This window comes from Heteronotia binoei, chromosome 11 (genome assembly GCF_032191835.1).
Source record: "Heteronotia binoei isolate CCM8104 ecotype False Entrance Well chromosome 11, APGP_CSIRO_Hbin_v1, whole genome shotgun sequence".
In the NCBI taxonomy this organism is placed as follows: Eukaryota; Metazoa; Chordata; class Lepidosauria; order Squamata; family Gekkonidae; genus Heteronotia; species Heteronotia binoei.
Window position 1 is genome coordinate 22,945,480 of NC_083233.1, and position 132,937 is coordinate 23,078,416.

The 132,937-nt window shown below is 46.2% G+C and overlaps 5 protein-coding genes across 5 annotated transcripts; 1 reads left to right on the forward strand and 4 right to left on the reverse strand.

The window, feature by feature from the left end:
- Nucleotides 1-3,830: 3,830 nt before the first annotated feature.
- Nucleotides 3,831-34,872, reverse strand: LOC132578927 (coagulation factor VIII-like). Its single transcript, XM_060249095.1, has 12 exons — nucleotides 33,656-34,872; nucleotides 31,589-31,754; nucleotides 30,057-30,269; nucleotides 27,583-27,811; nucleotides 25,702-25,884; nucleotides 22,066-22,137; nucleotides 18,763-18,848; nucleotides 15,037-15,192; nucleotides 12,721-12,865; nucleotides 7,770-7,918; nucleotides 6,087-6,263; nucleotides 3,831-4,785 (listed from the first exon to the last, which is right to left on the reverse strand). Exons 1-12 carry the CDS (start codon nucleotides 34,651-34,653, stop codon nucleotides 4,621-4,623), a joined length of 2,739 nt encoding a protein of 912 aa, XP_060105078.1. The 5' UTR covers nucleotides 34,654-34,872; the 3' UTR covers nucleotides 3,831-4,620.
- LOC132578963 (coagulation factor VIII-like) lies at nucleotides 34,662-67,590 on the reverse strand. Its single transcript, XM_060249120.1, has 14 exons — nucleotides 67,501-67,590; nucleotides 65,970-66,092; nucleotides 63,541-63,753; nucleotides 61,256-61,327; nucleotides 58,466-58,555; nucleotides 55,136-55,357; nucleotides 48,441-48,714; nucleotides 46,112-46,286; nucleotides 44,193-44,277; nucleotides 40,941-41,152; nucleotides 39,544-39,694; nucleotides 37,012-37,221; nucleotides 34,800-36,467; nucleotides 34,662-34,681 (listed from the first exon to the last, which is right to left on the reverse strand). The coding sequence occupies exons 1-14, from the start codon at nucleotides 67,502-67,504 to the stop codon at nucleotides 34,662-34,664; spliced, it is 3,519 nt and encodes a 1,172-aa protein (XP_060105103.1). The 5' UTR covers nucleotides 67,505-67,590.
- Nucleotides 67,591-102,097: 34,507 nt separating this feature from the next.
- Nucleotides 102,098-116,549, forward strand: FUNDC2 (FUN14 domain containing 2). The gene is made up of 5 exons (XM_060249438.1): nucleotides 102,098-102,231; nucleotides 109,636-109,783; nucleotides 111,656-111,731; nucleotides 114,576-114,713; nucleotides 116,328-116,549. The coding sequence occupies exons 1-5, from the start codon at nucleotides 102,225-102,227 to the stop codon at nucleotides 116,403-116,405; spliced, it is 447 nt and encodes a 148-aa protein (XP_060105421.1). The 5' UTR covers nucleotides 102,098-102,224; the 3' UTR covers nucleotides 116,406-116,549.
- A 9,354-nt stretch (nucleotides 116,550-125,903) lies between these two features.
- CMC4 (C-X9-C motif containing 4) lies at nucleotides 125,904-128,832 on the reverse strand. The gene is made up of 2 exons (XM_060250025.1): nucleotides 128,765-128,832; nucleotides 125,904-127,203 (listed from the first exon to the last, which is right to left on the reverse strand). Exons 1-2 carry the CDS (start codon nucleotides 128,820-128,822, stop codon nucleotides 127,034-127,036), a joined length of 228 nt encoding a protein of 75 aa, XP_060106008.1. The 5' UTR covers nucleotides 128,823-128,832; the 3' UTR covers nucleotides 125,904-127,033.
- A 1,974-nt stretch (nucleotides 128,833-130,806) lies between these two features.
- MTCP1 (mature T cell proliferation 1) lies at nucleotides 130,807-131,746 on the reverse strand. The gene is made up of 4 exons (XM_060250024.1): nucleotides 131,478-131,746; nucleotides 131,190-131,360; nucleotides 131,043-131,095; nucleotides 130,807-130,944 (listed from the first exon to the last, which is right to left on the reverse strand). Exons 1-3 carry the CDS (start codon nucleotides 131,592-131,594, stop codon nucleotides 131,048-131,050), a joined length of 336 nt encoding a protein of 111 aa, XP_060106007.1. The 5' UTR covers nucleotides 131,595-131,746; the 3' UTR covers nucleotides 130,807-130,944; nucleotides 131,043-131,047.
- Nucleotides 131,747-132,937: the final 1,191 nt, after the last annotated feature.

Genomic DNA, 132,937 nt, shown 5'->3' on the forward strand with positions numbered 1-132,937 from the left:
GGAGGCAAATTTGTGGAAAAACACACCAAATGCCTTAGAACAAGAGTGTCAAACTTGCGCTCCAGGGGCTAAATCAGGCCCCCGGAGGGCTCCTATCAGGCCCCTGAGCAACTGGCTGTCATCTGCTTCCTTCTCTCTCTCTTGCTTCTTTCTGCATCACAGCTTGCTTTGCTGGGCTTGCTCAATTGAACAGGAGCTACAGAACAAAGCCTCTGTTTTCTCCATTGGCTGAGGCTCCTCCTTTGGGAAGGAAGGAGGGAATGCAGAGCTTGCTTTGCCAGGCTCTCTCCATTGCACAGCAGAGCTACTGAGCCGAGCCTATTGGCTGAGGCTCCTCCCCATCCTGGTCCCCTGGGGAAAGCAGGAAAGAGCCAGAGCTTCCTTTGCCTGGTTCCTGGGATCGCATGGGAGAGATACAAAGAAAGCACCTTTAAGACCAATGAGTGCTAATGTTTTAAGTTTTTTAAAAAAACTTTGTGTTTGTCTGTGTCCATTATAAAGTCTATATCTCTGCTACCTAACCTTAAATAGGAACACACACAGCCTGGCCTGACAAGGTCTCATTTATGTCAGATTCGGCCCTCATAACAAATGAGTTTGACACCCCTGCCTTAGAATTTCTCACAGCTGAGGTTAGTGGAGAGCATTATATGCTATTAGAAGCATGTTTTCCACAAAGTCATCATTTTTGTGGGAAACTTAGCTTTCATTCTTGGGAAAAGCGGTTCGTAACCCCTGAGGGACACCACGAGAAATCTGAAATACAATTATCTATAAAAGCCACAGCTAGGACAGAGTTTCTGTAAGCTACAGAATTGCTCTTTATTCCTTGGGGCTTACAGCCCCCATTGTCCTGCTGCTGTTCCTTCACTGTATCAGATATTCCAAATTATGAGATGACCCAAATATCCAAGCCAGAGCCCTTCTTTCACCTTCTGAACACAGCATTGCACAGTTTCCTTGGCAGGTTGTATATTGTGTGTGTGTTAACAGTCACACCCAACAGGGCTGTTAAACCTTTAGAAAGACGATGCAGAATAGATGGATTTGGCTCCTGATTTTCTTCCTCTGCATAGGTTTGTTTTCGGGTTTTGTTTCATTGGCTTCGAAGGGATCAGGATTGTTAAAGAGCCTGCCAAGCTGTCAGTGTGCAGAATAAACCAGTTTGGATAAACATGTTTGAAGAAGAGAGCGCTGGAAGTCCAGCTAGGATTATCAACTCCTGGTTGAGAAATTCTTGGAGATTTGGGGGGTGGAGCCTGGGAAGGGTCGAGTTTGGGGAGGGGAGGGAACTCAGCAGAGCTGCCATCTCCTTCAGAGGAACTGATCTCTATAGCATGCAGTCACCATTTTGTGTGAATAGAACAACACACTATTTTTCAGCTTCGGCATGTGCAAAAATCCATGCAACAACCTGGGTTTCTGGTTGCAGATACTGAAACCGGAAAATGCACATTCTCTATTCACACAAAATGGTGGCCGTATATATAAAGAGGATGACGGATAGCACAATCTCTTATACAAGGCTGGGTCAGCCAGATTGTAACAGCTGAATGGGACTCGAGAGGTGATAGAACAAGGGTACGTGACAAGTGGCAGCTGCAGAAAAATGCAGTTTAGGGCCAGCCCAAGGAACTTTTGATGCAAAAAGGCTGTGTGTCTTTGAAGAGGCAGGAAACAAGAAGCAACAATTTCCCAACTCCATTCTGGTGGAAGCTGTGCTGATTGCTACATGGTGCCTTTGTGAATAGAGAGATAGCACCCTTACACTGCAATCCTATGCTGAGTCATTCCAGTCAAAGCTCATTCATTTCACAGGGCTTAGAATGGAGCAACTCTGCATTGCTACTGTTGGCAATGGGGTGCTTGGCATTGGTGTCTGTTTGCAAGACTTAATTTGGACCAAGGCTTCCAGAATCCAGAGACTGGGACTCTCAGGTCTGGAACAAATAGCACTGCCATACCAAGGAGAGTGCTTGAACATGTGCAGAGTGCTTTTCTGTCACCACTAAATCATTACAAGCCAGTTTGAAGGGCAGGACTTTCAAATCAGAAAACATAATCGGAGGCCCTGTAGAAATAAAATCACTACTGATGTTTTATGGGTTGCGGGGGCTGAATCCCTTCTGTCACTTCCTCCTGGGAAATCCATAAATGCACACAATTGATTTATGAGGTCTTAAGAGAGCCAGTTTAGTGTAGTGCAGGGATGGCCAAACTGGCTCGGGAGCCACATGTGGCTCTTTCGCACATATCATGTGGCTCTCCAAGCCCCCACTGCCCTGTCAGCCAGCTTAGAGAAGGCATTTCTCTCTTTAAATCACTTTGCCAAGCCAGCCAGCTGCTTGGAGAATGCATTTGAAGTTAAAGTTGCTTTCTTTCCACCTCTCCCTCCCCCATCAATTTGCCTTCCTTCCTTCCTCCCTTCCTTGTGGCTCTCAAACCTCTGACACTTACGTCTTGTGACTCTCAAACATCTGACATTTATTCTATGTGGCTCTTATGTTAAGCAAGTTTGGCCACCCCTGATGTAGTGGTTAAGTGCATGGACTCTTACCTGAGAGAACCGGGTTTGATTCCCCACTCCTCCACTTGCAGCTGTTGGAATGGCCTTGGGTCAGCCATAGCTCTCGCAGGAGTTGTCCTTGAAAGGGCAGCTGCCATAAGAGCTCTCTCAGCCCCACCTACTTCACAGGGTGTCTGTTGTGGGGGGAGGGGAAGTAAAGAAGATTGTGACCACCCTGAGGTTCTGCGATTCAGAGTATAAGGTGGGATATAAATCCAATATCTTCTTCTTCATTAGAGTGGCTAACTTTTAAACTTATCCCTGTAGCTGTCCCTTTAATACCAGTTTGATCTGCCAGCAATTATCAGGTGATGTTATTTAACTTCATGCCATGAAAAAGTTTAGCTGTGCATTTCTACTCACTAAATCTCTGTTCAAGGAACAGTACATGTTTTTCCCTGTTCATTTGGCAGGATCTCTTTCCTGAACAGTATTGCTGCAGAATGAAACCATCATCAACAAGCTGGGTTTTAGGTGAGCCACCCTAAGGGTTCACAAAACCCTTAGAGCTCTCCTTTAAAGGAGAAACAAAGTTAAGGAGAAATCCTTCTTTGCATCTTTAGGAGCTGGTAGAGCCTAGCAGCTAACAGAATAAACTGTGATCTAGAAGGCTGCCAATTAAAATCTCATGTCAGCCACGAAATTACAGGGGCCTTAGGCAAGCCAGTTTCTTTGAACTTTAGTCCACCCAATCTACAATTTAAAGATAAGGGGCCTACATTACAGGGTTGTGTGATAAGCAACAGGGGGTTTTTTTGTAGCAGGAACTCCTTTGCATATCAGGCCATACACTCTTGATGTAGCCAATCCTCCAAGAGCTTACAGTAGGCCCTGCAAGAAGAGCCGTATAAGCTCTTAGAGAATTGGCTACATAAGAGGGGTGTGGCCTAATGTGCAAAGGAGTTCCTGCTACAAAAAAAGCCCTGAGCGCGGCTGTATATATACATGAAATACTCTGAATATTGAACACATTACACAAAGGCTAAGTGTTATTATCAAATCCGTTAGTAAACAAAGTACACTGGGCCTGCAAGAAAACAATTCAGAAATCCCATCTACATATATACTATCCACTTTGAATTCTATACGCTTTCAGCTGTTTGAGCCATTTCCCCGCCCTCCTGCTCCCTCTTTAACCTCTCAACAGTGCTTGTCTCTTTTGTTTCCCTTTGATGTATGCCTCTTGCCTCCCCAAGAATTCTGAGGCTGTCCCTGGAACTCTTAAGAGATTATGGAAAATAACCATGAGCCAGAAAGAGCCTTCGCTTGCTAATTAATTATTATCAGCTAATAATGCTGACTCTGTTCGCCACAGGGACTTTAAATGCTGAGGAAGCTCAGGGATCAGTCAAGGGAAGAAAAACAACAGGAGAAAGTACACACGGCAAGGAGACAAGAGCTCGTTAATTACACGGCGCTGTCCTCTGACTGGAGCGCACAAGATTGAAATCTGCCAGCAGGGAAAGACACAGGAACGGTAATATCCTGAGAGGGATGGACATATCTTTTGCTGGAGGAAGATTATTGGAAAACAGTGTTTACGATGATGGAATCAGCTATTATGAGGATGCCGAGAGGAAGAGGGTTTTTTTCCTTCTGCCATTGTATATTCCTCTGGGTCTCCACACTGCTAGCTACCAATCATTCACGCATTATATTTCAAGAGATTTTTCTTCCATTGTCCACTCCGACCCCTTGGATTGATGAAAATGCACCCTTATTGGACACATGTATTCTCAAAGGCAAGCTCCGCTGAACTCAGAAGGACTCTCCTGTGATCATGAGTGCAGCATAAGAATCAGAGAGAAGGAAGACAAGTAATATATCATCATTCAACGGTGCAGGATCATGATCCTAAGAAAATCCTGGATAGAAGAATGCCCAGCGAGTGTGTTGTCATATTTCTTGGTCGTTTTAATTTGCTGAAGTCACAAAAATAGTTATCAAAAATATACAGGTTTCATTTGAGTGTCATCAATTTACAAAAGTCGCATTTGGCCCCACTTGGGGGATTCCAGGTCCTGGGAAACTTCACCTTCAAGGCAAAGGCAGATTCATCCGTGCTCAACCATTTGCTGGGTGTCGCAGCCTAAAAATTCTGTCCTCAGTGCAATGCGCTGATTCCAGCTGAGCGGGTGTATTCTTAAATACCTGGCAAAGAGTGGGGGATCCAGAAGATTCACAACTGGGCTGAAGTAGTCTTGATTCCCCTGGAAAATCTGCAAGGGAGACATGGTTGTTCTTTATTTAGGCCTCCTAAGCAGCCAGGAAAAGAGTTTAAGGTAATCAGAAGCTGGAATGTTTATCAGAATCCAAAGGAGCCACAGAGACAATCAGTGGGAAAGAACAGTGCATATTTTGTATGCAGAAGTTCATGGGTTTACTTTCTAGCATCTCCAGTTTAAAGGATGTCAGGTGGCTGAGCTCTAGAAACACCTCCTGGCGCAGGAGTTATGATTGCGCAGACCAAGATGCAACATAGTGATATGAATATCAGATGGACTACTAGAGGAATCCTAGGTTCAGATCCTTGCATGGCCATGAGCTTACTGGGTGTTCTGCTCAAAACTTATTTCTAAGGTGCAGGAGCCTATGAGTTGGATTGCAGCCTTGCTGGAATAGGATGAAGGAACCTCTAGCCTGGCATTCGATTTGCAAGCCCTGCTGTCCACATCACAGTCTGTCTCAATGTGCCACAGCAAGTGGAGCTATACCTTCCTAAATCCATTGGAAGGGCACAACTCTATTTAAGATGCTGCTGCTAAGCCTCCATGTCCTGCCATCTGCTCTGCAAGAAGTGGTTGGGGGTAAAGTAGGGATTTGTCGGGATCAGCCACACAAAGGCTGCAATCACACACACTAAATAATGCACTTTCCAACTGGGTTTTACTGTGTGAACTGGCAAAATCCAGTTGGAAAGTGCATTGAAAGTGGATTGAAAGTGCATTATTTAGTGTGTGTGAGATCACAGCCAAAGGGTGTGATCACACAAGAGATTTGGCCCAACCTAGCCACGCCTCCCATCCAGATTTAATGTGCACGGTCACACACGCATCTGCCTCCTGAGTCCCACGTTCTTATTTCGTTTTAGGATAGGCTGGGACTAGATTAAATAGCTACTTCCCAGTAGCAAATCTCTAAATTGTATGTAGGGCATGTTTCCCAGCTGTCTGAACAGCCTGGAGCACGCTGCAGGAGCTCCACGCATGCAGGAGCAGTCTGAATGCTCCTGGTGCACGTGTGTGGCCAGTGCCTCTCCAGGCAGCAGGGCATGGGCTGTGTGAATGTCTGGGCACACATCAAAGAATACCAGGTTTTTCAAAGCCAGATACTGCTGAGCCGTATTCCTTGTGTGATCACACCCAAAATGGCCTTCCTTGCACAGACACATGCTTAGAGGTTGACCAGGGAGTCGTCACTGGCTATAGTAAAGTTATGGGGTCAGGGGGATCCTGTGGTCTTTCAAAAATATAAACCTTTCTTGCCAACGGCTTTAAGTTCTCCTGCTCTTCCCCCTTACCTTATCCTTCCCGTCTTGAAAAACAGGAGTCCACTGCTTGCCATCTTGGCTGCTTGAGAGAGAAAATTCCGTCACATACATGTGGGTGAAGGCACTCTTTGCGCCTTGGGTCACAATTCCGGTCACTCGCATGGTCTTCTGGAAGTTCACCTGAAGCCACTCCTTTGGGCTGTTTGCCTGCGGAAGGGACAGAAACACCGTCAACATGAGGGAAGCCCATCCTGTTCCCAGGACCTTTTAAACTACTCTGACGTTTGTCATTTAGATGCCTTCCCAAGTTTATTTCTACTGCTAAGCAGTGAATTGACAGAATGAAATTTCCATAGATTTCTATGGGTGAATGCATACAAATGAATGTATTATTTTCTTTCTCCTGGGATGCATGAAAAGCCCAGTCAGAGTTTTCCCATTTTAAAGTAAACCAGATATGCGCAAAGTTAATGACATTTACAGCCTAGAACATGGGGTTGCCAACCTCCAGGTGGCAGCTGGAGGCCTCCTACTTTGGCAACTGGTCTCCAGGTGACAGAGATCAGTTCACCTGGAAAAAATTGTCACTTTGGAAGGTGGATTCTGGCATTACATCCCTTTGAAGTCCCTTCCCAAACCCCTCCCTTCTCAGGAGCCACCCTTACCAACCCAGAGCTGGCAACCCTAATAGAACCACAGTCACAGCTGTATTCCGTGGTATAAGGCTATGCATAAATATATGTATGGCCTCTTCTGCTCTCTCACTGCTGTGACGCATCCATGCTTCAGGCAGGCTGTCCACCTTGCTTGCTCCACCACCCTCCCAAAAAAACATTGCACATCTATTTGATCAAACATTTCTTTAATGCTTTGTTTTAAAAGCAGTGTTTTACACTTGAACTGCACCAAGAAAAAAGGGAGGTAGCTTCAGGAGTGACACAAGAGTCAACCAATGGGTGCTGCATGCAGCCAAGCTGCCTGCAAGCCAACAGAACATAGAAGAAGGTAGATTTATACCCCGCCCTTCTCTCTGAATCAGAATCTCAGAGCAGCTTACAATCTCCTATATCTTCTCCCCCCCACAACAGACACCCTGTGAGGTGGGTGGGGCTGAGAGAGCTCTCCCAGAAGCTGCCCTTTCAAGGACAACTCCTACGAGAGCTATGGCTGACCCAAGGCCATTCCAGCAGCTGCAAATGGAGGAGTGGGGAATCAAACCTGGTTCTCCCAGATAAGAGTCCGCACACTGAACCACTACACTACACCAAACTTCCCATGAGCTTGATCTGGGTGGTGGCAGTTAGCAGAAGGAGCAGCTTGGCTGCCATTGGCTTGCCTGCCCCCTCTCTCCATAGGACTGTGGCCACAGCTGCTTCTGGTGGCTCTCACTGCTTGCTTGCTGAGTGAATGAACAGCAGTGATGCCCCCAAACAGCCACAGTTGCTGCCACTAGTTTTCTACTCCTGTATGAATAAGGAGGGAACAAAGGGGGTGGAGGAGGACAAGAAGATAGCAGAGGCAATGCACAGAGTCTGAGGACTGGATCTTGGGCAAGATCCCCCAAAGCCTACAGCTGGCTGAATTGCCCATATGACTGAATTGTTGTCCTCTGTGATGCACATGGGCACACACATGCAGAGAAACCCCACAGTGATTGCACTGAATAGAAAGTCAACCACACCTCCCTCCCTCTCCCATACACACAGAAGTTACCTTAGGCCTCCATGCATTATTTCTCCCCTGCATGTTAAGGCGGGCCAGGAAGGGAGGCCAAGAGGAGACCACATTATCAATGTATGAGGATGCTGAGATCTGCTGGTTGGAGATAGCTTTGCTTTCCATTCCCAGTGGCATGGAACAACCTAGGGGGGAGAACAGAGACAGAGAAATAACCCTCTGCAGTGAACTGTGGGCCTAGAGGCCACCAATATTATTTCCCAGTGTTGTTGGGCTTTCTGTTCCAGTGGCCTTTTTTGTATTGGCTTCACGGAGGATTTTTCCCTGTGGGGGAGAAAAAAGAAGTTCTCTTCCTGCCTAGAGCTCTGGGGAAGTTTGGGACTCAATACTGTTTCTTGTCTGTTTTGGAAGGAAAATGGTAACTAATTTTGAGTAAGGGGGCACGGATCTGTGAGGAACTTATAAAGCCCTTCATCTCCAAGATTCTGTGTGCATTTCCCTGGGATTCAGTTAGCAGCATGGCTACTGCCAGTGTGATGCAGGATCTCATACTAGAAGAACTAAAAGGCATGTAAATTGTTTTAGGGAATAATAACCAACTTCAGGTATGTTGAAGTTAAGTTTAATTTGATTTATACCCCGCCATCTCCGCCAAGGCAGGCTCAGGATGGCTTACAACAGATCATAGTATAATGATCGCAATAATAAAATCAGTAAAATCATTAAACAATATAAATTAAAAACAGTATACAGTTGTGCTAGATTAGATGTTACTCATTCTTAAGACGACAGTTGTTCCAGGATTCTTCAAGGATTCTCCTACAGTCAACTGAAAGGCTTGCTGGAAGAGAACGGTTTTGCAGGTCTTGCGGAACTGATTAATGTCCCGCAAGGCCCTAACCTCTTCCAGCAATGGGTTCCACCAGGAAGGGGCTGCCACTGAAAAGACCCGATCCCTAGTGGTCGACAGTCTCGCCTACCTCAGCCAAGGAGGAGATGTTGGGATCCAGATCTCAGTACTCTCTGGGGAACGCGTGGGGACAGACGATCCCTCAGGTAAACGGGTCCTCGGCCATATAGGGCTTAGTTATTTATTATAATAAATTTATTATAATATTATTATTATAGTTAGTTATTATTCCTGAAGTTAGTTATTATTCCCTAAAACAATTTACATGCCTTTTAGTTAGTATGTTAGAGTCCCATGGCGCAGAGTGGTAAAGCTGCAGTACTGCAGTCAGAGCCCTATGCTCACGACCTGAGTTCGATCCCAGCAGAAGCTGGTTCAGGTAGCCAGCTCAGGTTGACTCAGCCTTCCATCCTTCCAAGGTCGGTAAAATGAGTATCCAGCTTGCTGGGGGGAAAGCGTAGATGACGGGAAAGCAATGGCAAACCATCCCGTAAAAAATCTGAAGTGAAAACGTCGTGAAAGCAACGTCACCCCAGAGTCGAAAACGACTGGTGCTTGCACAGGAGACTACTTTTACCTTTTAACCTTTTTTTCCCAGGTATGTTAGGGAATCTTTGGCTGATAACAGACGGGCATTGTGGGGTAGCTGGGAGACATCCCAAATCAGGACAGCTCAAAAAGAGCCGTCCTGAAGCCTCCACGTGCTTCCCCACAAGCCATCCCCATTCCATCCATGGGGTGACATGGACATGTTCAGACAGCCGTTGCACACCATTCCTGTCCCCATACATTTTCAATAGTCATATCATGCGCATAAGTGTGCATGTACGCGCATAAGTGTGCCAAGCTTCCAGCCTTGTGCCCTTCCACTTCCAGACGCCAAGGAGGCGACTGGAGTACAGCTCAAAAATTTGCTACCACTTTGGAAGTGGTAGCGTTTTCAGTCGCACTGCAGAGACTGGAGGACGGGACGAGGAGGGGTTGCAGATGTTTGCATGTGGAGGGATTTTTTGGGTCAATTTCAGAGGCATTTTTTTTATTTTTTTATTTATTTATTTAAGATTTATACCCCGCCCTTCCCACAAGTGGCTCAGGGCGGCTTCCAATAGTAGATCCATCAAAATTACACATATAAAGGGATCCATATTTAAAACAGATAAAACAGATAAAACCCTAGTTATTAATACACATAAATATTTCAGCTATATATAAAAGGAATCCAGCAAGTTACCGTAAAATTCTCAAGCTAAGTATAGGCTAGCCGGAAGAGGGTCGTCTTACAGGCCCTGCGGAACTGAACAAGGTCCCGCAGGGCCCTCACCTCTTCCGGCAGCTGATTCCACCATGTAGGGGCCATAACAGAGAAAGCCCTTTCTCTGGTGGACTTCAACCGGGCTTCCTTCGGCCCAGGGATAGTAAGGAGATTTTGTGTTCCCGACCTCAGTACTCTCTGGGGAACGTGCGGGGAAAGACGGTCCTTCAGGTAGACAGGTCCCAAGCCATATAGGGCTTTAAAGGTGATAACCAGCACCTTGTACCGGACTCGGTATATTACTGGAAGCCAGTGCAGGGTCCGAAGACCCGGCTGAATGTGTTCCCGCTTTGGGAGACCTAATAACAGCCGGGCCGCGGCATTCTGCACCAGCTGCAATTTCCGAGTTCGGGACTCTCTGAGTTAGCCCAAAGTGTCAGTCTGTTAGCAGCCTTTGTTTCCTTGTGCTTGACAGAGTTAAACCTGTAAACCTAGGTTGTTGTTTTTGTTGCTTTTTGACCCAAGCCTCTCATTTGGGATGCCTCTCTTTTCATGGGAGGAGTCACTAGCCCCCCTTTCTTTTATACCAGGGGTGGCCAACGGTAGCTCTCTAGATATTTTTTTGCCTACAACTCCCATCAGCCCCATCCATTGGCCATGCTGGCTGGGGCTGATGGGAGTTGTAGGCAAAAAACATCTGGAGAGCTACCATTGTCCACCCGTTTTATACTTTCTGACTTTTTTTCTATTTTGAATGTAACCCTTGAGAACTTTTCAGGGGGTTCTTTGTATTCCTCAGGCTTAGTGGCTGATCCAGGCAGACCTCCTCCCCAAACAAAAGGGGAATTCAAGGAAGGATAATGCGGGCAATAATAAGTAAAGGCAAACCCTTAAGAACCAGGCTAGTGGCAAGTGGTTAACTGGAGCAGGGGAAAGGAAGCTCGGGTATGAAAGGGAGGGAAATCTGGGCAGTTTGCAGCTCTGCAAAGGAGAGCTGTGGTTGATCTCCTTCCCCCAAACCCCACTTCTGTGATATTCTAAGTTTGTCTTCCTCACCTCTGTTCCTAAACTGGATCTTGCTCCCCAGTCATATTCACAACTTTACAGATAATCTTCCCATATTTGGTCTACCAGTTCTTTCCTTTTAACCAAGTGTTGGATAACTTCCACCCTTTCTCTCTTGCTGCTGTTTTTCTCTGAAACTCACTGCCACTTGACACCAGGGCTGGCTCTGCCACTAGGCAAACTAGGCAATCACCTAGGGCGCTGGCCTTCTGGAGGTGCCAAATTGGGCACCCCCCATGTGACTTGGTGACGTTATCAGTGTGGGGTGGGTGGGTGCCAGAAGTGAGCTTTTCCTAGGGTGCCAGACAGTCTAGGACACCCAAACCTTTCCCTCTTTTCCACTGCTTTGAAGAACTGAAACAGCTCTCTTCTTTGGGGGCTCTATTCTCCATCTCTCCTTCCTTTTGTTTCTTCTTTTATCTTTAGGACTTTATCTATTTTTGTTAAGATTGTGGGCGAGCATACTTTTTAAATATATCATCATTGTGTAACATTGAGGTGATTTATACACTAATTATTATTAACAATTTGCCATATGCTGATATAATTGTGAAAATCAACCCTGTTACTTTAAAATTCGAATTCATGTCTGATGTACTCCTACATGTATTATAAAACTAGTCAAGTATAAGGTCTCCCCTTATGAAAGAACCAACCCTTAGACTAAAAATTATTTGGAAGACCAAGTGATATACCCTCCAGATTCTAAAAATCTCTACCAGTGAAGATGTGTTGGTCAGTCCTCCAAGTATATAGTTTGTAAAAAGACAATGCATTCTGGTTACATTCAGCCATAACAAGATACAATGCCTTGTCAATATGAATATGATCTTTGGAAATCTTCATGCTGTTGTACTGCCTGCCTATCCTGTCGCTTCTTTTGCATATAACTTGGGAATTAAGACTATCTGGTCTTCAACAGCCCATAGTTTGCTATATCCAAACCACAACCCCCCCCCTTTAGTCTTGGGCAGGAGTTGCTAAGTGCCATCAAGTTGCTTCCAACATGGCAACTCTATGAATTAATGACCTCTCAATCACTTGTTCATCAACAGGCTTGGCCCAGTCTTGCAGACCAAGGGCTGTGGCTTCCTTGATTAAGTCAATCCATCTCATGTTGGGTCTTCCTCTTTTCCCTCTCCTTTCAACTTTCCCTAGCATTATTGTCTTTTCCAGAGAGCCTTGTCTTCTTATAATGTGAACGAACTGCAATAGCCTCAATTTGGTCCTTATAGCTTCTAGAGAGAGTTTATAGGGATGAAATAATAGTTTGTGGTTCAGATATTCATGACACACTATGTTTTGAACCAGGACATCCAATTGGGGACCTGACGTGATGAGAGGGTGCAAGCCCAAGGACTTGAAAGGCTTACTGTCCTAGTGGCAAAGCATGGTTTCTGATTAGGTCTGAATGCAGCATTGAAGAGTTGTGGAAATTCATCTGAACATGTATTCTCTGCATTGAAAATAAATGCAGCTATTCTGCATTTAGACCCCTGTCACCAGTCAAAACCCTGTAGAATGTCACCCTGTTTCTACCCATGCATTCAGGGTACAGTGTGCACCCACCGATGGGAGCAGATTAGCTTTTGGTAGATGCTGTTCTAAAGAGTAGCAGAGAAGACTAGAAAGGTCAGATACTCCAGTTACAGTGAGATTTGAACATTCACATTGGCAGTGCTTGGAGGTTCCAATCAGCTCTGCTCTCCTAGTGGCTGCCTACAATGAATGGGGGAATATAAAAGCCTTCGTTGCCATACTGTTCAGGTCACAGCCGATGAGCTCCATGCGCAATGTAACACGGATGCTGTAGTGCGTCGGGTGGAGGCGGATATAGCGGGCTATGATGGGAGGGTCGAAGAGGTTGTGTTTCACCGTTGCTGCATCCACGTTCCCAAGGAATGTCTGCAGGCAAAGAGAGAGAAAGAAGCGGCTCATTTACTCTGGCGCATGGGGAGAGGAAAGGATGATCAAGGACAGGCAGATCCCGCTTGGAATCCAGGCTCTGGTACAGCATGTACTCTGAAAACAGTCCAGAAATTTCAGCGGGTTCAAAATGCAGCAGCCAGGCTATTGTCAGGGGTTGACTGCATGGTTATTATCATGCCTCTGCTGAAAGCTCTGCCCACTCGCTGCCTGTGTGGTTCTTATCTTCATTTTAATATTAATAATTCGTAACGGGTTTTTTTTATTATTATTATTCTGTTGAGAGCCAGCGTGATGTAGTGATTAAGAGCTGCAGACTCTAATCTGGAGAGCTGGGTTTGATTCCCACTCCTCCACATGGAGCCTGCTGGGTAACCTTGAGTCAGCCAAGTTCTCTCAGAACCCTCTTAGCCCCACCTACCTGACAAGGTGAGTGTTGTGGGGAGAGGATGACCATGCAACTGTAAGCCGCTTTGAGACACCTTAGGGTAGAGGAAAGGGGGTATAAAAACCTACTGTTGTAGGTTGTGTTGTTGTTGCTGTTGTATTGTTTTTACTTTGTGAAAAATTATGTATGCTGTCCTGAGTGCCTTGAGTGAAGAGCAGCAGGTAAATAAATACATCAAAATTATATACCAAGATAACCAACATTCTGTGCCACAGAAAACTGAATGCGAAGTGGAAGCATGTGGGCCCAGCCAAAATGATGCTCTTCATATGAAACCTGTATTTCTTATGAAAGTTCAAGTTCAAGTTTATTTATATCCCGCCCTTCCCACCGAAGTGGCTCAGGGCGGCTCACAACACATAAAAAATCTAACATAATTTGAATTTAAAACATCTTACACAGTTAAAACAGTAGAGTAATAAAACATATAAAACATATAACAGCGGTCTATCAGAACTACACTCAGCTTCCAATGCCAGTTAATTATAAGCCAGCCGGAAGAGGGCAAAGAGAGGAGAAGGAAGAGAAGAAGGTGGCGGAGGAGGAGAAGAAGAAGAAGAAGAATTGGTTTTATACCCTGCCCTTCCCTACCTGAAGGCGTCTCAGAGCGGCTTACAATCTCCTTCAGGTAGGGCTGAGAGAGCTCTCAAAGAACTGCTCTTGAGCAGAACTGCTGAGAGAGTTATGACTGACTCAAGGTCACTCCAACAGTTGCATGTGAAGAAGTGGAGAATCAAACCAGATTCTCCCAGTTAAGAGTCCGCGCACTTAACCACTATACCAAACTGGCTCTCAGAAGGGCACTTAAGCCGCACTTGGGATCCCAGGAAGTCCTGCTCTTCCCTTTCCTCACCTCACCACAGCTTCTTGTATTTCAGTAGCTGCCTACACCCTCTGAACCTGCATCTTCAGCCTTAGAGATGAAAAATTTGGTAGGAGATTTTTGTTTTAGTCGTAATTGCAATTCTCAGGATGCTAAATACTGCACCCAGGGTGTTTGTATGTCTCCAGTACAATCCCCGCTTAAAAGAATCAGGTAGCAAAGAGAGAAAAAGAAGCAGCTCATTTACCCTGGTACATGGAGAGGGGAAAGGATGATCAAGGACAGGCAGATCCCGCTTGGAATCCAGGCTCTGGTACTCTGAAAGAATCTTACCTGAGATCCTAGAGAGCCACAGCCAGAGTAACAATAGTGACTTTGATAGAACAAAGGTCTAACTCAATATACTTTTATGTATTCTGTTGTCCCCACTCAACTGCACCCAATATATATGTACAGTACTGAATGTGAAGTGGTTCAATATGCACTTCTGAAATAATTCCCATGAGCCCCATGGCGCAGAGTGGTAAAGCTGCAGTACTGCAGTCCGAGCCCTCTGCTCACAACCTGAGTTCAATCCCAGCAGAAGCTGGTTCAGGTAGCCGGCTCCAGCTTGACTCAGCCTTCCATCCTTCCAAGGTCAGTAAAATGAGTACCCAGCTTGCTGGGGGGGAAGTGTAGATGACTGGGGAAGGCAATGGCAAACCACCCTGTAAAAAGTCTGCCGTGAAAATGCTGTGAAAGCAATGTAACCCCAGAGTCGGAAACAACTGGTGCTTGCACAGGGGACTACCTTTACCTTTAAAATAATTCCAAGAGTCAAAATCTACTTTCCTTGACCTTCCTCCTTTACTTAAAGATGTACAAAGAAAGACCACTCACCATTTGGGAGCTGGTGGAATTGCCCTTGTATTTCTTCCATTTCTGTCCATCCAGGCTGTGGAAGATGACAAACTGAGAGACATAGAGGGTAGAGAACTTTTGCCGAGCTCCTTGTGTCTTTATCCCATGGAGGATCTTTGGCCATAGGAGGTCCACCTGGTCAACAGTGTAAGAAGTAGGGAACTGTTGTATGGTGGTTTAAGAGACTGCCCTTTAACCCAAGGTCTTGTTACCAGAATTTCATTTGTGGAGAATGCATAGGCTTTGCATGCAGGAAGTCCTATGCTCAAAAGAGCTCAGGTAACTGGTCTTCCTGCCTGTCAACCTGGAAAATGGCTGCCCAGTCAGAAAAGACAGTCTTGAGTGGGCCTGATTTCCCATGTGACCCAACGTGAGAGTTTGTTTTTACTGGACTATTGAGGGATTGCAATCAACGCTTACCCAAGGCAGGATTTTGAATCCCCTTGATTTCTTCTGCCTGAGGGGTAATTCTCATTTTACAAAGTCCACATGGCCAGTATGTGGCCACCACTACAGCTTGGGGCCAAACAGCCACCTGAAGTTCTGGGGATTTGTGTGTGTGGAGAAACGCCATTTTAGTCAATGTTGGTGCTTCATTGGGAGGGATCATCAAACTACTAAAGTAGGCTTTGGCCTAGCCTCCCTCCAACCCCTCCTCCCTTCCAGAGTTAAACCAGAGCCTCTAGGGCAGGGGTCCTCAACCTACGGCCCGCGGGCCAGATGCGGCCCGCTGAGGACGTTTATGCGGCCCGCCGGGTTATGGCAAAATCAGACCGGAAGTGACGTTCGACCTAAACTCGCGTTAGCAACGCATGCTTCCGGCACTGGGCTGAGGCGGCAGAGACAGAGTGTGAGGCGATACCGAGATGAGGTGAGTTCCCAGGCTGGGGTGTGTGGTGTGGGGAAGGGAGAGAGATGCAGAAGACGGAGAACTGACGGCCCGCGGCCTTGTACAGTAACGGCAGTCCGGCCCTCCAACAGTCTGAGGGACAGTGAACTGGCCCCCTATTTAAAAAGGTTGAGGACCCCTGCTCTAGGGGGAAAGCCTCCTAGAGGGGCAGGAAGTTCTTTTGTTCTTTTTATTTGAGTTAGGCAGGAAAAGGCAGCTGGCGCTGAAGGAGAAAGGTTGGTAGCCTGGGCTCCTGCCTGTGGGGGTGGCCCCAAGGCAGTCATTCACAAGGTAGGGCCAGTTTACACCAGGGATGAGCAGATGCGTTTAAATCCACCTTTATTTGCCCTCTGGTTGCTATTCAGGTGCTGTGCTAAACTTTTACATGTAACTGTTTTTATTTATTTATTTTCTTTCTCTTCTTATTAAACATTTTTTTTTCTGTTTTGAATGCTGGCAGTCAAACTCTGTACCACATAGATCCCGACCGCTTAGACCACGCTGCTTTATGAAGGGGGCCCCGCAGAAGGGGGAAGGCATGCAGTTGGATAAGGTGCCAATCCTCCAGGGGTTCCCCGAAGAAGTGCTGTGGTCTCTGTGATACCCAAGTACAGGGTGGCAGAGGACCTTGAGGCCTGGCCTCAGAGCTGGAGAGGGGGATTGGAAGTCCTGTTCCTCTCAATCTGAACCCCTAGACTGAGCAGGTGGTGGCAGCGAGCCCAAATGGCCGAAGGAGAAATAGCTCCCTCCAGGAGTTGGCGACTCAGTAGGGAGTTGACGGGACCGGGTCTGAAGGCAGAATCGGGCTGGTTCCGTCACAGTGTGCATAGGCCTGATTTGGATTGGAACAATGGCACACAAGGAGAAAGGGTTTCAGCCTTTGCTTCCTCTCCTATGTCATTTTCTTGACCTAAAAGAGCTCTGGGGAGCTACTGCTTGCCCTGCTGGGGAAACTTACATGCAGCTATCAGTACATGTAAGTTTCCTCAGTGGGCGTTGAGACTCCCTGAGGACACTTCAGGTTGCAGGAGGAGGAGAATGGTATAAGGATGGGAGATTTAATCCCTCTCCTCACACTACTGTCCCAATCTGAACTGGGCCTCCACCAGTGTTCCCTATAAGCTGAGTTAGTGTGAGCTAGCTCACAGATTTTTAGCCTCCACCTCACACATTGTTATTTTAGCTCAGGAAGGATGACCCCTGAGCACAATAATTTATGTAGTAGCTCACAACTTTAATGCCAGTAGCTCACAAAGTAGAATTTTTGCTCACAAGATTCTGCAGCTTAGAGGGAACATTGGCCTGCACACACCTGAGAATACGAAATCCAGAAGGGAGATGTGTAAACTGGTCTCCTGAAGTATGTGCAAAAAACACCCAGCCAGTGGCTTATCCTTTTCTGAGGATGAAAAGAACCTGTTCTCCCTATTGAAAGGGATGGTTTGCCATGAGAATCCAGATTTATTTGGTTTTTTAGCTCCATGCAAATGTAGTGTATTCAGGGCTTTTCTCGTAGCAGGAACTGATTTGTGTATTAGGCCACACACCCCTGATGTAGCCAATCCTCCAAGAGTTTACAGGGCTCTTAGTTCAGGGGCTACTGTAAGCTCCAGGAGGATTGGCTATATTTGGAAGGTGTGGCCTAATATGCAAAGGAGTTCCTGCTACAAAAAAAGCCCTTGAATGTATCTAGTACATTTTATCCCACCATTTTAGAACCATGGCGTTCTAGAGTGATCTATACAGGGTTCAGTCATGTAGATCTGCCTTCCCCCTTGTGAAAGAGCTTCTTGTGACAGGAGTATCTCTTTGTATGTTGTGGGGGAGGGAACACCACCACCAGTAAACAGATCTGCAGGATCCATCCCATGCCTGTCCTCTCCACTAATGCTCCTTCGCAACAGCCCTGATATAGGCTGAAAGAGAGGAACTGGCCTAAGGCCACCCTCATGAGCTTCGTAGCAAAGGGAGGATTTGAACCTCTATCTCCCCAGCACTGCTTCTTAATGGTTTGTTCAATATGGAAACATTCAAGAAACACATGAGCAAGCCTTCCTGGGGATCCCCAAGATCCTTATTCTAAGCCTCTAGGCAAGAATTCTAAGCCTCTGTGGGCTTCCCTGCATTTTAGCTGAGTCAGGGTGATTTGTGTCAGTTTTACTTGAGTAGCTGCTCTCTGGTCACCTTACTGTCACCTTCAGGATAACACAAAACCTCAACATCCTTCTGACATGGTTTTCACCTGGCTGCATTCCTCATAAGAAGAGCCCTGCTGGATCCGACCAGTGGTCCATTTACTCTAGCATCTTGTTTCATACAGTTGCCAGCCGGTTGTCCTGGTGGGCCAACGAGTAGGCCATAAAGGCAAAGGCCTTCTCCTGATGTTGCCTCTCAGCACTGGTATTCAGAGGTTTGTTTCCTCTGTAGATGGAGGTTCCTTTACACTCTATGACTAGTAGCCACTGATGGATCTCTTCTTGAAACTGACTAGCACACTTTTTAAAGCAAGCTATGCTCTTGGCCATCACAACATCCTCTGGCAGTGAACGCAATTTAATTACTTGTTAAAAGAAGTTTTTCCTGTCTGTTCCAAACCCATTTCCCCACGATTTCATTATAGGGAGAAAAATCTCCCTCTATCCACTTTTGCCATCCCATGCATAATTTTATACATCTCCATCATGCCTGCCCCTTAGCTGCCTTTTCCTAGACTCTTCAGCCTTTCCTCATAGAAAGATGCTCCAACCCTTTAACCATCTTGATTGTTCTCTTCTGTATTTTTTTTCTGCTATACTCACTTACTGAATGAAGCCTACCTGGATCCAGGAATTGCCCTTGTCAGTGCTCCAGGCATTGATTGACCCCGAGTTATCCAACCTGGCCAGACTGGAGACCCACTGACCTTGGAGAAAATAAAAGGAGAAGTGAGACCAGCAAGGGGGCCTCGTAGCACAGTAGAGAGAATGTCTCTTGCTGGGAACAGACAAGCAACTTTGGGTGCATGCGAGGCATCCCAAATTGGGCTGGTTCAAAATGGAGCAGATCATTCCTGGTCAGACGCTCCCACGCAAGTTGCCCACATCCCGTGCAGGGGGCGCTTTGGCATGGTCGAAAGGCTGCTGCATACCATCCCCTTAGCATGGTCTGGGTTTCTTTTTTTCCCATTCATTTAAGTGGCCATGCACATATGTGCTCATGCATTCAGTGGCTATGTTGTTGTTGTTTTTTAAAAGCCGGAAGCAACTTGGGTCAGCCTGGTGGGTTCACACTGCCAATCCGCCTTTCTTGCGTGCTTCCACGCTCAGCCGCTGGGAAAGGTGGACGGTGTGCGGCAGAAGACTTTTGCTACCACTTCCTAAGTGCCAGCTTGATGTAGTGGCTAAGTGTGCAGACTCTTATCTGGGAGAACTGGGTTTGATTCCCCACTCCTCCACTTGCAGCTGCTGGAATGGCCTTGGGTCAGCCATAGCTATCGCAGGAGTTGTCCTTGAAAGGGCAGCTGCTGTGAGAGCTCTCTCAGCCCCACCTACCTCACAGGGTGTCTGTTGTGGGGGGAGAAGATATAGGAGTTTGTAAGCCACTCTGAGGCGCTGATTGAGAGAGAAGGGCGGGGTACAAATCTACAGTCTTCTTCTTTTTGAGCTGCCTCAGAGATGCCAGAGGACAGGGTGAGAATAGGAGCAGGACAGGAGGCAGACATACATGTTTGAACTTGATTTTTTAAATCCAACTTTGAGTCATCCCTGTGTCAGCTTAAACTGCCCATCTGGACCCAGCCTCTGTCACTCAGACTTCCACTGCCCAAGAAATGTTATGAACTGAGATTGCTCAGCCATACTAATTCCTGACCACTAGAGGACTTACCCTATCTATCTTTAGGTTCTGAGGACTAGACCGTCACAATCTGACTCTGTTTTATACAGTACATTCACATTTGCTTTTCATTTGGTAGTGGAAAATGCCATCAGGTTGCACCCAACATGGCAACCCCAAAGTGTTTTCAATGCAAGAGACGTTCAGAGGTGGTTTGGCCCTCCCTGTCTCTGTGTCATGACCTTAGACTTCCCTGGCGGTCTCCCATCCAAATAACCAGGGCCAACCCCTCTTAGCTTCTGAGATCTGATGAGATTGGGTTAGCCTGAGCTAAACCGTTTACCGAATGTTAATTTAGCAAACCAGTCTGTTCTTTGGTAGGTCTAATGGATGCAACGGTGCAGCAGCACAGGAAAAAAAAAGCCCCAAATCAAGCAGGAACCACCATCCCATGCTTTAACGTCAATGAAATGTGGGCAGTCCAGAAACAAAAAGTCTTGTGGCTATTTCAAAGGCAGTGCAAACTGGAACAGCAGTGAGCCATGTGAAAAATTGAACGCAGCCACTGGAAACAGCACATTAGGGTTGTGTACACCAAAACAGGCAAGCTGTGGAGTGAGGTCAGCTTCCCTTTTGCTCCTCAAATGGCACACATAACTGACTCCAAACAAACACACCGATTTCTTTGACAGTTTTGGGGGACTTTTGGGATGCAGCCTGGAGACTTTGGGGGTGAAGCCAGGAGCAAGGTTGTGACAACCACAATTGAACTCCGAAAGGAGTTCTAGCCATGACATTTAAAGGGATCGCAGTCCTTTTAAATGCCTTCCCTCCACTGGAAATACCAGAGATGGGTGCATCTTCTTTTGGGGCTCATAGAACGGGACCCCCTGGTCCAATCTTTTTGAAACTTGCGGGGGAGGGGGGGTTGTTTTGAGGAGAGGCACCAGATGCTGTGCTGAAAATGTGGTGCCTCTGCCTCATAAAACAGCCCCCGCCATACCCACAGATCAATTCTCCATTATACTCTATGAGGACCGGGTCTCCATAGGGTATATTAATGGAGTGCCCAGCAGACATTTCCCCCACTCCCACTTTCTGATAATCCTGAAGCAGGAGGAGGCCCTCCAAACCCCTGCCCCCAACCCTGGCACACCCTGATTTAAAAGAGGATTGCCTGAGGGCCGGGACGTTGCTCCAGTAACACCAGGATGCTAGTAATCAGTTAAGGGCCTTGCGTGTTCCAGAGCTGAAGGAGACAAGAGGAAAGAAAGAAAAGAGTGCGTGGGAAGGAAAGGCTCTCCCCTGATAAACCCAGCCTGGCCTCACCCCTTTCCATTACATCTATTCATTACTTTTTTAGGCTGAAAAATTGCTCCTGGGGGGTGGTGCTTTGTGATTGCTTAGCTGCTCAGCCAATTAGTGTTCTTCAGGGCCCTTTCTAGATTAGACTGGTGGAACTTGTTTCCCTAAAGCAGAAAAAACTGTACGTGCGAGCAAAATGTGCTAAATGTACTTCCTAGAGCCAATTGGCTTCTATTTTTATGTACCTTTGGCCTCTCCTTAAGAACACCATGTATTATTGCTTTTGTACTGAACATGATGAGAGAAAGTCAGGAGCAGGGCAAAACAAAGTGACACATTGCTACTCACTGGGCGAAATGAGTGTGCATAGAGTGAACGGTGAGTAACAGCAACCAAATATTAGTCCCAATAAACTAAATTAAGTTGGAATAAGTCAAATGTTGAAATGCCCTTGTGTAACCTATCAGACATTTTGTAGATTGTTTGAGTGTATGTGTGTGGTGAAAACAATGAGACAGAAACCTTAAATGGGAACTTGTTTTTTGGAATCCTTTACAAACGGTCAGATTCAGGGATGTATTTTGCAGTTGCTTCTGCCCATTCTTAGAGTATTGGACACTTGAGGCCCTTTTCAAAATAGGAGAACCTTATACAAATGAATGAGTAAACATTCTACACAGACAAGAAATATTGCATGTGTAAGGTAACAATAATGTGATATCGCTTATCTTTGTGTAGAATGTTTAATAATTAGCTTCCATAAGGGATTTTACTTTCTCTTATATTTCTTGATAAAAGCACACAATTTTAGATTTTTTTGTTCTTTATTCTTTATTTTTCGCACTAACAATCACAGCTTATATTTTCTTGCATATTTGCTACTGTAATTCCCATAAGTTTTTAGTATATTCTGCAAAAGCATCACTCTTTTCTAAACAAGTGGAAGCTAGAAAGCGCAGCAGACCCAGATCCCAATAATACACTAAGATTCTGGACCTTACCATAGTGATCTGAGGCTGTGATCTGAGAGTCAGCAATGGTCCCAGATGCTAGGCCCAGAGGAATTTGACACCCTGAAAGCAGAAGTTGGGAGAACATATATTTTACTGGGGAGGTACTGAAGTGGGTTCTCAAAGGTTTACTGAGTTTCAAGCATTAGTGGCGAAGCTTGCAACATATTATGCAGCACTGTGTTTTGAATTCATTATTAGCATTTGAATTGTCTGGTGCAACATATTATACAGCACTGCGTTTTGAATTCATTATTAGCATTTGAATTGTCTGGTGCAACTACAATTGTCTGTTGCAACTACAATTACCTTTCTATGCCAGTGGCAGAGCATCAACTCTGGGGGGAAATGGATGCTGGGTTACTGACCCACTGGTGGTGGTGGCAGGTGGTAGAATCATAGAATTGGAAGGGACCTCCAGGGTCATCTAGTCCAACCCCCTGCACAATGCAGGAAACTCACAAATTCACAGGATCTTCATTGCTGTCAGATGGCCATCGAGCCTCTGTTTAAAAACCTCCAAGGAAGGAGAGTTCATCACCTCCCAAGGGAGCCTGTTCCACTGAGGAATCGCTCTAACTGTCAGGAAGTTCTTCCTAATGTTGAGCCAGAAACTCTTTTGATTTAATTTCAACCCATTGGTTCTGGTCCTACCTTCTGGGGTCATAGAAAACAATTCCACACCATCCTATATCTGACAGCCCTTCAAGTACTTGAAGATGGTGATCCTATCACCTCTCAGCCGCCTCCTCTCCAGGCTAAACATCCCCAACTCTTCAACCTTTCCTCACAGGGCTTGGTCTCCAGACCCTACAACCATCTTCGTTGCCCTCCTCTGGACCCACTCCAGTTTATCTATAACCTTCTTAAAATGTGGTGCCCCAAACAACACAATACTCCAGGTGAGGTCTTACCAGAGCAGAGTAAAGTGATACCATCTCATCATGTGATCCGGACACTATACTTCTGTTGATACAGCCCAAAATTGCATTTGCGTTTTTAGCAACCGCATCACACTGTTGACTCATGTTCAGCGTATGATTCACTAAGACCCCTAGATCCTTTTCGCACATATGCTAAGACAAGTCTCCCCCATCCTACCATGCATTGGATTTTTCCTACCTAAATGCAGAACTTTACATTTATCCCGTTAAAATTCATTTTATTGATTTTAGCCCAGTTTTCCAGCCTGTCAAGGTAGAAAGTGCTGTCAAGTTAAAGAGGATTTATAGTGACCTCATAGAGTTTTCAAGGGAACAGACATTAAGAAGCGGTTGACCACTGCCTGCCACTGTGTCATGACCCTGTGCTTCCTTGGTAGTCTCCCATCCAAGTGCTAACCAGGGCCGGCCCAGCTTAGGTTCGAGCCTGTGATCTCCATCTTCTGGAAACAGGCCCTAAGTTCCCATTGCTCTCTCATCCAAAGAAAGCTAGCACAATCTCCAGAACATTTCATATGGAGTACATCATAGTCTGATTATCACCTTTTAATGGATTGAGGCTCTGCATCTGTTAGTTGCATTTTTGACATAAATGTATTTTGTGTATGTACACCTGGAAGTCCTGGTGATCTCTGGTGACTGACCTCTACTGGGGGCCTGGAGGATATTCAGAGAGGTGGCTCAATAAAACCTGCCCCTGCTTCCCGACTTCTGACATTCCAAGAAGGTCTCCCATTCAAGTACTTACCAGCATTGATCCTGCTTAGCTTCTGAGATCTGATGAGATCGGGCTTGCTGGGGCTATCTGAAGTCTCACAAAAGGAGAAACTCTGGCCATTGCTTTCAGCCAGCAATGCTGCTGTTAAAGTTGCATGGAGCCTCTCCTGGGGAAAAGGTGTCAGCCTTTGAAGACTGACACGCTGAGCTACTCACTCTGGTCGTACACCAAGAAGAGGGCGCTCATCCCAGCCTGCTCATGCTCACCGACCTCACATTCCACACGCCAAATCCCAGTGTGCGATGGGCGCATTTCCACGGTTGCAAAAGCACCTGCAGCATTAAAGAGAAGAGAGACTGGGTATAGGTTGTATAGGAAGGGGATTGGAATACAAAATTCCTGGAGCACAAAATTCACCCAGAGTCCCATAAAGCCAGGCAAATCATGTGATTCGTTTTCATATTATGTTTGGATTGGATGTGGGTGGTTCATGTAAGGGCCCAGAGAGAATGGGGGAGGGGGCATGTTGGTTCTTAGTAGCCTTGATTTCCTTATCTTGATTGTCATTTTATAAGTTCTAGCACTGAGGCCAGGCATGGGGTCTGGGAGAAGAAGATATAATGGGCTTGGTTCTTTTCTCTCATCAGCAATGGAGGTGGCTTTAGGGAAATCCCTGTTCTCTTTGCCTGCCATTTGTAATATGAAAAATAATAGCAGAGCTGTGTACTTTATTTCCATTTTCATTTTTGTGTCAAAACCATCGTTCATGTTAATTATAATTTGCTTTCGTTATTACATTCATTTCAGCAGGAAAGGAGAGATGTCAGTTTTGCTTTCCGTTTCTCTTTCTCTTCCTGCCTCTGATGTGCTAGAACCCTCTTAACTACACAGCTAGGGAAGGGACAGAAGTGAATGCAGTTTGTCCACTTGTTCATATTTGTTTTTGTTACTGCAATAAATAGACTGAATGGGGCTTTTTCAGGGGCTTCATTTCTTAGGAAACAAATGCATCTCTCTCAAGACCAGCCCACCTTACAGGATTGTTTTACAAATTACTGAGATAAAAGTACATGGGACATGCACTGAGCATTTAGGTAAAACAAGGAGTTGTATCATCAATCCTTGCTATATTCAGTAGTTACTCAAATGCAAGACTAGTTTTTCCCCCATCAAAAAAGAGAGGTGTTCATCTCACATTAACATACAAGTTATGGTTATGTCCAGTCGAAAGTGCTGGGTGTGTGTGTGTACAACACTTTTACATCCAGGGTCATCTTCCTTTTGAGCAAATGTGATAAATGTCTGATGTGGTCACAATGCATTGCTCTTATAGGCAGGACTGGGTCATCAGAAGTCATATCTGTGGTAGGGAAAGACACTGGTTTATTGGGTTCCTGGGATCTATATTGCATTTATGTGTTCTGCTCTGGCTTCCTAGCTCTCCTGGAGTGGCTTCTTATGCATTTATAAACTGAGATCACCCCTTGTGTTTTCAGGTAGTTATAGTTAGACATGTCCTGGTAAGCACCTGAATCAAGTTAAGCTGAGTTTGGATGGCTTCTACTTAGGGCTTTTTTTGTAGGAAAAAAAACTAGCAGGAACTAATTTGCATATTAGGCCACACACCCTGACATCACCCTTGTTTCACACAGGGCTTTTTCCATAGAAAAAGCCCAGCGGGAACTCATTTGCATATTAGGCCACACCCCCTGACACCAAGCCAGCTGGAACTGCATTCCTGTGCATTCCTGCTCAAAAAAAGCCCTGCTTCTACTAGACCTCTTTATGTGTTGTGGTTTAGTGGTACCGCACATGCTTTGCATGCACAAGAGCTCAGTTTCAGTCCCCAGCATCTCAGTGAAACAAGAGTTCCAGGTGTCAGGAAAGACAGTTGTATGTCGTTGTAGTTCAAAGACAGCAAAGGACTAGCAGCAAGGGGAGTGTGCAGCCATCCTTTTCCTGCCTTACCAGGATAGAGGTTGTAGACTCCTTGGCGGTACTCCTTGTCCATTCTGACAGTGAAGACCTGCCCGTGGAAGTGGACTGAATGGATGTCCTCAATCCCACCCACGTTCATGAGGTGCCACCTGACCCTCTGGTGCTGACCCATCACCAGTCCTGGCAGTGTGTCTCTCACGTAGCCATTGATAGCTAGAGGGGAGGAAAGGAAAAAGAAAAACCCAGAATACAGAAAAGACACTGCTATGCTGAATTGCTTTGGTTTGCATTTCATTAATGTACTCTGATGTGGCTGTCTAAACACCTCCCCACCCCCCCTAACATTAAGGTCTGCTAACAAAGTCCAGTTGAGGTCCCATCAATGATGATGCTCGACTGCCTTCATTGTGGTGGCCCCTCTTAGAACTCTCTTCCTTTGGGGTTCAGCAAGCACGGTCTACTTTTTTTTCCAGTAGCAGCACAAGAATTTCCAAGTTATTCCTGCTGTCTTTTTGCTGTTTTAATTCTTGTTTGGCTTGCTGTTGCTGCCACTTGATTAGATTTTGTGTCTCAGGTTTTTAAATTTGTTCTGGCTTTGCTTCAAATTGTTTTAATTGTAAATTGTTTACTTTTTACTGTACATCGGTTTGGGGGAGCTGAAATCCAAACACAGAAGTAGGGGCTGTATCTCTAGCAGGACAAAGCATCACAAAGCTGTGAGCAAGCTTTCATTGCTTTCAAGGCTCTCTAGAACCTTTTTACAAGCTGTACATACCAATTTCGCACTAGACCTTTAATCCTGGTTTAGCCCTGTCCCCAGGCTGACATTCTACACTAAAATCGTAGAATCATAGAGTCTGGTTTCTCTGATTCTCTGATTCTAGTGTAGGATGTCAGTCTGGGGACAGGGCTAAACCAGGACTAAAGGTCTAGTGCAAAGTACAAGGGGGACAAGGGAGAGAAGACATTGAGTACGATGGAAAGTGTAAGACTGCAAACTCGTAGGAAGAGCAGAGGTAGCGTCACAGAGATTCACAGTGCAATCCTAAAATGAGTTACACCCTTCTAAACAAAGGGGCACAACTCTGTTCAGGATTGCATCGTCCTCATTTCATTGATTGTTATCATTTATTGGCCTCCTTGCACTGAGATACCATCCTGATTGCTAGAGATCAGGCCAGCATTTTCTACATCTAGGACACCTATGACATCTATGTCCTAATTCATAAAATGTGCTTACCCCATCCACGCTGTTTTTGTGTATTGGTTTTAATTGTTTTAACTGTTTTATTGCTGGATTTTTTAATTGTTCTATTATACTGTAATCTGCCCTGAGCCCATTATGGAAAAGGGCGGACTATAAATCCAGAAAACAAACAAATAAATAACTAGAACAAGCCGTGCTGGGAGCTGCTCCAGTGGCTAAGGGCAGAGGCACAACAGCAGCATTTTTGTGAAACTGCTTTCCTGAATACTGTGCATGGGTTGATTAAGACGGATGAATGGATTTGCTTAAAGTTGCACACGATGGGAAACTTGAATGTTAATACCCTTTAACAGTGACTGGGAGGTAACTAGATCCAAGTAGGCAGCCGTGTTGGTCTGAAGTAGTAGAACAAAATAGGAGTCGATTGCATCTTTAAGACCAACTTAGTTTTGTTCAGAACGTAAGCTTTCGTGTGCATGCACACTTCTTCAGATGAGGAGTGAGGAACAGTAAGCAGAGCCACATATAGCTGGTGGGGTTTGGAATGCAAAGTGGGAGGTAATTGTTAGGAGATGCTGTCATCCCAGAACAGAGCTATCAGGACATAACCCTTCTCAGGAGAGAAGTGGAACACTCCAATAGGAGAACCATTTGGAAGTGGGGAAAAAAGGACTGCAAAATTAAAGGTGGAAAGAAATTCTTACCGTAGAAAGAATTGCTCATTTTAAAGACAGGATTGTCCATCTGCATGTGGCAAGGGGACGGACAGTTCCTCTCGAGATTCTCAGCAAAATACCAGCTCTTTGTCTCATCAAAGATGGTGAAGAGCAGAGAGAATTCCTGGATGGACAGTTGCCTTCCATGCACAGTGCTTAGGACTCCAGGCTGGCAAATAATCAGAGGCCCAATAAGACCCGAGTGCAAGTCTTTCTCCTGGACAAGGAGAGACAAGCTCAGTCAGAAGGGAGGTGGTGTTCCTGGGTTCCTTATGCATATTTATTTATCACTTAGCTGGTTTTGCATTATATCCTTTGTGAGCAAGGACATTTCTGTAAGGGGCTGTGGTTTCCTGGAAGAGAACTGGCTTTGTACACAGGCTCAAATCCTGGCATCTCTAGCAAAAGATTCTGAGGCAGGAGACATTGGGAAAGACAAATCTGCAAACCTCTACAAATCTGACATTAAAAATTACAGTATTTTCAGAAATTAGTGGGAGAACATTTCAGTCTCCCTGGACACTCTGTTTCTGATCTAAAAGTTGCCATCCTTCAGCAAACTAACTAATTAACATCTTTCAGCAAAAGAACTTCAGTGGGAATCTTCAGTGTGAAATGGCAGAACTGGTATTTATTGAAAGGTTTGACGCTGCCATCCCCCAGGTAAAATCGGGATTCAGGATGTTTATCTCACTATTAGCGGGACTACCTTAAAAAAACTGGTGACTCCTACCCTTTATCATAACTAGTAGATGGCCTCTGTATTTTTTATTGATAAGATATGAATGTTACATCATTAGATTCTGCTCTCGACTTCCTGCATTCCATGACTCCTTGGGTACTGCTGTTTGTTTGCAAACTGTCTGCACAAAATTAATGCAAAGTGAGAACCCACCTGTACCATCTGAAGAACTGGGGCTCTAGACCACTGGAATGAAATGGTACTGCTAGGCTCCTGTTTACTTTATCTAAGACCTTGGAGAGCAGGTACTAGTCAGAGCGGGCAGTGCTAAGCTAAAAGCTTTGTGGCAGCTTTGTATGCTCAAGGTGCCTATTGTGCTATTGAGAGCCTGCTGCCCCTCTGAAGCCTGTGAAATGGCCTGATTCAGGCCCAGTTTATATAGGTGGCCACTAAGGTTGCCAGGTCTCCCCTAGCCACCACCAAGGGACGGGGGGTACAGTGGCTGATCCAGGTTGCAGGACTGGCCCTAGACCAGTGGCCCCCAACCTTTTGGGCACCAGGGACTGGTTTTGTGGAAGACAATTTTTCCACGGACTGGGGGGGGAAGGGGCTGGCGCTGGGAGTTTTGCCACCCCAGCATCTCCCCATACTCCACATCCCTACCCCCCATGGGGGTTTTTAAATGGGAGGAGACTAGGACTATTTCTGCCTCCCCCTCCAATTTAAAGAGTCTATAAATGAGGGGTAGGCTAAGGTCACAACAGAGCTGCCCCTTAAGAACATAAGAGAAGCCATGTTGAATCAGGCCACTGTCCAGCACTAGGCCACGGACCAGTGGTTGGCGAACCTCTGGTGCCCCCTCTGCACTGATAATGTCACCAAGTCACATGGGAGTCTCCCAATTCGTCTCCCAGAAGGCAATTGCTTAGTTTGCCTAGTGACAGGGCCAACACTGACAGGTTGGCAAATTCCTGGATATTTGTATGTGGGGCCTGGGAAGAACAGGGACCCCAGAAGTGTGCAATGCCACAGAGTCCACCCTCCAAAGCATCCATTTTTCTCCAGGGGAACTGGTTTCCATAGTCTGGAGATGAGCTGTAATTCCAGAAGATCCCCAAATCCCACCTGGGGACTGGCATCCCTAATAGCGTCCCTTGAACTTTATCATCTCAGGCTCTTCGAGGACAGTGGCATGTTTCCTAATTAAAAAAGGAACCTTCGGGCACAAGGAAAAATCACATGTCAGGGAGGCGGCTGGGCTGAAGCCTTTCCACTGACATGCCAGATTTCAGTGTGAAGGGAACTGTACCGTTAGGGTTGCTAGAACAAAAAAAAAGGGGGGGGGGGGGTGGACTTGATTAATTAGGAACCTAAACGGTTAAATGGATCCAAATTAATGGCCCCAGTGTTAAAGGAAAATGGATATAACATATAAATACTAAACAATTATTCAAAAATGCTTGCATTTATTTACACAATGTGCCATGGGGGCAGGGCTGGCCCTAGACTGTCTGGCCCCCTAGGCAAGGCTAACTTCTGGCGCCCTCCCCCTCGCACTGATAACATCACCGAGTCACATGGGAGGAGTCCAATTCGGTGCCCCCAGAAGGTCGGCACCCTAGGCAGTTTCCTAGTTCACCTAGTGGCAGGGCCAGCCCTGTGGGGGGGAGTACTTACATGTACCCATGTACCTGCAGTGGTAAGGAAAGGATTGTACCACCTGATTCTGCTGCTTGTTTAAAGTGGGTTACGGGCAACAGCCATGGACCTTTATACCTACCAGGTTAATACTGGAGAAATACAACCATGCCTTGCACTCAAACTCTTCAGCTGTGGGAGCCATTTCTCGCAGGACTTTCAACGTGTATTCGCGGACTTGGTTGGGCTGTACCTCCTCTGGGCGGAGCTGTTCCTCTTGCTCTCTTTTTCCCTCATAGGGTAGCAGGTTGGAATGGAATGTGTAAGGTCGGGAAGCCAAGTTCTTAAAAGTCACCTGGGCAAGGGGACAAAGATGCACGAGGAGGAGAATTGTCACTTAGGGCGGGGAATAAGGTGCACACAAAGCAAAGAGGCCTTGAGACGATCCTCCTGCTGTTCCCGGGGCTTCCACTGTTCATCTTGGAAGATTAGGAACAGCCCAGCCATTCACTACTGAGAGGCTGTACCACTGGAGTGATATTTAGGTTGTTTGGGCAGTGAAACAATCCAGGATAGTTATTTTTGGAACTTAACCCTTCACCAATTATAGCCTGTGTTGCTGGTGCTCTCTCTTCCGATTTGAGTCTCCTTCAATATACCTCAAGCAGAAGGCATCTTTAATCTACTGTACATGGTAAGGTTGCTGAATTCCAGGTGAGGCATGGAAATCTTCCAGAATTACTACTGACCTCCAGACTAGAGGTCCATTTTTCTGGAAAAAATTGCAGAGTCATAAGGTAACCTGTACGCTGTCACCTCTCCCCTAAGCTCCTTCCCCTTCTCAAACTCTGTCCTTCCAACAGTTACACCCTCCTTTTCTTCCCAACGAGAACCCAAAGTGGCTTACAACATAATTCTTCTCTCCTCCATGTTATCCTCACAACAATGCTCTATGAGGTGGGTTAGACTGGGAGCAAATGACTGGCCCAGATTCACCCAATGAGCTACCATGACATTCAAACTAGGGGTCCCTGATCCTAGTCCAATGCTCTAGTTCAGGGGTGGCCAAATAGAATAAACATCAGATGTTTGAGAGCCACAAGACATGAATGTCAGATGTTTGAGAGCCACAAGGAAGGAAGGAAGGAAGGAAGACAGACGGGAAAGAGGAGATGGAGGGAAAGAAAGCAACTTTAACTTTAAATGCATTCCCCGAGCCTCTGGCTGGCTTGGCTTGGAAAAGTGATTTAAAGAGACAAATGCCTTCTCCAAACCAGCTCACAGGGCAGTGGGGACTTCAGAGCCACGCAATATGTGTGAAAAAGCCACATATGGCTCCCAAGCTGCAGTTTGGCCATCCCTACTCTAGCTATTATAAAATGTTGGAGGTGCTTAATAATTTTTCCTGGTAGGGAAAATGGTTTCTGAAGTTATTCTAGGATAGGGAAGACTTATTTAGATCTGGTTTTGGCAGTTCTTTTACACTGGCTACTATTGATTGATCAGTATTCTTATTTTTTCCAATAAAGTTGTTCAGTTTTGTTAATAATTAAATGGTAGCTGTATCAGGAGTTTTACAACTAAGAGATGGCAGCAAAGACATTTTTCAAGCAAATAAAAGTAACAGTGATTTAAAATGGCAAGATGCTTTTGAAAAAATCCTCTCTGTCTCACCACAATAACATCATCAACTTGGGCCCGAATGTATGGCCCTAGGATGCCCAAGTGCTCATCTAACTCTCCACGGTCCAGCTGCTGAGTGAAAGAGCTATCCAGATACTCGCGGAAAACCACTTTCTTGTACAGCCTGAAGGGCTTCTTTGAGCTGCTGTTTGGACTCCTGCAAGAAACCGAGAGATATAATTGCGGCACAGCCTTGAGTAAGATCAGGAATTCACGATACAAATGGTTACAATAAGCCAGTTACCCTTAATTGGAAATAAGTGGGCTGTATTGTGAAAGTATGAGATCATAAGGCCTTGCCCCCTGAGTTTCACGATTTGGGATGCAGAGGATCTGGTGAAACATAGGTACTAAACATATGAGATGAAGATCACTATCTTGGTCTGTAGATAAAACCAGGGCTTTTTTTTTTTTTTTTTAAGTAGGAACGCACAGGAACACAGTTCTGGCTGGCTTGGTGTCAGGGGGTGTGGCCTGATATGCAAATGAGATCCTGCTGGGCTTTTTCTACAAAAAAAGCCCTGGATAAAATTGTAAACTGCAGATTTGTGCAACCTCAATTTGCCTCCAGTTTGTACAGAAAAGGGAGAGGTTGTTTCACTCTTCAACCTCCGCTCAGCTTCACTGTTTGAAACCTGGCTCCCTACTTTGTTGTTAGTGCTTTAAAGGCCCATCTCTTGAGACATCACTTTATTGGTACCCTAACCAAGCTGCCCTGGCAATGCTAAGCTGACCCCTGCTCAGGGCTACAGCCACTCATGGGCGTGGAGCCTAGCAGTACCTGCTGAGTCATCAGTGCTAACTTTCACCTGCTCACCAAGATAAACCATCCAGCCACATCATTTTAAAAATGTGCCCATGGTACATGCATAAACACTGTAGCACTGTGCTGATATCCAGGGCTGGCCCTGTCACTAGGCAAACTAGGCAATTGCCTAGGGCACCAGCCTTCTGGGGGCACCAAATTGTGACTTGGTGACATTATTAGTGAACATAAGAACATTAGAGAAGCCATGTTGGATCAGGCCAGTGGCCCATCCGGTCCAACACAATGTGGCCAAAAAAAAAAAAACGGGTGCCAGTGCAGGGTGGGGAGGCAGCAGAAGTTAGGCTTGCCTAGGGTGCCAGACAGTCTAGGGCCAGCCCTGCTGATATCCAACAAAAGAGCCACCATTTTACACATCTGCCTACATTCATCTGTCTCCAAAGTGGTTGACACTGTTCGTGGTTGACCCTGTTAGCTGAGTCAGGTGGAAACTCCCTGGTTCAATGTCACCCCAGCCATTAATCTACTGGGTGGGTTCACCCACCCATGAACTTATTCAAGGCACTATCCCTTAGCCCGCCATCTGCAACTGGGGAGTATTAATGTTGATGTATCTTTCAGGGATATTGTTAGAATTTCTAGGTGTCCAACAAGATACTGGAAAATCTATAACTATCTCTTTTCACCATTTTAAAAAGTCAAATAACTGCTATGTAGGCCCTAGATTTCAATCTGGGCTGAGGCACAAGGTGCAGGAGGGAAATACTTCCATTCCTGCACAATGTTGCCAAGTTGTCACCCTTCACCTGTGGGCTGAATAACCCTGGAAATATTTTTAAAAGACAGGCAACCTCTCTTTGTCATTTTTTTTTTCTTTTTCAGGGCTAATAACCTAAGGAGCATGCCTCATATTCTCTTGGCAAACTGTGGACCAGGGCCTTGCCATAGTCCCAATCCAAACTACAGTTGTGCATGGCTGCCCTTGATGAAAAATAAGTTGGAAGGTCCATTCATGGATCTCTTGGCATCTTCTCTAGTTAAGTGCTGAGATAATGGATAAGAAATGCTTTGAACGCCCCCATAGTACTAAATAGAATTGTGAGGAATGGATGTCCTGGAAAGTCTCAAGATAGTGTTGAACAAGCCCATTCCTACCTCCCCTACCAAGTGCCATTTGACCTTATAGAACAATTTGGAGCAAGATCTCAGTACTCTTTTCAAGTACATCCCTCAGTCTAAAAAGTGGTTGAATTTGCCAGCTGTCCTCATGGCTAGTGACAGGTATAACTTACTTGTCTCTTAAATATGGAGAGGAAATCTGGCTCCCGTAATCCCACATCACCTCCTCAGCAGCAATGTAATATTGTCGGACTTTCCCAGAAAAAGTACGTGGATTCTGATCAACTTCCCCATAGATATCAAATTCCTGACTCTCCTCAACACTGTAGTCATCATAGTCTGAGGTCTTCTTCAGTGGCCTCAAGGAGTCTGTGACCTTAGATTTGTCAAGGCATGAGGATTTCGTAGAGGCCTGCAGATGAGCAAGGCCTGGGACCCTGCTTTCACCTCTGAGGAACTTCTGCATTGGGTTTCCTGCTGCTTCCGCCTTTTCTTTCCATTTAAATGTTTGTATTGTACCATCTGAGGAAACAATGTTACTTTCACTATTCATTGCCTCTTGATTGATGCTAGATACCCTCAGATGCAACTGTGAATCAGTTTTTGGATCAGCATGCCTCATAATTGGAGCTTCTAGTGTTTCAGGAACTGCAGTCTCATTTATCTGCCTGCCGGTCTTCTGTGGAAAAGAGCTGGCATTTGTGGTCCATCCTCCCACAAAGGTAGAGAGAGTAGGTCCAACTTTGGTTTCTGCATCATTTTCGCCAAGGCCTGTTTTTGCTCTGGAATAACTAGAGATTGTGATGGTGTCTACCCTCCGAGTGCTGCCATTTTGAGTGACAAACTCTACTCTCTCTGCTTGAGAATTGGGGCTGCTCAAGTGTTGTGGAGCTGGACTGTACTGGATTGAGTTTGATAAAGGAGATGACAATGATGTTGTCCTGACAGAGCTGGTTGCTCCATGACTTCCTGCAGTCTCATCTCTCAAAGGTGTCCTTGGTAGAACAGTCTTGGACTTATTGCTTAGCTTGAAGTAAGAACCACTGAGCAAAGCCTGAGCCCTTCCTTCCATTTTACCCAAATCATTTGTTCCCTGTGCAGCAACACCATGTGTCTCTTCTGATGTGGCTCGACGTAATTTCAGGGACCTCTTCGCTAGGTTGGATGCCATCTTGAGCTTTACAAGCTCTTTAGAGTTTCTATAATTTTCCAAAAGAACTTGTTGAGATGGAGGCAAACCCCTATAATGAAAAATGTCATTATTTTCTGATAAGTTAACTTTAGGAAGGTTTATGGTGGTATCTTCTATAAGACTACCTTGTACAAGATTCTGTTCCCCAGATATATCCAGTATTTCATGGGAAGTTGGAATATTCTTCCTGTTGTGTACAGCTTTTGGAAAACTTTCTTTGAGCATTAAGTCATCAGTTTCTTGGGCAGCATGGAACGGATACACAGATGAAATATCATTACTGTCCAGAATATCACTAGTGTATACAACCCTGTTCGTAGCTTTTGGGTTGTCAATTGAGCTATCTGAATTTGCTATCACATCATTCTGTGCAAACAAGGAACCATGTTCATTCAAAACAGTGGGGCTTCTAGTGACCGTGTCCAGTCTGAGTTGTGCAATTGTTTCTGTCTCCTGAGTCTGAAACCCCTTTCTTAGAGGTCTTAAGTTACTGTCTTGGTCATGAGAGACTGTGTGAGCAACACCGTTGACAAGAAGGAAGCCTTCTTTTAGAGGTGCAGAAGTCCCTTGATTTCCCATAATTGTAAAGGATGCTTCTACTTGTGATGCAGTGACCGTCTTTTCTGTTTGTAATGCTTCTCTGGTTACAAATGGTACATTTTCTTGGGGAGTTGCCTTATGAGAAGAGTAGCTACTTGAAGCATGAGAGGTTGTGTTGTAGCTCTGCAATGCAAGGTCTTCAGCTCCAGGGCTATTTTTTAATGCTGACGAATTTGTGTTTTGATTCTCCATTGACCTGTCATGAATAATTGCCTTGTCCAGCGAGTCCTCCAACGATGATGAAGTTCCACTCATGTTCAAAAAAATGCTGCCGTCCATAAATGGCATAATTCCTGGCACTGCCATAGCGTCTGGTGTCAGTGTCGTACTATTCCATTCTTGACTGGTGCCTAGTTCTTCTAGCAATGCTTTTTCAGAGAACCCGGAGTCCAGATGCACTGTATGTAGAACTGACAAATTATTGTCAATTTTAAGAGAGGATTTTTCTGCGTTCAAGTTTTCTGCAAAGTCTCTCCCATCAACCAACTCCTTTGGATAAGCAGTTGTAACATGGACTTCAAAGGATCCCTCCATCTTTTCCAGAGAAAGGATATTCTTTTTTTTTTCCTGTTGCGCTTGATCTATTACAATTTCTTGAGTTGGCTTGTTTGTTTTGAGGACAGCAAGCTCAGTATTCAGAGTAACTGCAGTCTCTATTGAGCTCTCGTTATTACGCGCCTCTTCATGTACAACAGGTGAGCTACCTGAAAGAGAAGCACCTTGGAAAGGTTGTCCAGGCATGGCTGATGGTCCATCTGTCGGGAAAGTATCACCGGGCAAGTTCTTAAAGAGGGGCTTTTGGGGAGGAGTTGAATAAACGTCATCTAAAGACAGAGGTTCTTCTAGAGCCAGTAATGGGCTGAGAGAATTTTCTATGCTGTTTGACACGATTAGCTGGGAGGGTTCTTGAATGCATGGAGGCCTGTTGTCAATGGTCTTCTGCATTTCATTTTCTGAAGAAGAGGTGTTGTCCTGACGCTTCTTTATGCATGGCTTTGGCCGTCTTTTTTTCTTGGAGAAGCCTCTGGGTTGTAATTCATTGTATTCAGTTGCATAATAATCTGCTATGGCTTTATACTCATTGTAATAGTCTTCATCGGTATTCGTGTCCTCAGTGCACTTGGAAATGGTGAATTTGGCTCTCATTCCTCTTCTTCTAAATTCAGGGTTCAAGCATCCCAACATCCAGATACCTGTCACAGGTAGAAATGAGAATTAAAAAAGAAAAATAAAGCTTATACCAGGTGCATTTTACGCGCATTGAAGCCACACACACTCCGGTGCAAAGCAAAAAACAAAAACTTTCCCGTTTCAGCCCATTTGTAACTATTGTAATAGCCAAAAATCAACAACTGTTTAAGAGGGGCAGGAGTCTTTTGATATAAGGACATCCTTTTGCTCTACTAGACAAACAGGAAGTAATCCTCCTTAGGGCATTAGTGTTGTACTTCTGCTAGACAAACAGTAAATCCTTTTACTCCTGCTAGACAGTCAGGAAGTAGTCTTCGTTATAAAGGGCAGAGGTAATACGGTACTTGGGAAAGGCTCATGCTGGAATTAGAATACCAACATTTCTTTAATGAGGAACCCATATGCCTGCTTCCATTACATAGTACTTCTGCTAAGAGAAACTCAGTACACGCAGTACATGCAGTAAAATCTCTTCAAGGTTCATGATGCTGAAACCAAGTTTCATGTCAGTATTATTTAGAAAAAGCCACAGCGACTGAATCTAACCTGGATTCTCCATGACCATGAAGACTGTCTCCCCAGTGTGTGGAAAGAGTGTGAGGGTCTCTTCAAATACTGTGTTGTATTTAAAAATATTGCCAGAGAAGAAAACAGACAGGAATTCTGTTTGGGCACCCACGCTGAGGACATACCAATATACCACTTGATTTAAGCAAAGCTTCAGATGTAGGTTATCAAAGACATAGCCATTGATACCTGAAAGATCCAAGAGAGGGGAGAAATGGTGTCAGTATTCAAGTCATTTGGTCATGATGACTCAGATCAGGAAATCAAGAATTTCAAAAAGGGGTAGTACCTTCCGGATCAGACACGCCTTCCCTATTTCTTTTGCCACCACTGTTTAGAGGTTGGAACCACAGATAAATTGGGACACAAATACTGCAGACCAAAATCTTCTTGGTCCTGGGAAACCACTGAGTTTCTAAAACCAATCCCGTGTCATTGCTGGCTATATAGTTCCCAGGTCTGCTGCACTCCCTCCATCTGGGGCAAATTCTTAGGGTTCCCAATCCCCCAGTTTGGACGCCCTCCCCGCTGCTTCAGGGTCGTCACAAAGCGGTGGGAGGAGGGAAATATCTACTGGGCACTCCATTATTCCCTATGGAGACCGATTCCCATAAGGTATAATGGAGAATTGATCTGTGGGTGTCTGGGGCTCTGAGTGGGCTGTTTTTGAGGTAGAGGTAGCACATTTTCAGCATAGCATCCAGTGCCTCTCCCCAAAATACTCTCCAAGTTTCAAAAAGGGGGTCCAATTCTATGAACCCCAAAAGAAAGTGCCCCATCCATTTTTTCCAATGGAGGGAAGTCATTTAAAAGGTGTGGTATCCCTTTAAATGTGATGACCAAAACTCCCTTTGAGGTTAATTTATGCTTGTCAGAATTGTGCTCCTGGATCCACCCCAAAGTCTCCTGGCTCCACCCCCAAAGTCCCCAGATATTTCTTGAATTGATCCTGGCAACCCTACAAATTATATTGGAGGAAAGTCTCCAAGTTATATCTGAGACTGGCCTAGATGGACCCTAGGAAACCAGGAGGGCCTACTGTAGGTCCCAGACTGATGGAATATCAGGCCCCAGCACCAATCCTTAACTGATACTGGGATGGGGCAGTATTACCTACCCTCCAGAAAAACTGAAGCCAGCCCTGATCACTTGGTTACCCTACTGTCCAATTATCGACCCCTCTGCTTCAGTTGCTTCCTGACTTACAAGCGGACTTGGACTTTGGTATTATGATCAATTAGTTCTTTTTTAAACTAGGGGCCTGAATTTCAGGGGTGACAAATGGAACTGAGTAAAAGCTAAAGTTGGGACAAATTTAAATTGACAATATGCAGTCTAAAATCTCTTGCTGGAATTTGTTTGCTAAAGCCTAAATTTATAATTTCCTAAATAGATTTAGAAGAGCCCAGTGGTGCAAAGAGGTAAAGCTGTAGTACTGTAGTCCTAAACTCTGCTCATGACCCGAGTACGATCCTGGTGGAAGCTGGGTTCAGATAACCAGCTCCAGGTTGACTCAGCCTTCCATCCTTCCAAGGTCGGTAAAATGAGTACCCAGCTTGCTGGGGGGAAAGTGTAGATGACTGGGAAGGTAATGGCAAACCACCCTGTAAAAAAGTCCGCCGTGAAAACGTTGTGAAAGCAACGTCACCCCAGAGTTGGAAACAACTGGTGCTTGCACAGGGGACTACCTTTACCTTTTAAATAGATTTAGCTCCCATTGCTGCATCATTTCAGATTGCAGGTAGGGGCCTATGTGAAACAACGCTCATCCATACAACGCCCCCCGCCCCCCCCGTACATCAAAAATTAACATGTCAGGGAGAATGGATCTTCCCTTGTCTAATGGTAACTAGGCCTGCCCTTGTTACCCCTGCAAAAAATGTCCATCTGGAAATACAAGCCTTATCATTATGGGATGGAAGGCAAGAAGAGTAAACAGGCATTCACTTTTTAGAACGTCTGCATATCTCTGCTTGTATACACAGCACTGGTCTTACCATGGGATAGCTTTATCAATGGGATTGCCCAGGCCCCCACTAGTGCGAGCCTGATGGCCGATGGAGGTGACAGTGGCGAGAAATAAGGTCAAGCTAGAATGCAAACTGAAAGAAATGTGTGTTTTTTTATTTCTTGGCAAAATGATATATATATATTTTCTTTCTTTTATTATGATTCTTTTAAAGTTAAAGATACCTTTTGATATTAGAATTTTAGGCAATTGGCACTGGCGGAAGTCAAGATTTGGGGGGAGGGGAGGAGGGGAAAGCGTAATACATGGGGAAGGTAGTAAGTGTTAATATTTTATTAGTATTGGATATAATTACCATATATTACCAAATAAAATTGTTTAATTGAAGCTAGAATGCAAACTGGTGTATTTTTGAAGGGCCATGCATTGTGAAAATTGAGCTCTTTATTCTCGTCCAGAGTGAGTCAGGTGGGAAGGCAAATTCTTGACTTTTTCTCAGGACTCCAAAATCACAAAAAGCACCACTGCTTGGGATCACTCACTGTGCATGACGTTGGAAGCGTAGAATTCTGGATCCTGAGGGTTGACATTGGCAGCATCAGAACAGAACTCATTGATATTCTTCCGCAAGTACCAGCTCCGGTTTTCATCAAAGACCGAAAAGAGCACAAATTTTGCTTCATCTAACATTATCTGGAGGGAGACCACAAAAGACGGAATTTGAGGTTGAATCATTGGTGGAACAGATCAGCTTCTGTGGGCCCTTGAGAAACAGAGGTATGTCGGAAGAATGCTCACCTTGCAGGTTGCCAACTCCCTACTTGCATGGCTGTAGCCTTGGGGTTCATGCCTTTTAAGTCCTCACACTTTCAACCTCCATTTTGTTTTGCTGAACCCCTTAGTGTTACGCTGGGGGTCAGCGTTATTTTCCTGGATCACTGGTAAACACCAGATACAAAGGCATCTATGGAGTGCTAATCCCTCCCCCCCCCCCCGGCAGCCCATTCAGTCTCAGAGAAAAGCACCCAACGGAATCAAGATGGTACATTTCTTGTAAGTCAGCCCAGAAATATTTGGGAGAGCCATACATTGTAGCCCGTTTGGTGTAGTAGTTACAGGAGTGATCTAGAGTCTAGGAGATTCACGTTCAAATTTCTACTCTGCTATGAAGCTTGCTGTATCTCTCAGGTGCTACTTGACTCCTACTCTGTTCTGCTGCTTCAGACCAACATGGCTGCCCAATTGAATGTATCTCTCATAGGTTTATTGTGAGGAAAGGGAAGTGCCACTCTTGAGTTCTTTGGAGGAAGACTGAGATTAAAATGTAGTGGTGTTGGTGTTGTATATAGTGCTTATAGTACTGGAATAGGACCTGGGAGATGCAGGTTCAAATCCCCATGGTATCTTGAAGCTCACTGGGTAACCTCAGACTAGTGGCTTCCTCTCAGCCTAACCTACCTCACAGTATTATTGTGAGGGTAAAATGGAAGAGCGAATGATGTACCTCACCTTAAGGTCCCTGTAGGATAAAAATGTTATAAAGTAACTAAATGTTCTCGATAGAATGGGCATGAACTCATGCCACAGTGCCTTATATGACTTTTTCCAAAAGCACACAAAGTTCAAAAGTTCAGATATCCAAAGAAAAATGCAGGATGTGGAGGTGCCAGAAACTGAGTTTTCTGCTCAATTAACTATATGTGCTGTTGGAAGTCAGTGACTAGAATCCCTCAACGTGTTATTTGAATCTAAAAAGCAAACATGTAGTGCCCAGCATAGTTCAGAGCAGCTAAGGTTGGGAAAGGGAGATGAACTTTCCTGCCCCAAAGGGATTTTTCTTGGAGGTGGGGGAAGCGCCAGGATTCAGATACGTGCAACTCACTCATTATGTTCCTAGAATATGTCAAAACTTTCTCTGAAGATGCAGCAATGAGCCCACCTGATTTCCACGCTGGTCCATGGTCTCTCTGGAGCAGATCAGCAAAGGTCCAATAAGTCCAGAGGCTAAGTCCCGAGTAGGCCTGAGGGAGCTATAATAGAAACGAGTTAGGCAGCGGGCATCAGATTTGGTTGGGCCATCTTCAGGCAATATATTCCACCGGTACTTGACCTCCTGGCCAGGTCGAATGGCCAAGCGTTTCATATCGTCAGCTGGTAAGAAACAACCCACAAGATCATCTTGTTACTACATCTGCGTTCAGCCTTTGAAAATCCAGAATAAGCAGAAGATTTAGGTTCTTCCCCTTGAAGCAGGAGCCCCACCCCGTCATGTTCCTGATTTAGGCCCCTGCCCATACACTATGAGGCTCCGCCCCCTGTTAAATTCCAGAATTAGGTTCCTCCCCAAAGAGCAAGAGTTCCCACTCCCTTGATGTTCACAGCCTTCATGAACACAATGGAAAACACAAGCTGTAGAACTGGGGAGAAGGAAATGAAAGGGAATGAACTTGAGTCAGAAACTAGAAGGGGACTCTTTCATCATCAGCAGAGCTGAGACATTAAGGAGTCCTCTGGTACTGACTCCCCTTTATTCCAACATTTCCTGTCATCACTTTTTCTATTTTTCTCTATTGAAGCAGAATAACTTCATGGCAAGCTATCAGCTGTGCACAGTAGATAAGGATTGCGGTCTGTAAGGAAAAGTAGCATTAGAAGAAGCAGATTCACTAAAGGCAAAGAAAAGCCTTTTTAACACACACATTTAAGTTGACTTACAGAACACACTGCTAGAAGATGTAGCAATGACTTTAAAAGAGAATTAGACACATTTATGGAAGACAGAACCATCAATGGCTATTAGCCACAATAACTAAATAAAAACTCCATGTTAAGGCTGTGTACTTCTGAATACCAATTGCTGGGGGCAGGGCAAGAATAGGAGGTGATTTTTGTATATGTTCTTCATGGGCCTTCCAGGAGTCTCTGGCTGCCCACTATTGGAACCTGGGCACTGGACTGGATTGACCCTTGGCCTCATTCAACAGGGATGTTCTTATGATCTGAGATACACAGGAAAGCAGGGCTGTTTTTGTAGAAAAAGCCCAGTTGGAACATATTTGCATATTAGGCCACACCCCCTGATACAAAGCCAGCCAGAACTGTGTTCCTGTGCATTCCTGTTTTTGTTTTGTTTTTTTAAAAAGCCCTGCAGAAAGGTAAGGTAAATCTTATTTATCTCTGTATAGACAGAATTTCAGCTGGTGCAGTTGCACAAGCAAGAGTGGAAAATGTACACTGGCCAAAAATTCCCAGTTCTGCATAATTTTCATTATTTCTCCCCTCTTGTTCCTGCCTATGGTTAGGGTTATATTGCAGCAAGAAGAGCATTTGTTGACATTGTTTCTCGTAATAAATATGTAACTAGAGAGTTTTTTAAAATAATTTTCTGTGTCCCTAACACATAGAGTCTAGTTGCCTTTCTGTTTATCAAATGTTCATTCCCTCCGCCTTCCTCCAAGAAACCTAAGGTGACATACATAGAACCTCCTCACCCCATTGTATTTGAACAGCAACTTACAAGGTAGTTCAGGGTAAGAAAGTGGCTACTCAAACCAAAGGACTCCCAGTGAGACTGAACACATGAAGCTGCCTTCTACTGAATCAGATACTTGGTCTGTCAAAGTCAGTATTGTCTGCTCAGACTGGCAGTGGCTCTCCGGGGTCTGGGGCAGAGGTCCTCGCATCACTTACTGCCTGATGCTTTTTAACTGGAGTTGCTGGAAATTGAGCCTGGGACCTTTTGCATGCCCAAACATTCTTTGCTGGATAGAGTTCAGCACTCTGACCACTAGTCCACACTACATGGGTTCTTTGGACATTTGCTTTGCGTAAGCAGTCCGCAGAACAAGTAAGCTGTCGGAGGCCTCGCTCCTAAGCAATCCCTAAGGCTTCCCTTGCTTTGCTGGCTCCCTGGAAGCACCTGTTCAACTATCAATGATGTGTTTTGTCACAAAACTCTTTCTGGAGTTTTCTTGACAGAAGGGGGCAGCATCGGCCCTTCTTTGGCATGCCAGCTAAGTAAAGAAAGACAAGAGGAAACCAAGCAACCAGAAGATATTGTAATTGTATGGTAAGCTCAGTTTCGACAGAGGGCTGGAGGCAGTTTCCTTAATAAAAGATGCCCCCAAGCAAACTAAGGTATGGTTGTGAACAGCCAGGTGGGGCTTGGAGACTTCTTGGAATTATGGCTGATCTCTAGACTACAGAGAACAATCCCCCTAGAGAAAACAGCTGCTTTGGGGAGTGGACTCTGGTGCTATATCCCAGGCAAAAAACATCTGGAGAGCTACAACTGGCCATGCCTGCTATATCCTATTAAAGGCCCTCTCCAAATCCTGCCCTTTCCAGGTTCTACCCCAAATCTCCAGGAGTTTCCCAACCCAGAGCTGGCAATCCTAAATCAATGTGATTAGCATGCAAATTCCAGCATTATCCGGTGTGTGTGAAATAATCTATATTTTAGAGATGTTCTCTTTATCTCTTATCTGTCCTTTATAAAGTTTATATCTCCATTACATTTCATAGCACACATGGCACAGGGCAACAAAGTGACATTTATGCCAGATCCGGCCCTCATAACAAATGAGTTTGACACCTCTGCTACTTATTCCACATAGCTACAGTGAGTTTTTAGAGAGAATTCAGCACCTTAGTTAGTTAGCCCCAGGGCTCTATTTGTAGCAGGAATTCCTTTGCATATTATGCTACACCCCCCTGATGTAGCCAATCCTCCAAGAGCTTACAGGGCTCTTCTTACAGGGCTTGCTGTAAGCTCTTGGAGGACTGGTTACATCAGGAGGGTGTAGCCTAATATGCAAAGGAGTTCCTGCTACAAAAAAAAGCCCTAGTTAGCCTTCATGACTACAGAGCTGGATAGGAAAATTCAAGTCAGAAGAGTGTGTGTGTGGATGCCAAAGTATCCAAATGCATTGCAGCTTTTGCCCCTCTCTGAAACTGACTAGCTGCAGTTCCCTTCCCTAGTGATTGTGCTCTTCCCTAATGATTGAAATAAATGCAGGTATTTGATCTGCATATTTTTTAGGTAGGACACAAAATTTCAGTTTGATGGAACTGGAACTCCTCTGGCTCAGGATTTGGATTGTAAAATCTCAGAGTATATACGTCAGCCTTACCCATATTCATCTAGCTGTGCCAGTCCTCTCCTGAATCAACCTTCCCCAGTCAGCCTTACCTTTGGTTTGTTGATAGGAAGAGACACTTGAGAGGCCATGAGGGTAAATGTTGTACGGCCGGCTGGCTAGATTCCTGAACACAATCTGAAACGACAGTTTTCACATTGTGGCCATGGTGGGTGTAGACTCACGGAGTCCATAAAACCCATGAAATTATGTCCTTAATTAGGAACGACAACAAAGGGCCACAGTGTATGGGAATCAAAATAACAATACAAAACACTGTGTGAATGACAGTTACAAATCTCGTGTAATATCCCAGTAACAATTATCAACATAACTGTAAAAAGTACAGCACATCCAATATTTCAATAGATCACTCAACATCATATATAAATAGTAATTGTAAGAATTCACACCACACATAGCTGCCAGCTAGAACAAGAGATGCTTGTTCACACCACCCACCGCTGCAGCCTGTAGGCACCTTCTTAAAAGCCCCTTTTATTAAACTGCAGGGGAGAGGCAAACTTGGCGACAACATCAGCAGCAGTCACACCAGGCAAGTTGGGCAAAGAGAAGCTCAGTTGCTGGCTGTGCACGCAGGCTGGGAGAGCTGCAAGCAGGGGGGAAACTGGGGGGGGGGGGGAGCTGGCCCAGGGCCCCTAAAGGTGCGGGGGCCCATAGGCCAGTGCCTAGTTGGCCTAATTGTTAATCCAGCTCTGCTAGATTAATACCACTGGGAAATGTTTCATATAACCAACTTCATCCGGGACAACTCTGGTGCTAGTGTGGAAGAAGCTGCCATGAACTGAAACAGTTGTGAGAATGAGCCCTGTGATCTTCAGGATCACACGTTAGGAATCCAGACATGGAAGCATGATCAAATTTAAGTAGGAAATACACGAGGAAGGAAAGGCTTGCGGCTCAGCAACGGAGCATAGACCTTGCATAGAGAAGGACCCAGGTCGTCTTGTCACATGTAACCCTTCAAAGGGGGCACAGACAGGGCTCTTTTGTAGAAAAAGCCCAGCAAGAACTCATCTGCATATTAGGCCACACCCCTGACATCACCATCGTTTCACAGGGCTTTTTTGTAGAAAGGACCCATCAGGAACATATCTGCATATTGGGCCACACCCCCTGACTCCAAGCCAGCTGGAAGTGCATTCCTGTGCTTTCCTGCTCAAAAAAAAAGCCCTGGGCACAGAAATGAATGCAACCTTCTTCTCTGTCTCCCTTTGACTGGGGACTGAACTGAAGTGTCTCTTTGGCCCAGTGTAATTTTTTCTCTCTTCTATATACGGGCTCATCTTTTGTAGTTAATCTAAACACGCTTCTTTTGAGCCCAAATTTTATTTAAGTCAGAACAAGCACTCCCGAATGAACAATTCTCCTTCTAGCAACGGGGTTTAGTAGATCCAACTAAGGTCGCATCCACACATCACTGCCTGTTGCAGAATCGTTGCACTGCTGTAATCATTTGTGACTGGGTTTCCTTGTTTGGACAAGACAATCCAGTTGGGATAGATACCTCTAGGGCAACCGTAATGCAAAATCCACTGCTGTGTGGGCACAGCACTTGGTAATTATTTTCTTTCCCAATGGAGCCCTTATTTCCAGTGGTCTGTATACTGCCGAAGAAAGGCTACATATGACGTACTGCCCATCAAGACAGACAATACAGCACCGAATTAATTTGTTGGTTTTAAATTTGATGGTTTTAATTGATGGTTTTAATGTAATAGTATATTTAACTGAGAAATATAATTGTTATGTAATTAGTGTATTTTATTATTGTAATGTCTGTATTTTATGCCATGTAAGCCGCCCTGACCCTGCTTTGGCGGGGAGGGCGGGATATAAATTAAAAAGTATTATTATTATTATTATTATTATTATTATACTGATCCAGTGCTCTGACTTGGTGTAAGGCATTTTCATCTGACCTCCATTTCCAAGGTGAAACCTCTCTTACCTTAAGCTCATCTCCAACTTCTCCTTTGACGACAGGCCCTAAAATCCCCATTTGAGGATCATGGGGCGTCTTCCGCCTCTTGAAAGTCGAATCCTCATATTCCACATAGATCACTTTCTTATATTTGGAGCCAATCCTCTGGGGGTCTCGCTCCAGAAACTGCCTGGTGTAAGAACTGCCGAGGAGAAGGGGGAAAGAGAAAGTGGTCCATGTGCTCAACCTGGCCATCCCTGCAGCTGGGGTTTCCAACTCAGGGCTCAGAGGTACATGGAGATTTGAGAGTGCAGCCTGGGAACATGGGATTTAGAGAGGGGGGGGGACCTTGGTAGGGTATAATGCCATGTAGTCCCCCTTCCAAAGCAGCCATTTTCTTCAGGAGAAGCAGAATAAATGTTATAAATATATAGATTAATGTAGTCTGGAGAAAGTCATAATTCCAGGAGATTTCCACCCCCACCTGGAAGTTGGCAACTCTTCCTGCAGCCGACAATGCCTTTGATTAACTGTGTATTCCAATTTGGGTGCCTTCTGCTTTATCAGCTGTCCTAATGGTTTTCTGCCACTTTTCAACAGCTTTGAGTCTGTTGCTGGTTTTATATTCCATTTTCCTGATAGTTGTTTATAACATAATGCTTCTACATGAAATTTTGGAGGCACTAGCAATGGATCTTAAGCTCTCTTTCCATTTATACTTAGCAGTGTTCCCTCTAAGCTGAGTTAGCGTGAGCTAGCTCACAGATTTTCAGCCTCCAGCTCACACATTTTTGTCAGCTCAGGAAGGATGACGCCAGAGCACAATAATTTATGCATTAGGCTCACAACTTTAATGCCAGTAGCTCACAACTTTAATACCAGTGGCTCACAAAGTAGAATTTTTGTTCACAAGACTCTGCAGCTTAGAGGGAACATTGGCAAGTACTTCTGCTTGAGGAATAGGCAGAGGAAGAGAATTTTTGCCAATTCCCCTCTCTCACAGTCCACAAGGACACATTTTCCGTGATCCTAAAATATTATAGCAAGAATGGGAAAGTGGCTGTTTATGCAGTGCAGCGCCACATGGACTGCATAGATTCCATGCTTGTTTTTAAAGGACACAAGCATGTTTTTTTTTAAGGCTGCTAATAAATATTTTATCTAGTAGATTTGTGTCCTGCCCTTCCTCAAAGAAGCTTAGGGTACCATGCATGGTTCTTCCTTCCCCATTTTGTCTTCACCGGGGCTTTTTTTGTAGCCGGAACTCCTTTGCATATTAGGCCACACACCCCTGATGTAGCCAATCCTCCTGGAGCTTACAGTAGGCCCTGTACTAAGAGCCCTGTAAGCTCTTGGAGGACTGGCTACATCAGGAATGCATGGCCTAATATGCAAAGGAGTTCCTGCTACAAAAAAAGCCCTGGTCTTCACAACAACCTTGTGAGGTAGGTTAGGCTGAGAGTACGTGACTGGTCCAAGGTTGCCCTACAGACTTCAAGTCAGTGTGGGGATCTTAACCCAAGTGTCCCCAACCCTAGCTTGACACATTAACCGTTACACTATAACAGATGTCATTTTAAATACAAAGATACTTGAATTACCTGCCTCTAGAACATCTATCCTGCCTCATAACAAGGCAGAAGTGTTTTTTCTAACTTGCTACCCAAGTTTAACTAAAAATGTCATGGACAGGATCTACAACATTTCCATTCAAAGCCTGGGGATATCTTTACATATGCTCAAGGTGGCAGCACTGTACAAGCTTTCAACGGGACAGTGCATTATCCTTGGGTACAGGCCTCAGATTCAGTGGGAGCTCACAGTAGCGCAGCTCCTGAACCTTTCTGAGAGTTCCACCTCCCCCTTCTGAGAGTTCCACCTCCTTGTCCATTGAATAGTATGTACAGCTGCATAACAATCCCTGGATGAGCTCCACCACCTATTTTTCTACAAAATGACCGCTGCTTGGGTATCATTCATTATGAGAACATTTTTGCAAGAGAAAAGAAGATAGAATCATGCGTGGGAGGAAATCAGATTTCAGCAATAGAGAGACCACAAATTCTGGAGGGGGAACCTATTTTGCATACTATACTCATCTGGGTGCAGGTCATTATTACGGATTTTGCAACATTTTTATAAGAACCCAAGGCAAGAACAAGCATTCTGCAAGAGGGACACTCCTTAAAATCAAAGTGTGGCAACTCAAAGACCAGTGGGAAGGGAAATGGCAGATAGTATGAGGGAAATGAAAGAAGGGAAATGCCAGATATTATGATAGTATGAAGGAAGAGAAATTCCAGATAGTATGATAGTATGAAGGAAGGGAAATGGCAGATAGTATGAGGACCATTACCTGTTCAGGTAAGTGGGCCAGACTGGGGCATAGTCCCACTCAACCTCCTCAGCTGCAATATAATGTGTCCAGGTGACAGGCTGCTGCTTGGCAAAGCTACGGGCATTGAGCCTAGGTACAGAGTCCTCCACATCCATGTGGATCACGACACTTTCCATATCGTCATCTTCATCGTAGCTGTCATAAAACTCATTTGCAGCGTGTTCTGCCAGCCGCATCTTCTTTGCAAGCTCCTCTGGACAGAATTCCACCTTGACGAAGGTTTCCATGCCAGCTGGAATCAAAGACCCCCACACTAGTATTAGTATCAGTGTTCCCTGGGCTAGAGGCTTAGCCCTGACTGACGGTTGAGATGCCTGGCTTGAACTCCGGATGCAAATTTGCCCTCCAAAACCAGTAGTGAGGAGGCAACAGTTACAGATGGGGGATGCAAAAGAGATAAAACATTCCCAGAACATTGAAGACATTGAGGGGGAGGAGACTTGTGGGAGGGGGAGGCGATGAAAATGTGCTATGCTGTACTTGCTCATCAAACCAAAACTTATTTTACTTCTTTTGTTTTATCAACTTTTAAAAGCTGACAGCTTCCTGGTGGGGCCAAACCTCCAGTGATTTATGGAATATTTATGGAATTCCCAAGTATAAATGTCTTCATTTCTTCAAGTAAAACTGTGACTATGTTTTGTGACATAGAACTCTTTGCTGCCCTAGCACATATTTCCATGTTTCTGCTATCCAAAAGCAGCAAAACAAAAGTTGAAAATAGAAAATAACTTCTGAAAAAACAAAACAAGGGTGTTGTTTGTACAAAAAGAGTAACACTAGCAGCATAGTTGGACATGTAGTTCAACACTGAAAACACTGAGCTCATATTATCAGTTAATATATTACAGCCAGGGCTTTTTTTGAGCAGGAACAAACAGGACTGCAGTTCCGGAAGGCTTGGCATCAGGGGGTGTGGCCTAATATGCAAATGAGTTCCTCCTGGGCTTTTTCTACAAAAAAGCCCTATTCACAGCATATTTATAGACTGGTCTGGACTGGTAGCAGGGGTGCCAGGGCTGCAGGCTGCAGCAGGCTGGGGTATGGATTATGGTCTGTGGGCTCTGCCAGTTATCTAGGTGTAGGTGAAGAAATCAGGAAGGGCAGCTAAGGCTGGTGAACCAACAGAACTTTCTTTGGTGTCTTGTGAGATATAGCCCTGGGCTGATCTGGGAAGTAGTTTTGTATTGGGTTTGACCAAGAGAATTTAGACTGTAAATGCCTGTGGGACATTATTGCTCATCCTAGACCATAGTGTTAGAAAAGCTGCTCTCCCCTCTTCTTGTGCTCTGTTCTGTGTAAAACAGTGAAACCCAGAATAGCCAGAAGCTACTACTGCAGCACAAGTTCACAATAGTTTATTTGCTTATGTAGCAGCAGCAGTAGTAGTACTTCATTATATACAGCCATTGGCCAGTACAAACTTGGTAAAACCACAGGAAACAAAAACAGATAAAGGAAAGGAAAACCTAGTGGTTAAAACAGGTTAAAACATATCAAGTTACAGTATCTAAAAGCTGTCCCTTTCAGTATCATGCTAGGCCTTACCTTCTTCGCTGCAAAGGCAAACAAGGAAACGATAAGAGATGCACGCATCAATATCAGATAACAGGAATACAGTCTTTTCAACATCTGAATATAGATGTGTGGTGGGTAAAACTCCTGCCAGAAATTTATCCCTGGGATCCTTATATAATGGACAATATAGGATATAACGGGGTAAGTCTTCTAGTGTGAGGGAGCCACAGACACATCAATCCACTGGTATTTGGGAATCATAGCCAGTCAATAGTGCCATCGGCAGATTTTGAAAATGCATTGAAGTAAACATTGCTCTGGGGTTATGATAAGAAATGGTGGCTAAGTACAGAGATCTGATTTGATTAATATAAACCATGGTGCTGCTTTAGATTTTAACATTAAAGATCAGTTTATATATCCAGTCCCTAAGCTGAAAATTATCATCTGAAGGCCCTAAAAGATCATCGGGGATGGAGCATCGTGAAAGAATACTTCTTTTAAAACACCAAGGGACTGCAAGTATTTTGATAACAAAAAATGAATGCTTGTTGACAAAGTGGATTAGGTCTCGAAATTTTATTCCTTTTCTAGTATTTTAGAACTGCAAGATGAATCGAGGCCCTGAGAGAAGAAAGCCCCGTTTCTGCTGCCATCAGAGCAGCTGGGGACCCCTTGGGTAAAGCTAGACTACTAAAAATTGATTTTGAATTACTTCCAGACTGGCGATAATGTCCTCATTCCATCTTCACACTTCAGCTCCATACAGGAGGTGAGGAACAACCTTGCTATTAAATAGTTTCAAAGCTGGATCTATAAGACATCTGCCCTTCGAATTATAAAAGGACAGGATCGACCCTATTTTATTTATGTGATCATTATATTTATACCCCACCTTTCCCTTCATCAGGGATGCAAAACAGCTTACAATGTTCATCTCTCCTCAGTTTTATCTCACAACAACCCTGTGAGGTAGTTTAGGCTGCAAGTGTGTGACTGGCCCAACGTTGCCATTGAGCTTCCATGACACGATGGCGATTCAATCCTCATTCTTCCAGATCTTAGTTTGGCACTCATGTAGGCTTCCCAACCCCCCCGCCCTGGCGGGGGACTCCAGAATTTATAGCCTCCTCCCCCGCTCTTCAAAAGTCCAGAAGGGGGGGGGAGGGGAACGTCGCCAATTTCATGCCACTCTCCTGGAAAGAGCCTGCCTGATTCCCTGCACCCACTGAAGGCTCGGCACTGGAGTCCAGTCATCACCCAGGCATGTTAAGAAAGAGCCTAAAAAGAAGGGAAGGGAGGGGGGGTGTCTGTCCTGTCCTGTTAGTAAGGAAGATTTGTAGAGCCTGCGCGATTTGTAGATCTCATTGCTCAAACGGTGGTTGGTGTGTAAATAAACATTCCTTCCAGGCACCGAGAGAGGGGAGATCTAGCAAACATTTTCTCCTCACACAAACCTGCCCTGTGCCTTCACTACAGAACAGAAAGGCATGAGGTGTTCTTGATGAGATTTTGAATGATGCATGAACTGATAAACTGCCTTGCCCTCAACCTGTCAGCAGCAACTTCTGCAGAACTTTGCAGTAGAATACTTATTGAGAACTTTTGGGGTTGCTTTGCTTTTAAGAAGAAAAGCCTCTCTTCCAGAACAGGAATTGCAGTGGGTGGGTGTGCAGGCAAGGAGTAGTCTTCTGACGCTGTTTTGCTCTGTGACTAAGGTGCTTTCTACAATGATTTAAGGCAGGGGTCCTCAAACTACGGCCCGCGGGCCAGATGCGGCCCGCTGAGGACGTTTATGCGGCCCGCCGGGTTATGGCAAAATCAGACCGGAAGTGACATTCGATCTAAACTCGCGTTAGCAATGCACACTTCCGGCACTGGGCTGAGGCGGCAGAGACAGAGTGTGAGGCGATACCAAGGTGAGGTGAGTTCCCAGGCTGGGGTGTGTGGTGTGGGGAAGGGAGAGAGATGTAGAAGACGGAGAACTGACCGCCCGCGGCCTTGTACAGTAACGGCAGTCCGGCCCTCCAACAGTCTGAGGGACAGTGAACTGGCCCCCTATTTAAAAAGGTTGAGGACCCCTGATTTAAGGTATTGGTTTAGAGTGCTTAAGTTTTCGTTTTATGTGCTTTTCAGCCGGGCTGGGCTAAGCGCAGTCCCAGCCTTGTGTTCTTGTGGAGACTGTTTATTTTTTCATTGTCTTATCTGATTTATTGCCTCCTCTGCTTTTATTGCCTTTGGCTACCCCATGTTCAGCTTAACTTTAGTATATGCTGGCCCGGGTGTCTGGAACATTCTGAAGAAATTTGTCTTAATTTTTAAAACCTTGCTAAAACTTTGAACCCAGTGGCACCTTTAAGACCAACAAAGTTTAATTCAAGGTATATTTTTTCATGTGCAAGCATACTTATTCAACTCATTTCCAGATTACAGAAGTCATTTTCACTTGAGAAAATGGGTGTTAAAACTAACCTATTTTTATTTGCTAGCATTGTTTAGCTAAGTTAATTATCTTGCTCTCCTTCCCCCCCCCCTTAAGATATAGCAGGGTTTTTTTTATCACAACAAACACACCAAACAAACCAATCCTATAACAACTGGGGGGAGGGATTTTCCAGGTAAAGATCAGATAGTTTGACAGGAATTGTATTTTTTGTGAAAAAGAAGCAATATAGTTTATTGCATTATGAATATGTTGGTTCTAGATGACATTTAAACATATTTTTGAGCAATGTTTCCTCTAAGCTGAGTTAGTGTGAGCTAGTTCAGTTTTTAGTCTCCAGCTCACACATTTTTGTCTTAGCTCAGGAAAAATGGCCCCACATGAAACTAATTTATGCAGGAGCTCATGACTTCAATGCCAGTAGCTCACAAAGTAGATTTTTTGCTCACATGACCCCACAGCTTAGAGGGAACATTGCTTCTGAGTCTCAGGTGTTCTAAATGCAGTACTGCAGATATTGTTTTGATATTGTGTTCTTTTCTAATCCCACTAAATGGAAAGACGAATAACTGATACTTGAAAGTATTTCCTGGAATTATGGCATATCTCCAGATTACAAAGTCAATTTCTACTGGAGAAAATGGATGCTTTGGAGGGTGGCCTTTGGGAGCATTGTAACCCCCTGAGTTCTGTGTCCTCCCCAGGCTCCACCTCCAAGTTTCCAGGAATACCCCAACCTGGAGCTGGCAACCCTACTCCTGCCTCTGGTCAGTGACAGGTCCTGGCAACCCTAGAGCTATTCTATTACATGATGGTAACCAGAGCTGCTTATTAGGATTTTTGGTAGGGGTGATATATGCAAACCTCCACTCCCAATTGCTAGACATAGAGGAGGACATAATATGCTCTAGTGTGCATATAAGAATTTTCTCTGGTGTGAATTATCTTAAGCTTCCAAATTGCCAAGTTCCTGAAGCATAAAGAGCTACAAATTCTTTTTTGTGGCAAAGGGAATGCAACTGAGAAATACCTGACCACAGAATTACCATAGGTATGATAGAGCTACTTAGCCTTGTAATTGTGTTTGACCTGAGAAGACAGCAGTAACTAAGTCTTACTAGGTTGGGAATGGCTTCCACTGTTTAAGGGGGAAGCCCATATCTGTTTTGAATTAAGTGACATTATTTAGCAAGCTTTCATCCAAATTTGTCAATTAGAATCTTATCATTTGAACTGAGTCTAGCACTAAAGTCTCCCCCCCCCTTTAGAATCAGGTGTGCTGGAGTATCTAATAAAAGTTCTTCAATAAAAAATTCAGATTAATTACAGCACCTTGCTATATCTGATCATTTTTGCTGGGGAGGGATATATACATTTAGTATTAGAAGAGACCCCATTTTGAAGTGTAGGAGGATAGCCATTGCCCATGGGTTTGAATTTTTTAGATGGACACATTCAATTTAAGTGATGTAGAAATTAGGATTCCTAAACCCCCGTGAAGGGTTTTAGAGGTGGGGTTTGATGCAGTGTGCTGGAAGTGATATAGAGGAGTGAAGCTCAGGAAGTGACATCACTTGACCTTTGACTTGGAAGTGATGTCACTTCCTTGCTCCTGGCTCCACCCCCAAAGTCTCCTGGCTCCACCCCCAAAGTCCCCAGATATTTCTTAAATTGGACTTGGCAACCCTACACTCATGCCATTGTGAGGAGGAATCCCTAGAATGCTTAATATTCAACATCTGCTGGAGGGATAGGTTTGACAAGTCCCCCATGGCTTCCGGCGGGGGACTTTTTTTGTGAGTGCATAGCACGCGTGCCGCAATGATGTCACTCGCAAGTGATGTCATTGTGCTGGCAACATCGCGAGCTGGATGCTCTAGCAATTTAGGAGGGAAACTCTAGTTTCCCTAGACTATAAACTCTGGTTTCCATTAGACAGGAATGGGAGGGTTTTAAGCCCAGCAAGAACTCATTTGTAGATTAGGCCACATGCCCTGACACCACCATTGTTTCACACAGGGCTTTTTTGGTAAAAAAAAGCCCAACAGAAACTCATTTGCATATTAGGCCACACACCCCTAGCACCAAGCCAGCCAGAACTGCATTCCTGTGCATTCCTGCTCAAAAAAAAGACAACAGTTAAGATTAAGCCTGGAGAGGAGGCGGCTGAGAGGTGATATGATCACCATCTTCAAGTACTTGAAGGGCTGTCACCTAGAGGATGGTGTGGAATTGTTTTCTGTGGCCCCGGAAGGTAGGACCAGAACCAATGGGTTGAAATTGAATCAAAAGAGTTTCCGGCTCAACATTAGGAAGAACTTTCTGACCATTAGAGTGATTCCTCAGTGGAAAAGACTTCCTTGGGAGGTGGTGGGCTCTCCTTCCTTGGAGGTTTTTAAACAGAAGCTGGATGGCCATCTGACAGCAATGAAGATTCTGTGAATTTAGGGGGAGGTGTTTGTGAGTTTCCTGCATTGTGCAGGGGGTTGGACTAGATGACCCTAGAGGTCCCTTCCAACTCTATGATTCTGTGATTCTAAGATGATCCACTTTGGAACACGGTCATACTGCTTCTACAAGACAACCATGTTGTAACCGTGTTTTCATATGAACATTTTTTTGTTTGTGTATGATGACCATCTTGAGTTCCCTTCATAAGAAACATGTTAATGCAGAGTTAAGTAAATATTACCTTGCTGGTGAGATGGTATTTGGCAGAACATTCGAAATGTGCCATTGGTGCTGGGCATTGTCTCTGCAGTGAAGAAAGTGAACGGAGAAATGTCCAGAGTGTCGTGCCGGTGATGCCTAACCAAGAACGTGTGGCCCTCAAAGAAAATGGAGTGCACTTCTGGGCTGGTGCCCATGCCTATGACATGCCAGTAGACTGTTTTCTTCTGGCATACTTTTAGATCTGCAAAGGAAGAAAGAGAAGATCATCCAGTGAGAAAGCAGATCAGTGATATTTAGGGCTGAGAATGACCACCTGACGACGTGTGAGCTAAATCCACCACCACCGGAAACACCATCCATTTTTATGTATTTATTTTGACACTACTTTTCAACATAAATGTTCCCAAGACGATGAAATACATATAAAATGACAGAGTATTTTAGAAGAATGATCCATGGGAGAAAAAGCAAGAATAAAAAAGTATCTCTAGTGTAATCCCAAATGTCCAAAAGAATAGAAATGTGTTTTTTACTTGTCTCCAAAATAAGAATAAGGAAAGACACAGAAGGGCCTCTTGAGGAAATGTATTTCAAACATCTGGAACCACAAACCACAAGACCTTTCTCCTGGAAAAATGGTAGTTGGAACAGACCTTCATTCGCTGATCTTAAGACTTCTTCGTGGGGTTCACTTGAACAAACTAAAATTGTACTTAAACTTATCTGGTATGAAGGTTCAATAGAGCCCAAGTAGATAACAGAAATAAAAAACCTTGGAAGTTTCACAGAGCAAATTAAAAAAAATTGTACTACATCCTAAATATCCTTTTGGCAGCCCAGGAAAAACACAGGGAGAAGATATAAGAAAATAATCCAATTTCATGGCACGTGCTCATTTTACTTCTCCATTTAATGGAAGCTGGAGCAAAAATGACCCTAACAGGCCCAAGATATAGGCTTACCAGTCTCCAGGTGAGGCCCAGAAATCTCCCAGAATCATAACACCTCTGGACTACAGAGATCAGTTCTCCTGGGGGAAATGGCTGCCTTGGGGGTGGCACTATACACTCCTGCAGGGCTTTTTTGGAGCAAAAGCCCAGCAGGAACTCATTTACATATTAAGCCACACACCCCTGACATCACCATTGTTTCACATAGGGCTTTTTAGTAAAAAAAGCCTAGCAAGAGCTCATTTGCATATTAGGCCACACCTCCTGACACCTAGCCAGCTGGAACTGCATTCCTGTGTGTTCCTGCTCAAAAAAAGCCCTGCACTCCTGAGGTTCCTCCTTTCCACCAAATCCCATTCTCCTCAGGCTTCATGCCCAAATTTCCAGGAAATTCCCAATCCAAAGTGGGCAACCCTAGTATACACTGCAGTTTAAAAATAATTCTGTGTGTGTGTGCATGCACGCATGTGTGTTTGGGCAGATGTTAGAAACACTGAAGATCAATTGAAGAACTGAAGAAGAAGAATTGCAGATTTATACCCCGCCCTTCTCTTTGAATCAGAGACTCAGAGTGGCTTACAATCTCCTATATCTTCTCCTCCCACAACAGACACCCTGTGAGGTAGGTGGGGCTGAGAGAGCGTTTTACAGCAGCTGCCTTTTCAAGGACAACTCCTGTGAGAGGTATGGCTGACCCAAGGCCATTCCAGCAGGTGCAAGTGGAGGAGTGGGGAATCAAACCTGGTTCTCCCAGATAAGAGTCCACACACTTAACCACTACACCAAACTGTCTCTTGACCTCAAGGTTGCTTGAAATAGTTTTTTTTTTCACTTTGGAGATCAATCTGACCGCCCCCCCCCTTTTGGACTTAATTAAGACATGGTCAAATATTTGCTTGGTTTCATTTGTAAGATAAAGGATAAATGTTTTCCATGTAAGAGAGATGTTTTCAGATAGGTAGATCCAGGTGGGCAGCTGTGTTGGCCTGAAGCAATAGAACGAGGTTGGAGCCCAATAATACCTTTAAGACCAACAAAGTTTGTTCAGAGTGTAAGCTTTCATGTGCATGCACACTTCATCAGACGATGAAATGGGGTACAGTGTACAGAGCTACATAAAGCTGGTGGGCAGAGGTTAGGCATGCAAAGTAGTAACAAGTTAGAATCCAATGGCAAAATAGTGAAATTAACAAATTGAAAGTGAAGTTAACAAACTGAAATAAGTTTGAGCTAGAATAGCACTTGCTGTCAATGTTACATCACGTGTTGATTATAGATGTGCTCAATGCTGGTTTTTGTAGAAAAAGCCCAGCAGGAGCTCATTTGCATATTAGGCCACACTGCCTAGCCTGGGAGCCTGCCAAAAAGCAGTTTCCGTTTGCGCGGCAAAAGCGCCGGGACTTTCCGGCTCTTCCGGCTGCTCCGCGGCGTTTAGTGCGAAATCTGCGCAGATCCTGCGCGGTGAAGAGGGGGGTCGCGCCGGCTGAAGGTGAGTGCGAAAACGCCCAATGTTTTCACGGCAGACTTTTTACGGGGTGGTTTGCCATTGCCTTTCCCAGTCATCTACACTTTTCCCCCAGCAAGCTGGGTACTCATTTTACCGACCTCAGAAGGATGGAAGGCTGAGTCAACCTTGAGTTGGCTATCTGAACCCAGCTTCCGTCGGGATTGAACTCAGGTCATGAGCACATCTTGGATTGCAATACTGCAGCTTTACCACTCTGCACCACGGGGCTCTTATAATGTTATACTAGAAACCATTTATAATGGAAACTTACTATTTGTTTAGGTCATTATTACCCATGTTCTCCAGAAGCAATTCTTGAACAGCTTACACTAACATCACATTAATACATCAAAAACAAATTAATAAATCCTCTTAAAACATTGCTTTTAAAAATCAGTTTTAAAAGCATTCAAAAGTAAAAGCAGGAAAACCGTTCTGTAAAAGCAGGTACTACAGTCTGTTAAACAGCACAACAGGGCACAAGAACATGAGCCAATTCACTTTAAAAGGTAGGCACTAAGATGACTGCTGCAGAGAGGGTATTTCACCGCCAGGGTGTCATCACAGAGAAGGGCCTATCTCTGGTCACCACCACCCTTCAGTTGCACAGCCCTTTGCATGTGTTCCAGCTTTATCATGAAGCCTGGCTTCCAGGGAGAAACTTGGTTCTGTGGCAAAATCAATTCTGGCATCAACTGACCAGTGAATACAGATAACACAGCCCAACCCCGCCTGCAGTTTCTCTGTGTCAGGAACATGTGGCAATACTCAGGTTATGGAGTGAAACCATTCCTCCCTTGAGGCTTATAGCTAACTCCATCACCTTTTGCTTACTACTTTTTTGTCACCTTTTTCCTCTTTCTCTTGAAGGGAAGGGAAGGAGGGTACTTACCAGGCAAGGATGAATTTATGTACCCATTAATAGTGTGCAGCTGACTCCAAGTAGTTCCTGGTGTGTTGGATTCAGAGTACCAACTTTTGCCTAGGTGGGGGGAAATATTGTTAAGAAAGAAAGATTGTTGTGATAGCACTGCAACAGAAAACGGCTCAAAGATCAAACCATTGTGTGGATCCAGTCTCTGAAAACTGTAGCTCTAGCTATGTGACATATCAGTAGATTTTTGTTTATTGCAAACATTTATTAGATGTCTTCTTTCCTTCCTTGCAGAACTCAAGGTGGCTTACAATATAAAAAAATATTTTAAAAAATTAAAACAATTTTAAAAACTGTTATAAAAAAAGATTGGTTTTTATATTCCGCTTTTCTCTACCCTAAGGAGTCTCAAAACAGCTTCTAATTGCCTTCCCTTCCTCTCCCAACAACCAGCTGAAAGGGTTCTGAGAGAACTGAGATTGCCCCAAGGTCACCCACCTGACTTCATGTGGAGGAGTGGGGAATCAAACCTGGTTCTCCAGATTAGAGTCCGCCACTCTTAACCATTACACCATGTTGGTATAGCCCAATAAAATCAATTTAAAACTCCAATTAGTACTGCCAATAAAAAACTAAATCAATCAAAAGCAGTCCTAAATAAAACTGTTCAACTGCCTCCTGAAGATAAACGAGAAGGAGGTCAGGTGCACCTCTCAGGGGAGATTGTGCCAAAGTTGTGGGGCTGGCACTGAAAAGGCTCTTTGTGTGTTCCCACCAGATGAGCCTCTCAGATTGTTGGGACAGTCAGGAGGGCCTTTCCCTGAAACCTTAATTCCTGGGCAGGAACATATGGTAGAAGACAGTCCTTCAGATACCCTAAATCCAAGCCATGAATGCAGTGCCGGATTAAACCCTGTGGGGGCTCCTAGGCAGTTGAAATCTTGGGGAAGGGGGGGCTCGCAAATGATCTCAGAGTCTGAGTGCCTGCCCCACCGCCCACAGCTCCCGCTGCGGCCTGGAGGCACCTTCTCAAAAGCCCCTTTTATTAAGCTGCAGGGAAGAGGCAGAGAGAGGCAAACTTGGCAACAGCCAACAGCATCTATACCAGGCAAGTTGGGCAAAGAGCAGCTCAGTTGCTGGCTGCTCATGCAGGCTGGGAGGGCTGCAAGCAGGCGAAACCAGGGGGAAAAGCCAGCCCGGGGCCCCTAAAGGCGTGGGGGCCCATAGGCCAGTGACTACTTGGCCTCATTGTTAATCCGGCTCTGCATGAATGCATGAAAAAGAGCTGGATCATGACATGTCCCCGATCTCATACCTCTTCCCAGGAGTTCTATATGTTACGGGGGATCCTGCAAAAACTACACAAGCAGAATCTATGCACATACAGTATGTACATGTGTACACAAGCCCTGCTCACAAGTTCAGCATCCCGACCTCTTGCCCAGCCCCCTGGGATGTCTCACTGCCCTTTTCCTGCTGTGGATAATGTACCATCCTGGGCCCACAACCTCTTCACCACCGTCTGCCGTGTTAGGGTATCTCCTCAACCCAGTGTCCCCCAAGCACATTTTCTCAAGCTCTGGTCCAGCTGGCAAAGGAAGAGGAGGAGGAGATGAACTCCCACTTGGTTGAGGCTCATGGTAGCGGCTGCAGAACCCTTTGTGTGATGTTTGTTGACTTCTCAAAAATATGTGTACCATAGAAAATGGAAAGCTGGAGTGCATGGGTACAAAGCTGTTGGAACCATTCACCATCTGCTACCAAAATGTTAGGAAATACATGTTAAATTCAGAGGTTTGGAGTGGCAGTAATTGGAGACGAGGCTTAAGCTTAGCGAAAGAAATAAAGTTTATTAGAAAACATCAGGATAGGGTACTTGGGATAAAACAGAGAAACAATCTAGCTTACCAGCTAGTCTATCTATGTCTGACTACATGGCTACATCCTTTGTCTCAACGTTCTTCTCCCCAAAAAGCATTTCGCCAGGAAGAAGAGCAATAAAACTTGCATACAAGATCAAAGCATTTCACACCTAACATCCTCTCTGACCAATGTTGTGTTTACATCTTTCGTGGGCAAAGTAAGAACCATCCCACAATTGAGTTTAGGTCACAATACATCACTTCCTCTATCAGGTAAATAAACAGCTAACTATATAATGGCTGGAATGTACATAGCTTGTATTCCAACAAAAGCCCATAGGGTACAAAAAAACACCCACTTGAACTCTTAGGTCACCATACCAAGGAGAGCCAGTTTGGTGTAATGGTTAAGTGCACGGACTCTTATCTCAGAGAACCGGGTTTGATTCCCCACTCCTCCACTTGTAGCTGCTGGAATGGCCTTGGGTCAGCCACAGCTTTCACAGGAGTTGTCCTTGAAAGGGCAGCTGCTGTAAAACGCTCTCTCAGCCTCACCTATCTCACAGGGTGTCTGTTGTGGGAGAGGGGGCAGAGGTAGAGGAGATTGTGGCCGCTCTGAGATTCAGAGTATAGGGCAGGATATAAATCCAATATCTTCTTCAAAAAGGTTGGGAACCACTGCTTTAGGAGGCACTGCCACAGCCTTTTTAAGCATAGCTGTATCCATGAAGGCTAGAATGTTGACGTTAGAACAAAATTAAACTGATTTCTTTGACTTCTGAGGAATGTACTGGATCTAGCATAAGGGAGACAAAAGCTAGGGTGCAGTTCACTAAGAGGGAGCAAAGGAGAAGCAAATCCAAAGGAAAGGGCATTATTTCAACGGCATGCACATATGCAAAAGAAATGGGCATCCCACATCCATCCCCCCACCCCTTGCTCTTACCTTCATCAAACACTGAGAAAAGCAGCACAAATTGTTGGAACCGGCTCGGCATTCCTTCCCTTGCCAGGGTTCCTACAGGAGAGACATCAGAACTTTTAGAAGAGCTGTTATGCCTCCCCAGGAAATCTTAGACTGCCAGTGTGATGTAGTGAATAGGGTGTCAGCCTAGGATCTGGAAGACCCAGGTTCAGATCCCCACTGTGCCATGATCCTTGCTGGGTGACCATGAGTCAGTCTCCCTCTTAGCCTAACCTACCTCATAGGGTTGTTGTGACAATAAAACGGAGAACGATGTACACCACCCTGAGCTCCTCGGAGGGAGCATGGCTTAAAAGAAAATGGAGTAAGCAGGGCTTTTTTTTGTAACAGGAACTCCTTTGCATATTAGGCCACACACCCCTGATGTAGCCAGTCCTCCAAGAGATTACAGGGCTCTTAGTACAGGGCCTACTGTAAGCTCCAGGATTGGCTACATCAGGGAGGTGTGGCCTAATATGCAAAAGAGTTCCTGTTACAAAAAAAGCCCTGGTAGCAAATAAATACTGAATTTATGCTTCCCCAATGGCTGGCCAATAAAAGCAAGTTCCTGCATTGCGTTAAGTAATCGAGTGGCTTCCAACATGGGCTGAAGTCACATGCTCCAAACAGGGTCCTCTTGACATGCTCCTTTCACCATCTGCATTGTGCAGATGGGCAGGACCGGCCCTAGACTCTCTGGCACCCTAGGCAAGGCTAACTTCTGGCACACCCCCACCCCGCACTGATGACATCACAGAGTCACATGGGGGGCACCCAATTTGGCATCCTCAGAAAGCCAGCATCCTAGACAATCACCTAGTTTGCCTAGTGGCAGAGCCGGCCCTGGGTCTGGGCTTTTTCTTCTCATTCAGATAACAAAGCTGTTCAGAGAATGAGCTATGAAGTCTCCAGTTCAAAGCTCACACCAGCCACAAAGTCACCAGGCAGTCTAAGACAAGCCATTCTCTCAGCCAATGTGTGCCCAATGAATATAATATTGGGCTGCCTTTAGGGTTGCCAAGTCCAATTCAAGAAATATCTGGGGACTTTGGGGGTGGAGCCAGGAGACTTTGGGGGTGGAGCCAAGATCAAGGCTGTGACAAGCATAATTGAACGCCAAAGGGAGTTCTGGCCATCACATTTAAAGGGACGGCACACCTTTTCAATGCCTTCCTTCCATAGGAAATAATGAAGGCTAGGGGCACCTTCTTTTGGAGCTCATAGAATTGGACCCCCTGGTCCAATCTTTTTGAAACTTAGGGGGTATACAGATGCTATACTGAAAATTTGGTGCCTCTAACCCAAAAAACAGCCTCCCCAGAGCCCCAGATACCCGCAGATCAATTCTCCATGATTTTCTATGGGAATAAATCTCCATAGGGAATAACAGAGTTCCCAGCAGACATTTCCCTCCCCCCCCCCTGCTTTCTGACGACCCTGAAACGAGGGGAGGGTCTCCAAACCGGGGGATCCCCTGCCCCCACCTGGGGATTGGCAACGCTAGCTGCCTTGCAGGGATGTTGGGGGATGTGCAGAGCTATTGGGCTGAGTCCAAGGGTGTACTTCTGCCTGGAAGTGACATCACCAGGCACATTGCACTCTAGGATTCATGGTAAAAACTCTATGGTACCACTTCCAGGTGATGTCATCACGCAGGGCACATTGTATGACAAGTGGGCCCTTTGGGGTGGGGATCTCCCTGGAGGCCTGCTCTGCACCAGTAGGTTGGGGACCCCAAAACTGGGGGATCCCCCACTGCCAGTGGGAGCTTTGCAGCCCTACTCCCCTCCCCAAACCCCACCCTCTCCCAGCTCCACCCCCAAAGTCTCCAGGTATCTTCCAGCACTGACCTGGCAACCCTAGCCAGGGCTGACCCTCCTTAGCTTCCAAGATCTGATGCAGGGCTTTTTTGTAGCAGGAACTTCTTTGCATATTAGGCCACACCCTCCGGATATAGCCAATCCTCCAAGAGCTTACAGGGCTCTTATAACATGGCCCACTGTAAGCTCTTGGAGGATTAGCTACATCAGGGGTGTGATGCAAAGGACTTCCTGCTACAAAAAAAGCTCTGAGATCAGGCTAGCCTCAGGCTATCTGAGTCAGGGCAGACAGACTTTCTGAAATTGGAGGGGGGCATTTAAGTTTTATCGAGTGAGCAAAAGGGCATTGGCCGGGATCAGTAAGGAATGTTTGCAGGAATCTGGACATGTGCGGCCTTGAGAAAATAGCTCTTTCCTGCCGAAGTGTCCCATCCTCCTCCGCCTTACCTGGCAGGCAAACTAGCAGCGCCCCAATCAAGCCAGAGTTGGTGTCCTTGACGCTGTTGACCCGGGAAGAGTACACATAGGTCAGACACTGGGGGTCACTGTCGGTTGGCCCATCGGCTTCAAAGATTTCCCACACGTACGTGTGGTTCTGGCCAGGCCCCACGGCATCATCTTCTTTCTCTGCTGAGCTAGTCTGATCGTCATAACCTGCCCCTGAAAACAAAGAAGCATCGCTTAATTGCCAGCAGTGTTGCCCTCCTTCAGTCCTAGGAAACTGGCCTGCTTTCCCTTCTCTTCCTTTACAGCAACTATTTATTTAAGAACTGACTGCCATGTTGTGTTTTCTGCACAGGCAAATCTGTGAGGTTAGAACGCAGCATCTGAATCTGGGGAACCTGTTTTTTACTTCTGTTCCAGAGTCAAAGCTTGGTAGGTGGTCTGGAACAGCTCACCACAAGCAAACTCCAGCCGCTGAGTCTGGCCCTCAGTGGGTCAGGCTGAAGGCCTAGAAAGCTGGGGTTGTGGCAGGAGGCTGATAGGGATGCCAGTCCCCTGTTGGTTTGGAGACTGTCCCCCCGCTTTATGGTTATCAGAAAGGGAGGGGATATCCGCTGGGCACTCCATTATACCCTATGGAGACCAGTCCCCTTAGGGTATAATGGAGAATCGATCCATGGGTATCTGGGGCTTGGGGTTGTTTTTTCAGGTAGAGGCACCAAATTTTCAGCATAGCATCTGGTACCTTTCCTCAACCCTCCCCCCGCCAAGTTTAAAAAAGATTGCACCAGGGAGTCCAATTCTATGAGCCCCAAAAGAAGGTGCCCTCATCTTCCACTATTTCCTTTGGAAGGAATGCATTTTAAAAAGAATGAGGTCTCTTTAAATGTGCTGGCCGGGACTCCCTTCAGAGTTCAATCCAGCTTATCACACCCTTGCTCCTGGCTCCACCCCCAAAGTCCCCAGATACTTCCTGAGTTGGACCTGGCAACCCTAATGAGGCAATGAGTATAGCCTGGAATAAATGCTGAATTCTTCTCCTGCCGGTGTTTTCTCTCTTGAAAGTGCTTCTCCGCAGCTGGTTTTCTCCAAGAGAGGGTTACTTCTCAGGGCTACTAAGAAAAGGTGTGTGGAAGACTAGATTTCTGGGGGCCCTCTGGGGCATGGCTTGCTTTCCCCCTTTTTGGGGGGGGACCATGGCTGAGCCGGCAAAGCATCGTCAGTGGCAGCTGGACACTGTGCTCTGAAGCAGCAAAAGCAGCAGGTGGAGAGGAGGGAGGCAGAGGAGCAGGAGGCAGAGGAAACCACATGGAATGGAATGGAATGGAATGGAATGGAATGGAATGGGGGGGGGTGAAATGGAGGGAGCTGCTAACTGCAAAGTGCCTGAGAGGTGGAGGTGGAAGGAAACCCCCCTGCTTGCACACATGGGGTGTTTTCGCACTCACCTTCAAGTGGCGCGACCACCCTCCTCACGCCGGCGGATCTGCAGGGATTTCGCATAAGAAGCGCCGGAGCAGCCAAAAGAGCCGGAAAGTTCCGTCGCGAAACCCGCTCAAACGGAAACCGCCAAGAAGCGGGAAAACGTTTGAGCGGCTTTTGCGACGGAAGTCGCCGGCTCTTTTCGCTGCTCCGGCGCTTCTTATGCGAAATCCCTGCAGATCCGCCGGCGTGAGGAGGGTGGTCGCGCCACTTGAAGGTGAGTGCGAAAACACCCATGGTGCTGTCCCTTCTTGACTCCAAAGTTGTAGGGCTGGCTGCCTCAACTTGGCCCCTTTCAGAGCCTCCAGCTTTTGCCCCTACCCAGAAAGCTTCTGAGAAGTGGCAAGCCCCACAGTGGATGGGAAAGGGTGCCCCCCCGCTTTTAAAATCCTGGCTACGCCCTGCCTTCAAGTCATCGCTCCAACTGGTTCCTTCCTCTTGAGGCGTTTCAAACAAGAGTTTGTCCACAGGAAAGCTTGATGAGGCTTTGCCAATGGCTCTAGGGACATCCAGTTGGCTTCCAGCGCCAACCCTTGATTGTTTTTTTTGTTAGGTCTGGTTTTGAGCAAGCCTCTCTTTGTAACATCTCCACCTCTTTGTAATATCTCCACTCTTTGTAACATCTCCACCTCTTTGTAATATCTCCACCTCTTTGTAATATCTCCACTCTTTGTAACATCTCCACCTCTTTGTAATATCTCCACTCTTTGTAACATCTCCACCTCTTTGTAATATCTCCACTCTTTGTAACATCTCCACCTCTTTGTAACATCTCCACCTACCCATGTTAACCCAATGGATATGTCCTCCAGTGCATCTAATGAAGCACACCAGTCAGAACAGGTTATGCTGGAATAAACTTTGTTAGGATTTAAGGTGCTGCTGGACTCCCATTTGATTATCTTCACAGAAACAGCCCCTGTCACCATCTGCTTCAAGACCAAACTCACCCTCTGAGGCCTTCCAGTAGGACACCCCGATGGCGTGGATGCTGAAAGGGTGGGAAGCCAGGTTCTTAAAAGTGACCACTACCGTGTCATGGACTTCCGCTTGGATGGTGGGACCCAAGAGACCTGAGGGAGAAATAGAAGGGGGGGGGGTGGCATATCTTTTCAGATTGGGAAACAAAGGCAATGCAGTTTATCTTGCTTGCTTTCTACTGTGAACTTCTCAGCATTAAAAACTGGAAGCTCTGGATGGGTAATCCTGAGTTATCTGCCAATTTTCCTTGTCTCCCCATGCTCTGTTTAGAATGGTGTGGGCTCTATTCTTTTATTCAGAAATTTTGGATGGTTGGTCAAGTATAGAGGTTGCTACTGTTTTCTTGACAGAGGCTCTGCAGCTTTAACATATGTGACCGGCAGACATTCAAAAAATGCAGCTTCCTCCCAACATGGAGATACAGGGAAGGGGATAGGCTGTTTAGATTCCCTTGACTTGCCCACCCTTCTACCTTATGCGCATCATATAAAGAAAGCTATACCCTACAGTGGTTGTATCTCAGTACCAGGACCTCACACCTGTTTTAGTGAAGCTAGTAGGGTGTGGGTAGAGTTCCCATTTCCCAGGTGTGGGCAGAGGATCCCCCACTTTTTGTGACTTCTACCTGCTGCCAGCTGACCAGTGGGGGAAACCCCATACCCAAACAGTGATGTCACACAGTGATGTCTCCAACATGATGACATCATGTGGAAGTGACATCACATAAGGGGTGTCACTCACTGACACTCTGGTTTGGGGCAAAACTCTATGGTTTGAGGGTCATTTTACCATAAAGTTTTGCCCTCAACCCAGAGCATCACCACAAGACATTGCTGTTTGGGAGTGGATCCCTGCCCCACTCCCAGAAGGCTCTTCTACTCCCCACTAGCACATTGTGGAGTCCTGGCAACCCTAGGTGTGTGGAACGGTATGGCATAACCCAGTCTTTTCAGATTTTGGAAGCTAAGCATTGTTGGTACTTGAATGGAGACCACTAAGGAAGACTTTGTAGAGGAAGATGTTACACCCTGAGGCCACCCCAGATAGAAGGCAATGGCAAACTACCTCTCCTTCTCACATGCCTTGAAAGTCCCTTGCTGAGGTCGCTATAAATTGGTTGTGATTTGAGAGCACTTTACACAAACACAATAATGTGTGGTCTAAGTATGAGACCTGTTCAACTTTTGTCTCTGTTATGAACTCACTAGATTATCTAGTGTGTCTGTCAACCTCTGATTGCAATAGTAATCCTATGCTAATCCTAGCCTACTTTTTCAGGGTGGTTCTAAGGATTACAGCTAGGTTCTAAGGATTACAACATATGCAAAGCCCTTTGACTTGTGAAAGCAATAGATAAATTTGTCACAGGATCTGATATTCAGAGGCTAAACCAATGATTATCATGTAAAAAGATACAAGCATTCCAAAGTTCCGTACCCATGTTATAATGAGACACACCACAGCCAGTTTTGTCATATATTTACATGTCTAAAACCTTACCCATCCAGCCAGGCTTGGGTTTTGCTTGTGTGAACGTTGAATCTGCATATTCCAAAAAAATGGCCTTCTTGTACTGAGTGGTGGTGGCGGAGGAGGATACCCTGGGAAATTTAAAACAAAAAGTATGACGATATTGGCCAAAATCTACACCATCTCCATTTGTTTTGAGACCAACACTTGCTTGCTATGGCTCAATAAACCCCTAGGATGGGGAAGTAATGTGTGGCTTAGATTCCTAACCCAACTACACAATACTTGGTCTGTCATTGTGGCACTTTCAAGTAGGTTTGTTGTATCCCCTCTGGCCATTGGTGGGGGATGGGAGATGAGGATACCAGTTCCAGGTTGGGAAACTCCTGGAGATTTGGGACAGGGACCTCAGTGGGTACCATCCAACTTTGTCCATCCACCAGAGCATCCGTTTTCTCCAGGGGAACTGATCTCTGAGTCTGGAGATGAGCTGTAATTCCAGGGGGTCCCCAGGTCCTGCCTGGAGGCTGGCATCCCTAGGTCTTGTCAAGCAAAGGTACGTTGGGAGTACTTGGTTGAATCTTAGATTATGAAGCTGGTGGGAGCTAATACAGATCAGCTCTATGGGAGACAGAGAAAAGAGAATTAAGCCTGACACCATTTGCTCGACTTGAAATGGCCCCTGAGAAGTCACTATGATCAATTTCGCAATAGGGCTTGTTCCGGGTAGAAAGCCCTTTTGCCCCTGGGGCTTCTCTCCATTTTCACATAAACTGCCGCGAAGCTGCAAGTTGGCGCGCCGTGTTTTGGCAGCAAGTTGAAGCTGTCAGTTCTGCACTAGACTTTTAATCCTGGTTTGTCCCTGTCCTGAAACTGATCTTCTGTGCTAGAATCATAGAATCATAAACTCATAACGTTGGTTTCTATGGTTCCGTGATTCAAGTGTAGAATGTCAGTTTGAGGACAGGGGTGAACCAGGATTAAAGGTCTAGTGCGGAATAGTGGCACGCCAACTCGCAGCTCCGGGGCAACTTGTGCGAAAACGGAGAGAAGCCCCGGGAGCAAAAGGGCTCTCCACCCGGAACAAGCCTAATGTGAAATCGGTCTATTTGCCCCAGTGGGGAAGCACATGTGTAATGATGGGAGATGTGTACCAATGGCTTTGAGCAACATGTAAATTTCTCCACTGCTCCCTGGAGTATTTTCAGATTGGGAAAATTACCTCTCATAGTAAAGTCTGGCCCCTGAAAGCAGCACAGAAGGTAGGAGTCTCTACCTACTCAGGGAACTCTCCCCATGTGTAGGGGGGGGGACAGGATTTTGTCAATTAAGCACAGGGGAGGGGCATGTTAAGTTTAGAGAGTACTTGGCTGTGATCACACACGCTAACTAATGCACTTTCAATCCACTTTCAGTGCACTTTCCAACTGGATTTTGCCAGTTCACACAGTAAAATCCACTTGGAAAGTGCACTGAAAGTGGGTTGAAAGTGCATTATTTAGTGTGTGATCATTTATATCTTGGCTTTTTCTCAAATAGGCACCCAAAGCAGTTTACACTATTCTTGTGCTTTAGGAATAGATGATTATTTTGCCCAGTGGGGCAGATGAGAAATCCTAGGGAAGGGAATACTCTCTCTCTCTCTCTCTCTTTCTCTCTCTCTCTCTCTGTTTCTCACAAGGATAGTTGCAAATTTCTGTCTACACTCATGTAGCTCTTAAATAACAAAGACAACATGTAATATTTCAGTACTAAAACTAAAATGCAGGTTTTCTGTGAGAGCTAGCTTGCTAACTTTTCATTAGATGTATATGTATATGGGTGTGTGTTTCTCTTTGGCGTATTAAGTAGTATTTGGTGTATTAAGTAGTATGGTTTTAGCATCCATATGTAGCAAAAAAGTTTTTAAAAAGAGAGAGAGGGCAAACAGTAGTAGTGCTATTCTGTAAAACTTTGATTAGAACTGTCGGATTCTGTGTGCTGCTTTATATTTTTGAAGCTTTGGGTCGAATTCTCAGGAAAATTTCTGCTAAAAGAAGGGGGAGTGTATTTTTGCCAATTTCCCCCTCCCTCTGCAGACCTCCATCTCCCCCTTGTGCTGTTCAAGGGGGACCCCTGTCCCAGTTCAGGGGACATTGTCAGCAGGGTGGGAGGGTGGAGGTGAGGAGAAAGTCTCTACTGATACGCTGATGGAAATCCTAATACGCTGATGGAAATCCCTTCCATCCATGTAGATTTACTACAGGATCCAAGGCTTGGTCATCCAGATAAAATAATCTTGTTCATTTACTTTTTAAAAGACAGATATTTTCTTAAATAATGACACAGGATCCAAGTTGACACAATTGCACGTCTAATAACAGATTAACATTTTAGATATCACTTCATACACATTATCTTGTTGTAAGGTTGGTCAGTACTGTTATCCCTATAGTGCAGATGGGAGACAAAGGAGTTCAGCTAGGGTCAGTGAGTGAGTCTGTAGGAGACAGAAACCTTGCTGGACACTGCTCACTCAATTAGCCATTATGCCAGGGGTGACCAAACTTGCTTGATGTAAGAGTCACATAGAATAAACATATTTGAGAGTCTCAAGACATGAACATCAGATGTTTGAGAGCTGCAAGGAAGGAAGGAAGGAAAGTAAATAGATGGGGAGAGGTAGAGATAGATAGGAAGCCCCATTAAATACATTCTCCAAGTTGCCAGCTGGCTTGGCTTGGAGAAATGATTTAAAGAGACAAATGCCTTCTCCAAACTGGCCAATGGAGTGGGGGGGGGGCTTTGAGAGCCACACAATATGTGTGAAAGAGCCGTATGTGATTCCCGAGCAACAGTTTGGCCACCCTTGCATTCTGTTATTCCCAGGGCACTTCTTACTCTCTTTGCCACTGTGCTACTCCAGATCCCCACATATATAGGGAGAAACTTAGGGGGAAAGGCACACAGCAGAACACACGTATACTGCCTTATCTCTGCCAGTACATTGGATCTTTCTGAGACCACAGGAAAGAATTTCCCATTCAAGGGAAAGAATTTTCTGCCTTCCATGAACTTTTCTGGCAGGTGACAGATTAGAGTTCCTTAATCGTTTTTCTTTAGCATGACTCAGACTGGCCAAGGAAATTTGGGATTTGGTCACAATGGAAAAACAAGCAAATGGAGCTTGGTTCTAATTTTGGGTGTCTGTGAATCAGCAAGCCTGTGCTGCAGTAGTAGCTCCAAGTAGAATAGAAGACCTGGCCTTTAAACCGCAGCGAGAAGGGAGGAAATTGATGCATAAGTGGTCTTTCTGTGACTGACTGCCTTCTGCCCACAGGGCATTGCAGGAGAGGGATGTGAGCTTCAGATGAAACACCCTGGGATATTTGGGTGGGAGGGAGGGAGGCAGATAGCAAAACTATTGTAAGGACTTTTGGTCACACTGGGTCAGCGTGAGGGTCCCACCCAAAAAGCCAAGGCAAAAAGATAACATTACAGATGCCTGGAACATTCTTGTCAAAAGCCATTAGGCACCCCTGCTTGCAAGTTTTTGTAGCGAACGCCAAAAAAAACAGGCCCTGCCATTGTGTTCAAGTTTCCAGACACCCTGTGGCTCCTGTTTGGCAAGGAAGCAGAGTTATGACCTTGCAGCTTGAGAACAGAGCTGCTACTGCCCTCTCGCAACACGGGCCACCTTATTGTGTAGGAGGCATTTGGTCAGCACTAGAACAGCACTGTTACAGCAGTGATTCTTTGCACTCCTATAGTGCTTGAGAGTATTCGAAGCATCTACCTATAAGGCAGATCAGCATCATTAACCCCCATATAATAAATGGATGGCTGAGAAACAGGGAGGCCTCTTAGTCACGGTAGAGGAATCAGAGACCTTCTACATAAGTAGCTCAGTTTATGAACTATTCCAGTTAAATGGAAGGCTGTCCTTAAAATGAAGAAAGTTCTCTTTCTGTCCTAATAATGTCAACATTCTGAGCCCTGAATAAATTATTGACATTGAACCCATGTGGAGCTATCGGTTGGTTTCATATGATAAAGCTGCAAAAAAAAAAAAAAGCCCAGCAGGAACTCATTTGCATATTAGGCCACACCCCTGACTTCACCCTTGTATCACACAGGGCTTTTTTGTAGAAAAAGCCTAGCAGGAATGTATTAGCATATTAGACCACACCCCTGATGCCAAGCCAGCCAGAACTGCGTTCCTGCTCAAAAGAAATGTCCTGCCTGGAGACTAATCAACGTATCAGGGACAGCCTCTAGGCATTCATATTTCACTCTGCTGTATGCATGGTGGCCCCAAAGCTGCATTCCCCCTTCTGCTGGAAATCCTGCTTTTCTTCTTGCCCAGCTTGACCAGCTGTTGCTTCTTCACCTCTCTTCAGAGCCAGAAACTTGCTTTTTTAGAAAATAGCAGAAAAGCTCTTCATGTACAATGTACAAATTTGCTCCCAAGAGTGAAATGTGCAATGTAAACTGGTTTGGGTCCCCAGTGGGAAGAAAAGTGGAGCGTAAGTGAAGTAAATGAATGAATAAATGCCCTTGTTTTCATTCCAAGGATGACTACTGGGGCTGTTTCTATCCCAGGAGCAGGGCCTTAAAAAATGTTTTTAGCAGGAACACACAGGAACGCAGTTCCAGCTGGCTTGGTGTCAGGAGGTGTGGCCTAATATGCAAATGAGTTCCTGCTGGGCTTTTTTTGTCTAGGAGTGTAGCCGGCATAGCACCGGGGAGTACATCCCCCATCCCCAGTGCACTGATTAGGTAGTTCCACCTACATTTGTTCGTGTGTTATTTAAAGCAGGCATTTTAATTTCTGATATTACAAGCTTCCATTTTAAGACATTGGGTTTTTTTGGAAATTGGTGGGAAGGGGAGAAGCCTTCTGAGACAACCGTCTCAACCACAGCAGAATAATGGAAGTTTATTTGTATCATTTATGAAAGCGGTTACTTAAGGAAGTCATTTATTGAAGGAAGGAGTTTGGTAGGTGAAAATAAGTCCTTAGTCATTGTAAACATCCCTGCCCCTAGCAATTCACAGGCACTCAAACACGGAGCCACTTGGACTTGGCAACAGGATGATAAAATTTCCTGTTGCTTATGAGCACAATCACTTCTGTTTTGTTCATTCCTTTGAAGTGGCACCTGGAAAATTGGCAGCCCCACCAAGAGAGGCTTGGTTATATTCCTGCCCCGAAGTGCTGGTGGTTCTCTTTCATATTCATGCGTATCCATTTACAATTGTATCCTTGCATATTTAAACATAAAGGAAGTAGTGGTTGTTCTTTTGGTTAAAGAGAGAGGATATCTCCTGGGGGAAACTTATCATGCCATAAAGAGTGCAAATGAGTCTCACAAGCTGTGCTGCAGGCATTAGCAGGCTGTAGTGCAAGACAGAATCCCTGGATCCTGTTCAGTCACTGAACCCACATCCATAAAATGTCAGTTGCAGGTTTGTGGAGCCTCAATTTGTCTTGGGACCATGCATGGAATAGATAAGGACCTTCAACCTTTGCTTGAGTCTTCTAAGCAAAACTGGTCTCCCTATTTTGTTATTACCAGGGCTTTTTTTGAGCAGGAACACACAGGAACGCAGTTCTGGCTGGTTTGGGATCAGGGGGTGTGGCCTAATATGCAAATGTGTTCCTGCTGTGCTTTTCCTACAAAAGAGCCTTGTGTGAAACAATGGTGATGTCAGGGGGGTTTGGCTTAATATGCAAATGAATTCCTGCTGGGCTTTTTCTTAAAAAAAAAAAAAAGCTCTGGTTATTACTGTTTTAGAGAGGGGAATGTGGAATTGTATAGTACAGCCCAATCTTCTCAGATATTGGAGGCTAAACAGGGCTGGTACTTAAATGGGAGACCACCAAGGAAGACTTTGCAGAGGAAGGCAATGGCAAGCCAGCTCTGCTTAGTCACTTGCCTATAAAGCCCTTCACTGGCTTGGAAGTTGGGGACCTGGGCTGGGTGAGATGTCAGGTAAGTGGTAAGATCGGGAGCTGGGACCATGGGGGTCCCACCATAGCTTCAGGCCTGCTACTTTCTCCATGTCAGCTGCAACTCGTCATCACATTACATTACATACATTTTAGAAGAGGGAAGATGTGTTTTATGTTTTCTCCTTTAAAGCAGGAAACTCTGTTTCCAATAGTGAAACTGAGTAGAGGTTGAAGAGTTAGATTCCCCCTCTGTCTCCTGCATAACCTAAAGCAAATTGAGGCTACATGAGCCTACAATGTGCATTTCATGGATGGAACAACATGTATAATCATTGTCTCAGCTGTTCATTTCTGCATGCGTCCATGTGCGCTGGAGGCATATGCATCGGCCTCCCATATTCAGAGGTGTAACTCCAAAAAAGCTAGGGAGAGATCTGAAAGAACAGCTGCTCTAGAGAACGCATGTGTGAGGCCTTTAAAAAGCATTCACAAAGTTAAGCCAAGTACAGAAGAGACAATGATTTATCAGGGATGCACACCACAGTGTAAGCAGCAGATCTGGTAAACTGAGATCCTGCAACTGACTCCTGGAACTGGAAGGGAACCTAGAGGTCATCTAGCCTCCCACAGCTCCCACTGTATTAAGGCCCTTTGTCATAATGTTAGACAGGATAGGAAAACGCCTACCAGAATCTGATGTAAGTTCTCTTCTGTGACTGCCCTAGTCCCAGCACCCCTTTCCATTCTGCTTTGTGTGTGTGTGTGTGTGTTGGTATTTTTTATATTTGTGGGTGTATGCATGCAAACCTGGAAATCATGGTGACCTCTGGTGACTGACCCCTGCTGGGTTCTCTATTCAACGAGGTGGCTGAACAAAGCCCGCCACTGCCCTCCTGACTGCTGGTATTCCAAGGAGGTCTCCCATCCAAGTAGTTGCCACAGTCGACCCTGCTTAGCTTCCGAGATCTGACAAGAGTAGGCTTGCCTGGGCTATCCAGGGTAAGGCCACCATGCTTCTTGAAGTCGCCCTTCCCCAACAAAAGTTGGCAAGCCCATGAAACTGGACCATGTTCATCACCCACCAAGAACCCCACATTCTCACAACTGCCAGCACACAACCAGGGTTGCCAACTTTAGATTTTTAAATTATTATTTCTTTAAGTGCTGGCCCGCTTAGCATAGCTGGTGGATTAATGCTCAAATGGACTTAGGGGGTAAAAGTAGAGCTTGACCAGGCAGACCAAGACAGAATTCAGTGAGCCACAGAGAAATCTGCAGCTCATAGATGGATTCTGGCAGGTCCGGGGTAAGGTCCACAGCCGAAACATCTGTTAGCCTCTGGAGTGGCTACCCATTCCTTTCCAGCCCTGTTCCTTGCCATAAAGTAGTGTTACTGGTCAAACCAGTAAAAGAATGGGACTGCTGGCAAACCTGGACACAAGCACTCTACCTACCAATGCAGCAAAGCCTCTGGAGGCAACAAGCGACCTTCCTTACCTCTCCTGGTTGCCAGCCACGTAATCCCAGTCTCTCTCCACCGCTCCAATGTAGTATCTCCTGATGGTGCCCAGGCTGTCTTCCATGAGGGAGCACAGAACGAAACTGCAGAACAGCAATGTCCACATTGTCCTCACAAACCAAAGTAGCCCAAGAGACAAACGGCAGTTCTGAAGAAGGCAAGTGACAAACTAGTCAGCCATTTCCATCTTTCCCAAGAGGAGGGGAGAGCGACTAAGTCACCACAGGTTTGGGCAAAGTGCTGACACGCTTTTGATATGTCACCCGGCAGAGAATCATGGTCATGTTATCGGTGTGCTGGGACGTGTGAGTGAGCGACCGGGGCGGAGAGTAACAGGATGGAGAGGGGAAAAGGGAAAGGGAAAGAGGCCAAGTTGAGGTTTTAACCTCTTGCATGCTGCCACTCTAGGATTTGTCCTTGCTTTATTACGGTACATAACTAGCACAAAACTGTCCAGACATATCAAAAACCAATATCAAAATATAGGCATAATAGTATGAAATTTAGATGCCAGTGTAAAAATGGAACAGAAATGAAGCATTTACAAATAATTAAATAAAATATCTTACAATCCATCCATATCACACCTTTACATACTGTTTATGGAGTCTGTAGGCTGCTGCTAGATATTTGGCAATGTGATCTCTGGATCTGAATCTGAAAGAAGCATATTGCTTATTACAGTATTTGAGAAACCTGAAAATCTTTCCTGTATAGGTTGTACGAATTTAGCTCATATTTGACCGAGATACCCAGGGATGGAATTCTAGCAGGAGCTCCTTTGCATATTAGGCCACACATCCCTGATGTAGCCAATCCTTCGAGAGCTTACAAGGCTCTTTCTTGTAAGCTCATGGAATTCTAAATAAAACTTTGTTGGTCTCAAAGGTGCAACTTGACTCCTACTTTTTTCTACTGCTTCAGACCAACACGGCTACCCACTTGGATCTCTGTACAAGGAGGCTCTATTTACTGATTTTGTTATATATCCCCCAGGATTCTGGCTAACCCCTTTTCAAGTAAGAACGTAAGCAAATGAGAGCATGTTTCCTAATTATAGGCATTCAGAGAGGACCACGAAAATCTGTGAAACAACATGGAGAAAAGTACTGGGGGAATGGTGTCTCCAAAGTTCCCCTCCTCTGAGAAAGGAGCGAGCGATACTATTGAAAACAAAGTTCGTAATTTCTCTTTGTATTAAAAATAAGATGCCTTACCACGAATTCATTACAATCAAATTATAAGACAAGCCATGAAGGAAGCAAATGGACACAAATTTTTATGTTATATATAAAGTTTAGAGGAATTTGCTATCTGAGTAGAAGATCTGGCTTACCCTCATTCAGACTTCTGATTTGATTGATTTTTCTGGAACAGTGCTCATCCAGCATGGATGTACTCTGTGCATGAAATCAGTAAAAAAGGTAAAGGTAATCCCCTGTGCAAGCATCAGTCATTTTCAACTCTGGGGTGACGTCGCATCACAACGTTTTCATGGCAGACTTTTGACAGGGCGGTTTGCCATTGCCTTCCCCAATCATCTACACTTTCCCCCCCAGCAAGCTGGGTACTCATTTTACCAACCTCGGAAGGATGGAAGGCTGAGTCAATCTTGAGCCGGCAACCTGAACCGAGCTTCCACCGGGATCAAACTCAGGTCATGAGCAGAGAGTTCGGACTGCAGTACTGCAGCTTTACCACTCTGGGCCACGGGGCTGCTTTTACGAATCAGTAGTCCTCTACGTTTTCAGACCTACCTTTGATCCTAAATTATGGCATGGGAGGACCTACTTCCATGTTCCCTCCTCTATATCTGCCTGTTTTTCCCCTCCTTGTTTTAGAATGGCCACTTGCCAAAGTTCTGACTTTCTAATTGCTATAGCAAAAAAGAGAGTGAATTTTGACTGGTGCAGCTTCTCATGCATGGATGTAAATGCTGCACCTCTTCCTCAACACCCTGGTGAAGCAACCACACCTACTTTTGCATCTGGCTTGGAAACACAGACACGAGTGACAGAGCGACAGTGAGCATCCCCGCACCAGCTGCTGAGCTTGCTATTCCCCTTGCTGAGGAAGCAAGGGTGGGTGGGAGCACCAAAACCAGCACCCTCCCCCCAGAGCTTCACTCTAGGCAGCCGCCTCATGCTGCCTAATGGACGCTGTGTGTAGCAAAACCGCTTTGTGTCTCCATGAGAAAGTGTTGGTTATTATAACTGCATGAAAGAGGGAAAAGGTTAAGAGAATTCTCTCACTGGGGTGCACTTGGCAATTGGCCCCACCCTCTCATCAGTTTAGGGTTGCCAGGTTTTACCTGGCTGCCAGTGGCGGGGCTCCCCTCATGCGTATTTTGTACGCATGGTGCTATGACATCACCTGGAAGGGATGTAATTGCACCGGGCACGTCATGTGGAGACATTCTAGCATTTTGGTAAAAAATTCTATGTTGCCATGGAGTTTTTTTAACCAAAATGTTAGAGCATCCCTGCACAACGTGCCCAGCGTGATTACATCACTTCCAAGTGACGTCATCATGCTTGGCACATCAGATGTCAATGTGCTGGTAGGTTGGAGGCCCCAAAATCGGGGGAATCCCCACCCCAGTGTGAGTCTGGGAACCCTATATTGGTTAGATGTTGGGCCTCTGGCCACTGATTGCCTTCTGTTTTATGTAGGACCTCTGGGCTTGCAGCTGTAGCAAGCTAAGCTTTTTAAAGTTAAACTGTTCAGGGTAAATTAAATGAATATGTCACGTAAGATGTGCTTCTATTTTTGTAAATAGAATTTCTTTCTCTTGTTGCCATTGGAGTCAGATCATCTTTGTAATTTTTTGAACAGCATTTAACCCAGTATGGGAAACATGGAGGATTGGGGATACTACATAAAGCTTCTATGCTTTCAAGTCAAATGTCTATTTAAAAAATAGACATGATAGAATCATAGAGTTGGAAGGGACCTCCAGGGTCACCTAATCCAACCCCTTGCACAATGCAGGAATTTCAGAAGTACCTCCCCCACATTTCCTCAGTGACCTGTGTTCCATGCCCAGAAGATGTCTGTGATGCGCAAGAGTAATGCCAGTTTTGCTAGATTTTGGTAAGTGGCTGCAGGCAGCTTGTGCTCTGGGTGCCTCCACCAGTTCCATTAACTTTCAATATAGCTTTCTGGAATGTAAGAGACAGGAACATTCTGAGAAATGCTGAGCACAAAGGAACAGAGAGAATATGGGGGGAGAACAAATGGTCTTCAGTATGTCTCAAATGAGATAAGAAGCTTATCTGCTTGCTTACTGACATGCAGAAGGTAGCCATGGGAATAGAACAAAATGCAGCTTGTGCATGTTTAAAGAAAATTGTGTATGGGAACTGCTATTAACATGGAACCTGAAGATGCATTTTTTAAAATAATATGTTATTGCTTTGCAGCAATACTCCCTCTAAGCTTGCGAGCATAAATTCTACTCTGTGAGCTACTGGCATTAATTCTTTGTGAGCGAGCATTTTGGCTACTACATAAATTAGTATGCTCGGGGCCATCCTTCCTGAGCTAAGACAAAAATGTGTGAGCCGGAGGCTTAAAAACAGTGAGCTAGCTCACACTAACTCAGCTTAGAGGGAACTCTGACTTGACAGGGCCATAGCCAAGATTTCAAGTTTGGTGGGGCATATAGGCAGAATTTTTAGTTTCGGGGCTGGGCTCTCGGCACTGGAAGGCTGAGAGTGTGTGACTGGCCCAAGGTCACCCAGTGAGCTTCCATGGCAGAGCAGGAAATTGAACCTAGGTTGCCCCAATCCTAGTCTTTCACATTTAACCAGTATACCACACTGGCTCTCTGAATCAGTTCTGCTCTGTGTTTAAATATGTGAATCGGCACTGCTCTAGAAATAAGGCACTGTGGAAGTTGGGAGTGGTAAGTGGTGCGGCCAGACCCCTGGCCTTGGTGTGAAAGTGGTGGGACTGGGCCCCATCATAGCTATGAGCCTGAGACTTGAGGGTGGAACCTGGGAGAGTGGGGCTTTGGGAGGGGAGGGACTTTGTTGGGTACACTGCTATGCAGTCCACCTTCTCCAACATCTGTTTTCTCTAGGAAAGATAAGCAATTTTTGTAGTCTGGAGATCAGTTATAATTCCAGGAAATCAACCACTCTCTGGACATTGGCAACCTTAACAGTAGCCTAGTTTTCCATTGATAATTGTTGTGCGGAATGAGGTAATTGAAGTACCATTTGCTCTTCCTCAGACTGAATCTGTGGTGTATCCATTCATCAGGCTTCCAAAATATCATTATCACAAGGGAAAGAAAGACTGACAGGGGGGGGGGGTGTTTCAGGCCACCACCACCCCTCCCCAAGTTAAAGCTAAAGAAAATACCATTTAGAAGAAATAATTCAGACTTCTGAGCCACTTCATCACCCTTCCTGGAACTAGATTCTAATTTGTCTCCATCTTGTCAAGGCCTCCCCTGATATTGGTATTGCCTCCTAATACCGATATTACTGCTTCTGGATGTGGAGGTTCCCTTTATCATAGCTAGATATTTTCTGCAAGTTCTTGAAAAATCTATGTCAGCTTTTACTAATTACGAGACTCTTTTTAAGCCATGTAGAGATCAATTAATACAGCAAACTGTCATAGTATTTTCCGTAGTATCAAAGTCAGACTGACCCGTCTGCAGCTTCCTGGATATTCGTTTCCTCACTTTCTGAAGATCAGGGCAACATTTCTGGTCTTGTGGTACTCCAGCAGTTCTCAAAGGTGATAGTCAGAGGCTCTGAGAGTATGTCCGTAAATCCCTTTAGTGCCCGAGCATGCAATTCATTCAATCCAGAAAACATGAACTCATGTCAGGTGTTCTCTGACCAACTCCTTGTCAGTCTTGAGTTGGGGTCCTGCCCCCTCGCCCTTTTACTCGGCTGCATGCAGTTCCACTCTTGGGAGAAGGCTGAGGCAAAACAGGAGTTAAGCAATTTTGCCTTTCTCTGCGCTACCCGTTAACATTTCACCATCCTCACTGAGCGGCAAATCTGCCGTTTCCTTCCTCTTCCTTCAGCCATACCTTTAGCATTATTTTTGTTAGATTTTTTAGTCACCACTCACCTGAAGGATCTTGTGACAACTTACAGCACTAAAATCAATAAGGTAAAAACAACATTAAAAAAATAAATATCACATTAAAATATTAAAATACATGGCTATCAACATGCCACTATTAAAACAACCCAAACAGGTAGCTACCCTCCAAAGACCAATCTGAATCATTCAATTTTTGCATGCCATGCAGAAACTAAACAAGTCTCGCAGGGCATGGGTAGGGTTGCCAATCCCCCGTTGGGAGCAGGGGACCCCCTGGTTTGGTGGCCCTCTCCCCACTTCAGGGTTCTCAGAAAGGGGGGAGGGGAATGTCTGCTGCACGCTCCGTCTCCATAGGGTATTTTTTTTAAAATAAATATTTTTATGTTTTATTGACTTTAGTACAATTGGCCATTAAAGCATATGGATGTTGAAATTACAAATAACCCTCCCCCCCCCAACCCTCCCCATCTTCTTTTAGTCTTTTCCCCTCAGCCAAGGGCACAGAGTCCTGATCTTCCACTGAATGTCCTTCCTTGCTTCTCCTGAGATCCACTCTAAATAAGGGTTCCATCTGGTCTCGATTTCCTTGACTTTATCTTCCCGCGTGGAATCCTTGTTGATTGTTGTCACGATGTCAGACTGTATGTAATCAAACAAATAGGTGTGCCAGCTTTCTATTGACCATTTACTTTTATCTTTCCACCCCAAGGTGATGACCGCCTTCCCTGCTAGTATCATTGCCTTGACAAGGTTTTGCATGGGTCTACTTAGTGCCGGACTTCCTATTATGCTTAACAACATCATATTAAAGCCAATGGTTAATGGTACATTGCAGACTTTTCTAATAAATTGAATAATTTCCCCCCAAAAGGGTTTTACCTCTTCACACTCCCACCACATATGTGCAAACCAACCCTTAAATTGTTTGCAATGCCAGCACTTGGAGCTCACTCCTGGGAATATATTGGCTATTTGTGCGGGAGTTTTGTACCATTTTGTGAAAAATTTATATTCCAGTTCTTTAAATTTGGTTACTTTAATCCTTTCTAGACCATCCAAGATTTTCCCAGCCAACCCCTCTGTTAACTGACCTTCATGACTCCAAATCTTTTGTAAATGTACTATTATTTTATCTTTATTTGAAATCATTTTTCTGTATAATAACCCCACTAGACCCTTCCTTTGTTTGCGTCTCCATAGGGTATAATGAAGAATCTGTGGGTATCTGGGACTCTGGAGGGGCTGTTTTTTGAAGTAGAGGCACCAGATTTTCAGCATTGCCTCTGGTGCCTCTCCTCAAAAAAACTCCCCAAGTTTCAAAAAGTTTAAACCAGGGGGTGCAATTTTACGAGTCCTAAAAGAAGGTGTCGCTATCTTCCATTATTTCCTGGAGAGTCTCTTTTGCTTGCAGAGCTAACAGCCGCAGATAACTTCATCCTTTGTGAATTAGTCTAATTCCATTTTTAAAGCTATTTGCACTGGTTGCAAGCCCTACATATTTGGCACGGAATTCCACTGTGCATTATATGAAGAACAAAAACAACTTTGGGCTTCTGGGCCATCAATGTATTTGTTTTATTTAAGTTTTTTTAAAAACTTCATTTATACCCCACCTTTCTAGGGATCCCAGCCTCCAGGTGGAATGTGGAGATCCCCTGGAATTACAATGAGTCTCAAGACAACAGAATTCTGTTCCCCTGGAGAAAATGGCTGCTTTGGAGGATGGACTTTCTGGCATTGTTCCCCACTGAAGTCCCTGTCCTCCCTACACTCCACCCCTAAATCTCCAGGAGTTTCCCAGCCTGGAAGCAAGGTTGTGACAAGCATAATTGAACTCCAAAGGGACTTCTGACCATCACACTTAAAGGGACTGCACACCTTTTGCCAGTTTGGTGTACTGGTTAGGTGTGTGGACTCTTATCTGGGAGAACCGGGTTTGATTCCCCACTCCTCCACTTGCAGCTGCTGGAATGGCCTTGGATTAGCCATAGCTCTCATAGAAGTTGTCCTTGAAAGGGCAGCTGCTGTGAGAGCTGTTTCAGCCCCACACACTTCACATGGTGTCTATTGTGGGGCGAGAAGACATAGGAGATTGTAAGCAGCTCTGAGTCTCTGATTCAGGGAGAAGGGTGGGGTATAAATATGCAATTCTTCTTCTTTTAAATGCCTTCCTCCACTGGAAATACTGAAGGATAGGGGCACCTAATTTTGGGACTCATAGAATAGGACCCCCTGGTCCAATCTTTTTGAAACTTGGAGGGTGTTTTGAGGAGAGGCACTGGATGCTGTGCTGAAACTTTGGTACCTCTGCCTCAAAAAACAGCCCCTCCAGAGCCCTCCAGATTCTCCATTATTCTATGGGAATTGGTCTCCATAGGGAATAATGGAGAGCCCAGCAGACATTTCCCTTTCCCCTCCCCCTGCTTTCTGATGGTCCTGAAGTAGGAAGAGGGCCTCCAAACCAGCCCCCACCTGGGGATTAGCAACCTTAGGCGAATGGGATGGAGTGCCCTCCTCCACCATTCCCTTTCATAGGCCTCATCCCAGGAAGGGCCTCAGAGTAGGGCATGGGGGGGGGGAGGGCTTCACCCTGGACCTTCTCTCACACCAGTCACGTCTCCCATGGCTTCTTGGGGGTGGACTGATCTTTCCTCCTCAGCCTTCCCTGAGCCATCCCAATAAATGATTTTATGGGGGTGGTCGGGTTGGAAGCTCTGGGCTGGGAAATCCCTTGAGATGTCAGGGGTGGAGTCTGGAGAGGGTGGGGCTTGAGAAAAGGAGGGACCTCAGCTTGGTACAATGCCAGAGAGGCTACCCTCCAAAGCAGCCATTTTCTCCAGGGGATTTCTGTCATCTGGAGATCATCTGTAAAAACTGGAGATCTCCAGGCCTCACCTAGAGGCTGGCAACCCAATGGCAAACCACCCCATAAAAAGTCTGGTGCTTGCACAGGGGACTACCTTTACCTTTTTACCGCCCCGCCACACACACGCACACAAAAAACCCCCAACCATGTCAAAATATATTAAAATTATGACCAAACTTCAGTAGAATAATGCACCAAGACAAGATAAGCAGTACCTTAAAACTACTCTCAAAAGACCACTGAAGCCAACATTTAAATAAATAAGACATTCCAAAGTTCTTCGTAAGAGCAAAGTGGGTTCATAACATTATTCTAAGTAAACATTTTACATTAAAGCAATTGAGCATCATCAGAGAACAAGCATCCATTCAATCAAAGTCGGTACTTATCAATACAACTATTCAAAAGCAAAAAGCAAAAACTACATGACACTGGGCCAGTCCAGGAGAATCATTTCAACAGGGTTTATTACCTGCTAATGAATATCACAAATCTTTGTACTTTTAGATGGGAAAGGGGTAAAACACACTTACCTTAGAATATGCACAGATGTTATTATTCATTGTTAAGCAAAGAAATATTAGACACAGAATTAGACACAAAGGACTGAGCTATGATTGAAATAAGATATTGTACTATTTTATAGATTATTTGTAATGCTTTATTTATTACTTGCTCTTTGTATGTCAAGTTATTGTTCTTTGTTTTTTATTATTAGTTTTTGAAAAACAAAAATTATATTTGAAAAAAAAAAGAAGAAGCTATGCAGATAAAGTTTTCACCCGGCACCTAGACCTTAAATGACCAGATGCCAAGTGAACTGCCATGACAGCAAATTTGAAAGTCTCTGCCCTAAACAGCCCCTTCATTTCCCACCAACCTAACCTGAGGTGCTTCCTTTTAGTAAAGAAACATTGCGGGGAGCTTGGAATTAACAGTCTCTGACTCAAGCTACTGACAGAAAAGAAGAGACCTGAGGAATTTCCCCCACAAGGTCTGTTCACTTTCTTCGTGGTCAGAACAAGATTTCTTCCTCCCTCTGGCTCTATAAAGAGCTGACGAGATGATTCACTCAAATGTTTTATGCAAATTCCTCATATTTTTATTATATGTCCCCTTGTGTCAAAGTAATTTCTTTATGGTATTATTAACCTTGCCTGCCTCTGCAAAAGACCGAGTAGGAGAACTTTCCCTACCTTCTATCTTCAAAGGAGTTCTCAGTCTTATTATCCTGATAATATTCCCACTTTACAGATGGGAAAAGGAAGGGATGGAGCTTTAGGGAGCTCTTTCTTTTCTTTCCCAATGACTTTTTTGACAGCTCTGTGATAAGCAGAAATCCACCAGGTAATGTAGGTGCAATGCCCTTTCCCTTTACAGATGCACAACTGATTTTGCTCAGTAACCACACTTGAACTTATTTTTTCCTTTTAAAAATCCTTTTATCTGAGCTTCTGCTATTGTGGTCTTAATAATCTCAGATCATCCTGAATCTCTTAATTCTCTCTCCCAGCATCCTTTGTTTGCATCTCCTCACATTTGGGGATGTTTCCTCTTTGGAAATGTAATGCATCCGTGTCAAACTTTCGAATTAACTGTTATTGATACATACATTTCATTTGATAGCACTGCAGTCTTCATTCCTGATCAATTCTGCAACATTTACATTGGTTTTTACGTTAATTGTACCCCCCCCCCCTTTTTGTGGATTTTCTTACTGCCAGTCATCCAGACTGAATTGGAGTGATTCAAATGTGCAGGTGGAAAGGAGAAAAAGAAACTCCATCATGTGACTTTGTGTACAAGTGCCATTTCTTGCTTAATGAGAAATGAGAAACTGTATACAGTTCCACACAGGTGAGTTCTTTTGCCTTGTCAGCATCATGTTTAAATCAGGCCTCAGACTTCAAGGTACCAAGGCTTGGGAGCTGTCCAGCAGTGCTAGCAGAGCTGGGAAAGGGCCACTTGCCTAGAGGTCAGCAGACAATGCTGAACGGTAAGGAAGCTCTCCAGGTAATTGCAAACTAGGTAGCTAGAGCTGGTCTAGCAGTAACTTCCAGGGAGTAATGGGGAGAGGTTACAGTCTGCATAATGGACATGTTGTAGTGCAGGGGTGGCCAAACTTGCTTAATATAAGAGCCACATAGAATAAACGTCAGATGTTTGAGAGCTGCAAGACATGAACATCAGATGTTTGAATGCAGGCAGGCAGGCAGGCAGGAAGGAAGGAAGGAAGGAAGGAAGGAAGGAAGGAAGGAAGGAAGGAAGGAAGGAAGGAAGGAAAATAGACGGGGAGGTGGAGGTAGAAAGAAAGCAACTTTAAATGACTTGAAGGAGTAATTTAAAGAGAGAAATGCCCTCTCCAAGCTGGCTGGTGGTGTGGTGGGGGCTTTGAGAGCCACACAATATGCGTGAAAGAGCCGCATGTTTGGCCACCCCTGTTCTCCCAAGCCACAGTTTGGCCACCCCTGTTCTAGTGCGGTGATTGGTCCTAAGAATATTGGCAATGTCAGAAGGGCCAAGCTAACCTAAAAGTAAATATTTCCAAATATATATATATTATTTATGGTGTACAAAGATTAAAACCACATGGTCTGAAGATCAAGACTACATAGACTATCAACTTAAGCTTTACATAGGCTAGAATCATTTTACATACAGAATTGATGATTTCACGTACACAGTTGATGAAAATATCAGATGACCAATAGGACCATATGCGTTTCAGCCACAAGAGCCCTCCTCAGTGGTCAGTGACACTATTATAAACCCACATCCAGAAGTAAACATATATAAAAACTGAAGCCAGGTGTCTCTTTCTCATATGTTGTGCAGTTGCTGAAAAAAATCATGAAGTAGGGCATGGATAACTCCTGATGGTGGCTGTACACACACAAAATCTTCAGTGATATAATAATCTGGTATGGAATTTCTTAGGTCTCTGGATGGGCGTGACATTAACTGAGAGTTGCAAAGAAGTGTCCTAAGAATTTTGCCCTAACCTGAATAGCTGATGGTAGCCCGATCTCGTCAGATCTCAGAAGCTAAGCACGGCTGGCCCAATTTGAATAGGAGATCACCAAGGAAAACAAGGGTCGCTACACAGGGTCGCTATACAGAGGAAATGGCAAACCACCTCTGAACGTCTCTTGCCTTGAAAACCCCACCAGGTATCACCATAAATTGGCTGGCACTTGATGACATTTTCCACCACCAATTCTGACAAAGAGCAACACTTCCTCCTTCTGAGAAGGAGGTCCTGCCACATGCACATCACGTCTTCCAGACTGGGCTTCAGTTTGGGCTTATTTGATAACTCTGTTCCTGAAATCCCAAGGTTGATACATTGGGATCTAGAGGTAGATGTTCCCATTGGAGTTCCCCCTGATTCCCTGATTCTGCAGGTTCCCTGGGTAGGGATTTCACCCTTAGGAGATTCCTTCAAGAGCTGTGACTCTCCAAAGTATGGGGTGGGGCAAGACGGGGATCTGGTGTAGTGGTTAAGTGTACGGACTCTTATCCAGGAGAACCGGGTTTGATTCCCCACTCCTCCACTTGCACCTGCTGGAATGGCCTTGGGTCAGCCATAGCTCTGGCAGAGGTTGTCCTTGAAAGGGCAACTTCTGAGAGAGCTCTCTCATCCCCACCCACCTCACAGGGTGTCTGTTGTGGGGGAGGAAGATAAAGGAGATTGTGAGCCGCTCTGAGACTCTGAGATTCAGAGTGGAGGGCAGGATATAAATCCAATATCATCATCTTCTTCTTCTTCTCATCTCACTCTGGTGCTGGACCTAGGCAGGGTCCAACTCAGATCCTTTGGGATAGAAAGGGCAAGATAAAGGCCATGTGAATTTTTAGAAATTCAGTCAAATCTCTCATTGGATCCTCAGTACGACTCAGAACGAAGTCAAGAGGCACAGCCCCACGAGTCAGCTCCATGACTAATGGTTCTGTGAAACAGTCCTTGATCATCTCTAGAAACGTGGCCTGTCGTGACTTGAATGTGCATTTACCCAGTTCATGAGGTGGTATCTGAAGACACCTGTTATTCCACTCCCCCTCCCTTTTGGTCCCTCCTGCCCCCATTTCTTTCTCCATCTCAAGATCACCCTCTGAGTTTTGGCTGGGTAAGAGAAGCACTGTATTCCTGCCCACTCGCCCCCAATACCATATTACATTTCAGGCCTAGTATTTCCATCCAGGCTGATTCTCTGTCCCTGATCTTTTTATGTGTTCTGGTTTACTAGACTTAGTGCCCTTTGACATATAGTGCAACCCCTATGCTCTTTCCTGTCTTTGGATAGATTTTTTAAGAATCTACTGATAACTGTTAGCGCCATCTTAAGCAGTTACACCCTTCTAAGTTCATTGACTTAGAAGGGTATAACTGTTTAAGATGGCACTGTATATACCTTTGCAGGGGTGTCAAACATGTGGCCCGGGGGCCGATTCAGGCTCTCGGGGGGCTCCTATCAGGCTCCCAAGCAACTAGGTGTCATCTGCTTCCTTTCCCCTCCCTCTCTCTTCCTTCTCCATCTCAGCTTGCTTTGCAAGGCTGGCTCAATAGCACAGGAGCTACAGAGCAAAGTTTCTATTTTCTCGATTGGCTGAGGCTCCTTCCTTGGGGAGGATGGGGGGGAGGGATAGCTTGCTTTGCCAGGCTCTCTCAATTGCATAGCAGAGCTACTGAGCTGAGGCTCTCTTCCTTCTATTGGCTGAGGCAACCCCCCCCCCCCCGCCTCTTGGGGAAGGAAGGAAGGAAAGAGCCAGCACTTTTTTTGCCCTGGGTCACATGGGAGAGATACAAAGACCACCTTTAAGATCAACAAGTGCTCATGTTTTAAGCATGTTTTATTTTAAGGTGTTTTTTTAAAGAAATTAATTGTGTGTCTGTGTCCTTTATAAAGTTTATATCTTTGCTGCCTAATCTTAAATAGGTACACACCTGTCAGATCCGGTCCTCATAACAAATGACTTCAACACTCGTGTCTCATTGATCGATCCTCACAGTTCCAGCATGATTCAAATGAACATGTTATTCCCATGTTACCTTTTACTATGAAGACTTCCAATTCCTTCAGCATGGCTTGAAGGCTTCTGGTGTTCACCCATGAGCAGCGTTACTCTACGTCCCTCTCCAACAGCACGGTCCTATGCAGAGGGACTCCATTCTATTAATTCACTGTGAATAGCTGTGCAGTTTTTGCAAAGGTACTTTGGTAGAAAGCTGGCCAGCTGGAGCAGTGGGACATGACTTAGTACATACTACTTTTAAAATTGGGTTTGAGCAACAGGACTGGTGGGGCGTGGCTGTTCATTGAGGAGGCATTGCCCTGAAATGCCCCGCCATAGCTCTGGGCTCAATCTAAACTGCTAGAATGTGTTTCTGTCTGCTCATTGCCATCTTCTGCCCTGTCCCACTCTGAAGACCTGAGACATCTGCACTCTTGTTCTTAAGAGATGAGTGGTCCTGGATGCTCCTCCAGCTCCTCTCTGCAAAGGCATGGCTGGTATCTCAGCCTGCACCAGGACAGGGGTGGAGCCTGGGAACAAGCCATGATTAAGCCAGCACCCCACACAAATCTCATCGTTAAGATCAACTGTGGAGTTAATAAACCAGCTTCAGACCATGGTTCCAGATCCTGGTTTGACGGGTCCTAACTAAACTATAGTAGCGGAGCAGTCTGTATTCCAACAATTACACTCGTCATGATGAGCTAAATTCAGCCACACTTTCATGTGGGATCTGAATTGAGTCATTGCTGTTTTTGCTGCAACAGTGTGACCCCTTTGGATAAATGCAAAGCAGTGCCGGATTAAACCCTGTGGAGGCCCCTAGGCAGTCCAAATCTTGGGCGGGCCCTTGCAAATTAGTGCCCGCCCCGCCGCCCAGAGCCCTCACTGCAGCCTGCAGGCACCTTCTTAAAAGCCCCTTTTATTAAGCTGCGGAGGAGAGGCAGAGAGAGGCAAACTTGGCACCTCTGCCAGCAGCAGATGCACCAGGCAAGTGGGGCAAACAGCAGCTCAGTTGCTGGCTGGGCATGCAGGCTGGGAGGGCTGCAAGAAGGGAGAAACTGGAGGAGGGGAAAGTGGCCTGGGGCCGCTAAAGGCATAGGGGCCCATAAGCCAGTGCCTACTTGGCCTAACTGTTAATCTGGCCCTGGTGCAAACCCAGATCTGTTATGAGATGAAACATTTTAAAGGAAAGACACAGATTAGGTTAACCAGTACATCCTGCTTCAGAAGCCAAGGCAGAGCTGGCTTTAAAAAAAAGAAGAGTACAACTACAGTTAGAGAAATCTTTAGCGGTGTTAGGTTGGCAATGGTAATCAACCCATGGCACGCTGATAGCCACACACTGGACCCTTTTGCCTGGCACCCAGGCCCAAATTTCTGGCCAAGCAAGTAAGGAGGAGGAGGAGGAGGAGAAGAAGGAGAAGAAAATTATATTGGATTTATATTCCTCCCTATACTCAGAATCTCAGAGTGGTCACAATCTCCTTTACCTCCCCCCCACACAACAGACACCCTGTGAGGTGGGTGGGGCTGAGAGAGCTCTTACAGCAGCTGCCCTTTCAAGGACAACTCCTACGAGAGCTATGGCTGACCCAAGGCCATTCCAGCAGGTGCAAGTGGAGGAGGGGGGAATCAAACCCAGTTCTCCCAGATAAGAGTCCGCGCACTTAACCGCTATACCAAATTGAGACCAGCAGTGCAGGAAAAGGCCACTGGCATGGCTTATGCCTCCCTTATAGCTTATACAGGTGTCCCAGTCCTGCACAGCTGCCAACCAAGTCCACCATGAATCCTCTGAGGTTGTGGCAGCACCTCAGGAGTCTGTCTTGCTCCAAGCACGTCTGGCCAAGTATAGTCCTCATCTTTTCTCCTCCCCCCACCATCAGTCACCATTTTATTTATCAGCAAGCCAACATCCTCACAGGTAGATGATGCATTTTTTGGCACTTGAACCAATAAAGTTTGCCTCCCCTATTGAATGGGTTGGGACAGTAATCCTTGGTGTTTTAGAGGCATGTAGGGGTATTGCTATTTTTGCCTGTGAAACATTGGAATGTATGCTTTCTATCTGATTTTATCCTCATTCTTCCTCCAGGGAAAGTGAACTAGGAGTTTAGATATGAGTTTTCAACTCCTTGCTCTGCCATAAAGTTCAGTTGGTGACTTTGGACAAGTCCCATTCTGTCAGTGTTGATTGATTGATTGATTCGATTTTTAGCCCACCCTTCCCACAAATAGGTTCAGTCATAACAAGAACACATTAAATATAAAACAAGTTAAAATCATCAGTATTTAATATCTGATGATATTAAATACTGAGGAATACTGAGGGGAGGGACAGTGGCTCAGTGGTAGAGCATCTGCTTGGGAAGCAGAAGGTCCCAGGTTCAATCCCTGGCATCTCCAAAAAAGGGTCCAGGCAAATAGGTGTGAAAAACCTCAGCTTGAGACCCTGGAGAGCCGCTGCCAGTCTGAGAAGACAATACTGACTTTGATGGACCCAGGGTCTGATTCAGTATAAGGCAGCTTCATATGTTTATGTATGTTCATATCACATTCTAATATACAAATCTAAATATACGTAGGTGGCGTATGTTTCCAGCATATGTTTCAATCCAACCGGTAGGCACAGCTTGTCTACAGCTCTTGAGGGCCAAGTCTACATTGTACTCAATTGCAAGAAAGTGACAGGAGGGGCATGATGGATAAATGAATAAACGACGCCCGCTGCCTCACTGGAAAGCCTGGCAGAAGAGCTCTGTCTTACAGGCCCTGCGGAACTGCACAAGGTCCTACAGGGCCCTCATCTCCAGGGGAGCTAATTCCACCAGGCTGGGGCCAGGGCCAAGAATGCCTGGCTCTAGTCAAGGACAAAATGGAGAAGTGGGGGGGAGATGTACTGTAGTCCTGGGAGGGAGAGAGAGAGATGGGTAGGTAGGCAGACAGACAGACAGACAGACTGACTGACTGACTGACTGACTGACTGACTGACTGACTGATTTTATCCTTACAACCACTCTGTGAGATAAGTTTGGTTTAGAGAATTTGTATTCAGATGTTCTCTATTTATTTATTTACTTCATTTATACCTCACCTTTCTGCCCTGTGGGGACCCAAAGTGCCTTACATCCTTCTCCTCTCCTCCATTTTATCCCCCAACGACCCTGTGAGGTAGGCTAGACTGAGAGTGTATGACTGGCCCAAGGTCACCAGGCAAGTTTCAGGGGATTCAAGTAAAGATTCGAACCTGGGGCTCTCCGTTCATATCCTAACCCTCTGACCACCGTATCACATTGCCTCTGTGCTACATAGCTTGTCCTTGTTAAACGTGTGTAAATTAAATCCAAGTGGGCAGCCGTGTTGGTCTGAAGCAATAGAACAAAGTAGGAGTCAAGTTGCACCTTTAAGGCTAACAAAGTTTTATTCAGAATGTAAGCTTTCGTGTGCTAGAAGCTTACATTCTGAATAAAACTTTGTTGGTCTTAAAGCATGTAAGTTAAGATGTTACATGATACAGGTGTTTACGGTGGGGAGGGGAGGGCATCAACTTTTCAGGTTCTATCCCTAGCAGAACTTTCTCTCTGGCCATGACTGACTGTTGCTTGGAAGTCCTGAGGGGAAATTGTCTGAGGCACTGAGCTCATCTTACAGGGTTCCCAAAAAGGGGGGCAATTTTCTTCTAGGGACTCTCCCATCTGAGTAATCAGAAACCCCGAATCTTTCGGGCCACCTACTCCTTCCTTCTTGTTATCTGGGGAAATGACACCAGCACCAATTGTTGGTGACGCGGGCTCAGAGGGAGAAAGCCCGGGTTATGCTATCTCGTCCTGAATGTGACACAAGAACCGGATGAATAAACATGGTGTTTCCTGACAACCTTGTCAAAAGAAAGAAAAAAGACTCTTTCCACTCACGCTTTAGGGGATTTAGTTGGTTTCTTTAAACTGCTTGCAGGAACTCGTTGAGATTCGGCCAACGGTAAAACGTGTTAGCAGGCAACATGACCGTTACCCGGGGAGGATGCCGAAGGCTTGAAGATAGCCTTCATTCTAAGCAGTCGGCAATTTTTCTGTTTCCATGTTTTTAAATACATCACAAGATCCAAAATGGGGCAGTCTGCTTATTGAGTGCAGACGATGCCTCTATTGAAGCAGCTGTCCCGGATTCCAGTTTGCCTCTGAGGAAAATCTAGGTGGATAGCCATGTTGGTCTGAAGCAGTAGAACAAAGTTGGAATTCAGTGGCACTTTTAAGAGCAATAACTTTCTATTCAAGGTATAAGCTTTTGTGTGCAAGCATGAGAGCCAGTTTGGTGTAGTGGTTAAGTGTGCGGACTCTTATCTGGGAGAACCGGGTTTGATTCCCCACTCCTTCACTTGCACCTGCTGGAATGGCCTTGGGTCAGCCATAGCTCTTGCAGGACTTGTCCTTGAAAGGGCAGCTGCTGTGAGAGTCCCCTCAGCCCCACCCACCTCACAGGGTTGTCTGTTGTGGGGGGAGAAGACATAGGAGATTGTAAGCCGCTCTGAGTTTCTGATTCAGGGAGAAGGGCGGGGTATAAATCTGCAGTTCTTCTTGAACATAACGTTGTTGGTCTTAAAGGTGCCACTTACAACCTAAAGTTGCTTTTGCCCCTACTTGCAACTGAAGCAACCTTTTGGCAAACACAGCCATGTACTGTGGCCTGCTAGGAGCCTGATAGTGACAACCCCAGAATTTTGCAGTCCCAGATGGGCAGGATATATGAAGCTGCCTACACAGTGTGAGACCCTTGGTTCATCTTGCTCAGCAATGGCCGACTCTAATCAGCAGCCACTCTCCAGGGTTTCAGGCAGAGAAATGTCTTTCCTAATCACTGAAGTCCTTTGGATGGTGATCAATGAAATTGATCTTGGCATCTTCTGCTTTTGAGCTGTGGTGCTGGAGAAGACTTGTGAGAGTCCCTTGGACTGCAAGAAGATCAAAACAGCCAGTCCTAAGGGAAATCAACCCTGACTGTTCCCTGGAAGGTCAGATGCTGAAGCTGAAGCTCAAATACTTTGGCCACCAAATGAGAAGGGAGCACTCAGTGGAGAAGATCCTGATGCTGGGAAAGACAGAAGGCAAAAGAAGAAGGGGACGGCAAAAGATGAGATGGCTGGACAGCGTTACTGATGTAACTAACATGAATTTGAGCAGACTTCGGAGGATGGTGGAAGACAGGAGTGTGAGGATGGTGGAAGACAGGAGGGTCTGGCGTGACTCGGTCCATGGGGTCACAAAGAGTCGGAATCGACTGTGCGACTGAACAACAAAAACAAAAATCTTCTCCATGCAAAGCATGGGCTCTCCCCCTGGATCATATCCCTTCCCCTCCCAGTAGATTTGTATTCCTGGGCCACATCTGCCTTTTTGCCAGTGCTGGGGCTTTCAAGGACGGTTCCCACGGACCGTCTGTGGTGGCCCCTTCAGTTTGCCTCATGACAGGACTGCCTCTTGTGGCTTGCAGCTGCTTCTCTTCAGGCTTGTAGCACAGCTGCCCCATAACATACTGCCTTGGAATATGACACCACTGCTGCGGAATCCTGGCACAGAATCAAATGCAGCCCAGTTTTCCCTCCATCTGGAAAAAGCCCTAAGCGAGGAAGCAAAGTCACTGTCTCTCAGTCAGTCATTCTGTGGGTGTATGTGTGTGTGTTGGGGGGGACAGAAACAGCTGCGAGAGGGATTCTAGGAGCCCCGGAGGGATCTCCGAAGCCAGCTCATTTCCCCACAGCTCAGCCCAGTGTCGAGGCAAAGGTGAGTCAATTCGCAGGCCGCAGCTTAACTGTCTCTGGGCATACCATCACTGAGTCACCAGGAGCATTTTGGAAATAAGCGGAACGGCCACCTTGTGCCAAGGAACCATCCCTTCCCATCAAAGGGATGCTCTGAGGCTTTTTATGGAGGCTTCTGTTCTGTGGGCCTCTTCCCAGGGAGTAAAGCAGCTGGAGACACTTTTCCCAGAAGTACTAGGGCTGCTGCCCAGAGTCCAGACACAATTCCTCTCAGCCTGGTACAAACGTGTCATATGGACCACCCTCCCTTTCTGGTCCCGCTTCATATGTACTATCACATGAGTCATGAAAGAAAGAACACCTGGCTTTCCCCCAGCTCCATGCTTGGGCTCTGATGCTGCTTATTTCCCACACTCTGGCCTCGAAGACTTGTCTCAACCCTCCTGTCCCATCCCTTCATACTCATGTGTGTGGGAGAAATGTCACTTCGGGGGGAGTTCTTCCCAGCTAGAATGCCTTCTTCTGTCTCCATCTAGTAGAGAAGTTGGTTCTCTACCTCGGCTCAGCCAATCTGATCACACTGAATCAGGCCGCAGTTGCCTCAAAGCTGGACTATCATAATGCACTCTACATGGGGCTGCCCTTCAAGACAATTTGGAAACTTCAGCTGGTGCAAAAAGCAGCACTTTTTGTCTGCTGTCTGAAGTGAAAGGCAATGCACATATCACACCTGCTCTGAAACCACTGCACTGGTGGCCCATTTTATTTCCATTTGAGGGCTGGTTACTATCTTGAACAGGGGTGTCAAAAATGCAGCCCGGGGGCTGAATCAGGCCCCTGGAGGGCTCCTATCAGGCCCCCAACCAACCGTCTGTTATCTGCTTCCCTCCCCTTCTCTCTTGCTTCTTTCTGCATAACAGCTTGCTTTGCCAGGCTTGCTCAATCGCACAGGAGCTACAGAGCAAAGCCTCTATTTTCTCCATTGGCTGAGGCTCCTCCCTTGGGAAGGAAGGGCGGGAGGTTGAGCTTCCTTTGCCAGACTCTCTTAATCACACAGCAGAGCTACTGAGCCAAGCCTCTCTTCCTTCTATTGTCTGAGGCTCCTCCCCCTCCTGGTCCCGTGGGGAAGAAAGGAAAGAACCAAAGCTTCCTTTGATTCCCTGGATACCATGGGAGAGTTACAAAAAAGCACCTTTAAGATCATCGAGTGCTAATGTTTTAAGTATTTCAAATTTTCTTTAAAAAAAAATCTTTGTGTTTGTCTGTATTCTTTATAAAGTTTATATCTTTGCTATCTGGCATTATGTTTTATGACACACGAGGCTCATCCCGATAAGGTCTTATGTATGTCAGATCCGGCCCACATAACAAATGAGTTTGATACGTCTGATCTAGAAAGCCCTTCATGGCCTGGGAATTGCTGAGTCCCTCTCCTGAGACGCTCCATTGTGAGGGCTCTGTTCTGCGCAGCAAGGTTTGTTACAGACCCTCCCATCTTTCAGTCAGGTTAGAACAGCATCTGCTCATTCCAGAGCTTTCTCAGGAATGGCCCCATGGGATGGAAGGGCTGTACTAGACAGGCATGTTATATACATTTGAGCTCTCGGATGTCCTACTTTTTAGGATCTGGGTTGAGAAATGGGTTTTTGGCTCTACGAAGAAGTAAGGATGTTGGTCTGATTCCTTTTTAATCTCTGTTTTATTATGCCTTTAAATCACATTGCAACTTGATATCTTTTTTTGAAAGGAGGGCAGGCTAAACAAAAAAGGCACCGGTAAATAAATAGGAGGAGGAGGCACGGGATGTCTTTCAGGGAGGGGGAAAGCTGGCAAATCAAAATTCAGGCCAGGGAGCTTTTCTTGATGGGTCGCTGGAAAGGGCATGAATGAACTAAGGACCTTTTGTTAATTTGCGTCTGATCACAACTCCAAGGCGTTTCTGAGTAACACTTTCGCAACCTCGCCAGGAAGATTAGGTACAACTGAGATAGCAAGAGGGTCACTGCCCATCACCAGCGCATGGCAACTGGGACATACATTTACCAGGCACATACCCTAAATACCATGCACTTACATTTGTCATGATTTACGACGTCATCATAAGCAGAGTTACACCCTGCGTTGAAAACCCGTGCAAAACCCAGCCAGGATCCTCACTGGCATTGCAATATTTCTTGGTTTTCTCTGCAACAGGCTCTGCTTCTTCTTGCTATGATGTTTTTCTTCTTGTGGGAAGATCATGCAGTTAAGGTGAAGGCAGCCTCAGGGATAAAGTTGCTGAGTGCAATGCTCTGCAAGCCTATCACCTGCCAATAAAACGCTCGAGTGTAAGACTAGTCCCCCCTCCACACACACATATGCCATCAAGAGACAGAGGGTCATCTTGCATGCGCATTACGGCGATGTCCAGTAGTCATTTTTGTTCTGTAAAACATTTTAAGGCGTGGATCATCTTACATTCAGGGCCATATTCCTTTCAAGTAAACACGGGTCAGTCCCATTACCCTGGGACTGGATACCCTGACCTGCGTAGCCCAAGGTAGCCTGATCTCATCAGATCTCCGAAGCTAAGCAGGGTCGGCCCTGATCACTATTTGGATGGGAGACCTCCAAGAAAACCCAGGGTTGCTCTGCAGAGGCAGGCAATGGCAAAGCACCTCTGAGCTTCTCTTGCCTTGAAAACCCTGTGGGCTTTGCCATAGGATGGTTGCAACTTGACAATGCTTTCTACCACCCTCTCATACCTTGTAATCCCACGTTCTGCTTTGCTCATGCCATACCTTGCCTTAGGCAGTTTGCTGTTCTCACTGTTGCTCATATTAATTTTGGATTTTTGTATTCCTAGTCCTGTTGCATTGTTCTTTGGATTTTGATATTGTATGGTCACATTTCCCACTCTTTTTTTAAAAAAATTTTTTTTAACTCTGTAGCCTGCCTTGAGGAATCCATGGCACGGAGCGGGGAACTGCAGTGCTGCAGTCCAAGCTCAATCCCGGCAGAAGCTGGGTCCAGGTAGCCAGCTCAAGATTGATTCAGCCTTCCATCCTTCCGAGGTCAGTAAAATGAGTATCCAGCTTGTTAGGGGTAAAGTGTAGATGACTGGGGAAGGCAATGGCAGATCCCATAAAAAGTCTGCCAAGAAAAGGTTCTGATGTGACGTCACCCCACGGGTCAGTAACGACCCAGTGCTTGCGCAGGGGACTACCTCTACCTTTTTAGCCTGCCTTGTGTCTCAATGAGAAAGCTAAATCAATTAATTTTGAAGGTTTCTCACAACTTCATTTCTGCTTCAGCCTTACGGTGCTTCACCGCCTGATCCACGTTCCACTCCAATAAGGCCACTGTGCACAGCCGTTGGGCTGCACGACTGAAGGAGCAGATGTCGGTGTGGAAATCTGGCACATGCTCATCTATTTGAGAGCTGGCAATGCTGGTTGGTACAAAGCTACTCAGATTGTGACCTCACGGCTGGTGGTGCAATTTTTGCCCCTGCGTGCTATGTGTCGATTTGGTTCTAGGTAAAGAAGAGCAAAGCTAGAAGCTTCTAAGTAGCAATTTTGGTCCTCTGTCCTATGTGCTGATTTGGCCCAAGGTCCAGATGCGCAGACAGAAAAGTCTGTGAGTAGCGCTTGCAGTCGCTGCTCAGTGGAAGTCCCTAAGCTATGTGAGACTCAAGCATGCTTTATTTCCAGAAAGTGAAGGGAGGGAGCGAGGGGGGGGGGGAAACCCAGAGAAGGGAGGGAAAAAACCCCAACCGGTTTCTCTTCCTTGGTCTGATCTGCAAATTTCAATTTCATGTGTCTCAAAAGCGCTCTGCTAGCAGCCACAACATAGGGACTGTCCCTCCTGGGACGAGTAACAAGAATAGAAAGGGCCCAGTTGAGAAAGGGGAATTCACCAAACGTTGGCAAAGCTACTAATAGCCAGGGTGACAGCAGCATTGTAGTCACAGGGGCCATCTGCCACCAGAGCTCAGAGAGACCAGCCAAGAATGGATGCATCGGAGGGCAGATTTCTTTTCGCTGGGTGCACACAGAAAGCTCACCTGCGGCTTCGGCCGTGTACTGGCGGGAACCACCCTAAGCTCCTGGGCAAGAACTCAACATGCTCCGAGGATGGCTTTACCATTTGATACTTGGTTATTTTATCACCTTGCGGATGGAGCACCACTGCCGCTGGCCCAAGGTTAGAGAAGAACGCAGGCTGTTCCTTTAGCTCATCGCCCAAAGGATGCAGATTGAAGGCACATTCTGACGTGCCACATAAGCCTCGGTTGATTTCTGTATAGTCAGTGAAGTGTGGCCGTGTGCATATTTTCACAAAGCCAGGCTCCGGCCTCTCTCTTCTTCCAGCAGAAGAAATTCCAGGCAGGTTGCGATCCTACGCATCTCTCTCTCTCTTTCTCTCAACGCAGCAGGAAGGAAGGTGGAATCACACCGCTTGAGAGGTGCTGCGGGCTTGGCATTTGGGTGCACAGATGCTCTAAAACTTCCTGTCTGTTGTGAGTCTCGTAGCCGCAGAGTGCCAAGCGGGGGCTCGGGGGCAGAGGGCATATCTGAGTGATCTTCAGCTGGAAGTTCCTGACTGAGGCTGCGTTACAGACAACAGTGGCTTGTACCTTGGCAGTGTCCTTCTGTGGAGCAGAATAAGAGTAAATGGGGTTGTGGCAGAGATTGCTGTCCTCAGGGACATGGAATTGCAGCTTGGTTACTGGGGGAGGCTTGTCTGTATTGCTCCATAAGGCACACCAGACCACTCGAGAAATAGCCTCTCTCTTATATCTCTAGGAGAGAGCTCTCTTATAGCCTCTCTCTACCTGTAGGAGAGAGTAGTGGCATGATAAGAGTCAAGCAAAATACATCTGCACACAGAGATGGAAACTTGAAAAAGTTGCTCTGGGAGAGGGCCAGGAGCATATTTTCCCTTACAACTTTAAACAAAGTCAAGTGCAGGGTTGCATGTCGCTTGCTAGGCAGCAGGGAAGTTTCAGCGCCAGCTTCAGGTAGCAGGGTTGTGAATCCAGTGCCTGTGTCATCTTCCCAAAGCAGTTTTCACAGTGCCAGCTTAGGTTGTCACTTGTAGGGGGTGCAGAGAGGGTCTCTGGTCCTTTAAGAACTAGAGAGCCAGTTTGGTGTAGTGGTTAAGTCCGTGAACTCTTATCTGGGAGAACCCGGTTTGATTCTCCACTCCTCCACTTGCACCTACTGGAATGGCCTTGGGTTAGCCATAGTTTTGGCAGAGGTTGTCCTTGAAAGGGCAGCTGCTGTGAGAGCTCTCTCAGCCCCACCCACCTCACAGGGTGTCTGTTGTGGGGGGAAGAAGATAAAGGAGATTGTAAGCTGCTCTGAGTCTCTGATTCAAGGAGAAGGGCGGGATATAAATCTGCACTTCTTCTTAACAGCTGCGTGACAGGCAAGTATGTAACAAAGAATTTCCCAGCATATCAGCTCATGGGGAAAGCTTTACCTGCCGAGATTCTGTTTATTGTGCAGAAATCTATGTCCAGTTCCCCCTCCCATGGCAATCCAAACTCAGCTTGGAAATGAGTTCACTTCTTTCTGTGGCAGCTTGGTCTCCTCCTACTACTGACACAGGGAGACAGATTAACTCTTCTTTTCCAAATGCAACCCCTTTCCGTTCTCTTACAAGATGAGGTCCATTTGTTCCCAAGCTGCCTCCCCCATTTTCATAAAGTGAGGGTCCCATTGATCATCTGGGGCCTCTCCTAGCCAAGATTGGCTTCTTTTCTCTCGCAGGAACGGACGGAAGCATTCAAGATCCGATGTACGCGGGCTGCTCAGTAGTCGGTGTAGGATCTGTCTGACCACACCAACAGCTACATCTGATTACTGGGTCTCCTGCGCCATCACAGCCGGCAGTCCCTGAAGCCTTCTTGCTGAGAAGATTGGAACTGCTGCGAGCCCAGCTAGGTGTGGTTTGTACTTATAAAACCCAGGCATTGGAACTGGAAATGCAGCTGAAAATTGGATCTGGGAGCTTGTTGGAGCCTGACCCAAATGGATGTTCACTTTGAAGTACAGTCTCTTTCCATTCCAGTTCCCAAGAACACTGTACCTACAACTGCAGCCTTCCGATGTATTTGGGAAAAGCAGCCAATTAATACTAGCCGTTAATATTTAATAAATATTTGTATACTTGGAGAAATGTTGCATTCTCTGCTTTAGCAATGTCATTGCAATTTAAGGGGACTGTGGTAAAGCAAAGAAGGAAAAGGAGAAAACAATTAAAATTCAGCCAATTTGGGGTATCCCCCCCCCCCTGGAAACTGTTGTCATTTGCAGGGAAAGGGGACCAGTTTACGAAGATGTGTCAGAAAAAACATATTTTCAATTTAAAAAAAATTAAATCAGCTTTCAGTCCTTGAAAATGAGGGAAACAGCATGTTATGCAAATATGAATGAATGAATGAATGAATGAAGCTTCATATGGTGCAGTCTGCACTGCAACTGGTGTTGCCTGGCAAGGAGAGAGCATGGACTCCCATCTGGTTGGCTTCTCTTTTTCCTCCCACAAGGTTCCTCTGCCTTTAATCATTGTCTAACTTGTAACCATTTTTCCAGTTCGCTGGGACAAAGTTCTCCCTAGCTGGGCGGTGAAAGATAGAAGGGCCTGGCATGATATGGTCCATGGGGTCGCAATGAGTCGGACTCAGCTGTGCGACTGAACAACAACAACGCTGGGAATTAAGTGATTCAGAAAACTTTTCCTGCTCAATTTCAGCATGGCATGCAGCTATTAAAAGCACAAAGGCCATTCTAGGGGAAAAGCTGGTAACCCAGATTAAAAAAAAAGGTAAAGGTAGTCCCCTGTGCAAGCACCAGTCATTTCCGACTCTGGGGTGATGTTACATCATGAAGTTTTCACAGCAGACTTTTTTACAGGGTGATTTGCCATTGCCTTCTCCAGTCATCCACACTTCCTCCCCAGCAAGCTGGGTACTCATTTTACCGACCTCAGATAGGGTTGCCATTAAATACAGACTATTATTTCAGCATTCGTTTTTGCACAGAAGACTCATAGCTAAAAAGTGTTGTAGCTAGTTGTTTTCATAATCATGTGTGTGCTGCCATGGCCTCATTAGTCCTATACCATTGGGCTACTCCAAAGCAGTATGACAGCAAGGAGGATTCCATATGTATGGTATCCCTGCATTTTCCCTGCTTACACTATAAAGGGGAGGCATTGAATTAATGATATAGCATTATATCAATATGGCAATTAAAGATTTTTTTAAAGATAAAAAGAACCCCTTTCCACTGTTCTAAGTTAAATTTTGCTGGTCTTAAAGGAGCCATTTTCTCCATGGGAGCTGATCTCTGCCAGCTGGAGATAAGTTGAAAAGTGGGAGATCTCCAGGCCCCACCTGGAGGCTGGCAACCCTGGTTTCTGCTCAGAGGTATTGTGTCCCTATGCCTTTTAAAACTCTGCACATGTTCAGGAATGCTGTGTCTTTTAAAAAAACAGCACAGCACATGCTCAGAGCCACCAGGGCCTTAAGAGAGTATTTTAAACTTTACACTAGAGGCACTGTATCCTTATGGTCTTTAATACTGCCCATGTGCTGGATCACTGTCGTTTAGGGTTCATTTTAAAACTGTTCGAGCTGTGGCCAAAGCTCTCTGTCTCCACACACTCTGCTATTCTGTCACACACTCCAAGGAGTTCCCAGATATACAAATACCATAAAACGTCAAAATCTATTGTTGTTGGACAAGAGATCCAAACGAAGAGACTCGAAAGTGCCTAATGCTCAGAGGCAACGCATTCTTAAGGGTTTTCGGCCGCTCAAGTCTTTTAGTCAGGGAGCTTTAATCAGACCAAAGGTTTTAACTCTGTGCATGCCCAGAGGCACCGTACTCTTAAGATTCTGAGCAATGCACGTCCAGAGGCACTGCATTCTTAGGGTTTTGAAACTCGGTGTGTATTCGGAGGCGCTGCTTAGGTATTTGAAACTCCTCTCGGAATCACCACGTCCTTTAAATTCTGTCCACGCTCAGAGGCACTTTTTTTGCCCGGGCCCCCGATCAAGTCCTGTTTCACGACTACGCATATGACAGATCTGCTACTTAAAAGCACCATTCGGATGACTCATGACTTGTACTCGTATTCATAGAGCCCCGGCGCCTTTCCAAACCATCCCGCCTCCTCTCGCCTGCCGGGGAATTAGGGCGGCGACGTCTCGCGGTCTGGGCCTCTTTCCCCCCCCCTCTCAGCGGTTGCCATGGCGATCAACAATCAAGCGCTGCCACGCCCCCAGCGCCACGTCACGGGCCCTCGGGAGAGGAGGCGGGCGCTTGGCGGCACTTCGCCGGGCGGAGGAGGAGGCGTGGCCTCGCGTGCCTCCCTCCGAGTCCCCCCCCCCGCCCAACGCTTGAACGTTCTGGGACGAACGCGCACGCGCGCAGGGTAAGGGAGGGCGGCCAGCTCCATGGAGGGGGAGGAGGAGGAGCCAGAGGGGCCGACGTCAGGCGCGGCGGAGACCCAGTCGTGCAGCACCCTCATCCGCCAGGAGCAGGAGGCCAAGCGCGAGCAGCACGCGCGGGTGCAGCAGAAGCGGCGCAGGGGCAGCAACATGCCAGGTGAGGGGCGCGGCTCTGTCCCCTGTTTTCCCCAGGGGGGGCGGGGCAGGGCTTTTTTTTTAGCTGGAGCTCCTTTGCATATTAGGCCACATACCCCTGAGGTAGCCAATCCTCCAAGAGCTTTCAGGGCGCTTCCTACAGGGCCTACTGTAAGCTCCAGGAGGATTGGCTACATGGGGGAGGGTGCGGCCTAATATGCAAAGGAGTTCGTGCTACAAAAAAGCCCTGGGGCGGGGAATAATCCCCTCGCGGGCACGTGATGTCATCCGATTCGCCTGCTGTGGGCTGGCAGGCAGCCCCGCCCCCAAGGCCTTGCTCTCCTCCCTTTAAAAATAAACCCGCCCGCTTAGTTAATAGCGGCACGCTGCGTAGGTATGTCTGCTGGAAAATAGGGCGCGTCCGTGTAAGTGTGCGTAGGAATGCAGGATACAGCCCCCCTGTAAATCCTTACTTGGAAGAAAGTTCTGTTTCATGCAATTGAAATTGGCGTTCCCCCCTCCCAGTATTTTCTTTTTTGCTCTGATCAAGCTGATTACTGACATACCTTGTCAGTTTGCATCCTTCGCAAGGGTTCTTTACAACAGAGTTTGAGTCCCGGTGCACCTTTAAGACCCAACAAGTTTAAACTTTGGATATAAGCTTCCTTTTGCATTTACACCTTTTCAGAAATGTAATAATAAACGAAATAATAGTAAACTTGAATAAATTTTCGTTGGTCTTAAAGAGTCCACTGGACTCACACTTTGTCCTGTTGTTTCAAATCAACAGGGCTGCCCACTTGAAGCGTGACATGATAGAGGTTTACAAGATTATGCTTGGGATAGAGAAAGAAGTCCTTTTCTCCCTTTCTCACAATACAAGAGCTTGTGGGCACTCAATGAAATTGCTGAGCAGTCAGGGTAGAATAGATAAAAGGAAGTACTTCACCGGCAAGGTGATTAACTCGTGGAATTCAGTGCCGCAGGAGGTGGCAGCGGCTACAAGCATAGACAGCTTCAAGAGTCCCCTATGGATAAGCATATGGAGCAGAGGTCCATCAGTGGCTGTTAGCCACAGCGTATTATTGGAACTCTCTGTCTGGGGCAGTGATGGTCTGTATACTTGGTGCTTTGGGAGAGGGCACAGTGGGAGGGCCAGGGCCGGCACTAAGGGTTCTGCCACTGGAAGCAGACCTCCGTGCTGCGCCCCCCTCCAGCTCTTTTCTTTCATGTGCGCTTAGCGCATGTGCCACAATGGCATCACTAAATGTGACGTCATATAAGGGTGACTAGAGAATGGCAGGCGGAACATGAGAGTGCTGCCACGCTGCTGCTTTCCCCCTGAACTAGGGGCCGAGCAGCGCCTTCATGGAAAGGTGCCACTTTCAACCTGAAGGAAAGGCACCCCTTGGCCACTTTCAACCTGAAAGAGCTGGGTGCTCTTTGGAGACTTTCAAGGAAGCCTCCGCAGAGTGTAGGGGAGTAAGGGGACGCCTTGTAGCGCCCCCAGGCGAGGTAGCACCCAAGGCTACCTCCTACCCCGTCTACTCCCACACGCCGGCCCTGGGGAGGGCTTCTAGTGTCCTCGCCCCACTGATGGACCTCCTGATGGCACCTGGGTTTTTTTGGCCACTGTGTGACACAGAGTATTGGGCTGGATGGGCCTTTGGCCTGATCCAACATGGCTTCTCTTATGTTCTTCAAGGCATCTTTTCCACTTTCTGATGAAGATAAAAGGACTCAGAACTCTAGTCCTTGTGTCTGATGAAGGGAGCATTGACCCTTGGAAACTCATCCCCTTGTTTTTGAAGGTGCTGCTGCATTTGAATCTAACTGTTCCCAGTAATGGCACTTTCTTCTGAGTATGCAAGTAGAGGATCAGGCTGCACTTCATTAATCACCACTAATTTTTAAATAATTAACTTTTTGATATGGTGAGGATAGGTTACATGCACACAAGTACATCCTTTACTCCAGGACTCCAATACTGGCATAATGCATATTTTCATTAAATAAATTGGCCGCCCTAAGCACTTGGTTCTGATTATTCTATGAAGTATTTTGGTTTTTTCTCCCCGCTGGGGACTCCAGAGCAAAGAACAAAAACATAGTTTGGACAAACAAACCAATTATGATATGGGATATTAAAACCAAAGGCGGCTGCTTAAGCAGAGCCTGCCTGTTCCATCTCCACAGCGGTGCTGATGTGGCCTTTTATGCCAAGGCAAAGCTGAATGAAGTGGTGGAAAGGACACTTTGTTGCCAGGTTTTTGGGGAGGGAATTTGGGCTGTAGGCCTGCTACTACTTTCCTCAGTCATGTTGTTATTCTGCCTTTCCTCTGAGGAACTCAGGGCACATATACAGTATGTCACAGAAGTGAGTACACCCCCTCACATTTTGTAAATATTTAAGTATATCTTTTCATGTGACAACACTGAAGAAATGTCACTTGGCTACAATGTAAAGTGGTGAGTCTACAGCTTGTATAACAGTGTAAATGTGCTGTCACCTCAAACAGCCCCAGACCATGAGATTCCCACCACCATGTTCGACTGTAGGCAAGACACACTTGTCTTTGTACTCCTCACCTGGTTGCTGCCACACACGCTTGACACCATCTGAACCAAATAAGTTTATCTTGGTCTCATCGGACCATAGGACATGGTTCCAGAAATCCATGTGCTTAGTCTGCTCGTCTGCAGCAAACCATTTGCAGCTTTCTTGTGCATCATCTTTAGAAGAGGCTTCCTTCTGGGACGACAACCCTGCAGACCAATTTGATGCAGCGTGCGCTGACAGGCTGACCCCCCAACCCCTTCAACCTCTGTAGCAATGTCATGGTCTAGGGCTGCATGAGTTCTGCCGGCACTGGGGAGCTACAGTTCATTGAGGGAACCATGAATGCCAACATCTACTGTGACATACTGAAGCAGAGCATGATCCCCTCCCTTTGGAGACTGGGCTGCAAGGCAGTATTCCAACATGATAACGACCCCAAACACACCTCCAAAACGACCACTGCCTTGCTAAAGAAGCTGAGGGTAAAGGTGATGGATTGGCCAAGCATGTCTCTAGACCTAAACCCTGTTGAGCATCTGTGGGGCATCCTGAAACAGAAAGTGGAGGTGCACAAGGTCTCTAATATCCACCAGCTATGGACATCGTCATGGAGGAGTGGAAGAGAACTCCAGTGGCAACCTGTGAAGCTCTGGTGAACTCTATGCCCAAGAGGGTTAAAGGCAGTGCTGGAAAATAATGGTGGCCACACAAAATATTGACACTTTGGGCCCCATTTGGACATTATCACTTAGGGGTGTACTCACTTTTGTTGCCAGCAGTTTAGACATTAATGGCTGTGTGTTGCGTAATTTTGAGGGAACAGCACATTTACACTGTTATACAAGCTGTAGACTCACTACTTTACATTGTAGCCAAGTGTCATTTCTTCAGTGTTGTCACATGAAAAGATATACTTAAATATTTACAAAATGTGAGGGGGGTGTACTCACTTCTGCGACATACTGTATATAATTCTCCCTTTCCCTATTTATATATTCATTTATCTGCTATCTTTCTCAGAGGGTACTGAAAGCAGTTTACATTGTTCTTTTCCCCTCAGTTTTGTTCTCACAACAACCCTGTAAGGGAGGTTAAACTGAGAGAATAACTGGCCCATTGTCACCCAGTGAGCTTCCATGCTGGAGTGGGGATTCAAACCTGGGCCTCCCAGATTCTAGTCGGACATAATCGCTACACAACACGGGCTGTTCATTTTCCTCAGCAACCACACTGCGATGTAGGTCAGGTTGAAAATCGAGGGAAGATTTGAATCCCCAGTCCTTTCAAGAGTTCCAACCACACTACCACACTGGTGGTCTTGTCAGGGAGCAATATGTGTACATTGTCTGATGCGTGCTTCAGAAATGCTTTTATTTAAATCGGACTTGTGCATTTACTTTATTTATACCCTGCTTTTCTGCTCAGTCTTTATTTACTTATTTATTTATTTTTATTTATTCCGGGATTTATATCCCGCCCTTCCCACGAGTGGCTCAGGGCGGCTTACAACAGACAACAAAACAGTCGGGACCCAAAGTGGCTTAGTTCAGTCTCCTCTCCATTTTATTCTCACAACAACCCTGAGAGGTAGGCTAGGCTGAGAAGAAGAAGAAGATATTGGATTTATATCCCGCTCTCCATTCTGAATCTCAGAGTCACAGAGCAGCTCACAATCTCCTTTACCTTCCTCCCCCACAACAAACACCCTGTAAGGTAGGTGGGGCTGAGAAAACTCTCACAGAAGCTGTCCTTTCAAGCACAACCTCTGCCAGAGCTATGGCTGACCCAAGGCCATTCCGGCAGCTGCAAATGGAGGAGTGGGGAATCAAACCCGGTTCTCCCAGATAAGAGTCTGTGCACTTAACCCAGCATGGCAGAATGGAGATTCAAGCCTGGATCCTAGTCCAACACTTTATTAACCACCCTGTAGAACAGAAAAATTAAGATAAATCAGCAGCACATTGTGGAAGTCTCTGGCACAAAGATGCCATGCTGGCCCACACTTTGAAAGGCTCAGTGAATTGGTCTTTTGTTGACACCAGAAAGCTAAATGGAATCTCTGGGTTTAGAGGCAGGGTCCGTCTGAATACCAGTTGCCTGTGGCTATTGCCACCATGCTTTGTCTGTGCCTTTCTGAAAAGATCTGGTTAGCCTTTGTAGGAAATAGGATGTTGAACTAGAATAGGCTGTGAGGCTCACCTGAGAGGACTATGTTTATATTCTTTACAACTCTGAGGGTAGGTCAGTATCATCCCACATTGCAGAGAGGGGGCTGGGAGTGAGTGGCTTGCTGAAGAGCCACTGCAGCGTAGTGATTAAGAGTATTGGCCGAGGGTCTGGGAGGCCCGGTTCCAAAGGTTGTGAGGATAAAATGGAGGAGAGGAGAGTGGGCCCCCTTGCCCAGTTGATCTGGGGGTTTGGGCTGAGTTGTCATCAGTATGCTGACACTCAGCTCTATCTGTTGATGGACAGACAGCCGGACTCTGCCTCAGATAGGTGTGAGGAGCTGTGCCAGGATGGCTACAGCAGCATCAGCTGAAATTAAACCCAACGAAGACGGAGGCCCTGTACCTGAGTCATGGGTGTCTGGGATCTATTGGCAGCAAGAGTGAGGAGGGACTCTGGATCCCTCACTTTCTATGGCGACCCAGGTCAACATGGTTGCCAGATCAGCTTTTTACAATCTTCGCCTTTTTTACCATCAGGCCATTGGTTCCTATTTCACCCTTCAGGACTTAGCTACAGTTATTCACGCAGTGGTCATTTCCAGACAGGATTACTGTAAATCGTTTTGTGTGGGGCTACCCTTGAACCTGGCTCACTAGTGGACATCCTGATGGCATCTGATTTATGGCCACTGTGTGACGCAGAGTGTTGCCCTGGATGGGCCATTGGCCTGATCCAACATGACTTCTCTTACATTCTTATGTTAAATAAAACTATAAACTAAAGCGTTGTTTACCAAGAGAATCCTTAAGGCACTTGACAAGGAACACCGAGTTATGTTTTTTAACTTTCCAGGCAAGCAGTTTTGATAGTTGGGGACACTTTCTTAATTAGCTGTTCAATTCTTTGTACTACTTTTACATCCTTTAGCAAAAAAATAGACTGAAATAAAAATATAACAGGTATTGCATTCCCCCTTGAGCCACATATTCTCCTTTTGAATATATGGAAAGGTTTTAAAATTCATGATTCACTAAAAGAATTAATTATGTTGATGCTGACAGCAGCCAAATGTACCACGTACCATGGTGGAAGGCAGTTGAGCCGCCACACTTGACAACTTGACAAATTAAGCTTTGGCAGTATTTTGTTTTAGATAAATTGGTTGATACTATTGTTACAGTTAAAAAATCTGGACCACATTCATTATTAGATAAATGGTTGCCCCGTGGCGCAGAGTGGTTAAGCTGTAGTACTGCAGTCCGAGCTCTCTGCTCACGACCTGAGTTTGATCCTGGTGGAAGCTGGATTCAGGTAGCTGGCTCAAGGTTGACTCAGCCTTCCATTCTTCTGAGGTCACTAAAATGAATACCCAGCTTGCTGGGGGGGGGGGGGGAATGTAGATGACTGTGGAAGGCAATGGCAAACCACCCCATAAAATGTCTGCCGTGAAAATGCCATGATGCGACGTCACCCCAGAGTCGGAAACAACTGGTGCTTGCACAGGAGACTACCTTTACCATTTTACTTCTTGAATTATGTGTTGGACAAGGAGTTTGCGTCTGGCCGTGATGTGCATTTACATAATACTGTATTATCATTATTGGCCTTTCATTAATTGTCAATACTTGGTTGCTTATTGTTTTTTCTGTACACTGTGTGTGTTAATTCTGTAACTATTTATTTTTCAATAAAACTATTGAACTGGGAGAAAAACTATAAACTAACTATAAATCAGCTTTGACTTGATGATAAAAAAAAAGATGTGAGGGTGGACATGTCGAAAGAGTTCATCAAGAGTTGGTTTCCCCAGCTGTTATTAGCCAAAGTGGAATTAATATAACATTTAGCGCAAGATAAACATATGCAGTAGGAAGATACGGAGGTGTGACCAGGGGTGGAATTCTAGCAGGAGCGCCTTTACATATTAGGCCACACACCCCTGATGTAGCCAATCCTCCAAGAGCTTACAAGGCTCTTTTTTTGTACGCTCTTGGAGAATTGGCTACAGCAGGGGTGTGTGGCCTAATATGCAAAGGAACTCCTGCTAGAATTCCACCCCTGGGTGTGGCAGAGATAGAGGCAAGATATTAGCGCTTGTATTGAGAGAGGAATTTCAGGTCTTTGTTGAGACTTTAGAAAGGGTGGTAAATAGTTTTGAACTTACTAATGATTTCTAAATCAGTTTTCCTGCTAGTGCAGATATCTTCCATTCAATTGGTAGATGGAAGAGCAGATAGGGAGTGATTAAAGAGCAGCAGTCTCAGATATAAATGATGTTTAGTTGGCTTATCTTGCAACTAATGGAGATGATCCAACTATCCTCCAAGTAGCCTTGCTCCAACTTAAGGGGCCCTTCCTCTAAAAAAGAGTCACTTAAGAAGAAGAAGACTGCAGATTTATACCCCACCCTTCTCTCTGAATCAGAGACTCAGAGCGGCTTACAGTCTCCTATATCTTCTCCCCCCACAACAGACACCCTATGAGGGGCCGAGAGAACCCTCACAGAAGCTGCCCTTTCAAGGACAATTCCTGAGATAGCTATGACTGACCCAAGGCCATTCCAGCTGCTGTAGCTGGAGGAAGGCTTCAAATTTGTGCCCAAAGGAAATGTGGGGTATAAATATTGTAATAAATGATAATCTATTACCACCAGCATAGTTTTAACATCTCTGCTTGCCTCTTTGCACCGATGCACAGTAAAGAAGATCAGCGATGAAGCACTGGACCTGGCCGAATACACAAAGAACCAGGCCTGGTGGCGCAAGCTGTTTGGACCTAGCTCCGGTTCGAGCAAGGAAAAGTACAACGTAGCTACCCAGCTGGCTATAGGAGGCGTCACAGGATGGTAAGTAGCGACAGGGCAGATTGGCAGGACTTGGGGGTGGGGAGTTCAGCCAGCGCCTCTGAGTGTCATAGATTCCATTTGTCAATATGGAACTTTTTTTTCAAGGCGTCTGGATGGTGAGCATTGTTTTTTATTTTAGTTGTACATTTACAATCCACTTTTCTCACATGGACTCTGAAGCGGCTTATACATAGTGAGTCAGTGCAGTCAGCAATGGCAGCAATGTTGGACATTCAGTAACTAATGCTTTAGGACAGGGGTGGCCAAACTGTAGCTCTTTCACACATATTGTATGCAGGGTTCTCTCTAAGCTGAGTTAGCGTGAGCTAGCTCACAGATTTTTAGCCTCCAGCTCACAGATTTTTATCTTAGCTCAGGAAGGATGACCCCAGAGCACACTAATTTATGCAGTAGCTCACAACTTTAATGCTTGTAGCTCACAAAGTAGAATTTTTGCTCACAGGACTCTGCAGCTTAGAGGGAACATCGATTGTGTGGCTCTTGAAGCCCCCAATACCCTGTCAGCTGGCTTGGAGAAGGCATCTGTCTCTTTGAATCCCTTCTCCAAGCCAAGTCCTCCCTCCCTCCCTTCCTTGTGGTTCTCAAACATCTGATGTTCATTTTATGTGGCTCGTGCATTAAGCGAGTTTGGCTGCCCCTGCTTTAGGATATTAGAAGTCTGGAACCACCAGAGAGGGGCAGAAGCATAGCATAAGTATTTAATTCAACACGACACATTAAGCGATACAGAAATTACATGATAGGATCCTGCTTCTAGTACACTGTATGCAGCAGTAAAGACCACAAATCCTAATCATTTATCCAGGTAAGTCTGTGAAGCCGTTTTGTGCGGTACAGCCTTATTGCCTGCGCAGAAGAACGCTTTTGAATAGTTCACCTTTGCATAGTTTGCGGAAGGCCAGGCGAGTGAGAGCTTTCCTGAGCTCCTCAGGCAGGCTATTCCACATGGTGGGAGCCACAACATAAGAGAAGCCATGTTGGATCAGGCCAATGGCCCCTCCAGTCCAACACTTTGTGTCACACAGTGGCCAAAGAACCCAGGTGCCATCAGGAGGTCCACCAGTGGGGCCAGGACACTAGAAGCTCTCCCACTGTGCCCCTCCCAAGCACCAAGAATACAGAGCATCACTGCCCCAGACAGAGAGTTCCAACAATACGCTGTGGCTAATAGCCACTGATGGACCTCCATATGCTTATCCATTCCACTCTTGAAGCTGTTTATGCTTGTAGCTGCCACCACCTCATGTGGCAGTGAATTCCACGTGTTAATCACCAAAATTAATATGTAATCAACAGAGAAGCACATTGTTGAGTTTGCCTATGTGCAGAAACTCCTGGTGACATCAATGGAGTTGTCGTGGTGGAGTATAAGGAGAGAGAGTCCCATAAATAGGAGTGGCCAAGACCAAGAAGAAGAAGATGATGATGATATTGGATTTATATCTTGCCCTATACTCTGAATCTCAGAGTCTCAGAGCAATCGCCTTTACCTCCCCCCCTGCCCAACAGACACCCTGTGAGATAGGTGGGGCTGAGAGAGCTCTTACAGCAGCTGCCCTTTCAAGGACAACTCCTGCCAGAGCTATGGCTGACCCAAGGCCATTCCAGCAGTTGCAAGTGAAGGAGTGGGGAACCAAACCTGGTTCTCCCAGATAAGAGTCCTCACACTTAGCCACTACTACACCAAAATGGCTTTATATGTCATTTCCAATATCTTAAACTGAACTCAGTAGCAAATGGATAACTAGTGGAGGGTCTGCAGATTGGGAGTAGGATGCATGCTGTGTCCAGCTCGTGGTAACAGTTGAGCTGTGGTATTCTGAACCTGCAGTCTCCTTGTTTGATTTCCAGGTGCACTGGCTTCATCTTTCAGAAGGTTGGGAAACTGGCTGCAACTGCCGTGGGTGGTGGCTTCTTCCTGCTTCAGGTTGGTATCACCTTCTCGGGGCTTGGGTGCGGCCGGCAACGGTGGCGGGTTCTGGGCTCTCTGAGGGCAGCCAGATACCAGCTGTCATGAGTGGTGGTTGTGTTTTCACTCCAGTGACTATTTCATAGGCTGTTGCTAACCAGTTTGGGCAGCGTCTGCAAGGCGGCCCCAGCCTGGGCCTCATTCTTCTTTGGGGGTTGCCTGTAGAGCAGATTAAAGCTTGAGCACTCTGTGTTTTTGAAGTGTGCAACATCTTGGGTAAAAGGGTTGTAGCTCAGTGATAGAGTGCATCGTTGACATGCAAAAGAGAGCAGGTACAATCCCTGGCATTTCCAGCTTAAAAGGATCCCTTCCCAAGTATTTATTGATGATTATTTGTCTTAAGATACTAGCATTCTGCTCTGCTGTGTAATAATCAGAAATAATCAAATAATAAAAGCCTAACTATATACAGTACATATACACAGGGGTGGAATTCTAGCAGGAACTCCTTTGCATATTAGGCCACACACCCCTGATGTAGCCAATCCTCCAAGAGTTTACAAGGCTCTTTTTTGTAAGCTCTGGGAGGAATGGCTACATCAGGGGTGTGTGGCCTAATATCCAAAGGAGCTCCTGCTAGAATTCCACCCCTGTGTATACATATGTAATGTTTTTTAAACGTTGGTTTTTATTGTCCTTTTAATTGTTTGCCACTTTTAGGAGCCATAATTGGGCAAGAAGGGAGAATACAAGTGATTAATCCCAGAAACAGCATGTAATTAGCCACTAAATCTATGGCCTAAATGCAGCAGTAACAGGACAACATAGCTAAAGCCAGCTTCAAGTCTGAGAGAATTAAAAAAGAGTCTTGAAAGAATAACAGCATTTTCTGGCACCGGAAGGAATGCAGACTGGGTGCCAGGCGAGCCACTTTGGGGCACTCAGAGCTGGGCAGCTGATGACGACCACATTTGGTGGCTAGGGCTGAAGAAGACCTGTGAGATCCTGGAGAGATGCTGCCAGCTGTCTAAGTTAGGTGCCAGACCGATTCCCCACTAGCCTTATGCCACTCTCACAATCCTCGTTTTCATGGGGCTTCCTTCGGATCTCACACTATCCGTCCCGGGGCTGCAACTCACTTCACCTGTTTCCCACAGCAAACAGGAACTGGTTTTTAGAGGATCTTGTTTGCTGCATAAAAGAGGCGGGGCGAGTTGCAGCCCCAGGGCAGATAGTGTGAAATCCAACCGAAGCCCCACGAAGAAGTGAGAGCGGCATAAGGCTAGTGGGGAATCGGTCCCAGTCTGACTTGGTAACTTCATATGCTCATCTGTCTTTGGAAATGGCTGCATCAGCCCACCAGTTTGTATGGAACGCATTTCTGAGTCTCATTCCTCTGTTCTGCCTTTTGTTGTCGGGTGCTACCACTCTGGGATTTTAAAGGCTGTGTAACAAATCCCTACTCTACTTAGACTCCAGGCCAAAACATTTTTTTTACCCGGGTTTTAATCTAGGAGTTGATTTCTTTAATTATTTTTACAATCTGCTCCTAGCTGGAAGACTGTTAAAAGCATCATTTGGGTAGCAGCAGTCCCATATAGAATTACTCCAGTTATAAGCCTATTGATCGGGCGTAGACTAGTGCAGCACTTCGTCAAATTGTGTTACAAATGTTCTGGATTTTTAAATTTTTTAAATTAATTTTTTTTAACTTTATTTTGTGAGTGAATTCGAGCAGGGTTCTGATGAGCTGACATATAAATTGATGCTACAGCCAATACCTTCCAGTGTTTGGAGCAGCTGCTGCTGGTGAGGGTGGGGGGGCTTTATCTGTTGGCCTCAGCCTAGAGCAGATCTGTTAAAGGCATGGAGCATGCTCTCCTCATTTCACACTGCTGCATGTAGTACAAGCTCTATAGTTGCCCGTGCAGTTGACACAGCATCAACGATTATGCTTGATCCCTAAGAGCAAAACTAACCTTTGCACTGCTCTTCAGGATCCCGCTCCTAGGAACAGCACCCCTGTTTTAAGCTCAGCCTACAGGCAGACACAAAACTCCCTTTGTTAGAAGACTGACCACACCATATATCTCAGAGGTGGCCAAACTTGCTTAAGGTAAGAGCCACATAGAAGAAGTGTCAGCTGTTTGTGAGCCACAAGACATGAACATCAAATATTTGAGGGAGGGAAGGAAGGAAAATAGATGAGGGAGAGATGAAAAGAAAGCAACTTTAACTTTAAATTTATTCTCCAAGCCATTGGCTGGCTTGGCTTGGAGAAGTGATTTAAAGAGGCGAACTCCTTCTCCAAGCCAGCTGATGGGGCAGTGGGGTCTTTGAGAGCCACACAATATCTGTGAATGAGCCACATGTGGCTCCTGAGCCACAGTTTGGCCACCCCTGATATATCTCTTGGGGTCTTCCTAATGTCCCTTCATGTTTAGATTATCCCTCCTAGAAAGGTAGACTGTCTCCTGAGTAGCCAACCATTGGTCAAGTTCTTGGTCTCCTGATTCAGTGTCTTTCATTTGCTGGTTCCTTCTGTGTTGTGGCCTGTTGATTTTTTTCTTGAGTATATTTTATCCTGCCCTGCCCTTCAAGAAGATCAGAGAAGCGTATATAGTTCTCTGTCTTCACAAGTACCTTTGAAGCAGGTTAGGCAGATGGCGACTGGCCAAAGGTCACCCAAGAACCTTTATGGGATTTGAACCTGAGTTTCCCAGACACTTAAACTAGCTCTGCAGTGACCTCTCTTGGTTTTGCGTGAGCTGCTGTGAAACCACTGGCAGGCGGGAGTGAGCCGGCGCATCAGGAAGGCCCAGAGTCGTGCAGGGCTTTTCATCCGCTCTTCTCTTGACCCAGATTGCGAACCACACAGGATACATCAAAGTCGACTGGCAGATGGTGGAGCGGGACGTGAGCAAAGCCAAGGAGCAGCTGAAGTTCCACGGCACCACCACCAACCAGCTGGCACCAGAGGTCAAGTCCCAAGTAGATGAGGTGAGCCCATCAAAGTCCCTGGCCCTCGCCTGGGGGAAACCATTGGGCATGCCAGTGATCGCTGTGGGGAGAAGCACAGAAGCTGCTGGGTGGATTGAAGGACCCTTGAACAGGAAGAGAAGTTGTCGGCCACTTCAAGGAAGCCGTGAACTTGTGATGTGGCATAAAGGCTTGGGCTGGTGTTTTAGAACTGGCCTGTGCAGCTTCAGAGTTGTCAAATGGAGCATAGGCCACTGGTCACTTATGGAGGGCCAGCAGGGGCACTGTAGTTTTCCTTTGCTTTCTGCCTGCTTGGGACTGGGAGAGCCAGGGAATTGTCAAATCCAAGAGAAGTCCTTGTTCAGGACTGCCGCAGGTCTTTCCTTGGCAAGAAACCCACCACACACACGCATTTTATCCTGCCTTTTATTAATTGAACTCACAAATTCTCTTAATTTATCCTTGGAAAAACCCTGTGAAGTAGGTTAGGCTGGGGCCGAATTACTGGCCTGTGGTCATTCTCTGAACTTGGTGACTGAGGGAAGATTTGAACCCAAGTCTTGCTGGGTCTGGTTTGACAGTCTTCACCACTACGCCATGTTGACTTTCTTCTTCCCTGCCGGTCATCCTTAATTAGGCAGATAAGCAAATTAGGGTTTGGTTTGGTTCAGTGGACCGTTGAACTACTTCGGGGCATCTGTCCAACATTGTTGGGTGTCAGCACCGGCCATATTTGTCTAGTTCATCCTTGCCCAAATTGTCATGCTGGGGAGAGCCAGTTTGGTGTAGTGGTTAAGTGCGCTGACTCTCATCTGGGATTCTCCACTCCTGCAGCTGCTGAAATGGCCTTGGGTCAGCCATAGCTCTTGCAGAGTTGTCCTTGAAAGGGCAACTTCTTTGAGAGCTCTCTCAGCCCCATCTGCCTCACAGGGTGTCTGTTATGGAGGAGGAGGAAGGTAAAGGAGACTGTGAGCCACTCTGAGATTCAGAGTGAAGGGTGGGATATAAATCTAATATCTTTTCTATTTGTGTCTACACTTTGCTTTTCTCCTCACTGGGGAGCCAAAGCAGTGTTCGGCATTGTTCTCCCTTCCTCCATTTTATGCTCTCAGCAACAACCCAGTGAGGTAGGGCCGGGAGAGCGAGAGTGTGTGGCCCAAAGCTACACAGCCTGCTCCCGTATTAGAAGAGGGATCTAAGCTCGTGTCTCCCAGATCCCAGCCTAACTACTACACCGTACTAGTTAACGGATGCCTTTCCTTGTTCCTTCAAGGGGATGCTGCATTTTGTCATGGCTGAATTTTTATTGTGGAAACCGCAAGAGCCTGAGCATCTCCCATCTGAGCCAGTTTGGTGTAGCGCTTAAGTGTGCGGACTCTTATCTGGGAGAACCAGGTTTGAGTCCCCACTCCTCCACTGGCAGCTGCTGGAATGGCCTTGGGTCAGCCAGAGCTCTCACAAATCTGTCCTTGAAAGGGCAGCTTCTGGAAGAACTCTCTCAGCCCCTCCCACCTGACAGGGTGTCTGCTGTGGTGGAGGGGGGGAAGGTAATGGAGATTGTGACCACTCCGAAATTGATAGGGTGGGATACAAATCCAATATCATCATCTTTCTTTCTTCTTTCTTTCTGTCCAGGTGATCTCTTTTCTGAAGAAGAACGTTATCCTGACGGGTGGGTTTGTCGGAGGGTTTCTTCTCGGCATGGCCTCATAGGAGACACCTGGATCTGGAAACTCCCTGCACTGCTGTCTCCCGCTCTGTAGCCGCTGGACCACTCCATCGGCAGACCTGGAACGTTGCTCCTCCAGACCTCCACTTTGTACGTGAATCATGGGCTCCAGAAATGTTGCCATGGTCTCCTGTGCTCCTCCCATTTTTATTTGACGCGCTGGAGATTGGCTGGGGGAGGTGGGCTTGGCTGCTGCAGGGCTGAGTTCTGTACCCCCTTCCTCTTGCAAGCTCTGTAGAATTCCCCCTTCATTTAATTTTTTTTCAACCGGATGACCTAGGCAAAGGGGCTATAACCCCATTGCCGGGACAGAAGCTCCCCCCTCTCCTTGTCTGCACCAACTTGGCTATTTTGTGTTCCCTCTTGAGTAGCCGTGGTACAGCCTCTGCTTCCAGCTGGGAAGATCATAAAGGCTCCGACTTGGCACAGCGCGGAGAGGCTGTGCCAGGGCATGTCCCAAAATAACTGGTGCCTAGGACTGGCGTGTCCTACGTTGGGCATGCTCTTTCTCAAGCCCTGGCTTTGCTAGGACACCGTATACAAACCTATCCTCTCTGGCATCTCCTGGGCTGTTATTTATATACTTTTTGCTGAAGCTGCAGAGCTGGAACTTCATGTGGAAACTCCGCCTGGCACGTGGGAACCTCTGCCAAGGAAACCCTGCACGACTTCAGAATTTCATTGTTCCAAGGAAATGCTTCTTGTATGCTTCACTGTCACCGGCCTGTAGTATGGATAGTTCAAGCTAGACTTCGATTTGAATGGCTGGAACCAGCAAGCTCTTTGGGAGCATCTCGGTTCTTTCGCTAGGTAGCCGCTGTTGCTGCAGTTATGCATTGTGCTGCCAGAGCTTCATCTTGTGAGGATCTCCAGCTGGCTATCTGGAATGTGCAGGTAGCGGGAGCTTGGAGAATCTGGGTCTTCTCAGGTTATAAGCAACAGTTGCAGTGATGGGGAGCAGTGTGTGTTGAGCTGCTGGATCCTCTTCTTGTATGGAGCTCCAGTTGCGAGAATCTGGGTCTGCTCAGCGGTAGCTGTTGCAGTGATGGGGAGCGGTGGTGCGTGTTGTTTGGCTGGAACCTCTTCTCACGTGGAGCTCTAGCTACCTGGGGTGTGCAGAGAGCGGGAGCTCTGTAGGATCTGTTGTTGCTTTAGGTGGCAGTCTGTTGAGGGAGGTGGGAAGAGATGTAACCAGTGCTCCCTCTAAGTTGTGGGGTCTTGCGGGCAAAAATTCTACTTTGTGAGCTACTGGCATTAAAGTGGTGAGTTACTGCATGAATTAGTTTGCTCTGGGGCCATCCTTCCTGAGCTAAGACAAAAATGTGTGAGCGGGAGGCCCAAAAGCTGTGAGCTAGCTCACATTAACTCAGCTTAGAGGTGACATTGGAGAGCCAGTTTGGTGTAGTGGTTAAGTGTGCGGACTCTTATCTGGGAGAATCAGATTTGATTCCCCCAATCCTCCACTTTCTGCTGCTGGAATGGCCTTGGGTCAGCCATAGCTCTTGCAGAGCTGTCCTTGAAAGGGTAGCTTCTGTCAGAGCTTTCTCAGCCCCACCCACCTCACAGGGTTTGATTCCCCACTCCTCTTGCAGCTGTTGGAATGGCCTTGGGTCAGCCATAGCTCTGGCAGAGGTTGTCCTTGAAAGGGCAGCTGCTTTGAGAGCCCTCTCAGCTCCACCCACCTCACAGAGTGTCTGTTGTGGAGGGAGAAGATATAGGAGATTGTAAGCTGCTCAGAGAGAAGGGCGGGGTATAAATCTGCAGTTGTCTTCTTCTACTCTTGAAGCCCAAAAGAGCAATTGCTGGGCTATGCTGAAGGAAACGCATCTGCTGCTTCATTAATTGCCTGTTGGGTAGTCATCCTTGCAGAAAGCTGTTGGGGCTTTTGCTTCTGTCCTTCCCACTCTTCCATCTGCGTGAGAAGTCTGCTTCTGCAAAAGCATTTGGCTAAACCCTGGCATAGATTAGTAGCAAAGAGATTGTCCTACAGAACCAGAAATCCCCTGCGTCAATCAGAGACTCATCCTTCAAGGTTCACCCAACAATAACACTGATCTGCCTGGCAAGGTGGCTGTAAATACTGCCCATGAGGCTCTTGGAATCCTTTGAGACTGCTACATCAATACTGAGTATGATTCATTCATTACAAAAGGCAGGGAGCTAGTCCTGTCTGTGCCTTCGAATAGAAACGGACAGACTGGGAGGGGCTGTGGTTCGGTGGGAGAGCATCCACTCAGCATGCCGAAGGTCCCAGTTTTGATCCTTGGCATCTCCAGTTAAAAGATCTGGCAGTAGGTGATGTGAAGGACCACTGCCTGAGACGTTGGAGAGCCACTGCCATTCTGAGCAGACGTTACTGACTGATTGGCCAAGGGTCTGATTCGATATAAGACAGTTTCCTGGGGTAACCCCGGGGAACTGAGCCTGCCTGTTCAAGCCGTTCTTGTTGCAAACCCTGCATGCTCCCAACAACCACAACACTGTGGGGTGTTTGGGCCTCTGATCAGAGGCAAGGGACAAAAAAAACGGGCACATTCTAGGAGAAACATCCAATCTCTGCTCCTTCCTTGGCCCTGTGCTCTTCCCCCAACTGTGTTTGCCTTGGTGAAAAGTTGCTGTTCAGAGGGTTTGGGGCAACTTTTTGTTGCATTTGCAAAGCAGTAGGAATGCTCAGCCTCGGTTCAGGAAGCTGCTACCAGCCCAGTCTCCCAGCACTCAAGCAGAAGGGTCCATGTGGGCTAACTAAAGATCGGTCTCATTAGGGACTTCGGTTTTAACTGAATGTTTGGCTCACAGCCTTTCTCTTTGCCCCATGAACCAGCAGTCAGAGTTCAAGGATGAGAACCCTGAGGGCTGCTGCTGCCCCTGCCTCCTGTTAGCCATTTTCTGTGCCAAAACAGCATGGGAGGGAAGTCATTTCCCTGTTTTGCTGCTTCACAGAGCAGAGCAGCATGGAGCAGCACCAACAGGGAAATAACTCCCCCTCCTGCACTGTTTTACTGCAGAAAATGGGGGGAGGGGGAGGCAGGAGGCCTACCTCCCCCTGAGGTGGCATTCTGAGCCTGAATGGGCTCTGCATTACTTTTTAAAGGCAGTTCTCGGTTTGGAAACCTGGAGCCAGCCGTGACACCTGCTTAAATTGAGCTGGGATCCTGGTCAGGGCATATCTAGCATCAGTTGCCTAGAATTCCACTGCATGGTCTCCTGGCCATTTTGCTCTGCTGCCTGCCTTACTGCTGGTTGTGTCAGACTTGTGATAGTGGCGGCCATTTTCCTCATTTGGCAGCCATTGTGATTGCCTCAGAAAGTGAGATCACCTGGACAAAAAGCCGCAGGTAATCCATGTTGAACTGTAAGAACCAGTGTGCTGTAGAGTGGTTAGGTTAGGGAGACCAGGGTTCGAATCCCAGCACAACCTGAAACTTCTTGAATGACCTTAAGCCAATAATTCTCTTTCTTAGCCTAACCTAACTCACAGACAGATTTTATGTGAGGATAGAAGGAGGCAGTGTGAGAACCATATATGCTTCCCTGAGCTCCCTGGAGGAAGGGTTGGAGGGAAAATAAAATAAACAGACATTATAACAAATACAAAAATGAATGACAGGTCACCATGTTTTATGAGGCCTACTAAAATGTCACAGAGGAGTTGGCAAGTTTTTGAGTCCACCAGGACTCTTCTTCAGGTTGCTTTTTGTGCCAGACTTTAGGGGGAAACAAATCTGATGAAGACTGTTTCTGAGTAATAGAGAGGAAGCTTTGCTGGTAGCAATTTTGGGGGTTTTGCTTTTTAAGAACACCCCTCCCCCTTTCAAATACAAACAGAGTAAGGAGCCCAGTGCCCTTAATTGAAACGGGGTGGAAATTGGGCAGATTAGGATTAAACCTTCCCTGCACAGAGAAGTCCTGAGGTAAATCCAAGTTGCACAAGCTTGCAGATTGCCTTTTCTAGACCAAAGAAATGGGTGTATCTTGAGCCCACCTTTGGCTGAGCCCAGAGATCTTTCTCTTTTTTTTGCACCTAGCAGAGTTAGTTTAGTTGCCTTCTTCACAGCAGAGCAGTATTTCTCTAGCAGGACTGGTTCCATCTTTTTTCTCTCTTGTTTTGTGGAAGAGCACCTCATTTCGTTGCTCTCTTTTTGTTGAGAACAATGACAATAAATCTATCTATCTATCATTGGGTCCCCCCGCCCCCCCCCTTGTCATCCGATCCGGTAAAAATCTAGTTCCCCAGCCGCTTGTAATGGCCTCTGATTCCTCTTGATGATGTCCAGGGAGTGCTTTTTAACTTTTGGATTCAACCTTGGGAGAAGGGGCCTTCCTGCATTCTTTGTCCCATCTGAGTGGAACAAAACCAGCCTCTCCCTGTGCATCCCAGTGGTCCCTTTTAAATGCAGTTAAGGAAGTAATGTGTACAAATCTAGCCTGTAGTTGAGCTCACGGGCCTCCCTATCAATGCTCGCTCTAAGCTGTGGAGTCTTGTGAGCAAAAATTCTACTTTGTGAGCTACTGCATCGATTAGTTTGCTCTGGAGCCATTTTTCTTGAGCGAAGACAAAAACGTGTGAGTTGGAGGCTAAAAAAATATGAGCTACTTCACACTAACTCAGCGTAGAGAGAACACTGCTGCCTATATATCATTGCGATTTTTGATTGTGTGGCAACATCCTGTGTTCATGCATGTCTTAAGTGTGACGGGTGAATGTTACCCTGAAGTGCAGCAGAAATGGCGTTTTGCCTGATCCAAAGCCCTACGTATAGCGCTGGTCTATTTTGGGACTGGCAAAGCATAATTTTTCACCAGGTTCTTAAACTTTAAAGGCATTTCCGTTCCCTGGATAAAATGTTTCCTTAGCTCATTAGCTAACAGGATCTGCTGCAAGAGGTGAGCTCTTCCTCACCCCCATTTTGCCAAGTTAAAAAAACTTCAAACACCCCCCCCCCCTGCATTGCCGAGGGAACTGTGCTACATGTGAGTGTATAAGAGGGCCACGAGAAGCTGGTCCCCCCCCCCCCCCGGCTACGTTGCTTTGGACAGAGAAACAAGCAAGCTCCCTGCAGGCATAGCTCTGCACAAGAGGCTGCCACCCTCAGTCCATCCCAGGTTCACTAATCTCATTTACCCAAAAAATCTTTGTCGGGATTTAGTGAGAGGCTGAAAATAGCCACTGGGTCAGTAGCCACAAGGGGGAGCTGTGACAAACTCTCCGGAGTCCCCTTTGGAAAACAGGAAAGGTTATGTGAAGTGTGAGGATTTAAAGTGCTGTCAAGTTGTGGCTTCGATGACCTTACTGGAATTTTCAAGGCAACAGACCTTCCGCGGTGGTTGGCTATGGCGACCCTGGAATCCCCTGGTGGTCTCCCATCCGAGGACTGACAAGGGCCCACCCTCCTCAGCTTCTGAGATCCGACAAGATGGGGCTCACCTGGCCCATGAGGATCTCCTGGTAAAAGAACAAACGGGCTGTCTTCTCTCCCCCTGCAAAGACCAAGGCTTTGGAAAGCATGGTCCCAAAGGGAAATACAAGAAATGAAGGGAGGGAGGGAGGGTGCCAGACCCGTTAGTTCCACCAAAAAAACCCTGGGTTTAGAAATGCATAAAGGTTTTTGACATGTTTTTATATGATATTTAAATGTCTGTTTGAAGTGCAAGTTTAAAATAAACTGTCATTGCTGTATTTCTGGTTGTCACGTTGCTGGCTTACTCCTGGTATTCGGCATGATTAAGCCCGACAGGAGCACGACACGAGGCCTGGTCACACTGCACAAATGACTAGTGGCAGTTATCTGGTCTGGTAACTTGAGAACGCATGTTGTTTATTTCTAGTTGGATTCCCTATTTGGTTAAAGAGATATCATCCGTTTATCTCTATGAGAGCCAGTTTGGTGTAGCAGTTAAGTGTGCAGACTCTTATCTGGGAGAACCGAGTTAGATTCCCAACTCCTCCACTTGCAGCTGCTGGAATGGCCTTGGGTCAGCCATAGCTCTGGCAGAGGTTGTCCTTGAAAGGGCAGCTGCTGTGAGAGCCCTCTCAGCCCCACCCACCTCACAGGGTGTCTGTTGTGGGGGAGGAAGATAAAGGAGATTGTGAGGCGCTCTGAGATGCTGAGATTCGGAGTGGAGGGCGGGATATAAATCCAATATCTTCTTTCTTCTTCTTCATGATTTTTCTCCTTCAGTTTGTCCACAGGCTATTTTTTCCTAGTCTCGCACCCAGCAGAAACTCCTCTTCCTTACTTGCAGCCATTCATAGCCTTCTTTCTTACACCCTCCTTCCCAATCTTTCTGATCGCATAACCCAATACAGCCTAGTTTGGTATGGCCTTCCGTGTTGCTGGCCTACCTCTCTTGGCTGCCTGAATTGCTCCTGCTGTCAGATGCCTTTTTGCCATAGTGCTGCGGAAACCTGGAACTAAAACAGTAGTCTTCTTTCCAGACCAGGGACTGCACGGCGAGCACATGAACCAGAGATACAACCCCCATTGGCATCAAGGCTGGCCTACCAAGATGACTGGGAACAGGAGAAACAAAACTGGGTACCAAAAGGTATACTCTACTGAGGAAGAAGCAGAAAGCTCAGAGCCAGGGGAAAGGAATCCTTGCCACCACAAAGCGACCCTCTTCTGCTGCGGCCTCCTTGTGTGCACATGAACAAACACAGAAAAGTGTTGCCAAAAAACAGAAAAGCGGGAACTGCTGCAGCCCTGTACATGCACACTATTCATTTATATCCCATTCAGTGTGGGCCCAAAAGCATCTTGCGTCATCCTCTGGTCCTCTACTTTATCCACATGATGAATCAATTTGGTCGGTTAGGTTAAGAGCTTCCATGGCAGAGTGGAGATTCAAACCTGGATCTCCCAGATCCTAGTCCAACTCTAACCACTCCACCAGACTGGCTCTCCAACAGGAGTAAATCCTTCCGAAAGGCAGCCCCCCACACACACACAGGTGGCAATAGTGGGAACAGGATCCAGCAAGTGGAGCTCTTCCAGCAGGGGTGGCCAAACTTGCTTAATGTAAGAGCCACAAAGAATAAATGTCAGATGTTTGAGAACCTCAAGGTGAGAAGGAAACAAATAGATTGGAGGAGGGACATGGAAAGAAAGCAACTTTAAATTCATTTGCCAAGCTGCCAGCTAACTTGGTTTGGAACAGTGATTTAAAGAGACAAATGCCATCTCCAAGCCAGCCAATGGGAAAGTGGGGGCTTGAGAATCACACAATTTGTGTGAAAGAGCCACATGTGGCTCTTGATCTGCCATTTGGCCACCCCTGCTCTGCAGCCTCCGAGTGTCCCAATCCATGGGTAGAAGGCCACCACCCTGTATCACCCGCAGGACTTTACTCTTGCTTCTTTCCTTTTGCAGGGCCTTGTGCCCATGGCCCCCCATGCTGAAGCTAAGCTGAGCTGAAATGAAATTAAGACATTCTTTCCTCTGTTTATCCCAGCCTCCATTTCCCCTTGTCGTCTTGTACTCTATAAACCAGCAGGCATATTGATTTTAAATAACAAGAATAGATGCAGGGTATGGAGAAAAACTCCCAAGGAAGAAAATGTAATAGGGCTGTGTTAACACTAAGCTTCTCTTTCACTTCGAGAGGCTTTTTGCTAAACTGAGTCAGACCGCCAAGCCCAGAATTTGCTACTCTTACTGGCAGTGGCTTTCCAATATGTATCGTTTTGTGCCAGAGCGACAGAGGTCTGTGTTACTGGCAAGTTTTGGAGCTCCTGGATCCAGGCCTTTGCACTGGGCAGCGTGCCAACTCAAAGCTTACATTCATCTATTTCAGCTGCTGCAGCTTGTGGGCTTTCCTAATGGATCTCTCAGAACAGTGGTTTTCGAATGTTCTGATCCCTAAGAACTTCTGTGTTAATGGGTCAGAAGAAAGAAGAAAAAAGAAGATATTGAATTTATATCCCTCCCTATACTCTGAATCTCAGAAAAAGATGGTATTGGATTTATATCCCACCCTATACTCTGAATCTCAGAGCAGTCACAGTCTCCTTTACCTCCGCCTCCCCCCCCCCCCGTAACAGACACCTTGTGAGGTGGGTGGAGCCAAGAGAGCTCTTACAGCAGCTGCCCTTTCAAGGACAACTCCCACGAGAGCTATGGCTGACCCAAGGCCATTCCAGCAGCTGCAAGTGGAAGAGAGGGGAATCAAACCCGGTTCTTCCAGATAAGAGTCCACACACTTAACCACTGCACCATACTGGCTCTCAAACTGGCCCTGATGCAGGATCCCGGTATAATTTGAGGCGGCTACTGTAATCAGCCACGTACCCTAGAATGTGTTATCACATTCTTGGGACTGTGAGCGGCAGCAACTTAGTCACAGCAGCCCAGCTGTCTGCCAAAAAAACTTTCCTCCCATTGTTCATCCGCTTAAGCTGATAAACTTGTCTGAGGAAGGCAGAGAATTGCTCTAGCTGGAGCCCCAGGCTAGGCACAAGCAGCTGCTGAAATACTGGTTGTAATAACTGGTATTCTCAAACTGCAGTGACTGATAAGGGCTTACAGTCAGTTGGGAGGAAAGGCAGCTTCCTACGAGCATCCATGGATTCGTTCCTCCTGAATTTTGCAATATCCGACCAACTGGCTGTTTGTTGGAGAAAACGCAGTGCAATATTTAAGAACATAAGAGAAGCCATGTTGGATCAGGCCAGTGGCCCATCCAGTCCACCATTCTGTGTCACACAGTGGCCAAAAAACCCAGGTGCCATCAGGAGGTCCATCAGTGGGGGCAGGACACTAGAAGTCCTCGCACTGTACTCCCCCCTTCCCAAGCACCAAGAATACAGAGCATCACTGCCCCAGACAGAGAGTTCCAACAATACACTGTGGCTAATACCACTGATGGACCTCTGCTCCATATGTTTATCCAATCCCCTCTTGAAGCTGTCTATGCTTGTACAGAGCAGGTTCAGCGTGTTCAGAGCATTTTCTACATTCCCAGTAAGACACTGAGAGAGCAGTAAAGAAAATGCCCGATTTAGGCTAGGTTCACATCTAGTGTTGCCAACCTCCAGGTGGGGAGAAGGAAGAAGGGGGACTCCCTGCGTTAAAGAACTCTGAAAAAGAAAATGCTGGGAAATACGGCTTACTACTTTACCTCAAGATTTCTCACAAAAGCTGATATTAGACGCCTTGTAACCTTTTGGGAGGAGCCCCGTGGCGCAGAGTGGTAAAGCTGCAGTATTGCCGTCTGAGCTCTGCTCATGACCTGAGTTCGATCCCGGCAGAAGTATTTGGACGGGAGACCTCCAGAGACTACCAGAACTGGGAGGCAGAGGCAGGCTATCAAGCCACTTCTCTGAGTGTCCTTCGCGTCCCAACAGGAGTCACCAGATGGCATCATGATTTCCCGGCATGGGCACACACACATAAACACAAAATGCAAAAGAAAGACGGACAAGCTAAATGTGGGGCTGAGCCGCTGTTTGTGCACCAGATACCCAAATGATCACACGTATACAATTAAAAAGAATTGTTCAGATCATATATTTTTGCAGCATGGTATTTAAAGAGACTTAACACAGATTTAATCTTTCCACCGCCTTTGGTGACGCCTGGCTATGATGTACACAGAACATTGCAGTGGTCTTGAAGTTACAGCAACACTGGGAGTTATCATCACGAACACAGAGTAGTAAAAGATGTTCAAAGTCCCAGGAGGGAGGGAGAGAGAAAGGGAGGGAGGGAGGGAGGGTGGGGAATTCAGTAGGGTCTCCATTGGGGAAAGGGGGATGGTACAAGTCACATTCAATTCCTTTCGCCGAAATCAGGCTTTGCTTGCTCGAATTGCAGAGTGTGGACTTTTTCTTTTAAAAAAAATACATCTTACCACTCTGGCTTTCTGTAAAGTGACTATTGCTTTTTTAAAAAAAAAAACCAAACAAACCACACCATACATATCCCTGAAAATTTGCTGCTTCCACAACAGCGTTCACATACTCAGTATTGTGCAATTAGATTCAAGTGCTAATAAATCTACAGCTTGGAGGGCAGGTGACCTTCCCGTTTTAAAGATGAGGAAACTGAGGCACACAGGTAACTGAACTAAGGTGTATTGCCCAGCCGAAAGAGGGTCTGCCTCCCAAAGCTTTAGTTGCCGGCGTTATCTTACATCTGCGCTGCGCATGGCAGCGGAGGGTTTCTGAGCAGACTGGGAAGATGGGGAAATGAGTTTCTACTGCAGCTCAAACAAGAGACTTATTTACATAACACGTCAAATGGATTGTCTCAAAAATTCTAACTTCCAGCAGACTGTCCTGTGCGCACACAAGAACACGAGCCTGCTCAGGTTTGACCTTGCAGTGGAATATTGCTACTCTTGACAATAGATTAGGTTACAGTGAACACGGAACACCAAATTTGTCTACTTGGACATCATTCACTATAAGGCTACAGAAGTGACAACGTTTTGTCGGTAGAACTAACAGACGGGACTGTGGTTTTCCAGCTTCGGAGAGAAGCCGCCTGGCGTTTTGTTTCTTGGAGCGGTCTCTGGTGCAAACAGCACTGCTGAGGTATAGCTCGAGAAAGCTGGCGCAGGTGTTTTGAATTTCCAGGAAAAGGCCGGCGTTCTGTGAAAGGCGAGCGCTTCCTTAGGCATGCGGGCCCTGAGTCCCTTTGGGAGCTGATTTCTGCTTCTGCCTCTCTTTTTCCTCTAGCTCAAACCCAGAGCAACAGATGGACCTGCCCGGGGGATACCGGCTACAGCATTTTCTCATCTCCTGGAGGACGGCTTCACATTTCGACTCCATGTAATTGTTGGCTGGGAAAAGCAAAAGTGGGGAAACAGCAATCAGTGAATGAAATGCAAAAGATTGCTGGGCGCAATGGCTGCTTTTAAAGATCTATCTTGTTCTGGGTTTTTTGTACTTAAAGGTAGTCTCCTGTGCAAGCACCAGTCATTTCTGATTCTGGGGTGACGTCGCAGCACGACATTTTCACGGCAGACTTTTTAACGGGGTGGTTTGCCATTGCCTTCCCCCGTCATCTACACTTTCCCCCCAGCAATCTGGGCACTCATTTTACTGACCTCAGAAGGATGGAAGGCTGAGTCAACCTCAAGCTGGCTACCTGAACCCAGCTTCCGCTGGGATTGAACTCAGGTCATGAGCGGAGAGCTCAGACTGCAGAACTGCAGCTTTACCAAGGTGGCTTACAACACCATTCTCCCATTCCCTCCATTTTATCCTTACAGTCACACACACACACACACACACACACCCGTAGTAAGTAGTGACTAGCCCACGGTCACTCAGTTATCTTCCACAACAGAGGAAGGATTTGAACCTGGGTCTTCCAGCCCCTAGTCTAAGACTCCACCACAGTCCCAGATCTTCTCTGTGCCGCTCCCCCAGCTGCTTCCTAACTCCCCTCTCATTTCATGACTGCAGCTCCCCCTCCCCACACAAGGCCACGTGGACTGCTAGCAGAATCCTCTCAAATGCAAGCACTACCCTTATAACCAGGGGTCATTTTGTAGAGGAAAAAGGTGCAGGAGCTCAGTAGCATGTCTCATTTGCATATGCCCCGGGATCTGTGTGCAGCGGGGAGAGAACTCCCCACTGCGTGCAGACCCTGGCTGGAGGTTCAGGAGCTGCACTCCTGTGAACTTCTGCTGAATTCAAGCCCTGCTTATAATCAAGCAGCGGCTGGTCAGAGAGCTTCACTTCTCTGCCCTTGGCATTTCAGAAGAGCCTGGGCATGTTCTCTCAGCCCATTCTCTCCCTGTCAGTCTCTCAGCCAAATGATTCAGAGGTCAGTATCCCTTGCCAGTCGGTCAGGTTCCCTGTGGGCAGGAAGGAGGTGTTTACACTGGCTTTTCAGGGCCCGCTCTTCTCCCTAATGGCAAGGCGTTCAGCAGCCATGGCATCCTGCTAACAGAAATCCTAACCTTCCATTTGACTCATGATGCACTCCTACCTATTGCCTCGTAGCAGCCTAGAGCAGAGAGGACTGCGTGCTCTCTGGACGTTCACAGAACGTTCAAGTTCCAGGTAAACACAGCTAAGGCCCTGAGAAACTTCCTCCGCAACTCTCTGCCTGCAGAGCCTCTGAGCTCCCACGACTGCTCCGCTGCGTGCCATGAAACGGCCCAAGCCACTTTCTCCATGGATGCAGGAAGGGTTCCAGGTGCTTGCAAACAAAGGTAAAAAAAGCCGACAGCCCTAAACTTGAAAGCGACCTCCATTTCCTTCTAACAATGCCTTCCTACGAAGTCTATTTTGGGCACTTTTGCTATTTCAACCGCAAAAACAAACGAAACCTTGCACCGACATAGCGGGACGGGTGAAACGGAAACACAGCCAAAGGATATCGCAGCATACCTTGCAAACATTTCTGGATTTCACAGGCTTGCTTCTGGCAGGGGTCTTTCTGAGACATGTCGAGAGAACTGCAAAAACAGAGGGGGGGGGGGGAATTGCTGTGATCGGAGCCTGGAGAGGGGGAGAAAACAAGTTGGCCTAATTGAAGCCTTATAAAACCAATGAAAGCTTCACCCCCCAGATTCTGATGGTGCAGGGTACAGCCCTTTAGGATCTTTGTTGCCCCGTCCCACTTTTCTTGCACAGCTAGGAAAGTTCCCTTTAAAAGCCGCCTGCAGCCATGGAGCTGCCTGGAATGAGGCCCATTGCTTTGCTGTAGCCGGCATAGCAGGAATAACTCCCCTCTCCCCTAGATGAAGTCAAGCAAGGACAATATAAGCACAGAACACATTTGGAAAGGCTTGTGCACAGAAGCACCTTGCGGGTCTCCTCTTCTTGCTTGGCTTCGACTTGGTGCTTTTCCATCTGGCAAATTCCGGGTTCCTCTCTGCTCGCCACCCCCTTCCCGTTCCTCATTGTTCTGGAATGACGCTGAGAATAACACAACTGTCCACTAGACAGTTTCCCCTAGCACAGGGGTGCCAAACTCATTTGTTATGAGGGATGGATCTGACATAAATGAGACCTTGTTGGGCCAGGCCATGCGTGTACCGATTTAAGATTAGCTAGCAGAGATATGCACTTTTAAAAGGACAAAGACAAACATGACTAAAGATTTAAAACAAAACAAAATAAAACATGCTTAAAACATTAGTACTTGTTGGTCTTAAAGGTGCTTTCATTGTATGTCTCCCGTGAGATCCAGGGAACTGGGCAAAGGAAGCTCTGGCTCTTTCCCTCCCTCCCCAGAGATTGAGGAGGGGGAGGAGCCTCAACCAATGGAGAAAATAGAGGTTTTGCTCTGTAGCTCCTGTCCAATTGAGCAAACCTTGTAAAGTAAGTTGAGAGGAAAAGGAAGTAAGAGAGAGGGAGAAGGAAGCAGACAAGAGCCAGTTGCTCAGAGGCCTGATAGGAGCCCTCTGAGGGCCTAATTTGGCGCCCAGGCCTCATGTTTGACACCCCTGGCCTAGCACAATTGAGGGACTGTGTGTGTCAAAAGGCTTTATTAGGACAGAGAAACATTCTTTGTGATGTAGTAGTGGTGTCACCTTGGGAACAAACTGGGAGGAAAGGAAAGGTCCCCTGTGCAAGCACCAGTCGTTTCTGACTCTGGGGTGACATTGCTTTCTGGGAAGAAGATCCTAAAAAGGGAGATGATCGAAGTAAGCATTGATACTTGTTGGCAGGGGAACTGAGAGATCAAGGTCTCCCCCTCCAAGTGAATAAGAAATCAATGCTCTGTAAAACTCTGGAAAGGACAACATAATTCCTGGAAAAATCAGCAACAGGTTTACAGGATAACGAGCCCAATTAGCCACACGCTCTGCCATTAAGTCACCCGGCGCTTTTCTAGGCACTGGTCTCAGCCAGAAGAGAAGAGCATTTTCCTGGATCAGACCAAGAGTCCAACATTCCATCTCCAACAGCGGCCAAAGCTTCCGAGAATGCCACAAGCAGGACATGTTGAGGACTACTCTCCCTTCTTCTTGACCACCCCCCCCCCACAAAAAAAAGCTTTCCAACTGGGGAGGGGCGATTCTTCAAGTACTTTTGAAGGGCTGTCATCTAGAGGATGGTGTGGAATTGTTTTCTGTGGCCCCAGAAGGTAGGACCAGAACCAGTGGGTTGAAATTAAAGCAAAAAGAGTTTCCGGCTCAACATTAGGAAGAACTTCCTGACCGCTAGAGCGATTCCTCAGTGGAACAGGCGTCCTCGGGAGGTGGTGGGTTCTCCTTCCTTGGAGGTTTTTAAACGGAGGCTAGATGGCCATCTGACAGCAATGAGGATCCTGTGAATTTAGGGGGAGGTATTTGTGAGTTTCCCGCATTGTGCAGGGGGGGCTGGACTAGATGACCCTGGAGGTCCCTTCCAACTCTATGATTCCATGCTGCCTACCTAAAACTCCCACTATGATTTCAATTGGGCCAGGGCACTCTTTTGCCACTGCTTGTCCTAAGCTCTTGGATGGTGCTGCTGCGAGCTATGAAAAGAGATGCCTGCCACACTCCTGACAGTTGCATGTTACTGCTGGGAGTGGCCACATAAAAACAAACAGGGACAGCATCCTAGAGTCACAGCTCCTGAAAGACAAAAACCAGCATTAAAAGAACCTCTAGGAGCAAAAAAAATAACACATGAGCGCAAAGGCAGGAGGAAAGGGGAGAGTAAGGCCACCCACCAGATTTAATCGCTTGGCAGAAGTCTCAGAAGCAGCTCCTCCACTCCCATGATCTGTGAGAGACACAAAAACAGTCAGGGGGGATGTGTGTTGGTTTTAGGCTGATTTATGGCAAAGGGAAATGTCGTGGTTTGCGTGTAGCCTTACCAGCAAATGGTGTTCGATACCCCAGATCCGGAAGTTGCTGTCTCTGTACTGCTGCCCCTCGGAAAGCTGCCACATGTGGGGCAGCTGGGATGCAGGCAGGCGGCTGGGGCGTACTGCCTCACCCAGGGGGACCTGGACTCTTCGGATCCGGGCTTTCAGCGTGCCTGCCTCCTGCGGGAGAAGTACAAAACAAAGCAAACAACATGACCCACTGCTTTATTTTTTTTTTGAAGGTTAACACACTCCAAATAAATCAAAAAGACAACTGCTGAGAATGTTCTTACTTGCCTCTTCGGGTGCCACGAGCCATGTTTTCCGGTTTTCATCGCAATAGACACCTATCCGTCGCACCCAGAGGCGGACAGGTGGGGCTCTGGCATCACCACCTTCCTCGCCTTCTGCCATGCCCCGAGCTCTGGCTATGAGGGCCCTCCCTCGGCTCCCATTCTACACATGGTCCCCCTTGGCCTCTGAACAAAGACATGGAAGGAACTGTTAGTCCTGCAAAGAACTGGGGTTGGCAGCGGGTGGCACGCAGGGTTCCCAGTGCTGTGGAAAGTCAGGAGGGGAAAATGGTCACATGATGGTTCTCAAAAGGATGTGCACCTGAAAGATACCTGGTGAGAGGAATGGTGTTACGCTATAAAGAGCTCTCGGTTTGGCCCACAAAAGGCCTGGTTTGGGGGCTGTCCCATGTGGTCAGCGGAAGGTCTGCAGGCTTGTGGAACGCGACAGCCAGTGAGTCATATCCAACCTCCACAAGTCCAGCTAGCCCAGTTGCTGAAGCCAACATCACCCACTTGGCTTGCTTTCTAGCCCCCTTCTTCTGTTAAGAATGTAAGAGAAGCCATGTTGGATCAGGCCAATGGCCCATCCAGTCCAACACTCTGTGTCACACAGTGGCCAAAAATTCCAAGTGCCATCAGGAGGTCCACCAATGGGGCCAGGACACTAGAAGCCCTGCCACTGTGCCCCCCCCCAAGCACCAAGAATACAGAGCATCACTACCCCAGACAGACAATTCCAACAATAAGCTGTGGCTAATAGCCACTGATGGACCTCTGCTCCATATGCTTATCCAATCCCCGCTTGAAGCTGTCTATGCTTGTAGCCATCAGCACCTGCTGTGGCAGTGAATTCCATGCGTTAATCACCCTTAGGGTGAAAAAGTACTTCCTTTTATCCATTCTAACCCGACTGCTCAGTAATTTCATTGAACGTCCACGAGTTCTCATATTGTGAGAAAGGGAGAAAAGTACTTCTTTCTCTACCTTCTCTATACCTTGCATAATCTTGTAAACCTCTACATATCATCTGTTTCTCAGTCCACTTCCCTTGTTCCATTTTCGTATGCTCCTTTGTGGCTTCTTTCAGCAGGAAGGAAAACTAGAGTAGCGTCAGGGGCAACCTTTGCTCTCTTCCACAAAATTAGGAAATGCACACCACATACTACTGCCAGTTCTCCTCTTTGCTCTTGCACAAAAGAGGCCACAGGGACTATATGGGAGTTAGAATTGCAAATGTGCCTGAAGGAGGAACAGAGTGGTTCACTTCGCATCCACCTGAAAAGTGGCTTCACAGCTGCACCACTTCTCTACCCCAGTGGCAAGATGAAGGTGATATCTGTACTCTGGCTTCTCATGATCTGTGGTCATCTAATCCCTTGGGATTTTTAATTCGGATCATTCCGATATCAATGGGAATTCTCTGGAAACCAAGAAAATCTAGACTAGAGAAAGAGCAGCACA

Excerpts from the sequence above, each read along its gene's own strand:
- LOC132578963 (XM_060249120.1), bottom strand. Across the intron at positions 48,715-55,135 it reads AATACCATCTCACCAGCAAG|CTGGCATGGAAACCTTCGTC; the intron begins GTAATATTTACT and ends CTTTGATTCCAG. Across the intron at positions 36,468-37,011 it reads CATGGTCATGGAGAATCCAG|GTATCTGGATGTTGGGATGC; the intron begins GTTAGATTCAGT and ends TACCTGTGACAG.
- FUNDC2 (XM_060249438.1), top strand. Across the intron at positions 109,784-111,655 it reads ATAGGAGGCGTCACAGGATG|GTGCACTGGCTTCATCTTTC; the intron begins GTAAGTAGCGAC and ends TTTGATTTCCAG. Across the intron at positions 114,714-116,327 it reads TCAAGTCCCAAGTAGATGAG|GTGATCTCTTTTCTGAAGAA; the intron begins GTGAGCCCATCA and ends CTTTCTGTCCAG.
- CMC4 (XM_060250025.1), bottom strand. The coding sequence starts at position 128,822 with ATGTCTCAGAAAGACCCCTGCCAGAAGCAAGCCTGTGAAATCCAGAAA. Across the intron at positions 127,204-128,764 it reads AATCCAGAAATGTTTGCAAG|CCAACAATTACATGGAGTCG; the intron begins GTATGCTGCGAT and ends TGCTTTTCCCAG.
- MTCP1 (XM_060250024.1), bottom strand. The coding sequence starts at position 131,594 with ATGGCAGAAGGCGAGGAAGGTGGTGATGCCAGAGCCCCACCTGTCCGC. Across the intron at positions 131,361-131,477 it reads GGCTCGTGGCACCCGAAGAG|GAGGCAGGCACGCTGAAAGC; the intron begins GCAAGTAAGAAC and ends CTTCTCCCGCAG. Across the intron at positions 131,096-131,189 it reads GTATCGAACACCATTTGCTG|ATCATGGGAGTGGAGGAGCT; the intron begins GTAAGGCTACAC and ends TGTCTCTCACAG.
- LOC132578927 (XM_060249095.1), bottom strand. The coding sequence starts at position 34,653 with ATGGCATCCAACCTAGCGAAGAGGTCCCTGAAATTACGTCGAGCCACA. Across the intron at positions 31,755-33,655 it reads TCTCCATATTTAAGAGACAA|GAGTCCAAACAGCAGCTCAA; the intron begins GTAAGTTATACC and ends GGTTTCTTGCAG. Across the intron at positions 22,138-25,701 it reads AGTCTACAACCTCTATCCTG|GGTGTCAAATTCCTCTGGGC; the intron begins GTAAGGCAGGAA and ends TTCTGCTTTCAG.